At 42.7% G+C, this 136783-nt stretch overlaps 2 protein-coding genes across 5 annotated transcripts in view; both read right to left on the minus strand.

Annotated features, from left to right (window-relative positions):
- The window catches only part of CCDC141 (coiled-coil domain containing 141), a 101128-nt gene extending 87306 nt beyond the window's left edge, over nt 1-13822 (minus strand). For all 4 annotated transcript variants that reach the window (XM_075286070.1, XM_075286067.1, XM_075286069.1 and 1 more), the window contains exon 1: nt 13578-13822. In XM_075286070.1, the coding sequence (XP_075142171.1) occupies nt 13578-13679 (102 nt within the window). In that variant the 5' untranslated portion in view covers nt 13680-13822. The remainder of the gene's footprint in view (nt 1-13577) is intronic.
- Nucleotides 13823-31219: 17397 nt separating this feature from the next.
- Nucleotides 31220-120552, minus strand: SESTD1 (SEC14 and spectrin domain containing 1). Its single transcript, XM_075286073.1, has 18 exons — nt 120439-120552; nt 102571-102651; nt 87308-87416; nt 80428-80518; nt 69444-69557; nt 59980-60093; nt 58815-58912; nt 55623-55678; nt 52255-52466; nt 50373-50495; nt 47746-47940; nt 46650-46764; nt 43292-43451; nt 41739-41820; nt 40424-40546; nt 38867-39058; nt 36518-36639; nt 31220-32088 (listed from the first exon to the last, which is right to left on the minus strand). Exons 2-18 carry the CDS (start codon nt 102623-102625, stop codon nt 31959-31961), a joined length of 2091 nt encoding a protein of 696 aa, XP_075142174.1. The 5' UTR covers nt 102626-102651; nt 120439-120552; the 3' UTR covers nt 31220-31958.
- Between the last annotated feature and the right edge of the window lie 16231 nt (nt 120553-136783).

Raw genomic sequence — 136783 nt, forward strand, 5'->3', positions numbered from 1 at the left:
AGGACAGGCACAGGCGCCTCCTCTTGCTCCCAGGATCTGCCCTGAAGTGCAGGCTCTGCAGCCTTTTATGGACCAGTAATGAGCTCAGGACCCAGTGAAGCCTACTCATGACCTGCACCGGACCACAAATATGTCAGAAACCTGGAGGCGATATATCGGGACTCCAGCACTCTGCCTATTACACTCTCACATATTGTATTTATGGATTATGGTATTCACTTATACACACAATTTCTACTACTCTATTCAGCTATTTTCTCACCTGGTCCTGTAGTCACCAAACCTCATGAAAATGCATAGTTCTTGTCCTGTGTTCTTTCCTAGCGTCTTAACCTCTTGTTAGCATATTTACCAACCTTCAAATATTGAAAATTGGAACATTTTGACCCAGAAATGCCTCCTACATTTTCCCATTGAGACAAATTTGCATAAACCCTGGCCCTTTGTAGTCCAGTTTGCAGGATTGTCTCACCAAAATCAGGGCTGGCATTATGTGTGGTATTAAGTAGTAGAGTCTAAAGAAGGACTGGAGGAAAAATGTAAATAAATAAATAAATAAGGTAGGCTTAAGGCCCTGTTCACATGGGGAGCGGATTGGCAGATTTTGGTCCTGAGAGTGACGCAGTCCCCTTAGAGTAGGCCCCAATGAATGGGCTTAGTCCGGAGGGAGCTGCCGCGAGGCAGACGATGGGGCTGAATCAGCCGCGGAGTCCGCCTGAAGAAAGGGCAGCTCGCTTCTTTTTTCCGTGAACGGCAACATTTACTTAGATTTATACAAGTGAATGGAGTGATGGCCAGACTTTTATTCTGGAAACTAGTGGGAGTCCTAATGGTCAGCTCCCCAACAATCTAACTCTCATGCCCAATCCACAGGACAGGGGATAAGTGTTAATAGTTGGGTATGATGCAAAGAATCATTTACGACGGCCAATGACAAAGTTCTTTCTATTGAAAATTTCATCCCACAGGGTCTAGAAAATCATCAGAGCCAAGAAGAGTAAATGAATGTAGTACAAGAACTAAACATGGTGAATAAAAAGAGGATCTGAACAAGCAGAGTAAATAATGTACCAGTAATGCTAGTTCGCACTACTGTCTGTTATTTGGGTCCGTATAACATTTTGGCTCCTTTCTGTGAAAACCTACACTGAAATCTGTTTTGTCTGTTTCTCTATTGCCAGCAGAGATCTATACATCACTTCTTACTGAAGTACCGATAGACAGGCTCTAGTATAATGCAGGAAAGCTGAAGCTGGGGAAGGGACTTCAATCAGTTATATCTCAAGCATTATGAAAAAAAAGAACAGTTGTTCTGGTGTTATTTGAAACATGAGATCCTCAGTTTTCATAGAATACTAAGATCACATATGTAGTCTTTCCAGAGATATTACTGACTGAAAAAAATTCTAGATTGTCATTGTCTATAATATAGCAGTGTCATCAATTATCATCATCCCTGGAAATACAGATAGAGGTTCTCCTCTTTCTTATGGTACCAGAACCCTGTTCTAAGTTTTATCATGTCTTCCCCGCCCCAGCCTCATCTTTCCTGCATTATGCAAGAGCCTGCTCATCCAGGCAGAAGTGGTCTACAGGCAGGCTGTTGTTGTTGTTGTTATATCATTTTGTTAATGGCATAAATGTTGGCAGAAAATTGAAAATTATTTGAAAGCTTACATGCTCTTCAAGGATTTGGACAGGGGACTGGCAGGGGTTTAAACTTGTGCCCATGGCAGGCACCTGTCTTGTAACAGATGCCCTATGTGACTGTATGGGTTGCATATAGCTACGGTCAGCCATGGATAGGAATACCTTAGAGATTTTCTGCGACTAACATAATGATGACCTATCCTTAGGGACTCCTACAGATTAGCTATTTATTACTGTACTCTTGTTTGTTCTTCAGTGACATGGTGTCAGTCCCATGCAAGTCAAAGGGACTGAGATGCAAAACTAAGCACAGTCTCTATACAGTGCACAGTGCTTTCTTTGGTGAGCAGTTAAGACTTGTCCAAATGCTGTGATCTACTGAAACAGCTGATCAGACCCTGTAGCTATTTCAAGTTTTGATGAAAACTCGGGTACCCTTTTAAAGAGCCCCTATAGCCTTTGTAAATCCATGAACGATGAGGGTGACTATGTCTCCAGCGCATCTATATCCTCTCCTTGTACTGTAAATCTGTGAACAATGAGGGTTACTGTGCTTAAAGGGAACCTATAACCTTTTTCGATTCTGCAAATTCACAAATGAGGAACGTTTTCTACATCAACTCAAGTACCAAAATATTATTACACCGCAATCTGTACTTGTAGTGTAAATTGAACTGCTGGAGGAAATGAGAAGAGCGGGTGTAAATAAATCATAAGCGTAAAAGGACTGTTCACGAAAGGATTAACACTGAACAGTAATAGCACTAAGTCAAGACTAAACACTAATGTGACTCTGCCACTGGATCCTACGCTCCATCAGGCTTCTTATTGTAACAAGTCTATTAACTGGCTACTAATATGTCATCAAACGCGAGCATTCTCCCGTAAAATGTGATTACAATGCCGGCGGAGCACCTGCAATATATAAGACATATACTGTAGCTATTACAAGGGCTCAATTTGCTCTTGCAAGGGATTTTATGTATATTTTATAGTTCTAGAGGTGTTTTCTAGGCTAAAAATATTGATAACCTATTCTAAGGATGCCGATCAATATCAGATCGGTGGGGGTTCCACAACTGACACCATCGTGGATGAGCTGTTCTTAGCAGCTTAAACACAAAGAATAGAGCAGAAAGCAGACAGCTTCATACTCTATAGTGGGCAGAAGAGCTTAGTGTAGATCACTTGTAATTCACTTGACTGGGAGACCATCTGCAGAGCCTTGGTTCAGCCACTACATAGAGAATGGAGCTGGAAGTAGACAGCTCCATTCGTTGAAGGCCGCAGACTAGCTTCGTTCGGTTGTAATTCACTTGGATGGGAGACAATCTGAAGTGACTCGGTTCAGCCAGTACACAGAGAATGGAGCTGTCTGCTTCCTGCTTCGTTCTCTGTGCATTAGCTGCTTCTATCCTTAGGTCATCAATATTCCTAGCCTGGACATCCCCATTTTAGTTTTCACAAAGGTTGAACTGCCCATTATGGACATGTGTCGACTTACTAAAAATGATGGGTTAACTTTGGCAGTCTTACTCATTAGAGATGAGAGAACAGTAAAATATTCAATATTCGTTATTCATTTCGGATAGCTGCTCAATATTCGACTATTCGAATGAATATCGAACCCCATTATAGTCTATGGGGAAAAATGCTTTGTTTCAGGAGAACCCACATTTCGACTCAGGAGGGTCACCAAGTCCACTATGACACCTCAGCAAATGATGACCACACCTCTAAAATGCAACTGGGACAGCAGGGGAAGCATGTCTGGGAGCATCTAACAAGCCCAAGTCACTGTTTTACCCCAACATCACAGCCTATCAACTACAAACTTTCCACACTCAAAAAAAAAAAAACTCTATCAAAGTGGGAAAATACCTGGAAACCTTCTCTCCTCCCCAATTGGATGAACAGAAACCCAAATTTTACTCTAATGAAACCTTAACAAGCACCCCTTTAAATCGCGTTGCCCATGACAACCACAGATGGAATAGGCAATGGGAAATCCAACAGCCCCCACCCTGAACTGTCATTGTGTGTGTGATGTGGTAAGACCGTTCAAAATTCACTTTTCTGGCCATTAACGTGAGCCCTTCCAAATTAAGTTAGAGGCCCAGAAACTGAGCTTCCAGCAGAGATTGGGGCCCTTTAGGTCATTTCAGCCTCTTATCAGGAGAGTTTTAGGCCCTTTAACTTAGTTGAGCCTTGCACCAGCAGTGTTTTTGGCCCTTGGAGTGAGTTGAGACTCTAACCAGCAGAGTTTGGGGAATCGGGGTGGATTGAGACTCTAACCAGCAGATTTTGGGGGAATCCGGGTGGACTGAGCCTAGTAGGAGTAGAATTGTGCAACACTAATGGTGGAGGAGTATGAGGAGGAGGAGGAATTGTAGAGAGTGAGCACACACATGAAACTTCATGTCAGGGTGCTTGACACCGGTGGACATGAAAATGATGGGTTTATCCAGTGGCTGTTCATTTTGATCAGCGTCAGCTGGTCAGTACTGTCAGCTGACAGCCGGCTACGCTTATCTGTAATTATGCCACCGGATGCGCTGAAGACCCTTTCCGAAAGCACGCTGGCGGCAGGGCAGGAAAGGACCTCCAATGCGTACAGCGCAAGTTTCAGCCACAAATCCAACTTGGAGACCCAATAAGTGTAGGGCGCAGAGGGATCGGTGAGGACAGGGCTGGGGTCGGCCAGGTACTCCCACAACATGCGCCTATACTTGTCCCTCCTGGTGACACTAGGCCCCTCAGTGGCGGTAGTTTGGCGAGGGGGTGCCATTAACATCTCCCAGACCTTGAAGAGTGTGCCCCTGCCGGGTGCGGACCGGATGGCAGTTGTTAGCCTGTTGGAGGAACTCTCCTCTCTGCCGCCAATGAGAGTTGATGGAAACATCTCCGTCATATTCTGCACCATTTGCTTGTGGCAATCACTGATGCGACTGGCCCTCCCCTCTACCGGAATAAAATTAGAAATATTATTTTTATACCGGGGGTCGAGGATTGCAAAAATCCAGTAGTCGCTGCTCTCCAGGATTTTGACAATGCATTTGTCAATTGAAAAGCACCCCAACATGTATTCATGTGTGCCAGAGTGTTACTTGGCATGACCTGGCTGCCCCCAGCGGAATGGTCACTCTCCATTTCCTCCTCTTTCTCCTCCTCCTCCTCCTCCTCCTCCATTTCTCCCCAACCGCGCTGCAGCAATGGGACGCACTGAACTTCCCCGCTAGCTTCCTGTGTGGCAATGAGATCTGCCACTTCGTCATCCTCCTCCTCCTCCCTCAATATACGCTGTGAGGCGGACAGGAGTGTGCCCTGACTATCCTGCTGGGATGGTACTGCTCCTATGCCCGACTCCTCAGCGTCCAATGCGTTATCCCTGATGGCGATGAGGGATTCTCACATCACACACAGGAGCAGGATTGTGACACTCACGAGTGCATCATCACAGCTGACCCTCTTTGTGGACTCCTCAAAGACATGCAAAATCTCGCATAAGTCTGCCATCCATGGCCACTCATCCATGGCCACTCATGGTGCAGAAACTGCGGGAGCTGACTCTGAGGAACCCTTGGGTTTTGGAGATGGTACTCCATCAAGGGTCTCTGCTGCTCACACACTCTGCTCAACATGTGGTACGTCAAGTTCCAGCGTGTGGGGACGTCGCACAACAGCCGGTGTTCTGGCAGATGGAGGCGTTGCTGGAGGCTTCAGAGGCTAGCAGCGGCTACTGTAGACTTGCGAAAGTGGTCGCACAAGCGCCACACTTTCACCAGTAGCTCTGGTAAATTGGGGTACATTTTTAAAAACTGTTGCACCACTAAATTGAAAACGTGGGCTAGGCATGGAACGTGTTGGAGGTTGGCAAGCTCCAGAGCCGCTACCAGGTTCCGGCCGTTATCACACACGACCATGCCTGGGCCCAGGTGCAGCGGCGAAAACCATCTTGACGTCTCATCGAGGAGGGCATCCCTGTTAGGTGTTTGGGGGGACACCGCCTGCAAAGCTGGGTTGAGCATATAGAACTGGACTGAATTGCTCTGTATCCCTGTTAGGTGTTTGGGGGGACACCCCGTGGAAAGCTGGGTTGAGCGTATAGAACTGGACTGAATTGCTCTGTATTCCTGTTTTGGGTGGACACCCCGTGGAAAGCTCGACTCCTCTTCCTGCAGTATATAGCTCTGAAAAGAGCTGTTGTTTTTCCTCAGTTTTTCCCTGCCTACTAGAAACTAATCCTCTCTAGCCCTCAGAAGATCTCTCTCTCTCTCCCCATCTCTCACCACAAATGTCACAAAGATGGCGCTGGCTATTCCTATAAGTCAGAGGTCACATGTTTTTGGCAGCCAATGGATTTTTTCTAATTTTTTCAATGCTTCCGTTGTCATAGTTCCTGTCCCACCTCACCTGTACAGTTATTGGTGCAAAAAACACGCCAGGGAAGGTGAGAGGGGGATACGAATTTTTACTGCTTATGCCGCATGCTATTCGTTTGGAAACGATTACCTTGAACGGCCTGATATTCGATTGAATACCTATTCGATCGAACGGTGTTCGCTCATCTCTATTACTCATCTCTCCATAGTCCCGTGAGGATTTCCCACTGGTGGCAGCATGTTTACTGGTGCCAACCACTGGCTTTACTGGGTTATCATAGCAAGTAGAGCCCTCTGATGACATTGGGCTATAGGTTATACTCAAGAATCAGCCTAAAAAGGTTGCCTGTGATTTCTTATGTTCTAGTTATTGTATTATGAGCCGGATGTTGACCCTCACCTTGTTTTTGGTTGTTATCCTTGTTTTGCTCTTTCAGACATATCATCTAGTACTTGCAGACTTACTTCCTGACTTTGACCCCAGACCCCAGATTTAGTTTTTTGTTTTATTCCCTGGTTTCTTCCTTGTATTACAGGTTATTGCACCTGACTGTGTTCATGACTTTACCTCTGCTCCAGATATTACTAGTAGTGTATAAGATGCCAATTGAGGTCTAATAAATGAGAATCGGTCTGTAAGTCCTGGTCGGGTTTAAAGCAAACAAGCAAAACAGTGTATAGAAAAGATGGGACTTTCTAGTGTCATGTTGAAAATGGTTCTGTAATAAATACGTAAATCCTGTATTTCAGTAACCTTTTTTGGTTGTGCTCTGGATTGGCACAACATTATAGTATACTGTAATGGTCAATGTCGCTCAGGGGACATTGTTGTCTCACAATGTGTCTCCTCTCCATTTGAGAGGGATAAAAAGCATTAATAGACCATAGTATGTCACCAGCCACTGTTCCTATTCCCCAATATTCGGCATGGACCAGTGCAGTCTTGAATGAAAAAAATGTGTCTCTGTAGCAGACATTACTTTCTTCAGATCTCTACACAACTAAAAATGCATCTTGGATGGTTTTGCTATATTTTTCCATAATTGTGCCACTTCAGCTTGCAGGGTGCAATGAATTGAAAGGGTTAATGTACCCGTGATAATGTCTTATGCAGAAAACCGCTGTCTACTAGTGGAAATCACTGCTCAGTTGTTCAGTATAACCTAACTTTGGCTCTTCATTATTGAATGACAATCCAAGGCAGTGCATTGAACACCAGAGAAAGGAAACCCCACGGGGTGTCATACTATGGGTGAAGAACAAGGAGATTATTTAGTTTCCACATGGCAGTCATGGTTCATAAATCTACTTCTCCGCTGTTTTACAATCATGTACTGCCATAGGCGTCCACTAACTTATCCCAAATGTGAGTATTTTTTACATGGGTCAGAGGGTCTGTTCCCGTATACCTTTCTTTCTATCTTACTACAGTAGAAATCATAGTTGACTACAGTCTGCAATGCCCAATAACATACATAATCTAATCAGTGCTGTCACCCTATGTATTTTGATTATTTTTCTTTATCCAAGTGTGTTCAGTTATCCAAAAACATAAACTCTTTTAGCATTGATGCAGATTGGAGTATTCTAGTCAAGCTGGCCATAACACTGGGTTCCCTGGGTACTGGGTCTCTGTGTACTATATGTCATGCAGTGATACACCGTTGATGTCACTGCAGCAACTCCTAGGCCTCAGTAGGGACATCTTCACAAGGGACATGTGACTGGTCTCAGCAGTGTTGTACTATTTACATAGCCGTCACCTCCATGATAGCCTGCCATGGCCACATGACATAAACAGGACATCACTGCTGACATTAGAATAGAATAAGATACTTTATGGATCCCAAAAGGAAATTAGCTATTTAATGGCTCTGTACAACACATAGCATAACATGTATAACATAATCACAGTCGCACTATAGACTGTATACAGTTAAAGGTGGGCACTAGTCTGGACAAACAGTTAGTTGTTGGGGCGCCCTACGTGAATACCAGAACACTAGCATACCTCCCAACTTTCAAAGACAGAAAGATGGATAAAATGTGCTGCGTGCTTTGTACACCGTGGCAAATTCAGCTCCACCAACTTCTACATTGATTCGCCCATTGTCATCCATTTTTCCATGTGTCCCCACACATTATAATGTTCCTACAGTCACCCTAACATTATCTGCCCCACATTATAATGTTCCCCTCCAATTGCCCCACAGTATTAAACTGGTGGAAACTAGAGGGGGCATTAAACTGAGGCAGCTGGAGGGTGACATTAAACAGTGGGGGTAGTTGGAGGGGACAGTAAACTGGGGGCAGCTAGAGGCAGACATGTCACCCTTCAGTTGCCCCCAGTTTAATGTCACACTCCATCTGCCCCCACACCGTTTTTAATGTCAACTTCTCGATCTGTCCCCAGTTTAATGTCCCCCTTCATCTGCCCCAAGTTTAATTGCCCCCTCATTTGCCACCAATTTAATGTCATCCCCTTCACCTACCCCTAGTTTAATTGCCGCCTACACCTGCCACTATTTTAATTGCACCCTTCATCTGCTTTTAGTTCCCCCTCTTGCTCACACATGCTGTCTCTTCTACTTACCTTCCATCAACCTCCATTCCCAGCACTTTCTGTGTAACACCACACTGTCCTGTAGTATCCAGAATAGCTCTGCCCACACAAGAATCTGATCACCTGGTGTTCACATCATCAAAGGTCCTTTAGCCCACTAGATTATTTAGCATCTACCATTTATCCTTAACCCTACCAAGAGATAAGGGCCAGTGGATTGCAAAGTTTAACAGCAAAACACTTCAGAGGCATAGCGGGTCTGAACACGTTACAGCCCCTGGGTCATGTAATCGGAGGCAACATTTGGCTCTCCTGGTTGTTCCGTGCCCTCCCTTCATCCATGTTCTCCATTACCTGTGCTATGGGGGCTATGCTGACTATTGTAAAGCTAGCCTCCATAGCACAGGTAATTCATTACCTGTGAGATTGGAGGAGGAGTGGGTGGAACGATGCAGTTAGGTGAACGCTGCCTCCAATCACTTGACCCAGGGGTCGTGATATCTCTGGAACCCCCAAGTCCATCAAAAGCATTTTGCTGGACCATGTAAGCCAATAAATACTCTCCAAACAACCCCTCTAAGGAGGTGCAGTGGGTTACCTACAATGGATTTCAATTTTCCTAAGGTCTCAGCCATTGAACTTGTGCCCCAGCAAGGGTCTGTCCTCCTGACTAATTTGTTGATTCTGTTTATATTTGCCTTCCCTCTCCCCAAAGCAGTTACACCATAGCCCCAGCAATAACCGATTATTAGAAAATACAGAACATACACCACCATGAACTGCAGCTGCCATAAAAAGAATAGTCTACTAGCCCCTTTCTTGTATACCTTTTCTGCATTTCACCTCCAGTCAAGTTTGTCATCTAGGTAGATGTCCAAATACTTATAGGACAAGACCCTTTCAACCTCCTGAACCTTAATTCAGACCAAATTCTGTTGTTGTCTCTTTGGTTTCACCTATGTTGAGGATAAGACCGATCACACCACGTCATGACGGAGCAAGGATAGTAGCCACAAGTTTAATGACTAAGATTTTCATGATATTGACCCGTGCTACGGAGCTGCAAATGTCATATTGATGGTTTGTGCACCTCTTCAGACCCCAGAGTATAATGATTGGAGGAGAACTAGGGGAGGTGAGCGAACATAAAAACCAGTGTTCCTCGCCTCTCCTGCACTCCGGTGTGACTCCATACAGTCTTCAGCCTCTGTAGTGTCATCACAGACATTACGTGAGTCAGGCTGGTGCCATGACGCATAATGACAGCGGAGTAACCTACGTCTGGGACCTCATTGAAGAGGATCATGACGGAGCTCAGAAGTGGTGAGTACCACTGGTTTTTATGTTTGTTAGCTCCCCTGGCCCGGATCTGAAAGTCCCCAGAGTATAATAATAGTTTATGGGTGGTGTACCCCAAAATTTTAGGTTCTGATGAACCCAAAATTTTTGGAATATTTACAACAATCACCGTTGGGGCCATGATACGACATAATACTATGTGGTGGCAGCTATGGAGCATGATATTGTATGGAGAGGCCATTATGGGACATTATACTGTGAGGAGGGGCTGCTATGGAACATTATATGGTGTGAAGTGGCCACTTTGGCACATTTATAGTGTGTGTGTGTGTGTGAATGGGGTGTTATACTATGTGGGAGCCAGGAAAGAGAGCACTATGCAGTGGAGAGGGGGCAAGTCAAAGATTGCTATGGGGCCAAGTGTTTGCTAGTTACAACCCTGCCTGTAATGATTAATCTCTGAGATATATATATATATATATATATATATATATATATATATATATATATATATAATATAATATAATTCTGAATTTCTTCCATAGTATTTGCCAGTACCGGGCACTTGAGGCCTGTACCCTGGTTCCAGGTTGCATGTACTATGGCTATTGTTTACAGCAAAGGAGGGGGGGTCTTCATCATTCAACCTGCAGGTGTAGCTATAGGGCGTAGTAGAGATCACTACCAGGCCCAGGACCCTGAGGGAGCCCCAAAAGTCTCTCTCTTCTAAAAGGCATACGGCAGTTACACCTTTGTCTATCTGTGATCTTTGACTTGACGTGTGACATATACATGTAGGGCAGCAGGTCAGAGGACCACCAGAGCGGTGTACAAATTACGGTATTTGGCTTGTTGTATGTATCAAACCTTGCTACACTTCCTTTAGTAAAATACATTGCATTTTGTCTATCTTTCTCTATTATCATCTCCTTGGCCTAGTTTGCTACAGCCATGTGTATAACTATAATCGTCTGACAATATTGTAATACAAGGTGGAAATCTCTTACAGAAACCAGGAGTAACACTGAATAGTGATTATCACCGAATTATTACATGACTCCATTGCCGTGATTTCCAGCCTACAGATATAACCAGGAAAACACTATTTTAAGCCATTCCATTCTGACTTAAAATAGTCCTTGCCTCCCTTGCTGTGTCTTGCTGCAGCTGTTTGCAGCGTGGGTCTGTTCGAGACATTTTCACCATTGTAAACAGTTCTAAGCAGGGATCTCAGGCTACAAAAATACCCATGGGATTTGACGTCTTTTAGAAGACGGAATTTTTTTTTTTTTTTTTTTTGCATCATTATATGAAAATCCCTTTCTGAGAATCTGACGGTCCAGAATTTAGGACTTGGATAGCACAGAGCTACAACATACGATTTAATACCACAAAATTGGAAGCCATATAAGCAGTTTGTATCTACCAGGATCGGACAATAATGTATACCTATTGGGGGAGATTTAGCATACCAGTTTTCTGGTGAACAAGGCATGAAAAAGTATTTCAACTTTTTCTGTTTAGTGCCGCCCTCTCCACTTTCCAAGCGGAAGCTGTGATGACGGGTGTGTTGTGGGCCCGGGCCATGTAATATCTTGTACACATAGCATAGATTAGGGATAACTTCAAAGCCAACCATCGGTATATTGTTTGGAGAAACTGGAGAAAAATACAAACTCCATGCAAATGTAGCCATCGGTCACAACCCGGGACCCAGATCATGACGGCAATGATGACCACTAAATTTTAACATACTGAAGCTGTTTCAGCAATGTAAAGCCCTTATACACATATACAGGATAAATAATATAAAGTAAGGGCTCGTTCACATCAGCGCCCGGTCTGGGTTCTGCAGGTTTCCGTTTCCTGCACAAAACAGAGGCAGGAGACGGAAACCTGCAGGACTCTTTCATTCCCATTAGTTTGAATGGGTTTGAAAGATGTCCGGCCGTGAACGCCGGTGAGCGTTTTATGCTCTCTACAGCGAAACCGTGTTTTTTTAAAATCGACACAGAGTCAGACATGCAGTACTCTGTGTCCAGTTTTAAAAAATCGGTTTTGCGGCGGAGAACATAAAACGCTCACCGCCGCTCACGGCCAAACCCGCTGTGACAGCTTTCTGTCTTCTGCAGGCAGAAGACGGAAAGCTGAGAAAGGAGACCCGAATACTAGTGTGAACCTAGCGTAAATCTGGATTATAGCTCCCATAGAAAGCCATAGCTTGATGCTCCTGCTACCCAGTGCAAAACCCGTAACACTGCTCCCATGTTTGATTTTAAAATAGTCTTCTTCGGTGGCAGCGGATCTTTGGACCCACTTATGCACCAGGGCCTAGGAGAGACTGCTACCGCTGCACCCCAAATCCGTTGTATAGGCCTGTATTGCTGCCATGATAACATGATCATTTACATATAATTGATCAATCACGTTCAGCCAAAATAGCCCATTCCAGCCAAAATGTATCTGATATATGCATGAGCAGCTTTACGATCTGTTTACACAGAGTTTTTTGCAGGCCGAATCCACTTAAAAAAAACTCCAATCAGCTCTCCCATTCATTTTTTTAAATGGGAGTCAGGCAGATTTTTTTTTTCCGCTAATTTCATTTTTATTTTTTATTTTTTCCAAAAAAGAAGTATCATGATCCATCTTTGGCCAGGGCCCCACAGGCCGGAAACGCCGCGGGAAAAATCTACAATACTTGCAAAGTGGATGGAATTCATGTAAATCCCATGCCCACTTTGCGGTAAAAATCACAGCATGTAAATTATATCTACGGAAACGCCGGCGGCTTTCCTGTAGACATAATTGTAACAGAAAGTCCGTGGAGGAAAACTCTTCCAACTTTCTGTTTAAAGCGCTGCGGAAAACCGCGAAAGAACCGCGATGCATTCCCACCGCGTTTTTTCCCACAGCGCTTTAATGCTGCGTATTGTCCCATGGGGTATTAACCTTCAGGTGGATTCTGCCTTGAAAAGCCCATTCAAATGAATTGGAGGCAGAAAAAACCTCTCCGCTGGGAAGGTGCCTATAAGTCAGTGTAAAGTAAATGTAGCGCAACTCGTTTGCCACTTTTGTGAAAATCGCCAGTTGCAACAATTTTTAAGTGCCATTTAAAAACGTTTCACTTTTTACGCCAGATATCTGGTCTAACCTATATAATAAATATCCCCCATTGAATTTTAACGGGTACTTATGTGAAATTAAATATCCCATATACAGCATTCTAGAAATATCAGCCAATTTCTGATAAGTTATTGTTGGTTTATTGCGAACATCATTCATTCATAAGAATTAAAAAAAAATGCTGCCAAACCCATGATGGGATCCAAAGGTTACCCAGAGGGGGAATATTCCTGAAGACCGGTGTATTTCACAAACAAAGTTCGACGTGGCCATGTGCAAGTTCTGCCCGTGACATCAGTGATACCCAGACGCTAGGGGTTAATAATACTATGTGACATAAAAGACTATCTAAAAACTGACACCTCCAAAATATCATCAGGGGCGATACAGTTACCAGGCCAGCGTGCAGCCATACCGTTGATTAACTACTTCATTGCTGGCAACAGTTCAGAAGTGAAGGTCATGAGTATTCAAAGGGTAACTCAGCCCTCAGTGTTTTAGGGATAATACACAATGATAACGTCCTGCATAGAAAGTGTTAACCATTGGGTGCTTACCTTAAGGATAGCAATGATAATTCTAGATTCCCCGGCTTGGATTGCAACAGAGCTGACTGTGGTAGTTGATAGTTGTCCAGTCGGATTCCCTTCGTCGGACATGATATCCCAAAGCGTGAGCCTACAATCTATTCCCAGTTATGTGTATCAGATTTAAAGGAGCCTTCCTCTCTACAGCGACCACTTGTAAAAGTAGTGACCAAGGATATTTAGAATCATTGAGGAGAAAGCCCGGCCAGCCCTGGATACATGAGCAGAAGGAAAGAACAGCAGGTTAAAAATAGATAGTCCCATTGAGTTTATCATCCTCCGGCTTGTGAGCTGACACACCCCTAACTTCTCTGCACTTGTACTATACTATCGGAGATGTGGAGGTCGCCCATAGTCCTCGGCTTCTGGACAAGCAAATGGAAAAAAAAAAAAAAAGCAAAGAGCTAAATTTGCTCCCCGTGCACATCAGTGAGATCCTCTAGAGATAGTTTCTTCTAGCTGTACTGTACAGTGCGCTGCGGGCTATCCTGACCCCTAAGGGCAGTGTCTACTGCTGAGATTCCTAGTGAGTTTTCCCAAAAAGTACCTGAAATGGGGGTCAATTTTGCAATACAATTTAAAGGGATTCTATTAAAATCATGTCGGAATCGCCCTAAGAAAGGCTAGTCTTCTCTTACCTTTATTATTCTGATCCACGCCGCCGCTCCTGAGGAATTTCTTCCTCCTTTCACATGTAAATGTGCTTTCAGACAGCACAGAGGACATCCCCAGTGCTGTCCGAAAACTCTCCAGCGACGCCTCTGTCGTCTTCTCCAGACCACTTCTTCGCTGGGTCATCAGCCATATCTTCAGCCAAAAGCGCCAACTGCGCATGTCCATTGGCCGTTTTCCTGTGGCTTCTTACATGAGCATCCATTCGGCCACAGGAAAACGGCCGATGGACATGTGCAGTCGGTGCTTTTGGCTGAAGATGCGGCTGATGACCCAGCGAAGAGGCGGTCTGGAGAAGAAGACAAAGGCGTCGCTGGAGAGTACTCGGACTGCACAGGGGACGCCCCCTGTGCTTTCTGAAAGCTCATTTACATATGGAGGAAAGAAGAAATTCCTCAGTAACGGCGGTGCGGATTAGAAAAAGAAAGGTAAGAGAAGACTAGCCTTTCTTAAGCCTATTCCGATGTGTACTTTGTTAAAAAAAAAAAAAAAAAAAAGGGATTCTAATGATAGAATCCCTTTAAAGAGTAATCGCTGTTGCGTTCACCCGGTGTTACAAAGGATAAATCAAAGGTCAATTTGCATCCCATTTTTTTAAATTGTAGGATGTAGATAAAATTTGTTTAAGGTCTGGTTCCACGAAGTGTAAATGGTGCTGCAAAAACTGTGGCATTTTACAGCACCTGGATAATCCCAGTCACACATTGCAGAAAAAAATCTGCAGTGGACATGCTGCGACTTCAGAAACTGTTGCGTTTTTGTAACTCGCAGCATGTCAATTATACCTACAGAAACACTGGTGTTTTCCGTATAGGTATAAATGGCAGAAAGTCTGTGGAGGAAAACCAGTTCCAGTACAACACCGGTTGCACCACCTACACCACTTTCCTTGAGGGGGCGTGGCAAAGGTGCGCTGAAGGTGGGGCCATGAGTCAGATTATAGTATTATGGTATGTAGGGCTCACTCTAATGGGGTTAATTCACGTACTTTCGGTTGCTGTGTGACCCGGCCTGTACATGTAGGCAAGGTTTCATAAAAAAAACCCTATTCCTTGACAATGATTCTTAAAGGCAGATGATTATATCTTAGAGGTAGTCTCCTGCTACCACCATGTTACAGAGTACAGTGACAAACAATATTACCTTTTATTATGTATGTTGCTATTGTAGATTTGGAAAAAAAATGGCTTTCAAGTGATATGCAAATAAGAAAGTTGGTGCAGCTCTCAGCTCTTTATCTAAATCACATTTTAATTATATGCAAATGAGGAGAAGGTGCTTTGGGGGCGTGTCTTAGCTTCTCTGGGTTTTGTTCGCCGCTCTAGATTCCCAGGCAAAGCACTTTACTTGAAATTGGGGGTACAAAGCTGAATAACAGATGTATATTTGGAAACTGTAGAATCCCATCTACAAGATACTAGAATTAGGTGTATAAATCATATACTGTTGACAGACAATGCCCCGTGGATATTTTCTGGTTATACGATGACGCTCTGTTCCTCTGTTTCCAAAAATAGAACCTTACTAATACACCCCCTCCACCAACCCATCATAATTACCTGTCTTCCATACAGACTTGCTCCTGCGGGGCAGCTCCTCCCTCTTTTCTGACACTTCACACATCTGGCCATCCAGGCAAGCAGGCACATTTTTGAGCCCCCATGACGGCAGTTCCTTTGCACTTGAAGAAGGGTAACCTATGCCCGAAACGCGTTTGCTGTTGAACTTTAATAAATTGGTTATCTTGATATCTGGTGAAGCGCGGTCCTTCTTCCCGGTCCTTATATGTATCTTTTCTGACTCTGTCGGCACGCGCAATAGTCCCAGTGCTGCTGTATCCTGCAGCAGGCAATCCACCTCTATTGCGCAGAAAAGAGGGAGGAGCCGTCTCGCAGGAGGAAGTCTGGAAGGAAAATGGGTAAGTATGATGGGGTTGGCTGAGTAAGTTGGGATGGGCTAGTAGTGGGAGGGGGAGGTAGTGAGTGGGAGATGATACATTAGATAACACAGCAGGAAGCTACACCTTGTAAACAAATGCGAAAGATTCCCATTGTAGTTTTTTCACAGATTGTCTGCATGTAAATAACAGTGACAGAAGGAGCAGCAAGTAAAATAAAGCCAAGCAAAGGCTGCACAAGGGAACTGCGAGCATCTAGTACTACAGTGGATGTATTTGTAGATAATTTTTGGTTGCTGGATAACCCATATTAAATACCACATCAGGCACCTAAACTACCTGCACTTGTTACACATGAATGGTGGGGGCTAGAAAGAAAATTCAAACTGTGCTGGAATCATTGGAGTAAAGCCTATCAAGTACTGATGCTAAGAATTAGAAAGCAGAGAATGCTATTTACTTGGTAAAATCTCTGTCACTCCAGTGATCTTGTTGGTTCTGTAGTGACATACATCCACACAATGCTGAATCCAGTGACTGTCTGTGGCATTCATGTGCTTATGTATGGCATATCGCCACTAAAGGATAACTTCTAAAGACCATCTGGGGAAACAAGCGTGGCGACACTAAAGCAATGGGAGATTTTACCAGGTAAAAATCCATTTTTATTTTGTTATGCTTAATCCCTTTAAATACAATAGTAAATCCATATACAGTAAGCACCCCCTAGTGGTGACTGCAGGCAGCCACAATTTTATAATACACCATGACTCTTCGAGCTGTGTGAATCTCCCATACTGTTCCTACAGTAAAGGTGAAATCTATTACATACTGTATAACTGCATATTATTATATGACTTTATTGCTATTCATTATTTAACAACTTGAGATGTTGCTGTTTTATTCTCCATTTTTCCTGCACATGAAGAGCTTGTGCGGATGAGATGAAAGTGTCTGAGATGTTGAGAAGTGACTGTAGTTCAGCAGCTCCTTTACTACACGTAACAGACATTGCAGGCGTTGCTTTCGGTGTTAGATGACAGCTGTTTGATATCCTGCAACAGAGCAGCTGAGACGGGGACAGGGGACAGGAGTTTAGGGCAGATATCTGTCAGACTTGCCACATCAGAGGATCTCCAGGCTAAACAACCCTGGGTGTCTGCATTCATTATCTTCTGACATAAAAATAGCGCCGCTCTGCTCCGCGTTGTACATAACCATCAGACACACCGACCTTTGATGTAGATTTCAGCATTTACAGCTAATGCAAGATTTGGGAACGTGCCTTAGTTATTAATGTGAAAGGTAAAAACAAGAAGCCATGCTGCGAATATTCATTTTACAACCCATGGCTGACATAATCGGTAATATACACACGGAAGAGTACATCCATCTCCTCCCCCAATCCTATGTAGATGTAAAGGGAACCTGTCACCACCTCTGACATGTCTGTTATAGTAGATTATTGTATATAGTCTTATAAGACCGTGTTGTTCTATTCCTCTGTTATTCCGCCTAGAAATATGTGAATAAATAACTGGATGTTACCAGTGCCCCTTGTCAGACATGTGCCCCTGTACAATCTGGCACTGACTGGACAATATGAGACTGTTTTTGAGACGCACCCCCAACTGGTAACACGCGGTTGTCAATTTATTCATAAATTAATAGGAGGAATAACAGGAACCACACATCACAGAGTTATAAGGTCCAGTTCACATCTGCGTTCGGGTTCCCATTCAGGGGATCCGCTTGGGGACCCCCGAACAGAAATCTAATCTGCATATAAAAACGGTTACCTAAGGAAACTCGTAGACCCCATAGACTATAATGGGGTCAGTGTGGTTCCTGCACAAAAATGTGGAGGGGAAAAAGTACCGCTTGATTGTTGGTATCACATTGAAAGCAATAGGTAAAAAAAGCCTCCCATTGAGTTCAATGGGTAGCGCGTGTAAGACCGAACCCATTGAACTCAATGGAATTCTGTTTTACATTGCGCACTCAGACAAGTGTTTACGTGTCAGAATGAGCAGCCTGAAAGTGGCAAAAAATTGTAACAGAAATCCTATAATGCCAGAAATCCCTTTATAGTAACTGCCCCACTGTCACAACAGGACAGGCAATGCCTAGAATATTGAGGGCCATTGAAAGAAGACTATGATAACCAGTAATCTGCATCACATTGCATTACCTGTTACACCTGGTTGCTGATTTTGCTGGGTTTGTTGACTCTTAAAGAGAATATGTCACCAAGTCTAAGGTCTCTAAACCAGCAACATGTCCTTATATTGGTGGAATTTAGGGATGAATATCTTCCCAGCTATTGCAGCATTTTGCAGAAATTCTGTCAGAGGTGAGTCCTGAATCCGTTCCAGCAGCTCCCTGCACATGCACACATGGCCGCCGATAGGCCAGTATTACTTCTACTAGCCAAATTTAAAAATGGGGGGGGGGGGGGGGGTTTGGCCCGCCACCATGTGCCGGCGCCCGCAGCAGTCTTTGTATGTCCCGATTTCAACTCAGATCTGCGGTTGAAAACATACGCGGCTAAAGCATGGAGCTGTCACAGTTCAGCTCCTTGCTTCACCGCTGCACTCCCGGCTACTGGCTGTATAGACGCGATGTGATGATGTTACATCGCACCTACAACTGTGTGCGAGAGAGAGAGGCGCGGAGAGAGTGGCGGGGGAGCGAGGAGAAGGTAAGTTTAATGTGCACACTGAGGTAGAACGTGAAACTGGGGGCAGATGAAGGAGAGGACAGCATGACACTGGGGGCAGAGATGTGGAGACATGAATCTGGGGGCAGAGATGGAGAGGACATAAATCTGGGGGCAGAGATGTGGGGACATGAATCTGGGGGCAGAGATGGAGTGGACATGAATCTGGGGGACATGAATCTGGGGGCAGAGATGGGGAGACATGAATCTGGGGGGCAGAGATGGAGTGGACATGAATCTGGGGGCAGAGATGGGAGGACGTGAATCTGGGGGCAGAGATGGAGTGGACATGAATCTGGGGGCAGAGATGGAGTGGACATGAATCTGGGGGCAGAGATGGGGGGACATGAATCTGGGGGCAGAGATGGAGTGGACATGAATCTGGGGGCAGAGATGGAGTGGACATGAATCTGGGGGCAGAGATGTGGGGACATGAATCTGGGGACATGAAACTGTGGCAGAGGTGGGGGACATTAAACTGTGGGCAGAAATGGGGGACATGAATCTGGGGACAGAGATGGAGGGGGCATGAAACTGGGGGCAGAAATGGAGGGGGGGACATGAAACTGGGGGCAGATGAAGGGTGTATATAAAGCTGGGGGATAGAGGGGGTGACATATAATTTATGGGTGACTGTAGGAGGATTATACTATGTGCGGGCACATGAAAAATTAATGAGAATGGGCGGAGTCAACACAAAAGTGGGCTGGGCTAAATTTGCCCAGGCGCGTATAACAAAAGTTGGGAGGTATGGGTACAGGGGGCAATGGAAAAATGTTAGAAGGTGGACAGGGGGTATTGTTGGAGCATCGGGTGTGCGATACTGCGGAGAGGGAACTGGGGCAATAATATATAATATATAAGTTTTTAGCTGGAGAACTACAAAGCACAAAGGTATGTGTGCTTTGTATTAATAATGATGTAGGGGCTGCTATAATACTAGCATAGCAGCCTGTTTGGGGGTGGGACTTTCACTTTAAAGGAGTGTTCACGTTGCATTTTTGGCCTCCCTTGCTGGGATACGTTGGTAACCAGTCACAATCAGCTCCCCACTTATCCCTGCACGGAGAACTGCAGGCCCCCCCCTTTTTTTAATGGCCAGTTCTTTGTGCAGGGATAAGTTGACAGCTGATTCTGACTGGTTACCAACGTATCCCGGCAAGGGAGGCCAAAAACGCAATGTGAATAAGCCCTGAGGATTTATTACGAGGGCTCTTATAGATGGTGCTGGCTCTCTATAGGCGCTGTCACATGTAGCAGATTTTACCTGCAAATAGAATCTGATTAAGCCTTGTAATGCTGCTAAATAAAGGGAAATGTAATACAGAATTGGTATGTCGCAAAATAAAGTAGTTTTAAAATGGCGGGGGCGGGGGGGGGGGCGGGTCCAGACACTTAGGCTGTATGGGGCCCCAAAATTCCTAATGGCGGCCCTGCATGCACAATGAAGTTACCTGTACTATCTTTGGCTTCAGTTGCACCCTGCGCATGCGCCATGAGCTGCTGGACTAAAGTCATGGGTCATCTCTTCTAGAATAAAGCTTTGTTTCTGCTGAATCATTACACATAGGTTCACCAGGCTTGGGCCCTGAACCTTAGCAGCATAAGGACATGTTGCAGGTCTTAGAGGGAGCCTGTCAGGTGTAAAATTGTTATCAAACTAATGACAGTACCTTGTAGTGCGGGGTCTACACTTTGCAAAATTTTCTTACTTATTTTGCACTGCAGCTACATTTTCATGAAAAGCAGGATTTTATTCTTAAGCAAATTACTAGAGATGAGCGAGTACTGTTCAGATCAGCCGATCTGAACAGCATGCTTGGATAGAAATGAATGGACGTAGCCGGCACGCGGGGGGTTAAGCGGCCGGCCGCCATCAAAGCGGAAGTACCAGGTGCATCCATTCATTTCTATGGAGCGTGCTGTTCGGATCGGCTGATCCGAACAGTACTCGCTCATCTCTACAAATTACCTTACTGTGGGCCAGTTTTTAAATTTTGCAGCATTTTATGCCACGGTCAAGTTGTAAGAACAGCAGTAAAGCTGACATTGTTTATTTAATAGACAGCATTAATAATTGTGCGCCAATGTATTCTGTAAGCAGAGCTCTAGAATAACCTTAAATGGCATTACAGACTATAGATATCCTATTGACAGGGGATAAATGTCAGATTAATGGGGGTGCAACTGCTGGCACACCCAACAATCAGCAGAAATAAGTTTCCAAAAGCCCCGTGTCCTTCCTGTGAATGCCAGTGTGCTTGCATGACCAGTGCTTCATTTTCTTCTATGGGGCTGTCTGAGATTGCAGTCTTGGAAGGCCCATAGAAGAGAATGGACTATTGGTCAGATAAGCTCAGGCCCGGTTCACATCTGCGTTTGTGGAGTCTGCTTCAGAACGGAAAACCTATACGCATAAAAAAGCAGTTGCCCAAGAAAACGCGCATACTCCATAGACTATAATGGGGTTCTTATAGAATCCGAGTGGAAACCACATGGACCCCATTATAGTCTATGGGATATATGGGTTTGCTTAGTTAACTTTTTTTTTTTATGTGAATCGGTTTCCGTCGAGTGGGCTCCCCAAATGTAAACCTGAACGCAGAGGAGAACCGGGCCCTGGTTGACAGGGAAGATGCAGACTTTTAGTCCTTGATCTCCTGATCGCTGGGGGTCACAATTGTTGGAGCCCAAGATCTGACACTTATCTTTATCCTGTGCATAGGGAATAAGTGTCTGTAATGGCAGAACTCTTGGTTGTATACACACATAGAACACAGACAACATTGTGTGCATGAGGCCTTACGTTGTATTCAACCTTGGTGGTTTTATCACGCGTTTCTAACACAAGAAGAAAAAAACCTCTAAAACTGAGTGTGTGACTACAGCCTTATATTGCTGTATCTTTGCTATTAAGCCACCTGCTCTAGACACTAAACCACAAGGGATATTTAAGGAGCAAACTGTAAATCTCAGCCCACGTAACCATAGAATGGATTAAATGTCTCATTCCCTGGCATTGATATATAATGCTATATTTATGACACAGAGAATCTGAATACTTTATGATTTAAGAAGCTTCTACTCTTGACTCATCTGAATTTAAAAGAACTTTACCAGTCAGCATTATCTAATGGAGCGTTCCCTCCTAGTACTCTGCTCAGCAAAATATCCCATAATCCAGCATTAAAGCTCATCAATTGCTGGGAAACAAGTTACATACTGAACATATTAACTTTAATGGCATCGCTTGTCTCATTGATATTACAAAATGACTTTAATGGAAATTTAAGGGTTTGATTTGTTAAAGAAATTAAATAAATGAAATGATTAAAAAAGTACCAGTGCAGAGATAGAAGAAGACAGAGAGATGGATATAAGCTGTAAACTGGCCATGGAAGACTATGGAGAATGTTTAAGGAGTATCTGAAGTTTACAAAGAGTCTTTAAGACCTCATTGTTTAAAAAAGAAAAAACAAACATGTATAGATACAGGACAGATGGATAGAGAATTGTAAAATGGCTAAAGAAGTCCATGGAGAATACTTAAAGGGGCTCTATCATTGGGAAAAGTCATTTTTAGATAAGCACATCCTTACATAGCCTTTAGAAAGACTATTACACACATAATATTTGTATGTAAATTGCCTCAGTAGTCTTTGAATAAGTCCATTTTTATTGATATACTAATTAGCCTCCTCGGTGCTCCAGAAGTGTCTGAGTGCACTGTCTGCTCTATGTGTATGTATAGCAGAGGCTGCTGTGCTGATGACTCTTCTCTGCTGTGCATACACATAGAGCAGACAGTGCACACAGACACTCCCAGTGCACGGTTGAAGCTCATTACCGTGTGAATAAAAACGGACTTATTTGAACTCTACTGAGGCAATTTACAGACAAAAGGTAAGTGTGAAATAGCTTTTCTAAAGGCTATGCAAGGATGTGCTTATCTAAAAATGACTTTTCCCAATGATAGATCCCCTTTAAAGAATTTGTTTTGTTTCAAGTGTCATGTGTGACTGAGAGTCAGGTGTGTATCTCATGAAGAACACAACTGACCACCATGACTTGCATGCACCAGTTTTCTCTTCTGCAGGCTCCATGCCTAATTCTCAGTTTTCCCTTAGCTATTAGGAGGAGATTAGCTGCTATGATGTCCCTCCTGCACAGCTTATGAAAGTAGGAGATTTTGCTTTTCTAACTCTCACTCACTCAAAAGCAGCATCATAGAGGACTTTATACATTAGTTTGGATAGGTTTAGATGTGAATCCAGCACAGTACTGAGGTCAAACACTCACTAGAGGCCAGTGGCGTAACTACCGTGGTAGCAGCAGTAGCAGCTGCCACAGGGCCCGGGACATTAGGGGCCCGGGACATTAGGGGCCCGGTGGCAGCCGCTACCGCTGCGTTTTGTTTTGTTTTTTTTAATAGGCCGTTACCGGCTGGAGTTACTCCAGCCGCTAACGGGCCCTATATACTTACCGATCCTGGCAGGGGCCGGGATCGGTAAGTGACACTGCGGGCCCCACAAGCACTGTTATACTCGGGGGTCTTTTCGGACCCCCGAGTATAATGATCGGAAGTGCAGGAGAGGTAACTGAACATAAAAAACTGTGTTACTTACCTCTCCAGGCTCCGCGCAGGCTTCGGCCTACTTGTGTGACGTCTCAGATGTCACATGATCGGGGCCTGCGTCCTTATGCGTCGCGACGCAGGCTCCCGGTCACATGACGTCCCTGATGTCATTGAAGATGGCCGCCAGCGGGGAGTCGGGAGACAGGTAAGTTACAGTGTTTTTTTTTTTTATGTTGTTCTTCCCCTGGGTCTCCGATTATTATACTCTGGGGTCTGAAAAGACCCCAGAGTATAATAATTGTTAATGGGTGTCCACAACGGGGCAAAATAGTGGGTGAAGGGGTCACAATGGGGGATAATACTGTGTGTAGGGGCCACAATGGGGTATAATACTGTGTGCAGGGCCACTATGGGGGATAGTACTGTGTGCAGGGGCCACTATGGGGTATAATACTGTGTGCAGGGGCCACTATGGGGTATAATAATGTGTGCAGGGGCCACTATGGGGTATAATAATGTGTGCAGGGGCCACTATGGGGTATAGTAATGTGTGCAGGGGCCACTATGGGGTATAATAATGTGCGCTGGGGCCACTATGGGGTATAATAATGTGCGCAGGGGCCACTATGGGGTATAATAATGTGCGCAGGGGCCACTATGGGGTATAATAATGTGCGCAGGGGCCACTATGGGATATAATAATGTGCGCAGGGGCCACTATGGGGTATAATAATGTGCGCAGGGGCCACTATGGGGTATAATAATGTGCGCAGGGGCCACTATGGGGTATAATAATGTGCGCAGGGACCATTATGGGGTATAATAATGTGCGCAGGGGCCACTATGGGGTATAATAATGTGCGCAGGGGCCACTATGGGGTATAATAATGTGCGCAGGGGCCACTATGGGGTATAATAATGTGCCCAGGGGCCACTATGGGGTATAATAATGTGCCCAGGGGCCACTATGGGGTATAATACTGTGCGCAGGGGCCACTATGGGGTATAATACTGTGCGCAGGGGCCACTATGGGGTATAATACTGTGCGCAGGGGCCACTATGGGGTATAATACTGTGCGCAGGGGCCACTATGGGGTATAATACTGTGCGCAGGGGCCACTATGGGGTATAATACTGTGCGCAGGGGCCACTATGGGGTATAATACTGTGTGCAGGGGGTGGGGTCGTGCGGGGTTTTCGGCATTGGTCGGGGTTTTCGATGTCAGTCGGGGGGGGGGGGGCATGTCAAAGGTTCGCCACGGGGCCCCGCCATTCCTAGTTACGCCACTGCTAGAGGCTGCATCTCCATCAGATTGTGTCTGTGCCTTTGTCTTCCTGCAGTAGACTTTCACCTCCGACCCCTTCCTTCTTCATAGACTTTTATGTACAATATGTAACCTGATGAGTCAGTGAGCTATAAATCCATGTTGTCTCTGAAGATGGAGTTAGCAGTGAATTCAGAGTGAATACATTTAGGAAGAAGGGAAAAGATATTTTATGAAATATATAGCTGTATTATCAGATGTGTAACGTTGAACTCTTGGGCCACAGTACAAAATATGTAACGGGGGACCCCACTTACCATGTGCGATCTATAACACCGGTGTTGTCTTACGCTGTGCAGAAGCCTTTAAGCTCCTTGAGGTTCCAGGGCCCAGTTATTACCTCTGCCATCCAATAGCTGCACCATATGTGTTATAGGCCCAAAGCCCAGACCACCTACCCTCCTACTGAACCGTTAGAGCACAGTAGGACCAGAGTAAGCCTGTGTCATGCAACTGCAATGTGGATATTAGAATTACAACATATGAGACTGACCTAAGTGCGATATTGGTTCAGGCTTTCATTCATTTCAAATAAGTGATATATGGATTTTACTGCAGGCAATTTTTATTTTTAGACTCTCCGCCTTCCAAACTGTAAAACTTTTTTTATATTTTTGCCATGCCTTGCAGCACTGGAGTCCTGGGTTCGAATCCAATGATGACATCTGCAAGGAGTGTGTATGTTCTCCTCATGTTTGCGTGTGTTTCCTTCCACACTCGAAAGACATACTGATAGGGAATGTAGATTGTGAGCCCTATATGGAACAGTCACTGTCGATTTCTGTAAAGCGCTGTGGAATATGATGGCGTTATATAAGTAAGCATAATAAATACGTTCATAGAGCTGTATGAAGGCTTAATGTTTGCAGGACAAATTGTACTACATAGTGGTACCATTTTAATATATTCTGTACAATGTACTCGGAAGCTGGAAAAAAAATTCAGAATGGGGTGGAAATGGAGAAAAACTGCGTTTGTGCGACTTTCTGCGTCTTCATTTTTACAGCATTCACTATGCACGAAAAAATACATTTCACCTGTATTCTGTGGGTTGGTATGATTCCAAATTCCCTGAATCTTGTTCTTGTATCTGACGCCCATTCACTGCCAGGAAAATAGCACCTTGGACAGCATTGACAAAATGTCCAACCTTTAAATGAGGTCATGACTAGACAGACACTTTAACCCAACTCCACTCAACCTCTTTGTATCCTTTAATAGGCTCGAATCCCCTGATTTTGCTGCAGCTGGATTTTTTTCTCTAGCCCTCACAGTTCCAGAGCAATCATTTCTGTTACTTGCAACACCCGATATGCTAATTAGGCCTTTTACTGTCAAGTGGGTAATCTCAAACTATCTTCTCAAGTCCAGGACCTCCCACCTGACAGTGAAGAGCCATATTAGCATATTAGATGTGGAAACCAACAGAAATTATAGCTCTGGAATGGTGAGGACTAGAGAAAAAATTCCAACTGAGCCTGAATCGGTGGAATTTGAGTAATGCAAAGAGTTAGACATGGTGGCGGTGGTGAAAGGTTGTCATCTGAATGCAGTAAACTCTTCCAAGCGGTCACTCAAGGCAGCACATTTATCTTTGTGGGAAGAAATGCAGAATAATTGGAAGGAAAAAGGGCCAGGCCCAATTACAAGTCCTATTTGTGGGACTCCTACCAAAACCTACATGGAAGGGCTACAGTCTCAGTCACAAGAAACCTTGGGAGACGCAAGATTTGCCTTCAATTTACATTTTATAACTCAAGCAGTTAAATTTAGATCAGACCCCTGCAAGAAAAAATAGAAATCTGACTTAATCCCACAGTTTTTATTAAAACTGAATCAAAATGCAATTTTAAACATGGGATATGGGAAGATTATTGAGCCTTGGTTATTACTGGAGAATTTGTATCTCATGGAGTTTGCTTTTACTTTGTGGCATGTCTCATGGTAACATAATGAATAGTGGTCAGCAGTTTGTTTGGTGCAGTCAAAAAAAAGATCATTGTATAGATATTTTGTTGATATGTTATTTTATTGTACCAACCATATCATCGCTGACAACCACTTTCTATAGTCGGTGCGCCCATAGTGACATGAGACAATTGGTGTTGACTTGTAACCTGCTTAATCTCAAGTCAGGCCTCTTCTTCCATCCTCTAGTTCCAAAAAGTTTCTTCATATTGTATTGGAAGGACAATTGATAACCACTAGATGGCACACTGCACAAGGTAACGACCTCGATCAGCAAAGATTCACCAACAGTTACTTTTTTTATTTTTTAAAGAAAATACCTTTTTGTACAGTTGGCATCTACTAGTATCTGCATTAAGTAACTGGATAGAGCTGCAATTTAGGCCTGGTTCACATCTGTGTTCGGTATTCCATTCGCGGGAGTCCACTTCGGGGACCCCCGGATCGGAATACCGAATGGATTGACAAGCGGTGAGCTTATGAAAGCACATGGATCTCATAGGCTATAATGGAGTCTGTGTGTTTTCCGCATGGAAGATGCAGAGAGAAGAGTATTTCATGAACTACTTTCCTCTCCACATGACTCGTGTGGACACCGCACGGAAAACACACAGGCCCCATTATAGTCTATGGGGGTCGTGTGCTTTCAATGCTCACCACTTGCCAATGCGTTCGGTATTCCATTCGGGAAGTCCCAAGCGGACTCCTGAATGGAATACCGAATGCAGATGTGAACCAGGCCTCAGTCTCACAGTCACACACATGTACAGTTCCCTACGTTGTCCCACTTGGGCTCCACCCGAGAGATGCTGCATTGAACTCAGTGTAGATCCCAGTATATAGAAGTGTATGTTAGTGAAATGTAAGGAGGAGTAGGTGGAGAAAAAATATATATTTTTTTTTCTTCTTGTCATAAAACCATTAGATTTTATTATGGAATCCTGAGGGTCTTCTCCTCAACATAACTTACTAAGTTACCTGGTGTTTAATTTTTGGATCAGTGATGGTGTGCCAAATCTATCCAGCACCTCGCCGCCTCTGTATCCTAATGGAGATGTATCGGACTAAGCCATTGGCCACTAACCATTGTGTCATGGATTTTGTCAGTCATAAATACTCTGTATTTGGAGGAATCATAGAGGCCGCTGTCAGGTGAGCTGTATCTTGTGTTATTACTGTTATAGACTAGTATACACCCTGTACTATACTAGTATTGTAGTGTGCCATCTGAGGGAGACAATCCGATAATTATAGAGCAAGTCCTATCCTATCCGTCATATCAGATAATAACAAGATGGAACCGTGCAGAATATGCCACCCACTGTTGTGTGCATGAGAGTTTAGGCTTCCGTGGGTGCTACTACATGGCCTACCACGTGCTATAATATTGTGGTAAACTGCACGCCGTAGTAGCACCTGGTCAACCGTATGACAAAACCACACTGCTACTCCTTACATCAGAGAATTTGGTCCTCATGGTGTATAGGGACTTCATGCCCTGGTTATTCTGGGAAATGAATATGCAAATAAGTCCTCCTTGGTGATAAAGGGGAACTTGCTCTAGGTACCCCCCCCTCCCATAGACCTCTCATCTAGTCAGTATCCCGTTTCTCACTGACGTGGGGCAATAACCTTGAAACAGCTCTCTACAGATGGAGGTATTCTAGCATGGCTTTATTCCGGATTATCCTGCTAGGTTTCAGGAAAACCATGCATTGATCTATAGGCAACTACCCTCCAAACGGTGGTACTGGAGCAAATTCCCCTTTTCCAGGACTTTTTGTCAATTTGTTTCAGCTGTTTCAACAGCTACAGGTCAACATTGCATTCTAGGATTTCTTAAAGGAACACTCTGGACAAAACTGATAAGTTATATACTTCGTGTTGGGTCTGAGGTCTTTAGTTATTGTTCCTTGTCAAATTTCCCCGTTTTGCCCTGCACAATAGCACAGTGGGGGATTTTACATTGAGTGGCTTTTACTCCAACAGTCTTAATTAATTTCCTTATTGGCAATCTGGCACATCTTTGGTGGGGAAAAAAAGGACTATAGGTCAAAGATAAGCTGCATTTACACCCAATTATAGCAGAAAACTGGCTTACATAAATTGGGGATAATTTACTAACCTATCAGTTTTATCTGGAGTGTTCCTTTAACAAAATTTGTGGAAAATAACTAAACTTACAAAGTTTTATAGTAATGACTGCGAACCCATTCTAATGTTTAAAGAGCCCTCCAGCGTTCTAACATGAGAATCCGTCATTACAAGAGCTTTAAGATATTTTGGGCTCTTAGGATTACACTTCTTTATTTTTCCTTTATGAAATCTACTATCAAGCGAACAGCAGGGAGGAAGTAAATGACTATAATAATTCAAGTCTCCTATTCTGACCCATACTAAAATGAATGTAGTGCACTGCCGGCAGGTGAATAATGCTGCCAGATAAGAGACCTGAATCTGCCGGTGACGTGTATATTCTGCACCTGATATACTGAAGGCAGTAATGTAAATGGCTGTGATGAGTGTATGCTGCAATGTTAATATATCCAGAGACTTAAGAGAAATATATAATCCGCCACTCACAAAGACAATCATTGGCCCAAACTGACTAATATGCAACTGCACAAAAAAACTGCAACTTTATTTTAGATTTATAGAGAATATTTCAATAATTCCAAATTTACACAATTACAATTGTGTCAAATGTACTAGGAGGTATGTACCATATAATATATTTGGTGCAAATCACTGCAACTATTTTCTTTCTGTGACTGGCACATGCTCTGCTAGTACTTAAAGGGGTGTTCCTATCTGGGACATTTATAGTATATGCTGTACATGTTTGATAGATGTGGGCAGACTTGGCTATTCTCAGAAGCCCATTATATGGTCATGTACAAGATTGGATTACTCCATTAATGTGGTCCATTGTGTCTCTATGACAAATATCACTTCCCAATCTTAGATTGTTGTAAAATTATTTTTGATTATTTTTTTCCCCAAATAAACAATATTGATTAGAAGGCCTACACCTTTTTTATGTAGATTGTGATCCCTATATAGGGATCACAATGCCCCTTTTTTTTTCATTTAAGTATGTCTTTGTAGAATGGGAGGAAATCCATGCAAACATGGGGAGAACATACAAACTCCTTGCAGATGTTGTTCCTGGCGGGATTCGAACCCAGGACTCCAGCACTGCAAGGCTGCAATGCTAACCACTGAGCCACCGTGTTGCCCCTAAGGCCTACACCTTTTAACATATGTGTCATATATCACTCAATATATAGCATTCTTTCTCAAGTAAATTGTGCCAACTCACATTTTTTGTGGTATTGTGTAACCAGATTTTTGCTAATGTTGCACACAGCAATGGCTACATTAGGCCACAGACAACCTAAAGGTAATTGCTCAGACTTTTATTATATAGTTTACAGATGGACTTGTGTAGCAGTCTCTGTGGTTTTACATTATGGGCCGAAAGTTACTGTACAAGAAATACCATGCCTCAGCAGCTTCCAAAGTGTACCTTTAAGTCATCGTACATAACTTATTGGTGTAATGTAAAGACCTTAGTGCAAAATATGATGTGCAAGAGTTTAACCCAATGCAGCCTCGCTCTGTGCCTGAAGCACTGTGCTCTTTAAGAAAAACTCAATCTCTTACCATCTGCTCCCTTGAACTTGTGGGTTATTTAAAGGGGTTGTCTGGGGAGTTAAAATTAGCCTACTTGATCTAGTGGACTCTTGATGGCCCCGGGGGTCTTGTGATCAGAACCAGCCCCTGGTCCCCAGATTGCTCCAACCCTCCCTCTTCTGGGATGGTTTTACTATAGTCAGCCCCATAGTACAGGTACATGACCTGCGAGATCAGAGGAAGAGTGCATTGGGGGCTGGAACCATGAGTCAATCATCAAAAGTCTGCTGGATCCAGTAAGCTAATCTTAACTCCCTAGACAACCCCTTTAAGGCACCTGAAAGATGCTGGAGAACAAAGGTTCATAGCCTGCTGGTTTCTGAGTTGTGTTTTTCCACATTGTCTGACATGTTTGACCTCAGCTTGTTTAATTGACTCTGTTCTGCCTGTCCAAACATTTGCCTGATACACTGTTAGGCATCAGCTCCACCTGCCCTGACCTCTGATTATCTTTTGACCAAGTCATTGTCTATTCCTTCGTTACCATGCATTGACCTGGGCCAATTGTCACCAACATTGGTGAACTGGTGGTCTCCTGCACTGAAAACCAAGTCTTTGTACAGGGCTAAATAGTGAATACCAGGGGACCACTTACACAATTATTCTAAGGAATATTCCAAAGTCAAACCAGTTTAGTGATACAATGTGTCCAGACACTGCGTTACAACCAATGCAAATGGATGTAATTTTTTTTGCTATAGATGTGATATGGGGTCTGTCATGTGAACAGGAAAATGCATTAATTATCTTAAAATTTTTTAGTTGATCGGAACTTGATATCCAGTATCTCAGCAGGCAAAATGTCCAATCTTATAAAGATGGTTTTATTCATTCAGCACAAACAGCTTTAAATACATAGTCCCATACAAGTAAGAAAACGTTTCATGTATGATATATCAAAGTTTTCATGGGCAGGTTGCATAATGGCACAATAATAAAAAAAAATGAAATGTTTTCCGATATTAAGACAAGAGAAGAAGTACGCTACAGCCTAAAAACAACAGGTAATTTACCCACAGCCTAAAAATACTACATTATCCGATTAGGCACAGCACTTTACAAATCAGTCTTCTCCTTTCTACATTTTCCGCAGAGAGATCCTTCATTTCAGGTAGCACCAGTGGAAGCGTCTGCCAACTGCCTATCTATTGAACTACCGCATAAGGTAAAGCTTTGAACCCATCCGCTGTCACGGGGACACAAAACACATTATCCTGCTACGCGTTTCGGGCCCGTTTGGTAGCTATAGGGCTATGATCGTGTCGAATGAACACTACGCTGTTCGGACACTGGATGATTTCACAGCACAGTATATAAGTAAGGCTTTATAGATTGATAGTGTTACAATACGCAGAGCAATGCTTTAGATTGAGAAGATACTGTTTCATGAGATGGTTGTGAAATGCGTTTTCCATGGATTATACGGAATCTCGGGTAATGACGACATGCTGCGTTACAAACTTTAGCTTATTGGGTATATCACAGTCCAGTCTCTTTTTAACTCTCTCTTATGGAGGCGTTAGGCTCTAGAAGTTGCTGTTTCTTTAGGCAAACCATCTTGATTCTCTCCCTTATATGTTCTGCTGTGGAGGCCATGTCACTTGGACTTCCAAAATACTGCTCAGATCTGTAAGAGAAGAGAGAATTGGTAAGTTATTAAAATATAATATAATCTAAAATATAATATATATCAAATCAAAGGTTAAGAGGTTTATGGTAAAAGCGGAAGCACAATTCCCTCCATTAGCCTAATCTGTCTGATTTCCACAAAAATATTGAATAAACTGTCAAATCCCTTGGATAGGACTTTTCACCACCTCCATTCTAGTTCTTAGCATCTGTTAATACGCATCACTCCACTGATTCCAGAACACTTGGAATTTTTTGTCTAGCCCCAATGTTCCTGAGTAACAAGTGCAGGTAGTTTTGGTGTCTGATATACTATTTAATCTCTGTAATGTCAGGAGGGCGGGGGCATGATTCAGAGCTCCAATCAGAGGCAGCCAGTGTCAGAGCTCAGAATCACACCCCTTGTCTGCTCCTGCCTGACCCCACCCTCCTGATAGTACAGAGCCTAACTATTTTATCAGACATAAAAAATGACAGCATTTACTGCTTGGGAATGGTGGAGGCTAGAGAGAAAATTCTAACTGTGCCAGAATCAGTGAAGCAGCAACTATTTAAATTTACTTTTTTTTTTTTTTTTTTTAAAATAAAAGTTTATTTCAGTGAGCACTTATCCTCTGTCTTATGTATAGGGCATAGGTATCTGACTGCTGAGGCCAGACTGCCAATTCCCCAAGTTCAAGAAAACAGGCGATCAAAAAACCCCTACTGTTTTCTTGTGACTGTAGCTTATATGATCTGAATTCCATTTACTTCTATGAGGCTGTGGGAGCTACCGGAAATTACAGTCCCATAGCAGTGAACGGAGGGATGGTCACGCCAACGCACTGACTTAACATTCACAAGAAGGCTTTAGGGGGACTTTTGATCCCTCATTCTCCTTTTTTACATTTTTTTTTTTTAAATATATATTTTTAGAAACTTTTCAGCTCCCCTTAGTAAGCAATCAAGGTGACAGCGTGCCCTCTCTGGCACACGTGGCATAGGTTTACCAACATGGGCTTATACCATATACTACTGCATTGCAGCCTATGCTAAAAATTTTGTATAAATACTGAAGCCTGCTACAGGCAAGTCTCAAGAGTTATGCTACAGCAGGCATTGGTGGGACTGAGGACAAAAGCAATGGAAGCCCTCAGGTGCCATGGTCAGATGTGCAGCACCTAAGAGGTCTCTGTTGTGTGAAACAGCAGAGACTCTGTGGCTATGACACCAGCTTGGCTAGCCGCTCCTGATGCGGGTGCCATATTTAAAGCCCAGTATCTGCCGTAGAATTATGGCACATATCAAGAAAATCAAATTAGATAATTCTGAAAAGAAAAAAAAAACTAATCTGAAACACTCTGGGTGAATGAATTTTTCAGCTCTACATCATTTGGTGTGACCTTCCTTTGCAAGTGTATCAAGAAGAACTGATGCTGTTTAGAAGGAACTCGGTAGGGAGGTCGTTCCAAACATCTTGGAGAACTAAGCCCAGATCTCTTGTGGATATAGGCTCGCTCCAATCCTTCTGTCTCTACAGGTAATCCCAGACAGGCTGGATCATGTTAAGATCAGGGCTCTATGGCCATATCACCACTTCCAGGACTCCTCCTCCAAAGGGCAAAGGTCACACCAAATATTAATGCGTTGGTTTTTTGTTTTGTTTTTTTAATACTTTTATTTTTGTAAGTATTCTTACTTTGCAGCATTTCCCAAAAACCTGCCTACAACTTTTGCGCAACACAGCAGATACCTGTGAAACTCCTTAAACATTTCTAGCATATTTGCAGGATTTAAGATGGCAACACCGCTCTAACATAGGCGCCAGCTGTGCAATATATTTCTAATTAACCGATATTACTTCTATGTCATATTCACAAGGGTCCAAAAAGTTGACCAATGTTGTTTAGTTTGGGGGCAGGGGTGTCTTAAATTGGAGAGTTGATGTAGTTGTATCTGTGCCTGAAACACTGTGGTCTCCAATGACCCATCCTTCCTAATCTATAGACACTGTACTGTCGCTTGAGCAGTGGCTGATGATGGATAAATCTGGTGCATCTTTAGCCTGTCCAGCCTATGTTTACCCCAAAATGTTGGCGACATTGTCGTATGTTAAGTCACACCGCCTTGTTCAGCTAAGGTACCTAAAATTTGCAAAGCTACAATAATAAATTTCACCCATTTTTTCCCTCCATGGTCAGAAGGCAAGCAACTCCCTGGACCCTTCTGAGTATAATGTAGGGAGTAATGTTTGGGTTAATGGCTTTTAAAATTAGGCAAAGCCTCCTCCACATCCTTTACAGAAGACCTTTCACCATCTCAACTTGAGATTTGTTCATGATGTAATAAGTTCCCTCCAGTGAGTCCAGTACGGTTGGATTTTATTTTCCTCTAGCCCCCACCAATCCTGAGTAATCAGTGCAGTTAGTTTTGGTGCCTCATATGCTAATGTAAAGTGGGCTGATTCTAATCTCTGAATCACACCCCATTTGCATGTTCTTGCCTGACACTTGATGATAGTCTAATTAGCATATCAGGCGCCAAAACCACCAACTACGCTGAATGCTCAGGAATGGTGGGAGCTAGAGAAAAAAATCCCAACTGTGCTGGAATCACGAGAAAGGAACCTTTTAAAGGATGAATAGAGTCTGAGGTGGTGAAAGGTGCTCTTTAGTGTTTCCACAAAAGCCACATTACTGTGAATTACAGTAATTCTAACAGAAAAATGTGAATATTCTTTATAACAAGCAAGTGGGTGAAAAACCTGCATATGCTTGGTAATGGAATTTCAATAAAATTTTAACATTCTGTACCAAGTGATGGACAGGCCATTGAAATTCAAAGACTCAGCAAGACAAACACAATAGAAATTAGCGGAGCCTTTTCATCAAATAGCTGTGAACTTTCACAAAGGACGACCTACAGCAGCCGAGCTCCTACTGTACTCGCCGCCATGAAAGTCCTTTATTACGAAGCCTGCATGCACTTTCCAAAATGTTACTGTCAAATAAAAATATTTATAGACCCCATTAAGGTTTGGCTGATGATGAATTCCCTGCTTTATGCCATTTTCATGTATACAATGCAAACATAATATCTGCTATTAGCGAATGAAAGTGATGTGGCCTTTATATAACAATAGCATTTTACAACATTCATTTTGTTGTATTTAGTGATGAAAATGGTCCTCAATCAGTCAAGAATTAATGCGCAAGATATCTTGAACTTTTCACTTAAAGGTATTCTTGAATACAGAATTTCGGAGTCAGTAGAGGGGGGTCCTGTGTTCAGAACAATACAAATCTATTAAGCAGAGTGGGGGAGGACTACAAGAATTCTCACTCTTGGATGTACACGCCATCCATAGACTGCCCACTCTAATGCGCCATTTTTCCAGTGGTGGTGAAAGCCAAAACTGCTATAAGTTCACTGTAAGTTCATACATAGGTAGAGATGAGCGAACAGTAAAATGTTCGAGGTTCGATATTCGTTTTGAGTAGCCCCTCAATATTCGACTACTCACATCGAATATTGAACCCCATTATAGTCTATGGGGGAAAATGCTCATTTCAGGGGTAGGCAACATTAGATCAAATTATACTTACCAAGTCCACGAGTCTGGGTCGGGCTGGATCCTCCGAGAAGTCTTCCCCTCGCTGCGTCCCCACGGCATCTTCTGGCTCTTCATTGACTCTGCCAGGCATCGGGCCTGGGCAGAGCCGACTGCGCATGCCTGCACTACAAGCGTACATGTGCAGTCGGCTCTGCCCAGGCCCGATGCCTGGCAGAGTGAATTCAGAGCCGGAAGACGCCGTGGGGACGCAGCGAGGAGAAGACTTCTAAAGGTAGGAGAAGAACCAGCGTTGATTGGCCGACTGTATAGCATTCAGCCAATCAATGCTGGTTCTGCATCGAACTTTTACATTCGAATAGCGAGTGGTACTCGATTGAGTATGAGTATTTCAAATACCTACTCAATCATCTCTATACATAAGATACATTGTCATCCACTTAAAGGGAATGACCTATTGTTTAACTCACATTTTATGTTAAACATTTATTTTATTTTTTCAAAGAGGGCCTGGATGCCCTTCTGGAAGAGACCAGTATTACGGGTTATGGGTTCATGTTGATCCAGAATTTTATACTGACTGCCAGATTGGAGTCGGGAAGGAATTTTTTTCCCATGAAATGGGGCAATTGGCATAAGCCTCATGGTTTTTTTTTTTCCTTCCTCTGGATCAACCCCTGTAGGGTCATGAGTTGGACTTTATGGACTGTTGTCTTCATCCAACCTCATCTATTATGTAACATAAAACTATTTGCAAAAGTGGACAACCCCTTTTATATTCTAAAATTGAAAAAGAAAATAGAAAAATAAGCCATTTTGTCCAGATTTTGAGGAGCGCTCCTTAATCTAAGCAAATGCTGACAGATAGATGACTTACCCATCAGGATAAATTACAGGCACAGTTAATCTATCCAGCAGAGATTTCCCAACACCTTCAACTTCCTCAAATTGTTCAAAATCCAACACGGATTCAGGAAGATCTGGACTTTCTTGTAAAATCTGCAAGAAATTGTAGCATGTAAAATGGTGTTAGTTACTCTGATTTATATGAGCTATAGATATTGGTGTATGTTAAAGGGGTGTTCCGGGCAAAATTTTTATTTTTTTCATTTTTTTTAAAAAGGTCTGTTAGTGCTATTAATGGGTTAATACGTGCAACCAAATACTTTTCGCAGTGTTTTGAGTGATTTCTGGGTTTCTCTGGGAGCTCCTGGCATCTTCTGCATTTGTTTACTTGGTGTAGCTGCCTGCTGCCTTACCTGATGCAATGCATTCTGGTATTTGTAGGTTCTCACATCTCTCCTTCCCTTTCTAACACTCCCTACCTGTCTCCCTATCTATTCCTCCCACTGCTAGCCCTTCCCAACTCACTCAGTCCACCCCCACCCTACTTCACTTGTCTTCTTCCTGTCTTCCTTCTGCAGGGAACTGCTCCTCCTCTTTGACTGCAAGTGTGCAGCACTGTGTCTTAGCCTACAATACATCTCTATTGTACAGGTTCCCAGCTTGCACAATAGAGATGTAGTGTCGGATTCAGTGCTAAGCCAGGACTCTGGCTCTGTTGCGCATGCCAACGTCAATAAAGGAAAAGGATCTGTTCTCTAGAGAAGGAAGCCTAGACAGCAAGAAGATGGGTAAATATGATGGAGTGGATGGGGGTGAGGGAGAGTAGTAGTGATGAACTGTTTCCGGAAATGGAGAAACGGATCACTGGATAATCATAAAATGTCCCAGGGTTATGGTTAAATATACATTTTTGATTATGTAATTTAGAAAGTAGGCAGAGGAAGGTGTTTAGATTAGCATAGGGTTAACCCAGACAACCCCTTTAAGGATTGGTTTACACTGTGCTTTTCTTTTTCAGTTGCAGTAATGCAAAGCAGCATAATACCATGCAAATCACCTGTATAGCATTAAACTGATAACCTCTGAAGTACTGCTGTTAGCATACAGGTGTCACTTATAAACTCAGCCTTAAAAGGAATTCCAGTTGAAGGCCATGGTCCACCACGTGGTGTAAACGTGGTTTTCCATCCACACATTGCATATGCAAAAATGATTTCTGAAACAATTGCATTTTTGGAAATTGCAGCATGTCAATTATACACACGGAAACACCAGCGGTTTCCCTATAGGTATAATTGAAGCAGAAAGTCTGTAGAGGAAAACTGCGGACTTTCTGTGAAAAGCACTGTAGGAAAAACTGCAATGTGTTGCCGCCACGGTATTTCACTGTGGCACGATACATGGGGTCTTAGCCTAAAAACAATACACAGCTAATCATTAAAGGTATTCTACCAATAAAACCTTTTTTTTTTTCTAGCTAACACGTTGGAATAGCCTTGAGAAAGGCTATTCTTCTCCCACCTTTAGATGTCTTCCTCGCCCCGCCATTCGGTTAAAAATCCGTTTTTCGTCGGTATGCAAATTAGTTCTCTCACAGCACTGGGGGCGCCCCAGCGCCGCCTCCATCTTCGTCAGCAACAGCCTCTTCATCTTCCTCTTAGGGTGCTAGGAATCACACTTGTGCGCCTGCTCAGTCGGCTCTGACATCGGGCCACAGGCAGAGCTGCATACCGACGAAAAATGGATTTTTAATCGAATGGCGAGGCGAGGAAGACATCTGAAGGTAGGAGAAAAATAGCCTTTCCTAAGGCTATTCCGACGTGTTAGTTAGAAAAAGAAGTTTTTAAATGGTAGAATCCCTTTAAGATAGGTACTTAATATTAGATGGGTGGGGGATCTGATTCAACACCCACTGCAGCCAGCTAATCTAAGAGGCTTCAGTGTTTACCAAGCACAGCACATACATAATAGTGAATGTTCCTGGTGCTACAGCTAAGAAAAGTTGAGCGTATGAGTTGCAATACCAGGTAAAGCCACTACTAAAAGCTTGGCGCTGTGTCTAGGAAACAATCACCTGATTGCAATGCTTTTACTGGTGGTTACATTGGGACCACCAAGACAGGAACTGCTCTTTACCAACACGTCTTTAGAGTAACTAAACATCAATTGAGGAAAAAGCCGTCGATGTCTATCTCAAGAGCAAATTATGTAACAGAATAAATCTAAATCAATTATTAAACATTTAACAAAACCCCTACAACAATGTATGAGAAACTGAAAGCAAGCTGTGTTGTACTGACTAAAGACGCTTTAGAAAAGTACGAGTGACCTTTCGATGAATGGAGCCACTTGGCGCGGGTCATATGCAAATGCTTCTAACCTTTTCTGCGTTTGAGTGAAAAGCCAGAGCCATTTCCAGCCTGTGAACTCTCTCTTCTGAGGTTATCGTAAACTGTTTCCATACTCTGTTTAGTTTGGGAAGCGTGTCCCCCGATGACCTCGACGTACATCTCAGAGACTGACATAATACAACTGTGGCTTGCAGTAACTGGCGACCATAATCGTATGTGCTCTGCGGGAGAAAATAAAGCTATAAAAGGCAGGAAATGCAGCAAAAATGGGCGAAATACAGAGGCCAAAGAAACTGCCCACTACCGAGCCGGCTCCTTGGGGAAAATGCTTAGCAGAAAAATAAAAATATCGTACTTTTAAGGACTTATTAAGTAAGGAAATATTCAGAAATACAGTATATCTTTAGTATACAGTAAAAGGTAAATAGGTTCCACCATAGAAAAGCTGGTGGAAACTTCCAATTTAAGCGGGACCGACCAACTATCTTATGTGTTACAGGTTTGGAAAGTTACAGCATTGTGGAAAGTTATTGCTTTATACCTAAACCTGTAACAGGACAAGGTGGTATCCTCCAAAAAGTTCCGCCATCATTATAGATGTGGATTCTTTACTGTAAGAGCAGTGAGACATAGGAATATAGCGGTACACAATGGTGTAATGGCTGAGTCACTAAACACTTGAAGAGAGATCCGGATGCCTTTATTGAAAGTGCTAGATTTTTGAAGATGATGGGTCTATCCAGGGATTTCTACTGCAAGAGATTTGGATCTGGAAAGGAACTGATACCCCTAACATGGGGCAACTGGCCTTTCTTTGCATTGACATAGTTGGATTATAGGTTGCACTTGATAGACCTTGTCTAAAGAGATCAGATATTCCATCGTCGTAGTCCTCGACTTACGACGTTGATCCGTTCCTGCGCGTCGTCGTAAACCGAATTTCGACGTAAGTTGGAACCTACCATACTGACGCCGCGTAGGAACGGATCAACCTCCCCCCCCCCCTTTAAAACTTACCGTACGGTGCAGGGTGGGCGGGCATTCAGGCCTCCTCTTCCTCCGATGTTCCGTCCTCCTCCGGCGCTCGCAAGCTGATAATGGCCTGGGCGCATGCGCAGTAGCCGTAATAGAAGCATCATGATACTGCGCATGTGCCCTGGCCATTATCAGCTTGCGAGCGCCGGAGGAGGACGGAACATCGGAGGAAGAGGAGGCCTGAATAACCGCCCGCCCACCCTGCACCGTACGGTAAGTTTCACATTCTGTTTCAGGGTTTTATTTTACAAGCTCACTTGTAACAACAAGCTGCCAGCATTGATTTTCCGCAGGCTAGTCCTTGCTAGCTGGGAGTGCTGGCAGTTTTCTGTTACAAGGGAGCTGTCGTAACGACGAAACGTCGTAACCCGAGGACTACCTATGGAAAATAGCTTATTAACTGTATTGCAGAAAATGATGGAGATTACTAATATACAGTTGTGTGTCAACTCCCCAATTTCTGCTGGCTGTCAGTGAATGGAGCCCGTACTGATAAAAATTAGAGAATGAACACCTAGGTCACATCTTATAAACAAATCACATAGATTTACCTGAGCCACATCTACAAATTTTCTATGTTTTTCTATCAGGATTTTGGTTTCTTGACTGTCGTCTCCCAGCCTGATGTGCGTCTTTAGCAAGGCATCGAGTAATTCATTCAGCCATTCTACTGCCTGGAAACAGCAAAGTGGAAAATAGTGTTAAATAGAAAAGCACAAAATGCATTCAGATAAACCGGGCAGGTATTCAATGAACTGCGAATGTGCCAAATTAGGTTAGAAATGAGATGTGCTTCTGGAATTATGAAGAGCAATTATACTCGATATAGCAGTATGAGAGCGGGGATGGATAGATGCCCTTGGGAAATCTCAAAAGTCTAGGACCTGGCTTCTAAGGCTCTATTCACATCATGGTTTTTATACTCATTTAACAGATGCAAAAAAAATGGGTGGCTCTTGGTTTACATAGAGTTCAAGGTTTAATAAAATAAACCAAACGATTGTCCATTTTTTGACACAAAAATTTGGTACACAGTTTTTGTGTCCTTCAAAAAAAAAAAAACGAACAGAAAGCTGAAGTGTCGGGCAGACTGATAGAAAGGTACAGATTAGGGAAAAAATTGGGGTATGCGGATCATACTGCACATATGGGGGGTATGTATAAGAAGTCAAACACTAGGAAGACAACTAACTGTATGGACTCATCATACTGAACAGTGGTGTCACGATCATGGTCGCAGGGGGTGCTGGACTAATGCTTGCACCGGGGCACGTTATACCACTGATGCTGAATATATGGGTCTGCAGGCAGGTGGAGATGAAGCAACATCTTTTGGAGTCACTGCATTATTGCTTTGGCAATGCAGGAGATGTGGTTAATAAAAGTCTGTCTTCTGGCGTAAAATTTTAGTTCAAAGAGCGTCAACTACCTTTAATATGTAGTGTAAACCTTGACGAAAGTCTAAAGACTGAGTAAGCAGCCATTTTCTTGTGGCCCAGGCATGCGCAGTCAGCTCTGCCCAAGGCCTAGAAGATTGAAACCCAGGACGGAAAAAGACGCACAGAGAGGCCGTTCCAGAAGAAGATGGAGGCTGCGCTGGAGAGTTCTCTCGCAGAATTGTAGACGCCCCCAGTGCTGTTTGAGCGCTGGGGCCCGCCCCCAGTGCTGCAAGAGAACTCATTTGCATACCGAAGAAAACCCAGATTTCTACCAAACGGCGGCCCGGAGAAGACATCTAAAGGTAGGAGAAGAATAGCCTTTGTTAAGGCTATTCCTATGTGTTAGTCAGAAAAAAAGGTATCAAATGATAGGATCCCTTTAAGTTATCAATACAATTCTAGTCAAACGTCTTGTTTTAGGCCTTACCTGTGCTGCATCTTCTTCACACTTAAACAGCTGGACCATCTGTAGCATTTTTAACCTTCGGACGTCCACCATGTCCTCACACCTGAAATAAAGAGGTTATATATTCTCAGTATCCTGCAGATAAGTCCTGTATAACCCACCTGAGTGAGTGATAGAGCATATAAATATATCAGTATATCGCTGATCCATGGGGACTCGTGGAAAGACAGATATCTAATACTAATACAATACCTTGCAACCTGCTGCTTTATTCCCATCCACGTGGGAGCCATATGTATGCTCCTGAAGTAGAATTTGTTCCAGTCAACTGTAGCAGAAAAACCTTTCCCTAAGGAAAGTGAAAAACCTATTGCATAAATGCAACTTTTCCCCTCAGTCCCTGGTGACCTTGGATAAATCACCTTTCCTTATATCAAGCACCGACCACCATTAAATTGTAAACTCAATAGAGTGCGGCGGAAAGTGTCTAAATCATCTTTGGAGCCATTTAAGAACAACATAATGATAACCTCACGTGAGTAAGCACAATGCCTGGAGACGTCGGAATGATTCAGATAACTTTCAGCACCACTTAAGACCCTGTCATGACTTTGGCAGGGCCGAGGGTGCGCATGAGAATCTGTTGATTTAATCTTGATAAATGTGCTGAGGGCTGAATGGCTCTTGATCAAATCACAAAGGATTCTGCTCGGTATGACGATAGCGAAGTGAATGGATTAATCTAGCCAGACCTTCACCTTGAAGCTTGGCGACTTTTCTACACGCTCTTCTTTCGCCTTATTTGAAAGTGTCAATCAAGTGTTAAGATTCATTTACTCTCTATTAATGGGATTATAGTCTGCATTAAATGGAAAATAATTGGAATTTCACATAAAAAAAATGTAATAGTAAAATGCAAATAACGTTGAAGAACTGTAACTAAAACGGTTCCACGCGGTTCCTACAATTAGGCGTTTTTTCCAGTTTCACAATACTGAAGATTTATCCTTAAATTGTCGCTAAGTTTCAATAAAAGGTGCATAAATCAGTAAGTAACAGGCGATAAGAAACTTTCTACTATAACTTATCAGAGGAAATGCTTCTTTTTGTTCCTGTCCATTACCTTTCCTCTCTGCTAAACTGACTCATTCTGAAATCTCTGCTATATCCATCTCATACAGGTTACAAATGTCTATAGAAGTCTATGGAGAGGCTAAAAGTGAGTACAGTGTGTGACAGATTTGTGGTGTTCGACCTCCATGGTGTTCAGATCGCTCCGTTCAAAGGATTATGAAGCATGTCTATCCAGCTCTGTGAATACGGTTCAAAACGGAACGTTGCACGGAAATCAAAGCAATACGGAAGGCGCTTGGGTGCCATCTAAGTGTCTTCGTTTAAAATCAGAATCCCCTCCATCTGCAAACTTGGTATTCTGCATGAGGCCTTAGTGTACCATCATCATACTATGCATAGTGACATGACCACCCCCTCTAGAAAACTAATTTTAGCATCATTTTAGGTGTTTGATGACGAACTTTAATGTGACAATCCTGACCTGTAATAGACCGACTCACCTTTGTTTCCTCAGCTGCATGTCGTCCATGACATTCTGAATATGATCTACATTATCCTTGTTTTCGGTTGTTACATCTTTTCCATATGCCCAAGATGCTTGGTTAGAAATTTGATCAAGAAGATTTTGTCCTTTCTCACGTAAGCCCTGAAGGCCGGTGTCTAAAAGCAAAGACGTTTATAAGGCAGACTGCAATATGAGATGTAAATATCTGCAAAATTATGTTATCAGGCATGTACTGTGTGTAGCTAAGGCTATGCTCACATCCGGGTTGGAGTGTTTTTTGCAGTGTGTATCCAAAATTGCTGGACGAAAAAATTCCTGCAGGTCCAAGTTTTTTTGCCTGCAGTTTTCTTTTAAAGAACGGGTACCTGGTGGATCCCATTATAGTTAATGGGGTTCATTGGACTCCGTATGTGACCAAATATCAGTTTCCATTGTTCTGGTCCTGTGACGGCTCTATGCCAAGAGGCCATCGTTGTTGCTAATGTCCGTATTTTATTAAAATCATCAAAAAAAGATATAGTTCTCTCAACATATTATATGTGTGTGTGTGTGTGTGTGTGTGTGTGTGTGTGTGTGTGTGTAGCTGTGCTCAGAGCACAGGGGAAACGCCCACTGTGCTCCCTGAGCATTATTTGCATGTATGGAGAAAATATTTATTTAAAAAACGGTGGGGATCAGGATTGAACCAAAGGTAGAAGTAAAATAGCTTTTCTAAAGGCTATTCCGACGTGTGCTTAGTGAATCTATCCTGTTTGTACTTTTAGACATATTTATGAATTTGATGTACAGACTTTCATAAATATGGAGGGCTTCTAGAAGCGCCAAAATTCTGACTCACCATGACACAAATATTTGCTGCAAAACATGTAGACTAAAATTTGAACTTGCAGGCTGTAAGGTGCACTCATCAGAGATTCTACAAGTCTTGGCATAACATAAGCAGACATATATCATCTCTCACTTATTGAGGAGACAAATATATGGCGCAGGAAGGGAATTTACGCCACAAGTAAATGGTCATAAATTCTTTACACCATTTTAAACTTTCTCTACTTTGCACAGGAAATCTGCGCCATCTTCATTCATTTCTGTTTCATAAATGTGCCGTAAAGTGAGTCTCCCCTAAACCTCGCCCATTCTGGTGCACGTTGTTCCAGCCTTTCGTTTTTTTTATTTTCTTTCCGGTGCACTGTTCAATAATATGTCGTAAATTCTGTGCGCTGTGTATTTTGGTGCAAATATAAACAGAAGTGTAGAACTTGGATTGGATAAATGTACCCCAATGTGTTCAGTCTTGCTAAGAGTGTTGGCAATGGGGTGTAGCTACTGGACACATTAGGTGGACATTCTAAAGAGAGTCAAAAGAACACCAGATGGCGCCATTACAGGTATGTAACAGCAATATATAAATACGAAATTAAAAAAAAAAAAATTCCATTAGAATTTTTATGTTTTTCAAGAACTAAGAGAACAAGGTAATAATTAATAGAGGACCAAACAAGGCCTTAAGGGGGTGGGATTCAGCTTTATAAGCCATAATGCAGTGGCAGCTGGTTTGCATAGAAACAAGTCCCTATATACATACAGCAGTGGACGATGCGGAGACGTGTGTATTATTACTGACAAACTATTAACTTGTTCTGGTGTATAATAAGTTACATGGTACAGAGAGAGGGCTGGCTGAGAACAATGAGCACCATTATGTATTCAGGAGCTGCATCCAAGAATACTAATCTAACTTTCCATCCGTAATCTACACACTATTAACATAATTCTATAACTTGCAGTGGATTCAGTGGGTGGGGGAGGGATACGAAATAACCACTTTATGGGATTGGCTCTTGGGCTGGGGCCCCGCACTGTGAAACTGCAGCAGTTTATGTGACTTGCAAAGTGGATGGAATTCAGGCTAATTCCATCCACACATTGCGGATATGCTGCGATTTAAAAAATACTGTAATTTGCAAAAAACGCGAGCATGTCAATTATACCTACGGAAACACTTATATTTTCCATATAGTTATGATAGAAGCAGAAAAGCTCTGAGGACGTTGTGTAAAACGATGCGGAAAAAAACACCATGCATTTTCGCAGTGTTTTTTTTTTTCCACAGCGTTTGTGGCTGCGGCTTACTGTGTGGGGTCTTTGCCTCAGAAAGTTTTCTCTAGCATTGTATTCTTTGCTTTATGTTACCGCTTGGAAATGTACAGATGTTTTCAAGCTTATTGACCTATTCTTGGTCTGACACCAAGAACCTTCACTGATCATCTGTTTGGAAGGACCAGACTGCTTCAGTGAGCTCAACGACGTCTTCACAGCTGTGATTGGTATTGCTGCTCAGCTATGGTCCCAAGTGGCGTCCCACAGTAAAAAAGCGCTGCAGGAAAAACCAGAGCGGCAACACATTGCGGTTCTTCCTGCAGTGCTTTAGACAAAAAGTTCACAGAGGTTTCCTCTGCAGATTTTCTGTTTCAATTCTACCAATGGGAAAATCGCCGGCATTTCCGTAGGTATAATTCACATGCTGCGATTTCCAAAACTGTGCTGGTTTTAGAAATCGTTGCATGTCCGCACTGTGGTTTTTGCCAGAAAGTGAACATTGGATTCGCTAGAATCCCATAGACTATGCTCTGACTGTAAAATTCCGTGGTTTTCTCTGTGGCATTTACGCCACATGGCGCCCTGACCTTAAAAAGGTCCTTTCACCACATTCACGAATTCTAGTTCTTAGAATCTGTTACTAAGCGCTGCTCCACTGATTCTATAACCGTTGGAATTGTCTCTCTAGCCCCCACCATTCCCAAATAACTAGGGCAGTATAAGCTCTGTAGTGTCAGAAGGCAGTGTCAAACAGGGGGTGTAATTCAGAGCTCCAAATCACACCCCTTGTCTGTTTCTGCCTGACACCACCTGCCTCACAGTGCATAGCCTAAATAGGTAACAAAACTTAAAGCATTGATTGCTCTGGAACGGTGAGGGCTAGAGAAAAAAATTCCAAATTTCGAAGAATCCGTAGCAGCACCTATTAACAGATGTAAAGTACTGGATTTGTACTGGAAAGGTCTTCTTTAAAGGTAACTTTTACATATAAAAAAATGTGAAACTTTAAACAAGCTCTGCCACAACCAGTATGTATTTTATTTTTCATTTTGAAGCTTCCGACTGCTATACATATAAGGCATCTGCAAACTCTAATGATGGTTAACAACACTGGATGCCCCGATGACCACTGTGCACATTTACGTGCACCGTCTCTATCCACAGCTAATGAAATGCATGACCAGCAGGTGGCAGCGCGCTAATTTGTATTTGCTTTACAATAAGTGCAGAGAATGCGTCTGGCGGTTTCTTACCAACACTTTTGAGTTTCTCTTCAAGCAGTTTTAATGTTTGCTGAATTGCTGCTCCATCTGTAGGGGCCACATCAACGCACAGCATACCCAGCAGGCCGTCCAGTTGCTGCGATAACTGACAAAAACAATATTTAGAAATTAGACTACTGCAATGCTGAGAACTGGGAAGCAAGCTGTTACTAGGCCTGGCAACAAAGGGCTTTTATATTCCAATATTTTATATTTGGTGGCACTAGGAAAGGATTTGGCGAAAAAAATTCAACTGCTATGGAGAGGAACTGTATGGGCCATGTGTAACTATATGCGGTATAGACCAAAAACAGTGTCTTTTATGTTACTTCCCTGTTACACCAGTCCGATCCATCCCCATTATCTGTTAAAGTACAAATAGTCAGCATGGCCTGTGTCAATCGGGAGCAGAAAGTGCAGGAGAAAATACAATAAATGCAGATTATTTCTTAAAGGGACCTGAGCGTGTACAGCCCATAGGCCAGCTTTTCATGGCCAAGATTAGAAGATCCATCTGTCTGAGGCTGCCAGAAATAAGAAAAAAGCCAAACAGGGCTGATCTTTCCACTGAACAGCCTGTTTGCTATTTCCATAGTCCCAGACGCCACAAGCCGTCTCAACACAGATGCCATGAGGGGCTCAGATGGGAATGTCCCTTTTGTTCTTTCCTTTAAATTTCATCGCTTTTTACAGTCCCTTCTTAATTTCAGTGCATTCAAACTGCAATAAGGAGACAATGCTTTAATCATATAAAATGGAGAAGCCAAGTCATCAGAAAACCATATTTAAAGGGACCCTGAAGGTCTCAAAATTGGTGTCCTATCCTGTGCACCACTATGGCAGCTCAGTTTTCATTCACTGCAATACTATGGCCAGGCCTTTACACTATGTATATAGAGCCTTCTGTTTCCAGCTCCGTACACTATATAGTTCTGGTGCTGTAAGCAGCCAAGAACAGCTGATCGGTAGGGGTGCTGGGTGTCATAATCCCATTGATCTGATATTAATGACCAATTCCATCAAAAACCTATTAAAGGCAGAAAAATCCCTTTAATTGTGTGTCTGTTCTTTTCATTATCAGTATTACCTCTTGGGCGACTCCGTGAAATTCTAGTGCTATCTGCAGCAGGTTCTGTCGAAATTCTAACTGGCTTGCCTGTCGATAACAGACATCGCTGAGCCGCTGCTGTAAGCTCTTCAGCTCTACCAGATCCTCCTCATCTCCAGCATTTAAGAGCGCTGCGATCTGCTGATTCAGCTCAACATACACAGCAAACCATTCCTAGAATAAATATATTACTCAGGTCTCGTTGTACGGAATGTATTATAGAAACTGGAACATAACAACTGAAGTAATATATAAGAGGAAACATATATATATATATATATATATATATATATATATATATATATATATATATATGTATATGAACAGGAAAGGCTTACAATAAAAACACTATACATTTACTTGTCCCTTCAGCCTGAAATCTTGCGGGGAGTCTCCATTTGAGTCCCTAGTCTCCATTACCTTGGCCTTGCACAGCAGTAGCCAAGGAACCTGAATGGACACTGTAAACTTTCCCTAGCAAACACAGATGAAAATATAGAGCCGTGATTAAGTGATTATTAACTTTTTATAACCCCGTTATAGTTCCCTAAAAAGAAGCCAACTCCTAATTCTCCCACTGCTGGCACCCCAGGAATCAGCTGCGATCTTTTGAGGAACATGGCAGCAAGTGTTCAATTTCTGTAAAAACTCAACGACGTGGAAATAGACTTTCCAAAACGAGTGAATACTGGCAGCGGTATTTTTACTGAATGCAGAGAAACATGGCTGACCCTTTTCAGACCATCCTAGTCTATTCTTTACTGGCTATGCGTAAAGAATAAGACAGTCTGAGGCATCTCAGTTTTGTTTTCCCTCTGATGTGACATTTGGCACCTTTTTAGATGGCGTCTAGTTCTAGTCTTCACTGGTTTTGGAAAGTTGTTGCTAAGGAGGTTTTCAGGTCATGCACATGAAATTTAGATGACAGGGTATTTAGCAATGAGCTTTGTAACCCAGACAAGTTCAATTGAGGCAACAGCAGAAGGACCAAGCGACCAGATAGGTCAAGGATAGCGCTCACCCAGTTATTAGGAACCTTCTTTATTGAACAACACTCAAAGGGAATGGCACAATGCGTTTCGGACCCAGAGGTTCTTTATCAAGTGCAAATGTACTGGCCTGGGGTGGCTTGAAAGTTTCAGTACAATTGAGGGGGTACTCCAGAATGGTGGGGCCAAACTACTGGTTCACCCACAAGAGCAAGGGTCCCAAGGGTACTGCCACTCCGTACAGTTCTGCTTGACTGCGGGGGGATAGCTGAGCGTTGTGCTCTTTAACATTCCCAAAGAATACCAGAACAACCCTTTAAGTTTTAACTCTTTCTGCTTACCCCAGAAGTGTACTATATTCCTTAACACCTCCAAATGGTGAATCACAGACATAAATACTCCCCTCCTTTCACAAGGAATAAGCCCTGTAAGTGACACCTACATAGTGATGACGACATTGGGAAAAAGCAATCTGCCCTAAAGCATCAATTTATAAAGATGACTGGCTTCTGACCGCGTTCCCCCGCAGCGTTGCGCTTCATTAGGTCCATGCTGTTTATCTTGTTGTAAATAGCTCTTTTAATAAGTTCAGTGCAGTTATCGGGGCTATATTTAGAGAGTGGAGCGCTGGCGATGACCCTGCGTAGGCCCCAGCTATTCTATTAATGATGAGTATTCGAGCAGGTAATAATAGTATCTCGTGATAGAGGAGCTGTCAGAAAAGGAGTCAGCAGCTCGTGCCACCGGGAGTGATAACCCACAAGTTCAGGGAGCCATATATTCTCCTGCGTCCAGTACACGGTGATAAAATCTTTACATAGAAGGGGAGAATAAAATGTGGTCACTCCATACAGGGGAGAATCCACTTCTATATCATACCGTATAATAGTTTGTAATAAAAAAAAACAAACAAAGACATAAGACGTCATAAGTGCACACGGTTCAGCCGTTGTCGCCCGATCCATAGACTTAAACAGAGTGAACAGGCGCGCATGCGCAACCACTGCTATACTGCTCTGTCCAATATCACAAAGATGTGACTCCAAATGAACAGAATACAATACACTAAATAAAAATATTGCATGTTAGTGGAAAGGGTGATCGAAGGGTAAGTTCAGTGGATTTTGTGGAGAATCAGCCATGCAAAGTCCACTTTGGTTTCCTTCTCCAGCTCACTTCCTGGAAATTGAGCAGGACACGTCTTATTTTACTGCTAGATGATTTTTTTTTTCTTTAGGTGTCTGTTCCTATAACAAGGAATGGGAGGTAGAATTTTCTGCGCTAAAAATCCAGAAAGATGCATATTCAAGGCAATATGAAAATAAATATCATATGTGATCTATAAAATGGGAACCACCAATCACATAGACTGTATCTTCCTGCACATGTGATAAGTGGTGGAGATTAGAGATGAGCGAACGTTGTTCGGATCAGCTGATCCGAACAGCATGCACACATAGAAATGAATGGAAGCACCTGTGACGCTGACCTTGCCGGCGGCTGGCCGGTGTCACAGGTGCTTCCATTCATTTCTATGTGTGCGTGCTGTTCGGATCGGCTGATCCGAACAGTGTTCGCTCATCTCTAGTGGAAATGTCTTTGTGTGTCTATACTCACACTATGCTGACTTTCAATCTCTTCATGTTTCTGTTGTAAAGCCTGAGACGCTCGGATGGAGTCGCCGATTCCCCATTGTGTTCGCAGCTGGTCTGACCCGGGTCCTTCCAGCCAGTTCACAACCTACAATAAGGACACGTTACTGAATTACAGAAAGAAACTGCAGAACATACAAAGAGCCAGAATATACAATACACAATGTCAAATCCAACAGGACTCGATAAACCCCAAAAAGCCAAATATGCTGAAGAAAAGATGGCAATCTACAAACAATAACCAATGTGTTCACCATGTACGCGGTGTTTTGCTTTCTCAAGTCCAATATGGCAGAAAAGTCACACTTTAGGTATCTTTGGCTACTCAGCCTAATATGAAAAATAAATTTACTTTGATAAATTTGCCTTGAAAATGGAAAAAATTAATCCCCCAAAAACTGTAAGAACAGACTAGAAATTCAGTAACTCCCCTCCCCGCTTCCTCCACCGCAGCTGTTACTGTCCGGAAGATTTATGTGAAATGACTGCATTGTGACAGAGCAAGTGACAAATGTTAGGCACAACCAGTACTAGGATATATATATATATATATATATATATATATATATATATATATATATATATATATATATAATATAATATATATATATATATATATATATATATATATATATAATCAGTAGTAGCCTTTTCTAAGGGTCTCCTAGTGACGAAGAAACCCTATTTTTAAAATGGCTCAAAATACAGAAGGGCGTACGCTATTCTATGCTGTACTTATTCTGATGCTGCCTTTCTCTACTTCTCTCTCCAGCGATGGAAACTAGATTCAGCGACATCTTACTAGTAACAGGCCACAGCGGTGATTTGTGTCAGGAGGTTATCAGCACAAAACCAGGTAGTGTTGGGACAGGAGCGGCAGGGGATCATTATCTATCTATCTATCTATCTATCTATCTATCTATCTATCTATCTATCTATCACATTATCTATCTATTTCAAAAATAAATCATCACTTCAAATCCCTTTAAGAAGCCATCTTGTCATATTCGTCCCTATCATTGTAACACAATACCATCATGCTCAATAACTGCCTTCAATTTTCCTTTTTTTATTTTTTTTTTAAACCCATTTTCCACCTATACTGACTGCACGGATAATATGTGAGTGCGTACACATTAAGAAAGTGTATTATCCATGCATTAATATCCTGTAAAGAGAACATATCTGGGCTAATCCCACCTTCTCCATGTTATCCTTGCTCTGTATAAGAGATGCCTCATACAGTGTCACGTGACTGACCGTGCACCATCAAACTCCTATTTCTCAGCACTATCACTGACTCAGACCTGGATTAAGACTTCCCGGATAAGCAGCTTTATCGGTGCAGCCTCAATAAGTGACCTGAAATATAATCAAAGCAGACCCATCCAAGTCTACAGATAACCTCTCTATCTGCACTGAGACAGCATTGTAATATTTCATCTTAAACTCAGGTATCCGTAGGTACTGTTTAAGCAGCCATTTTCTTGTGGTCGGCAGGCATACACAGTCGGCTTTGCCTTAGTCCCGAGGCCTAGAAGTTTGAAGCCAACCCCGGGAAGAAGACGAATGAAGACCACGTTCCTGAAGAAGATGGAGGCGGCGCTGGAGAGTTCTCTCGCAGCATTGGGGATGTCCCCAGTGCTGTTTTAGCACTGGGGACTACCCCCAGTGCTGCGAGAGAACTCATTTGCATACCAAAAACGGGATTTTAACCAAATGGCGGTGCAGAGAAGTCATCTAAAGGTAGGAGAAGAATAGCCTTTCTTAAGACTATTCCGTTGTGTCAACGAGAAAAAATAGATTTTTAATGGTAGAGGCCCTTTAATCCGCTAAAGTGTTCTTACCTGCATAACCTTCTGCTGAATTTCATCCAGCTGCGTGCGTTTGCTGCGCTGTCTGCACACTTCCTGATAGCGGGTGTATTGTTCTCGGAGAGAATCAAGAAGTTTCATAACCTGAGGCTGAGCCAAAAGTTCATCGTCCATAGGAGACCACGCGACGCCTCCCTCTGAACCATTAAAGCGCCGTTGCTGAAGCTCAGATAGAAGCTCATGACCTTGTATGGAAAATGTATGGAATTTAATACAAAAGGACAAATATCCAAGGATTTATATATTAAAAAAATATAGCCATAACCAGCAAATACTTTTCTGAATGACATCTGATTGGCCCAAGTTTATGATTTAGATGTGTGCAGATAGAAAGATCTGGATATACAGTACAACATAGTACTGAGTAAAGACACATAACTGCAATTCAAAACAGTATGAGGCCTGGCTTCTGTGGACAATCCCTTTAAAGAAGAACAGTCATGTCCTTGGGCACAGTGGTTTTATATACTGCTAGAAAGCGGTAAAATGGGAATTTTCTCGTAAAGATGGATACATCATGACATATGCACTTTATTAAGGTTCCTCTAATCCCCGGGGATCACCTATCATCACTAGCTGGTAACCAGTCATACATAAGATAGGAGTTGGCTAAACACTTGTTCAGTGGACACATGCATGCTCAGTATAGCCAGGTATGCATGTGTTCTTAACACACAGAAGGAATAGAGCCAGCGCTGTTATATTCCCTAAAAGAGAAGAATTGGGTGGTTGGATTCCAACTTCCCCATACATATTAGATGGTCGGCAGATTTGTTGGCCAATCATCTAACGTGTAGGGCTGGCATTGTATAAAATGGACCAACTAGGTTATCTTTGTGAGACAAAGTCCGTATTTTTCGGACTATAAGACGCACTTAGGTTTTAGAGGAGGAAAATAGGGGAAAAAAATTTTGATGCATGAAAATTGGTCTGCAACTTTACAGGTATGGGGCCGGGGGGACCGGCCCCGGGGAGGTAGTTTAAACTTTGGGGGGAAGGGGCCGCCAATACAGACCCGGCATCCACTGTAATAGAAAGGCGGATGCCGGGGAGGGTTAAACACCGGCACAGGTGCTGGGGCCTTTGACATCGCTACGCTCCTGCCCTGCAAGAAGCCAGCAGCGGCAGGAGCGATGCTGCTATTCCGCTCCTCCGTCCCCTCCTGGAATAGCAGTCTCGCTCCTGCCGCTGCTGGCTAACTGCAGGGCAGGAGCGTAGCGATGTCGCAGGCCCCAGCACCTGTGCCGGTGTTTAACCCTCCCCGGCATCCACCTTTCTATTACAGCAGATGCCTTACAAAGGCCACATTCGGACTATAAGACGCACCCTTCTTTTCCCCCCAAATTTTGGGGAAAAAAAGTACATCTTATAGTCCGAAAAATACGGTTGCTTTTGGTTGCCTTTTTTATTTTCATGTAGGAAAAAACATTGCAGTAGACTACACTATTCTGGTGATCAAAAAGCAACAGAAAACTGATGGACTAGAGTCACTAGACAATAGTGTGAACAGAGATATACATTTCATTCATATACAGAATTAGCAGAGTTAACCTGAACTTCTGCATTGGTTAAACTGCAAGTAACAACTCTAATCTGTTGTATATTATTTTTGTTGCTTTGAATTTCCGATTTTGCAACCAATTTTTTTTTTTTAACCCTTACTTTGGTTTCTCTCCAACTCATCTGGTCTTATAGATTTCATTCATCTTCTAGTCTCTTAACACTTTCCTACAGCTACTGATCCTTTCATGAGCTTCTCCTCCGTTGGCTGCTCAGGAAGTAAAGGATATGCTTCATAAACTACGCTGTCCGTGTGTGAGACGTCTACGCTTTACAGAGGTCTGTATGAAGAGTCACACGGGATCTAAGGAACACTTGAGATTCTTGAAGGACGGGTCAGCCACTCTCAACACACTGACTCATTTCCTAATCCTGCACTCATATACCGGTATCGTGTATAGAACTCAATTACGCTTCATTGCTCGTCTTCCAGCAATTATACCGCCGGCTAACATAACATGGTGATCTTCAGCGACCTCCCAAACATCCTATTGAAGTGAAATGTGAAAATCACCGCTCATCACTATCTCTGGAGGAAAATCTAAACTACGATATCACTCCAGCTTTAGCGGACGTCATCAATATCAATAGATGTGAAATGGAAGGTGTTCAGCACACCATATATGGCACGATTTACTGCTGACATTCAGTTGTGATGGAATAAAAATAAATATGGAGCAGACTTTATGTACAATATTTCCAGAAAACCAGCATGACTACCTATATAAATCTGCTCCTTGTGTCCTGGAATCCGGCCAAGTATAGTCAAGCCCAGCCTGAGTCCTCTATGGAAGAAAAAGCTGGAATGCTCTGCATGGAGCCTTCTATAAGAACTGGCAATATGGGATTCAGCAGACGATCAGCACAAGGCGGATGTAGCGAGCTAAGTCAGTAGTAGCAGTAAATATAGGTCTCCGAGTCATTATGATCTGTCATCTAGTTATAAATTCTATACGGTTATTTCTGGTTCTGGGAAATATGACTAGGTATCTCACAGCAAGGCTTGCCTTCAATGCTGAGAAAATTTTTAACTTACTAGTTTTACTACCTTAAAGGGGTTGTCCAGCTTGGGAAACTGCTGAGAGTGTGTGTCATAAACACTACCATATCAATGCCCTCTGCTTCTATTCCCTGCTGGTCTCTACATAGAAAATAACTACTAACTGGTCAAAGTGGTGACCCACCTCAACCAGTTATAGGACATTTATCTTCTCAAAACAGGTGATAAATATCAGGACTACCAGTGAGGCATGAGAAAAGGAGAAACAAAGTCCCCGTGGTCTCTTCCGTGTGAAAGGAGGGTGACCAATGCTCCACTGATCTTTGGCAGCCCTATAGTAATGAATGGAGAGCCGGGACATCGGCCAACAGCTAGGTGGGCATTTTCCATGGGTGTCATGGCAGTACCACAAAGTGGAGACCACTGGGGATCCGGTAAACATCAGAATGGAAGGATGAAAGTTCTGTATTCTTTTTATATTTCACTATAGACTTTACAGAAACATATGTAATCCCGCTATACACAGACAGACACAGAATTAGAATTGGCCGTGTGCAGAATAGTTTTTGCATTTTTCTTGCGCACGATCATGGACACATTTCAGATTTATAGGCCATGCATATTGTAGTAATTTTTTGTGCGACCAAGGTAAGTTGACTAGAATTGAATGTGAAGCATTGGCTGCATTTATTTCTGTAGATGGTTAAATCCCATCTACATGCTTCCTCTATATACTGTTCCAAATATCTGGTGCACATTTTTACAAGTAGACATGACTTACCTGTTTGCAGAACGGTTTCTGGGTCAACAGATGGAAGGTAATTGAAATCCATTGACCTTAAAAGCAAAAAAGTAAAAATTGATTTTTAGTTATTGATAGTTATATTTTCATTTGATCATATAGGATGTTTTAATTGCATCATTATGTTACATTGACAATATGAATGGGTTTCATATACACTATTCATCTTTCATCTTAGACAGTTTTGACATAACAAGGGGATATGCCATAAACATCTGATAGCTGCAGGTTGCACATTTAGGACCATATATTGTGTATGTGTTGCCCTGTCCCCTGTTATGGCTGTTGATACAGACACTGACCGCTGATCCCATGTAGAGTACATATGGAGAGGTGGCCACACACTTTATCTATTCACTTGTATGGGAGCGGAGCTCTTACAGAAGTGTGCAGCACCATATTCTTTCTCCACCTCACTTGATAAGACAGGGTTGTTGCTTCCATTATGTCCAAGAGTTGGGAACCACATCCACCATTTATAGCATGTTTTGCAGATATTCCATTAATGCTTAAAGAGAACCTGGCAGGTTGATTCGGGACACTAAACCACCCACATGTCCTTATAGACTGGAGATTCAGTGTCCCAAATTACCCTTCTTCAAATCCGTCCATGACCACATTTAAAAAACTAAGCCTTTATACTTACCTAGAGATGAGTCTGTTGAGTCTCAAGCGACTCGTGTCTGGTGCTCCGTAATCCTGTGCAATTCTCCATTGAAGCAGAGGACGTACACTCCAGCTACACCGTGCAAGTGCTGGAGATACGAAACCTGTGCAGTGAAGGGTCCAGTGAGGGTCTATTCACACGGAGGAAAATGGTGAGGAATTTGGTGTGGAATTTCAGCACTGAAAAAAAGCCTCCCATTGACTTCAATGGATTCCTTTTTTCTGCTAATCATTGGGAGTTTTTTTTTTTTTTTATCAGCGCTGAAATTCCACACCAAATTCCTTACCATTTTCCTCCGTGTGAATGGACCCTGAAGAACTGCGTCAGCGTGAGGAGTACAGCAGCAAGGGGAGCATAGAGGTTTTTGTTTTTTCTTTAATTTTTATTGCGGTGCACAGATGGCTTTATAACAGGGCAATTTGGGAGACCTGTGAGCGGTTTAGTGTCCCAAATCAGCCTGACATATACCCTTTAAAACATGAAGATAAGCAGAAGCAACATACTCAGGACAGCAGTGCATCTGGGTGGGACGCACACTCCCAGAAGTTGCATCGCTATGAATAAACAGAATACTGAAGTTGTTTGATGCCGCCTGTAGGGATCAGGGAAGCTGTCACAAAGATAAAATAATACCAGAAATCTTCAGATCCTGATAGAAAATTATTAGCATTATAGCAAGGGAAAACAACAGCTTGTACAATGACATCCTTGGTGAACATGTTTGTATAAAGTCTTGATACTCCATAGATTTATGTCAGGATCAAGCCAGTTAAAAAAAATAATAATAAAAAAAACATAAAAATATATCAGTACACGTTAGCAATATTTGCATCAAATTACTGCCTATAAACAGCATCAGGGAATGAGAGGAACTCTGCACCGAACTGAGAAGATCATTCAATACACATTAGAGTTGTATGAAGTGCTGCAGTTACCTTGGCAGGGGTAGGCAACCTTCAGCATGTCAGCTGTTGTGGGACTACAAGTTCAAGCATGCCCACATGCTCTGCTCTTCTTGGAGCTACCCAAAGAAGTGAATGGAGCCTGTTGGGAGTTGTAGTTCCACAGCAGCTGGCGTGCCAAAGATTGCTGATCCCTGGGCGAAGCTAATGGCATGCAGAACTATATGGGTCCCAAAAAGTTAAAAGTAACTGAACCCATATGCAGATGGATTCCAAGGACATTAATATTTAAAGGAAATTTTAGACCCCTAAACCATCATTAACCAGTAATTTAGGACAGTGACAGCTTCATGATGATATCACGACCTTCTGACAGATTCAGCATAATGCTGTAGTTAAACACAGTAGACAAGTCATGGTGGTGGAGATGCTGGACAGTTAGTTGTCCTCCTGGCTTGACTGATGTTTCACAGACTGGGTACATCTTCACAACCACATCGGACACATGCGCAGTAAAGCAAGGCATACCCTGACCTCATCTATACACTGCCCATGTGCCAAATGCTGTACACAGATTGTGGGATGGCAATCCAGTAGGGAAACCGGCCAGTGGATGGAGTGTATCTATTCCACAGACACTCTGGATGGTTAAGCTCCTGGGCAAGTTGATATCCCACAAGTCGGATACATCATCACAAGCCACATCTGGCACACATGGAGTATGAAGCAAGGTGTACAGGCCTCAGGTTCACCTATACAATGTGTATGTGCTACATGCTGCGCTGCGATGATTTTCCTGGGCCTATGGGACATCAATATAGCCAAGAGGAGTAGAAGCCATCGGCCTAACTGGGAACGCAGATCCACTTCTGTGACTGGAAGTTGAATGTTATTTATCACCATTATGCCAAATCTGCCAGAAGATACAAGATCACCATTGTCATGGCGAATGGATGAGGACTAAATGTTGCCCGCACGTTCCCTTCAATGGTTATCCACATTTTCATTTTGCACCTTTTAGGAGGTGACCATTTTGCTAAACGGTGCCATGAATACTGTATATGGACCATAAGCAAAGTGGCTAGATGCCGCTAATAAATAGTGTCCGTGAAGGTGCATGTAGTGACAGGGGATGTTTGGTTAAGTATTTTTATCCTACAGGGAAGAGATATAAAGTTCTATTATAATATAAATCTCTTCCCTGCTGGTGGGAACACAAATAAAGACTGATGCTCCAGCTTTTCAATGTGCGTCATCTGTGGCTTTGTAACTTTTCTGGGTCGGCTCCTAGCCTTGAATTATGAAAGCCGCCAAAATGTAAAGAAGACATTAGCAAAATGCTAGATTTTGTATTTACAGGCAGTGATGATGTCAGGTGGAGCTTCAAATTGGGTCTGCAATTGTCTTGAGAAAATGAAGCGCGGGAGATGCAGTAAGGATGAAGGTTTCATTACTGAATAGCTCACTACACAAATCCCCTCACATGCCTCCTCCGCTAGGTTGGGGAGGCAGGCAGCACACATGGCGTGTGATAATGGGATTATGATGATAGCGCGGCACAGCACAAGTACACGTAAGGTACAATCAGTTTGTTTCACAAACCTGTCTTTCTCGTTCTGATTTCCCTTATCACTCCCATTGTTGATAACAGCCAGCTCGTCCAGAAGCGATGTCGACTCTTTTGTGAACTTCTCAAATACCTGCAATGCAGAGGCAAAACATTATCCCATACAATAGAGGAAGAACTTCTATTAGGTTTGGCAGAATGAATACAAATTACACATTACATGCAGACGAGCTACAGGTAGCGTACATTATGACGAACAATACTCCTGACTAGAATAAAATAAAGGGAGCCATATGCGCACAAATTATTATTCTGTTATGGCGGAGATGAAAAGGCCTTGTCTGGGATAAGAAAAATGATGGAAGATCCCCCCACCCCTAGAAACTAAGCCACTCTTGTGTATGGGTGGTGTCTGGTATGGCATCTCATCCCAATTCCAGTAAATGGGGGCTAAGATTCAATAAATAACAGTCTACAGGCAAGAGAGGAACAAAATGACTCCTTGAATCAGATACTATGCTCAAGAAAGAGAGATAAGGATAGCCAAAAGTGGAGGAGGTCACAGGTCCTTGAGTCCTGGGCTGAACTGCTAACCTGCAGCTATAAATCCTCCTCAGCAAGGTGAATAGAATACTAATTCTGGACCCTCTGGACCATTCCAGGCCCATCAGGTATGGGAAACCACTGGGGTTATGAAGAAGGGGCTTCTTTTTCATCTCTAGGTTTCCTATCCCAGGTTGGACCTTCTGTCTCTTTAGTGGTGTTGTCAAGCTGGCTCAATGTGCATTCCCTACAATTGATATTCACAGGATGGGTGATACATGACTGAATGCTAAGGACCCTCTCATCACTAGAAGACAGTGGAGTTAGTCAAGTTCCTCCTCACTGTGGTTGTGAGGAACAGGGACTTTAGATGGGGTTACGGTCCATCTAGCATGTGCCTTCGACGCCATTCATAGTCCATGGAATTAAAGGAGACAGCAGATGTTGAGCAGAAGGGAGCAAACCTAAGGATAGACCATCAATATCTAACCTTGGAAAACCCCATTAGCCGTAGGATGATGCTAGTGGCCTTTAGATGGTAGCAGCAGTAGTCCTACTACCTGTTGGCTCTACTGTCAGACTGTCAGGGAAAGCTTTAGGTCAATAATATAAATGATTAGACACTTATGTAATTTTTGGTTTTTGCTTATTACTTACTAATCTTTTATTCAGCCAATCCATATGATCGTAAGTGAGACTTCCCCCAAATTCTTCTGTGAGTTGAGAAGGTTCTATGTACCGTGTCAGCTTATTTCCGGACACCAAGATCACCTACAAAAAAAAACACAATTGTGTCAATATAAACTGACTGGGTCCAAGTCCTGAAATATTATAACAAGGTGCATGTTATCCAAAAAGTGACAAAAAGGAACACAAATGTTAAAATGAAGACATATCAAGGTCATCAGTTGAAGATTGAAGGTAGAAAAAGTCATCAAAAAGGAGAACAATGGAGTTGGTGGGCAACACATAGTCAAGAGGGGAGATTTTATGGCACATAAGGGGGAATGAATATTATGTGAGGGTACCAACAATGGATGTGAATTATGGGAGGCTTGTGTGCAGAAGTGGTGAACACATCTTTATGGCCATTGGTGAAGGGAAAGCAAAATGTATGGATGGGATGTACACTGGAAAGGTTTCGGGTATTGCTAAGCAACAGACATCACGGGGTATCCCGCTGGATCACCCACTTTCTGAGTCAACATGTAACCTAGCTCCAGATATTTTTTGGACAAAAAGGAGGATGGACAACAGTCCTTGCACCTTTAATGTTATTGGGTTGGTCAGATTTGTTTCAGACCCATGGCTGGGCCATCGGAATTAGACTGACAGTATGGGGGGGTGCAGACGCACAAGAAAAAAGGGCTGTTAAAAAGAATAAATAAAAAATCTGGACACTATGGAAATCAATGGATCTGTTTTTAATGGATGTAAAACAGAGTGATGTCCGAGTTAGGTCCGTTAGAAAAGAATGTAAAAAAACACCAATTTTTTTTTTTTTTTTAAATTAAAGGTCCGTTAAATACGGATGGAAAATAAAATGAATCAAAAATGGACAAAATGTTGTGTACGTCTGCTTTCCATGGATGTTAACCCATGTGAACCCAGCCTTAGTATTCCGGTTCCCCTTATGACAAGAAAGCAAATCAGAGATCTTCTATATTGCACCGTAGAGCCGATCTCGCCGCAGAAAGTATTTAATCTCACAAGTTAAAATGTAACCTAGAAAGTTAATATGTGGTTTGCAAATCTTTGTAAACTCAAATATTGAATGTCACAATGCATAAATATTTCAGTTTTACAAATCTCTGGCTGTCAGCCATGGAATTTGATTAAAACCACAATATTGGATATGGATGGAAAGCCGATCCTTCATTCGCAAAAAATATCATCTAAATTCAAATTAATTTCCTACTTTCACAGACGGCTAGGTTTTACTTCTCAGGCTGTCCGGAACGGATAATGTCTTTTAACCATGAAGAAACATTTACATGACAGATCAAGAGATAGAATTTACATGTGAAATAATTGACCAGAGTAAGAAGTCAATAAAATTAGACAAAATCCGTGGTGTCAGTTTGCAGCAGATGAAGCGGGTCTGCGGTCCGACTGGATGAAAATGTCAGGCGCTGCTTAATGGATACCCCTCCTCCTCCTCCTCCTGATAATAGACAAGGTGGATTTTCATACTATTACCTCCCCATTCATTTAAATAGACTTCTAGAGAGAATAAGTAATGTGCATGGGAATAATACCCGAGATCTGGGGGAGATTTATAGAGACTGGCGATTCACACATCAGTCTCAATTCCTTATTAAGAGGCACACCGCCTGCAGTCTGTATGTATATATACAAGCTATAATTTATGACAAATTTCTTACAATTTATTCCTGACGAAGCTGGGTGTCAGCGAAACACGCGTCAGGCGTTTTGTGACTGTCCCACTGGTGATGTACTTGGCGTCTCCCCTTCCTACTATTTATGGTTATTGCTACTAAACCCTGGAAACAATGTCTGTTACTACGGGTATGTATTTGTGATCCCTCACTTGCTCTTACCTTACTTTGCTTATTATTATTATAGTGATCATGGCGTCTTTTCTCTTGGTCCATTAAGTAGTGGTACTAAGTAATATTCCACTTGAGACACTGCGGTAATATAACATTTTACTGTCATCTTTTTCTTGGACTAGAGATCTATATACCTGTTAGTAATATTATACATATATTTTTCAGAGATTTTTCCTATTTGGGTATTTATTTATTTATTTATTTTGGGGTAGTACTGAAGGTTTCACCAGTGGGAAGGTACGGTATTATACCGCTATTGTGGTGGTGGTGGGGGGGTTCTCCCCCCTGTTTCCCCTTTTGTCTGTGTATTGTATGTGTATATTTTTATTCAGAATTTATAAATTATTTATATATTTTTATTGGTAGTGTCTCTATTTGTTTCTTTGATAGAATTTATGACAGTTTGTGCCATAAATTATAGTGAACCTGCTAGGTTGTGGGAGACCTCAAACCCTCAACTAAGCCCTGTCCCTGCCGTGCCTACTTTGTAGGAAAGTGGCATGTGGGGCGTAAACTATCACAATGGTCATGCGACCATAATGTAAATTTTTTCTATAGAACTTTCCCTCAAATCCTTTAATTCAACATCCTCCAAAGAGCTGCCCAGATGTAGAAGTCAAGAGTTGTACTTTAACTACTTCCAGCACTGCCACTGAAGTGAATGGATGGAGATGTATCTACATCCACCATGGCTGGTTTTCAAGATCAATGAAGGTCTCAGTAGCTGGCAGAGGATAGATATTTTTGTGGCATAACCCCTTTAAAGGGGCTCTATCAGCAAAATCATGCTGATAGAGCCCCACATATGCGTGAATAGCCTTTAAAAAGGCTATTCAGGCACCGTAAATGTTATATTAAACTACCCCCCCCCAGTTTTAAAATAATAACCTAAAAAAGAATGTGCTCTACTTACCGAACGTGCACGCTGGGCAGGCATTCAGGGTGTGTCTTCATCTTCATCCACGCCTCTTCTTCCTCCGATGTCCTCCGGTCCCGTCCTCCTCCGGCGCTCGCAAACGGACTTTGATTTAAAAAAAAATGACCTGGGTGCATGCGCAGTAGCCGTGGTAGAAGCCGCATGCTACTGCGCATGCGCCCAGGTCATTTTTTTTTTTTTTTATCAAAGTCCGTTCGCGAGCGTCGGAGGAAGACGGGACTGGAGGACATCGGAGGAAGAAGAGGCGTGGATGAAGATGAAGACACACCCTGAATGCCCGCCCAGCGTGCACGTTCGGTAAGTAGAGCACATTCTTTTTTAGGTTATTATTTTAAAACGGGGGGGGGGGGGTAGTTTGATATAACTTTTACGGTGCCTGAATAGCCTTTTTAAAGGCTATTCACGCATATGTGGAGCTCTATCAGCATGATTTTGCTGATAGAGCCCCTTTAAGTAGAAGCTCCTTCAGGCCCTGAACTAGGCATACAAAAATCATTTGTGCCTGTAGTTTATCGTTATGCTAGGTTCCCACTAGCGCTGATCTGCTAAAACAGTGGTTACACACAGAGCCTGGTGGAACCATTGACTATAATAGGGTCCGTTGGGTGTTTGCCTGAAAGTGGCGGAGCAAAAAGAAATCCATGCAGGACTTTTTTCTGTACCTATTTTCGTGTAGTCTCTGTGATGGAGTCTCCAATAGAGACGTGAACCCAGGCTTAAAGGAGTTAAAACAGTAGGAACTAAATGCACCCTCTATTTAGCCATAAAACTACTAACTTATCCTCTCTCTCATGCCAACCTGTATATTACCAACCTCTGTAAGGAAAACTAAATTTAATGTAGGTCAGACATGACACAGATCACTAGATTGTCAACAATCTAATATTTATGGGGGATCTTCTGATGTTTCCTTTTTGGATGGAACAGATCAAAATGGTTGAATTTCACGCAGTTCGGCAGTACCAGAAGTTGGCCACTACTGATCACAATTTTTCCATAGAAATAGAGGGCTTGAAAAAGACCCTAATCCGTCTGGACTGAAACATCACACATATGGCTGAATAAAGAAACACCACTTCCTTACTTATTACCTTGGCCTGACGCCTATTTTTTGATTCTTTCTTTCTGTAAAAATAAAGTTCATGCCCAATTTTATGAAGGAGTTGGGAAGATATTATTCTGGCTATGACCTGCTTAGCAAAAGTGCTATTAGTTCTATGTGGTCACACTACTGCTATACGGCTTAGCTTACTTTTTATATATATATATATATATATATATATATATATATATATATATATATATATATAATATACAATAAGAAATGTAAAAATTCTAGTTTGATATACGCAGTCAATGCCATCTGCTAAAGTCAAATACAGACCTCGAATTGCATGCATGCTCCTTGACTTTGACCATATGTCTCCTTCTCCTACCACTAAATAACACTAAACACAAAAAATGTACAAAAAAGTTTGAAAAAATCCAAGCACTTTCTCCTTTTAATGGCTCTATGTTCCTCAAATTACAGTTAAAACTGAGAAATATTTAAAGAAACCTCTGTATATCTCATGAGCTCACACGTGTCCTCTTCTAAATACGAGCTGGAGCAGGAGCCTCCCTGCTGTGTCTCTCACCTATGCTGTGCTTCTCTGGTCATGCTCCGGCCAAATACAGAACAGTGGAAGATTAAGCCCTGTGTTCTTTGCAGAATTTATGCAAGACTGTTTATGTCAGGATCATACATAAAATGCAGCAAATTGACAAATTCCTTCTTTACGTTTAGGTAAAGTAAAATTTAAGGCTGAGGCCCCATGTTACGGAAACGCAGCTTCTTTTGTTGCAGATTTTGCTGCATTTTTTTGAGCCAAATCTAGGAGTGGCTACAAGGGGAATGGGAACTACATTGGAAGTTCTTATACTTCTACCCAAACCACTCCTGACTTTGGCTCAAAAAAAAAAAAAAACAACAACGCAACAAAATCTGCAACAAAAAAGCTGCATTTCCACAACGTGGGGCCTCAGCCTAAAGGAGATTTCCATTGAAACTATGATCACTTCCTCCGGGGTCTTTAGGTACTGAACCTAGGTGGTCTGGGTCAGGTTCTCCATGGAGTCTATGAACAATTTCTGTAGGGTTTTTAGGTGCTGAACCTAGGGGTTCTTGGCCTGTTCCGACTACAAACAATTTACTCCATGTTTTGGCACCATCAAGGCTCATTTCAGCCATCACTGGTTTGATTGCATGCCTCATTTTTACCAGGATGTCCTTACTACAAGTACTATGTGCTGTGGTCTCACCCAGTTCTAGCCCCTTCCCCCTTTAGGTTAATGCCTCACGTTGCTGAAAAGCTGCTTTTTTTGTTGCCGATTTTGCTCTTTTTTTTTTTTTAAAGCCAAATCCAGGAATGGATTTAGCACACAGGAGAAGTATAAAATCTGCAAACAAAAAGAAACCAACCCAGCTTTTCCACAAGTGGGGCTTTAAAGGGGTTTTTCAGGATAAACAGAAAGACAAGGATGGCTAGAGGTTGAGTAAAATAAAAGAAGTGATATTGACCTATCCCAAGTCCCTATGTTACTGGGATGGGCCAGAGGTGCTGATGTTCCCATGGGGCAGTGACATATCAGCGGTGACATCAGTGGTGCCGCACACATGGGCCGAGGCCAGTATCTGCCCACAGCGGTCACTGAACCCTTAGCATTTCAGAGAGAAAGAAGACGTGCCACTCGAACAGAGGACAGGGTGCAGCTAAATCACTTCTTTTCTTATTTTGCACCACCCGTCACCCCTGGGTTTTCCGTTTACCTTGGAAATGGTCACTGTACTGTGTCAGATCTCTTCCAAACAGGAAATATAAGCAGGGTATGACTTGTTCAATAAAACAATGACTGTACCTCTGCTAGATTCAGCACAAAGAAAATCTCTGCCGCGGTGTAGACTTGGAAACACAAGATACACATTCCCAAAGGAATCATTGTCAAATACAATGGAGAAGCCTTTATTTAATTAAGTTTCTAAGTCAAGCAGCCTTCTTTTATTACAATATACACTGGCGTCAATGATTCATTGTAGATGGTGTCATACATAGGACTCCATGGAGTCTCAATATTGCTCAGTAAAGGCGCTTTACCAGCCACATATTCCTGGTTATTGGCGCACAGTGGGGAACATTATATTGAAATATATGTAAATCAGAATTCTGTTACTGATGCAATGAACTGCCACATCCTGTCCCCTGTGGGCTATCAAAAATACACAATGTATGTGGAAGGTTTATGCTTGGTATATTTGCGCTGCTGTGTTTGTTTGCATTGATTTGCTGTAATATAACTGTGATCCTTGTGAACACATGGACCAGGCATCAGATGAGCTACAACAGCTCCAGGGAATTCAATTCCAATTTCTGCACTTTGCAGCAAGCACAAAAAAAACATAGGCGTCTAGGCTGCTGCATAAACATGCTCAAGAGACGGAAATGAAGAACAGGGTTTAGGTGCGAAAACGGGTAGGAATTCTTATGGGCTGACAGAACTGAAACAAGGCAACAATAAAAATGATGCAAAGGTATTATTGTGTGGTTACATATCTAGAGGTTTTCGGCTTTGGATCTACATGCTAGAAGGATTTGGAAGATAGCCCCAGCTCACCAGTACACGATCACTAGCACAGAGGTCCCTACCAAGGGAATTGGTAAAGATGAACTGATCCTGTCCACAGGATTGTCAGACATAAGTGAAAATCCAAAGGAGAAGCAGGTCCAGCACATGTAATAGCCAACCAAACATTACTTTTATTCAATTATATTAAAACCTGGGTATGGCGCCCTGTATTCCACTAATGCATTTTGAGCTAAACTAAACTCTTAATTGTAGACTATGAGTAAGAGTTTAGTATAGCCCGAAACATTCAAGTGAAATGGAGGAAACTATATCCTAGTTTTAATATGATTTAATAAAAGTAATGACTTAAGTCAGGTCAGATATTACATGTGCTCTCCCAACTTGCACTTTGCATGTTACATTAGGTTCAAATTTATGGCTCTCTCTGTTGTTCAGGTCTGCCAAGGGACCCAAACGACAGAGAACCGGACAACTAAAACTGTGGTTACCCACGGACCCCATAGAGTATAATGTGGTCCTTTGGGCTTTGTTTGTGTCCGATATTTTTGTGGTCCGTGGTCCATGGTCTATGGCCATCTCTCTTGTTCAGGTCTGCCAAAGGACCCAAACGACAGAGAGCTGGACAGCGAAAACAGTGGTGACCCACGGACCACATAGTCTATGACTGGATCCTTTGGGCTTTGTGTCCGATATTTTTGCATTCCGTGTTTTCATTCTTTTACTTCTCCGTTGTAGACGGAAAACCCAGTGCAGATTATAACATAGCCTTAGAAAGATCCATGGACAATAAACTGATGATCAGAGTATTTGGTTAAACCTGACAGTAGCTGTTCAATTTCCCTGCAGCGCCACCACAGGAGAATTTAAGCATTACAGAATGTCCATGTACAGCAATGGCCTTGCTCTGTAATGTAGGACAGGACTGATCTTCTAGAGCAAGAGGTACTTTGTGATCCTCCTCTCCGCCAAGAGAGAAGGATCCTGAACAGGGGATCTATTAATTCAGTATTGACAAATAGGAATGAGTGTTTTCTTAACTACACAGCCCGTTTAAAGTAAATGTCCAGTGAATTAAATGTCTATTTTGGACATTTTAAGCCAGTGATGGTAATGGCAATAAGTCATCTAAGAATACTATAACAAAGGGCCTTTCCACTTTACTCTGAGAAACACTGTCGGGCCATTACCGTATAAAGTCAATGGCTACATGATAGTTGGAAGGACTCCTTGTCATAAAGTGGATCACAAACTACCAGTATACCCCCTGCTTGGACCCCCAATGATAAATGGAAATTGGTAGGGAAATCTGGCAAAAAGTGTAAAAATTTCTCTCCTTCACTTATAAAAGGGAAAAGTGCCCATTAAAATTAGGGTATAGAAAAGTCCAACAAGACAACAGGCGCATAAAACTGCAATAAATCTGATGGCCAATTCATTCATGAACAATATTAAGAAGAAGAATGCATGATCCCAAAAACCAATTTGAACCTCACATTCTCTGATGTCAGCCTGTTCACATACTCACGCCTCTGATAAACAACAATTTGTCTATTCCCGCAAGCTTTGTAATAAGACATGAATATCAAAGCATGGTGGGATCCAGGATATTTGCTACTCTGGTGGGCCAGTAGACCTGAAGGAAGTTATTACCTAGATCTAGAAAAAGCAGGTCAGATATTTAGTTACAAATCTCACAGGCCTTTATAGTCAGATATTATTCATAGTCACAAAGAGCATGACTATGAGTGAATAATGTCATTCCCTGTCTGTCATGGTGACGGCTACTCCACAGCGAGGGCGCCCCGTGTCTTCTCGCCCATTGCTCGCTGAATTCAAATGAAATACTTACTAACCGGTAACATACAAGAAATGTGAATAGAAACCAGTCTTGTATTTGGCGCTGTTCTGGTGCTCTGTACTGTTGATGGATGGCCAGAATTGTGCTCAAAATGCTGCTATTAGTATAAAAATATATTAAAACAGTGGCGTTTTATGCTCTCCGCTGCGAAACCGTTTTTTTTTTAAACCGGACACAGAGTGCTGCATGTCCGACTCTGTGTCCGGATTTAAAAAAAAACGGTTTCGCAGTGGAGAGAATAAAACGCTCACCGCCGCTAACGGCCGGACAGCTTTCTCACCCATTCAAATGAATGGGTGAGAAAGAGTCCTGCAGGTTTCTCTGTCTCCTGTCTCTGTTTTGTGCAGGAAACGGAAACCTGCAGAACGGAGACCGGGCGCAGATGTGAACGAGCCCTTATATGTATCTGGGAATTTACATCATCTGGAAAGAAGGAAGTTAAATTGTATCATTTCTGATCCTTGGTTACCCAAGGGGGTAAATTATTGGGGTGTATCTGCGCTCCCCAGAAAAGAATGGACAACTTTCTCCAGGTCTACAGCTGAAGGTTGAGGTTTGGACGAGCTCAATTCATGATTTTCTACAGTCTTACTGCTATGATTATTTTTTTGTACAAATATTCTATCCACAGGAGTAAGAGCAAACAACCTTCAGCCCCGAATTACTTTAGTGACGGCAATCCTGGTTTAGTTCCCCTTTCCCCACCTTCAGAGCCATAGCAAGTCACCATATTCACTTTCCAGTTGTTGAAACTACAGTATTTCTACTTACCATGGTGCCCTCTGATGGAAGGAAACTACATACAACAGTCTATGGTTGGTTGCTGTATGTAGCACCCTGCAGAGGCCAAAGCAGGAGGAGCACATAGTGCTGGTATTTAAGGACAACTCAGTGGTCACTTAAGCAAGGACAGATGAAGATGGATGTTGTCGGAGATCACATATTGCTCTAGGCACTGATGGAAACAACCAGTTGTCGAATACACAAAGTGCAAACGGCTAACCCTAATAGCCAGGGCAACAGAGCTTTGTCCAGCCCTGAAGGGCCATATTTGCAAATAAAATAGATCCTTTTTGTTTCCATCCATGGTGACAACTCCATAGATGAACTTTAGCCCCAGCATGCTTACCTCAAAACCAAGGCGATCTTTCTCCTTCCAAAAGCAAAAATGTGTTACTTTCTTATCCCAGAACTCATCCGGCTTCACTACACAAACCAGAGACACTTCGGCTGGAACTACATTCTGAAAATACAGAAAGACATGTGCAGTACGTAAGAGACTACAGATAATATCAAACCGATTTAGTGTATTGCATGTACATAAAGGGATGAGGCGTCCATGGTCATACCCTGTGATTCTCAAATTAGTAGTGGTTACGGTTTGTAACATATCTCATTATGGGAAACAGGACAGCAAAATTACATTGGGGAACGTGTTGACTTCTTTCCTCCAAACATTTTATAACAGAAACCTCAGTAAAGCTGAGGCTAGATGTGAACCTATCACATCTGTGTTCAGGTTACTGTTCGAAGGTCTGCGTAAAAAGCGGTTACCTTAGCAAACCCTCAAGCCCCATAGAATATAATAGGGTCTGTGTGGTTCCCGCATGAAAACCTGCACTAACTACACAGATAAGCTCCCTCTGCCTTTCCTGCCAGTGACTGGGCCAGTGGCCATCTGTTATTGGTGAGGGAAAGAGGACGCAAAGGGAGGAGCGTTCTCCTTCTAAATACAATAGACTCATAAATTGGAGAGGCTAAGGGTCAGTGCACATGGAGTTTTTTGGCACCTCAAAATCAGCCTCCAAAAAAAAGCCTCCCAATAGAACTCTTTTGGAGGCTGATTCTGAGGCCGATTCTGTGTCAAAATCAGTGCCATTCAGCACTGACCCGAAGGGTCCATTCACACTGAGTTTTTTTGCGCCGATTTTGATGCTGAATCCGCCTCAGAATCCACATGGAAAAAAGCCTCCCATTGGAAAGGGAAAAAGGAACCCATTGAAGACAATGGGAAGCTTTTTTTCCATGTGGATTCTGAGGCGGATTCAGCGTCAAAATGAGTGGACCGTAAAAGAGTCCTGCTGACCTCGCCCACACACAACGATTGACAGTCTTCTCTGTACACACCCTGACATGGGGAAAGCTGTCAATCACCAAGTGGGTGGGGTCAGCAGGACTCTCACGGTCTCTCCTAGGAGTCCGGTCAGGATTTACTCTGCTTTCCACTCAGAAATCCTATATACATAAAGGAAAACATATATACAAACCTCAGCTTCTCTCCCTTTATCATATCCTGCTCTCAGATATCCCCTGAATTTTGCTTTCATGTAGGTCTGTATATTTGGTTTGCAAGTGATTTGGGCATCAATTACATAGAATAATGCTACAACAGTTGTCTATTTGCTCAGTATACCTTTAACATTTGTCCATGAATAAAATCTTCTAAGTTCAGAAATGTTACAAGTTCATGAGCAGTAATAGATTATATATTGTATTTCTAAACCTAAAAATATGGATTTATCTTTATTTCCCCCCGAAAAGGATTCCAGCCCCTAAATAAACTTCTAGAAGCTACTTATCGCATTCTGTGGAGCAGATAAGAGATTATCCATCTTGCCGGTCTCTGAGAACCGCTAGATAAAACTATCAAACTCTATTAGGCACTTGCCCAATCCCCAGCTGTTTCGATAAAGATTGCTGTAAAAGCTACGAAGGAAAATTTTATATTCTGCAATTCCGTAAGCAAGAGATTACTCGCTTCCCTCACAAAAACAGCCTAAAATTCATATTTTTCCTCCAACTCGAAATCTGAGGGATGAAAAAAAAAAAAAAGAAAAAGAAAATGAATATCTGATAGGAAAGACACACAAAGCTCTGACTGTTCCACGCAGTTCACATTTCAATCCATAATTCAGTGACTTCAGCTGGTAACAAAATACAGAGCTGAACTTTACACCAACCTATATCAATCACTGCGCTTTCTGAAGCGCTTACAGGAGATACAAGGGACAGAAATCTCTTCTTAGTTATCGTGAGCTCAGGCCGGTATATATTGAATTAAAGAAGCATCTACAATACCATGGAGATAGGGGCCACTCCGGAGTACAGAGTGCACACAATATGTTTAGAAATGTTCTCCAACAATAAGCCGATCCCAGCGTGTCCCACTCATAGGACCTTGTAAGGGCGCCAAGCAGTATGTGCTCGCTTTCCCTGCAGTGCCTCCTCTGGAGTAAAAAAGTATTACGCTACTGTGATTGAAATCAATGGACTGCTTGTAAAATGCATGGACATGTTGAGTCTTCCAGAATAACAGACGCTTTTTGTATTTCCCACAGCTAGGGTTAGGTTCAGATTTGTGTTGGCGTCTCTGTCTAAATTCGGCAGAGAGAAAAGTCCTGCATTGAGTCTATGGGTAACTGTTTTTGTAGTGGACAGTCTCTCCATCTTTCAAGCCCCCATTAGTGTGAACCTAGCGTAATCGGTGAAGACTCTCTGTTTAGGGTGGGGTCGGTCACGTGACCTAAAGTCAGAGCATCAGCAGAGGAGGCAGGAAGGCCAGACTTCTAGCAACTGGGACTGTAAGAACAGGCATAACAGGGGCCACACGGTGGCTCAGTGGTTAGAACTGCAGCCTTGCAGCGCTGGAGTCCTGGTGTTCAAATCCCGCCAAGGGCATAAAACCATCTGCAAGGAGTTTGTATGTTCTACCCGTGTTTGCATGGATTTCCATCCCATATTCCAAAAAGACATACTGATAGGGAAATATGTACATTGTGAGCTCTATGTGGGGCTCACAATCTACATTTAAAGAAAAAAAAAAAAAGAACAGGCATAACAAGGCACCAATTTGTATATTAGCAAGATTGCAGATATGGTGCAATGGGTACCCAGCCCACAATTAATATCCAAAACATATGTCCCATACACATAAGAGAAAAGATTGGCCATCTATCTTACACGTATGGGCATTGGCTCAGCTACGCCAAGCATGCGTGTGTATTAAGGAAGGTTAGAACAGCTGTTGGCTCATTTAGTTGACAGATACTGAAGACGTATGGGCACCTTAAATAAGGGTATATTCACACTTTTGTTGGCGACTATTTGGAGCCTCCATCAGAAGTCCCATCTTACTTGACGGTAAGAAAAGAGACACATTCATTAGTAATCTTAATGTCGACATTACAAAAAATGATGACGGATCTCTTAATCAATAGGGTCTCAGTTGTCATTGTGATCTGTCAAAACCTTATTGTTCTCATTGGGAACGTAAATAATGTGTATATGGCGGAGCTTTTCTCTTTTTTAATATTGCATCAACTGAAATGTATAAAACATGTGGTAATGCTATATGATATAATAATTTTTATTGTAATAATCAGTAACAGTATTACTTATTGTGAACGATTAAAAACAAAACCAACCCCTGCATTTAATATCAAGCCCGTAAAACAAGAAATCATATCTAAAAGCCTAATAAATATAAAGTGTCCATAGCCTGGCACGCAGATTTTCGTTGGTACATTTATATGGCACGGCTGTAAAAGTAGCCCCATATGTTTTCCTGCACAAGTTTAGCAGACTCATTGCTCATGAAGTGTTTCGGTGATCATTAAGTTAACGAGTATTCTGGATTACGGCGACTCATAAAGCTGTCACACATAAGAGCGTGGCTGAGTGGCGTTCTCTCAATGGCCATGTAACCCTGCCATGATATACTGCAGAACGGTTATAAATATTTCAGCGCGGCTAATGGAATTAACTTAGTGCGGTAAATTGTTGCTAATTGGTTTATCCACTTTTGTTTTACCTATTGAAAGGTGAACAGATTTTAATTAGGGTGCAAAAGTTCTGGAGCTGGCCCCACGACAGTGGGAAATTGCCATGGAATAAGGGTGTATTTACATATGTTGGTTTTTTGTTCCAAATAAAGAGATGGCAAAAAAAATTCCCTATATGCTAAACAAAGTACTATCTGCTTGAACCCAATTTTTTATTCTAATCAATTCCTTGTCAATCATTCCCAATACCTTGCAATTCCAAAATTAATTAGTATTTTAACTCAAAGTAAAGGGATAAAACTACTACAGAATATACTGTGTTACCCTTATGAAGGGTGCAACCATTCCTGATCAATCAGTGCAATTAGTTTCAGCATCCAGTATGATAATCAGGCTCTCTCTGTTAGGTGAGTTGTCCTGAGGGGCAGTAAAAACTCTAGGCCCACCCACCTGACAGTAGAGAACATATATTACATATTGGGTGCAAATACAACTAACTGCACTGATTGTTCAGGTACGGTGTAGACTAGAGAAAAAAATTCCAACTGCACCGGAACCAGTGGAAGAGTCTATTGAAGGAGTTGTTGGTGGTGAATAGTCCTATTTAAGGTGGCCATATACAATAGATGAATATCAGATTCATGATCTAATGTGCATGGTAGTGATCCAAAGTTGGATTTCAAAATGTCCAATCCTTTTTCTCTCTTGAGGAATATGGCCCGGTTCACATCTGCGTTCGGGAGTCCGTTCAGGGACCCTCCCGAATGGAATACTGAACGCATTGACAAGTGGTGAGCTTATGACCCCATAGACTATAATGAGGTCCGTGTGTTTTCCGCACGGCATCTGCATGAGCCATGCGGAGAGGAAAGTACTTCATGAACTACTTTCCTCTCTGAATGTTCCGTGCGGACACCGCGTGGAAAACACACGGACCCCATTATAGTCTATGGCGTCTGTGTGCTTTTATAAGCTCACCATTTGTCAAAGCGTTTGGTATTCCATTCGAGGGGTCCCCATATGTACTCCTGAACGCAGATGTGAACCAGGCATAAGCCGCTCCCAGCAGAGCCAGTCACTGTGTTATTCCCCTCTTCTTACTGTGAACACAGGCATTCTCAACTAAAGAAGAAGGAAGAGAAGCAAATGTCAGGAACCCTTTTGAGTCTTGGGTCCCATCAACGCTTGGTTCAAACTAAATGCGCCTCAATAATGGCTACAGTAGCGCAATTATTCATGACAATGGTCGCTCTATGGAGATAATAATTCTACGGTAAAAAAAAAAAGGACAAATGTAGCAATGAAAATGGAACAGGTTCAGTGATCAGATCATTATTATAACCCCGGGGTGGTTTACTTCAAGGGCACCGGCAGAAAGTCAATTCTTACACATTAACCTCAAGATGAATTCTGTCATGTTACTTTAAATATCATATAACTCAATATTACACAACCTATGGCGATTATTGACTTCTGTCATGTATTTGAGGTGCCGCTGTGTTCAGCCTCGGAGCTGGTCATGGAGATTTTTTTTTTTCTACTAAAAGAGAAGCCTCGGGGCAAAGAAAACGTATTTCATCTTAATTGCAGCTACGGGTTGTGCTGTCTGAGTGACAGGCATGGTGGGAGCAGCAGCGTGAGCCCTGTCTCTTCTCCATTTATCCAACTTCCACATCGCCCTGAGCCTGAAGCGAGCGCAGGAACTCAAGTCGCTGACATTACAGTGTTATAGCCTTGTAAGAAGTAGCAGGTTAGACGCTAATAACGGAGGTGATTTCTGCAAGAAGATGGAAACAAACCTTGTATATAAAGAGATGTGGCTTCCAGGCAGATCTTCTATTAGGGGATAGATTGGATTCCCTGATAAACGTAAGCTATGGGTTACCATGGGCCTCCAAGAACAACCTCCCACCAAGTAACTGACTGAGAGGTCACAGAACTCAATGGCACATTTTGCGTCCATGAAATTGGTGAGGGCAAGGATTAGTTCACATGTGTCATTCTTTCCATTCTTCTGTTCAGTCATAGGAAATGAAGAATGGAAAGAACAGGAAAGATGGAACTGACTAATGACTGCCTAATGGGTTATCATGGGGCACATGGGGGTATCTGTTATGGGACACGGTATTTTTAGTCAGATGAAAAAATGTCTGTGTCTCCAGAATTTTAGGCCGTGTTCACATCAAGCAGTGTAATCTGTTCTTCTGGTTCTGGAAGAACAAATTTAACGAAAAAATGGATTCCTCTAATGACAGACACCATAGGATCCTAAGGCACACCTTTGACTTTAATGGAGTTCGTTGGGTATCCATTACTTTCTCTCTGACATCGTCAAACAAAAAAAGTCACCTCGCAGGAGTTTTTCTTCCACTATTTCAGAGGAGCTGTACGTCGGACTCTGATGTAGATGTGAACACAGTTTTAGGTTGGTATCGAAGCCTCTAACACAGATGTGAACATGCACTAACTGCTAAGACTCGCTTGTAAGATTAAAAGGTGCAAGATTCTTTATAAATTTAATGCACTTGGAACTACTGGTTTCTTTCTTTACAGATGCTATAAATCAGTATTTAGTGCTTCTTAAAGGCGTTTAAAAGAATATGAAAAACATGGCTACCTTAAACCAATAACAGTACCACAATGGTCCACAGGTTGTGTCTGGTACTGAAGATCAGTCCTACTAATGTAAATGGAGATGAGGGGTCTCCGACTGTGTCTGTCACTCTATTGTTGATAAAGGGGTTGTCCAAGATAAAAATAATAATTATTATTTTCTTTAATTAGGTTGTAGGAGGTGAAAAAAAACAAAAAACAAAACAAAAACCCACACTCGCCAGTCCCGGGTGCTCTGGTACCTCCCAGCTCAGTGCGGTCCTGCCACTCCGATGTTTTGTTCCGGCAGAAGTTCCCGTTGCACATGACCGCTAAGGCTAATCAGCGGCCTCAGCGAAGGAGACAGGATGTCACTACCTTTGATGTTCCCGGGTTCTTTCCTTAGGCCGCCATTAGCGTCAGCGGTCATGTGACCGCTAAGGCCAATCAGCGGCCTAATGACAGGGACCTGGGATGTCACCACTGGCAAGGACTACTGCAAGAAAACATCAGAGCAGCAGGACTGGACCACTCTGGGAGGCACCAGAGCACCGGCGACACACGGGGATATTATTTTATTTTCGTCTACTCCGGCCTAATTAAAAAAAAAAAAAAGTTATCCTGGACAACTTCTTTAAAGCCGATTGTGCTCCTATGATAGATGTTCACAACTGTAGTGTGAACGTCCCCAAACTTTTTAACCTGCTGAATGTGAACCACTGTATGTTTAAATTTTATATTACACTCAGTCATTTGCTGAGAGGGATCACATGACCAATTATATATTCCATTAAAAACCTACTTTTGAGATGAATGATTAAGGGGCCAGTCAGGGGGCAGCAGCTTACTATTAACAGGCACCTGGCACTTGGACAGCCAAAATGAAGAGCAATATCATAATAAGCATGGTGGCTCGCTGGTTAGCACTGATGCCTTGTAACGCTGAAGTCCTGGATTCGAATCCAGCAAAGGGCAATATCTGCAAAGAGTTTGTATGTTCTTCCCATGTTTGTGTGGGTTTACTCTGGTTACCTCCCACACTCTGTCAGATCGGTTTTCCTGGTGAGAAGTCGCCCATAAACAGGGGATACAGATATGGGGGCGAAGGTTTAAACCCATGGAAGTCTCTACAATCATCAGTTACAATCATTCCATAAAATGTTTCAAGGACTCTATGGGTGAGAATGAAATGGACCAGCTAGCATCAGACCTAGAGGTTTCCACTCCATCCCTGTGGGGATTGTTTCCTGCAAATAATCCACTTGAAACATATGTTTTATTTATGGTGTCAATTATTTATACAGCCTCAATATATTCTGCAGACATTTACAGGGGATATAATCATTCATATCAGTATCCGTCTCCGCAGAGCGTACAACCGGATATTCCAGAAATCAGAAACACACAGAATAACATCCGCTCTGATTAAATTGTATGAGGAAAACGTAGAGTCTGAAGGACACTGGTGAACACAGGGTTAATTCCAAAAGATACCTCTGTTCTGTCTTTATAGGGATTAGTCCTGTGCTGCAGTCCTACATATAACACTAAACTATGCAAAGACATAAAGATGTTCTGCTGACTGGTATTCTGGGAGTTGTAGTGATTTTACATCGGACACCGTCCACTAGTTCGGGAACTATATCTAAACCACAGACATGAGCCTTCCATCTATTAATGAATGCCAATGTCCTTAGGTACAACATGGCGGGGATCAGAGGTTGGAATTCAAGATATGTTCAAACATTGGCTCCCTATGTCTGCAGCAGATTGTGGATTAACTCGTGTCGTTCAATGAAGAAAATCCTCAACTTGAAAATCCATACAGAATTTTCCCAAAATAAGTAGAATGCAACTCAGTTCCATGGCAGAATTTTTTTTCCACAGCAGATGCCAAAATCCTTGTGTCATTTTTCCGTTGCATGTGAACAGGTTTGTGGTAACCCCATTTACATATAAGGGATAGGGATTGAGGTTGGATTTGACATGGGTTTCAGGACAGAATCCGCACCAAAATAAGTGCCCTTATAGCTGCTTATGTCCAGCCTTCTCTTCAAATAACTTGTTTTTGTGGATACTTCCAATAATGGCTTCTTTAAAACGCGTGCCTGGACTTAGGCCTCATGCACACAATGTGCTTTTTTTTTTTTTTTTTTTTTTTTTTTAAATGTAGATTGTGAGCCCTACACAGATCTCACAATGTACATTTTATCCCTATCAGTATGTCTTTTTGGAATATGGGATGGAAATCCATGCAAACACGGGGAGAACATACAAACTCCTTGCAAATGGTTTTTTGCCCTTGGCGGGATTTGAACACCAGGACTCCAGGGCTGCAAGTCGTAGTTTTTGTGGCTGTGTGTTTGGGCCGAATTGAAGAGCTGCAAACTAAGGAGCAGGCCCTAAACCTGTTTGTACGTGCGGCTCTGTCAATTCATTTTATCCAATACTGTATTACGCAGAATCTTTTTACACACTTGTCTGTCGAGTTCCTTCACAAACTGCAAGAACTGACAACAGGCAAAGGTCACACCAAACATTGATGTAATTTAGATTTTTCTTTTGCTCATTCACTTTGTTTCGTTCATTGACAAAAATAAACTGTCAATACTTTTATTTTTGAGAGCATTCTTACTTTGCAGCAATTTGTACACCCCTGCCTAAAACTTTAGCACAGTGCTGTACACATATGCATATAATTTTTTTTTTCATACACCCCATCGATCATACTGTATATCACAAAGCCAAGGCTATTCAGCTTGGTGATAAATCTAATGAACTGGCCAACTCCAGGGACGGGTCTGGCTCAGCCACATGTGATACTGGATCTGCAATTCAAGACACAATAACTCAAGCACTGCTGCATTGCCGGCTAAAATAAGGAAACTCGTGCTGCTCCTGGCTACATCCCAAACACCAAAGAAGAAAACCTACAAGATGGATTTCTAAACTTATGTTTCATTTTGGCTTTAATTTTCTTCGCAGTAACTTGTTCCTTATTGTAATGTAAGTTCTGTCCTGAGGCGAGGATCTAAAAGTAGAATAAAGCACGGATCTGGTGTGCCGCATTTATGTGTCCTAAGACGGCTTAAAGGCGATTTTAATGATGATCCTCAGATGACTACGGATACTGTTGTGTTTGCACATTATCTCTGGTAAATTGTTGTAAATCTGCTCTTTCCAGCTTTCCATTCTGTAGCTTGCTGGGTGCAATGCCGGATTTATTACAATAACAGAAAAAAAACACAAAGAAACCTACAACTGTGGTTTTGAGAGGTGGTCTCTTGTGGATCCCAGTTCCTAAGTGAAGGAGTGGAGGTCTTTTGAGGATTTGTGAGAGGACGCTGAGCTCTGCTACCTGGGCTTCTGGAGAACCAACCAGCTCGCCCATTTTTTTTTTGGTGATTTTTTCTTCCCCTCTAAGCATTTTCATGTCCTATTACAAATTTGGAGTCTGTGTGTGCAGAACAAGGGGCCAGCCTGACATAGCTTACCTGTTACATTTAGGTTTCCCCGGATAGACCCTTCCACCACTTTCATTAGAAATGAGACTCACAGGTAGACATCTTGGACTCTCAGAGTCATTACCATTGCTCTTTTATATTTAGTTGTCTTCTTGTTGGTAGAGGGTCCCCTTACCCTTATGCCTGCAGTCTGAGCAATGTGTTGGTGATGTCACCAAGCAGAGGGTGGCATGCTCCATATTTTTTGGTCATCCTCTGTATCCCAGTCATTTTGGAGAGAGTCCCTATTTAGCTCATTTACCAATTTCACTCTCCCCTTTTCTTCTACATTGAGCAGGGTCCCACTGAAAACCTACCGGGTGTCAATTGTAGTCCACCTGCACACAAGCACTATGGCAGCACCCTGAGCTCCCTACCCTTAGACAGTGGATCTAGAGCAGGGGTGCTCACACTTTTTCAGCGTGTGAGCTACTTTATTAGCTGACCAAGGCAAAAGATCTACTACCCACATCTTGTGGACGGGGCCTGGGCAGGCCTGTGGGCGGGGCGGATCGTGATAGCAGGAGACAGCGGCGTTCTGTGGCCGCCCAGGGATCCCCGGTGTCTGTTTGTTCACAGCGCAGGCTGAGAGTTATCTCTGGACACTGGCAGGCTGGGGCTGCGGCAGTGCAACTTTTGCAATCTGCCACGTAACCCCTCTAAAAGTTTACACCACTTATTGGGCGATATTGTTTTTGCCAAATGTTGCATATCAAGTCACTCACCCTTTCTTCTAAGCCATGTCCCCTCTATTCAGCTAGTCAGAAGGCCTAAAACTAGAGGCAGTTTATTTAGTCAAGATCTGCAAAGAAGTTACAAACTTTGGCTAATCCATGAATGATTGTTCTGTGTATGTTCCCTGAAAGTTTCCACAATAGTCACTCGTCTGCGTACCCCGGTGTCACATGGATGCTCAGCCTCATTGTTCTTACATGTGCATTCGAGGAATAGTTGCAGAATTCAGTCAACATGGTGTTTGGCCACCTGTGCACATCTTAAAGGTGGTTATACTACACACTGCACTGGAGTCCTGGGTTAGGATCCCGCCAGGAACAACATCTGCAAGGAGTTTGTATGTTCTCCCCGTGTTTGCATGGATTTCCTCCCATACTACAAAGACATACTGATAGGGGAAAAAAATGTACATTGTGATCCCTATATGGGGCTCACAATCTACATAAAAAAAACAAAAACAAATGAAATTCGCATGAATATAAGGGGAAAAAACATCTTTTACCTGCAGCATGAGAACAACCGTCTTTACTACATTCCATTGCGATTTTCTTCCATCGACAATGACTGTAAACCCTCGGGCTTTGCATTTGTCACTGAAAAACAATTAGATTTGTAACTGATTTTTATTTTTCCAAAAAGCAGATCTTTTCTACATACATTTCTACATAGTTTATGACAAATTTAGTTAAGTTTGTATTATTTTTTTTTTATAAAACATCACAAATGATGACCCTATCATATAGTACAATTACAAGGCCGTGATTCGTTCTAGTATATGAGGGTATTCCTGTACAGTGTATTAGTATTCTGGACAGAGCGGAGAACAGAACAACTTGTTCCGGCAATCTTCCATCTGCAATATGTCGTCTCATCTGGAGGAACAGAATATTGTACATCTGGCTGCAAAATGAATTTAGAGGAACCAACCTAAATGTTTGGTGTAATTCTCAAAGTTGTCTGGTATTAAAAACCGCTGTTAATCTGTCCCATTAGGGATTGTCAAGAAATAGGATATGCCATATACATCTAGCTGATTGAGGCAGAGTCTCATACATATAGACAGAAGGTGGTCCCTTGACTCCCCCCTTTTATCCCCCCCCCATAAGGAAGGGGGAACACTCAGGAACAGATTCGATGTAAAGCTGAACACACTTCTTTACAATTTCATTAACAATAAAGGCCTACTTCACACACTTGCAAAAAACTTTTTGTTTTTTAATCCATTACATTTTAAGGTTACGTTCACATCTGCATCGGACATAGTCGCAGTGTGTGCCGAAAATTGCCAATGCTTCAAGTCCGATACCCGAGCGAACCCATGATAGTCAATGGGTTCCAATGGGCAAAGTTGGTGTCCGCTATTTTAGTGGTCTCTTTTCTCCTTTGTTCCGGTCCTCCAATGGACCAGAACAATGGACACAGCGGCACAAATGTGAACATAGCATAACATTTATTCTTTATAAAGATTATCAAGTTCTATAGAGGAGCCTATGGGGGAAGAATGCAAAATAAAAGCCATTCCTACAGCAAAATGCATTTTGAAAAACACCAATGATCCAAAAAAATAATCCAAAACTGCCACACAAGAGAAAAACATAACGTCTGCTACATGGATATTAAGAAATAACTGCAGAGATGTGAATACATACAACAACCAACATGCAAGGCAATGGGTCAAACAAATGTGGCCTCAATTTCTTGGCTTCTCCAGGCTCATGCATATCATTAAAAACTAACACCTAAAAAAACAACATGAACCCACTTCATTATTTTCCATGTAGATTTATAGCCGGAACTTCTTTTGTACCAGGATCCTAAATTATACAAGGTGCATTCACCTTATGAAATCCCATTTGCAAAATCACACTTACTTTTTACATGCAACATACAATAATAAGAGTGTGACAGAACAAAATAACCTGGGTGTCCATCTTATCGGATTTTTATTTTGTCCAATTTTTGAATATAATTTAAAAAAAAAAAAAAAAAACCATTTCAGCTTTCCCCTCCCCTTCTCAGGGTAAGTTTACATGGTGGAAATAGAACAGGAATCTGGTGGGGCAGAGCTACAAAATACTGAGCACAGTTACTTTGTTCTTTGCAGCAGTCACCTCGCTTATCCGCACACTGATGATCACATGCATATGTAGATAGGACACAGAATCCACCAATCATAATAGATAATTTCACAGCCTATCTGCTCCCCTTACTATACAATGGCCTCGGCCTAGAAAACGCTGCCATAGAAATCAATTGCCTCTGCTTCATTCCGTGTCTATGGCCCATGGTCCGTCCACAAGAGACAGGAAGCCAAATCTTGCCACAAACAAAGGCTTTGTGGCAAGGTTTGGAATTGCAAGATTTTGTTGATGCTTTTATTTAATACAGAGAATAACCTGGCAAATTTATAAACATCCCAAAAAAATTCTTGAAAATATGTTCAATAGAAAAATGTGATTTAAATAATAGGTCATTTCCTGGTGACCTTTCCCTTTAAGTTTATGGTAAAGTCAGTGGCGTAACTACCGGGGTAGCGGCTGTCACAGGGCCTGGGACATTAGGGGCCCGGCGACAGCCGCTGCAGGATTTTTTCCCTGTTATCGGCTGGAGTTACTCTATTTATTTACCGATCCTGGCAGTGGCCGGGATCGGTAAGTGACACCGCGAGCCCCGCAAACATCATTATTATACTCGGGGGGTCTTTACTTTACAAAGAAATACTGATTGAAGGGAGGAATATATTCCCACCACCCACAGCCTGGAACAGTCATCCTATACCATTTCAGTCTTGTGTATAAGCTTCACCCCTTACAAGGAAAGAATTTGTATCTTACAATTTTCCCTGGCAAAGGTTCTTCCGCTACCACGGCCTGCCAAAAAATCTCCTCAGGCAGCCCATGTACCCTTTCCTGGCTGGTGTTGTAAAGGTCGCCTCTGGGGTCACAGACTGTAACATGAGCGTCTTCTATTCCTTATGCAGGGCTGGCACTTTCTTAGTTGCATAGTAGATGGTTATAAAAGGTTTCCCATCTTATAATGCTGTGGCACATAACTAGGGTATGGCGTATCAGAGGCGGATTTGGCATTTACAGGGGTCCAAGTGACCTGGAGAGTCATACTGTAAGAGTAGTAGCGCCTTGGTGGGATCACAATCCACAATGTAGCCAAGCAATACGTTATTACTTACCATTTTGTTTAAAAGAATAGGATATTGCAGTCATTGTATCAAAGGTGTTGTCCGAACACGTTTTTGGTTTACAATGGTGTAAAATAACAAATAGAGTAATTCTAACCGTAATCCCTTGTTGCAATGATGCTGACGCTTCCCTGGTCCCCGATGGCCTCTGTTCTTTACGCTCCAGTGATGACATGTCGACCTGACATGTGGCTGCTACATCCAAATCACGGACTGTAGTGGTGACGTGTTCACTGCAGCCATCACATGCCATATCAACACGTCATCGCTGGAGCATAAAGAACTAAAGATGGTACAACTGCTGCTTGAGATCTCTGCTTGTCTACATGCACTTCCTCCATGCTCATTCTGCCTCCTTCCTGTCAAGGTTGCAAGTGGGTTCCATAGCTGCAGTGCCGGAACACCTGACTACCGTATATGACCGATTATGCTAGGTTCACACTAGTGTCAGGCTATCAGTTGTTCTGGTCCTTCGGAGGATCAGAATAATGGACAGGTGGACCACTAGAATAGAAGTCACATATGAGCATGATGGACCCCATTAGCTGAAATGGGGTTCATCGGGTGACCACTAGAGATGAGCGAACACTGTTCGGATCAGCCGTTCCGAACAGCACGCTGCCATAGAAATGAATGGAAGAACCTGTGACGCCGGCCGGCCGCCGGCAAAGTCAGCGTCACAGGTGCTTCCATTCATTTCTATGGGAGCGTGCTTTTCGGATCGGCTGATCCAAACAGTGTTTGCTCATCTCTAGTGGTCACCCGATGAACATCATCACTGGAGCAGCAGAACTGGAGGCTGATGCTGAGGACTAGGAAGACGAGGTGTTACTTTTTTATTTTTTTTCATTTATTTTAACCTCTTACTTGCCTTCAGTCAATAGTTTTAGTTTTTTACTTTTGAAGAGGGGGAGAAATAACACTAAAGATTTGCAGATAAAACTGTAGGGGGGAGCAGAGCACACAAAGCATTATCATTAAAGGGCTGACCCTAGGATGTAACGTTGCAGTTGCCCATCGATTTCCATGTCATCACCTCTAGTTGTACAACCTTCTGTGCTACGGCAATTCTCACTTTCCTCCCTATACTGGCTTGGCTTGCAGTAAGAGTACAGCTGGAGTCCAGGGGAGGGGGAGGGGGGGGGTAACTGTTCAATGTCATTTATGATATTAAGGGGCCATATCATCCCCTGCCAAGATTAAATGTAGAAACTTAGAATCTTTAGTGACCATATAAAGGCATGAGACTATATAGAGCTATTGTACTTGCCAGCTAACTATTGTGACTAATATCCTGTATTATTTCCAGCACAGTGACATTATTTCTAATAATATAAAATACTACTATTGGAACAAAACAAGTTTATTATCTGATGATATCCATATGTCAGAAAGTCATTCGCTCTTCCTGCAGTTAGACCGCCACCCACAACAGAAATAATAAGAATCATCTTCATTCATATAACACAAAGTATATCTGCAGAACAATTACACATACAAAGTGACGAATACAGGAACACAAGTATCGTAGAGTGGAAACAAAGACGACGTGTCACCTCCCCTGACTCTGTTAGAAAATGCTATAATTCTACTAGTATTACGGGTATTCTACTAGTCCCCTATAAAACAATAATTCTGGAGTATCTTTTCTCATAAACCCTAAATGTGCTGTTCCTCTGTTATTCCTCCTGAAAGGGGTTGTCCGGGATAAAATGCATTTTCTATACTAATCTAAACACATACCCAAACACACCCCTACTTTCTAAATTACATACTTTAGCAAAAATGTATATTTAGCCACATCCCAGGCACATTTTCAGATTACCTGGTGACGTTCCGTTTCCCCTTTTCTGCAAATGGAACTTTACTAGGTCACCAAAATACTCCACCCCCTCCTACTTACCGGTCTTCCTGCCCAGACTTCCCTTTTGTGGGGACGCCTCCTCCTCTTTGACTCTGCCGACAAGTGTGCAATAGCCCTGGCTTTGCGCTGTAGCCGGGCACTCCATTTCTACTACGCAGGCACCTCCAGCGTGCGCATGCATTAGCAGAGTCAAAGAAGAAGAGGAGGCCTTCCTGCAGGATGGAACTCTGGACAGGAAGATAGGTAAGTATTATGGGGTGGGATGGTGTGCTGAGTTAGTTAGAGGACCTTTCATTTCCTCGGGCACATGCGGTTTTATATTCCGCTAGCGGTATATGTGGTTTTATATACAGCACATGCAATTTTATATACCACATGCGGTATTATATAATTCGTCCATGAAAATAGAAAATTACTTTTTTTTTTTTTTTTCAGATAAAATGATGTTTCATCTTTCATTTCCTCAATGGGTTAAAGGAGAAAATGCACTCACAATTTCTCCCAAATATGGAAATGCCTGACATATGGATGTAAACTGCTCATTTCATGAGAAACAAGCCCTCATGCAGCTATTTCAGCAGAAATTAAAAAAAAAAAGTTAAGAATTTTGGAAGGTGGGGAAAATATGCAAAAAAAATTGCTAATCATTAATGTCCAAACTACTCTGCGTCCTTGAAGGGTTAAATCTGTCTTGAGTAGAGTCACCAGGGGCAGGACACTGGCTATTGCTGTAATGGAGAAAGTTTAACGGCCCTTCTAAGCAGGTTCTCCCTATCCTATTAAAGCCGTATACATTGGTGTATCATATAGAATATGTGTGAACCAATAGGAATGTATGGTCAGGTTAAAGGGGTATTCCCAACTGGCTTGTTCACCAACCTGCATGCTGTGTTCTCTGTTCACTTCCTGGTTTTCTCTGTGAATTGGTGGGCGGGGTTTCACTTGCTGTCTTCCAGACAAAGCCAGCTCTGCTATCTCTCTTCATAGCAGTATGTTTGCAGTCAGTAATGAGGGATGGTTGTAAATAAATTAGCACAGTATCACTGGAAGATGGACAATATGAAGCTGATGTAGCAGAGCTGGATTTGATAGGTGATGAGAATGCCAAATTTACATGCTACAGGAACAAGTGTCAGCTTGCAATAAACTCTGTTTTAGGTCTGTGTTTAATACAAAGGTAAGGGACTCCCTATCTCAGCCCTTATCAGCAAAATTCAATTAGCCGACTGATAACTGGAAGACCTGGAGATAAACAGCTCAGAAATACAAGCACTGAGCACTCAGCTCCCCTCCCCTCCTGGAGCAGGGAGTAGCATCACTTGTCCTGGGGTGAGAGATAAGATCATCCCAGGTCTGTGGTTATGGAAACACAGTGTAAACAATGAAGTGAATAAATTAAGATAATAGCCAAATAAAGCAGTTTTGCTTAAGCACTGTATTTAGGAAAAGTCTTACATTCACATAAGCTAGCAGTATAGATAAGATCCTTGAGATGGGACAACCCCTTTAATGTCCTCTATAATGCACTATCGCTTATAAGGAGTTTCCTTTTAACAGACTCACTTTAATAACCTAAAAGTACATTCCCTGAGGCCTAGTTCACATCTGTATTCGGTACTCTGTTTGAGGAGTCTACCTGTGGACCCCCCGAACGGAATACCGAGTGTATTGAAAAGCGGTGAGCAATGAAAGCACATGGATCCCATAGACTATAATGGGGTCTGTGTGTTTCCCACACGAATCACGTGGAGAGAAAAGTGGTGCTTGAAGTGCTTGACTCGTGCGGATACCACACAGGCTCCATTACAGTATATGGGGTCCATGTGCTTTCATTGCTCACCGCTTTTTAATGCGTTCGGTATTCCGTTCGAGGAATACCGAACGCAGATGTGAACCAGGCCTAAAACTTCCTTATCCATGTCTTGACCTCCACATCTAATTCCACTGTTGCCAAAACATTCAATGCAAAATATTTTGGTACTGGCTTCTCCCGAGCTATTACTGTATAATATAATCTATATACAAAACACGCCTGTATACTATAACAATGCCAAAATACATAAAGACTGTTTCTGGATAAATAACCTAATAGTTCAAAGCACATCACAGCAAAATCTGGAACAAGTGCAAGCAATGATGTAATAAAGGGTTAACAGACCTAGACGCACTTGTTTTATAGTTTCAGCCCTGGGGACTGGCTTAAACCAAATTAAAAAAAGAGACATGTTGAAAAATACCAAGTCACAAAACACAACCTAAAAAGCTGGATACGACGGGCACTAAAGTTCACTATAATTTATTCATGCCGGAGGTAAAAGTCACCTTGGGATGCTGAGCAGGTAGTCCAGGGTGACGCTCAGCTCATCCATATTTGTCTGTTCTGAGCACAATGGGATTGTCAGAATGAGGCCGCTTCTTCTGTCCTTTCCGCCTGTAGAAAGAATGCACAATGTTAACAGCAGGAAGGTGCCCTTTGAGTCTGCCAGGTTCACCCGAATAAAGGTGCCTTTATAGGAAGAAAAAACGGGAGCGCGGCCTGCAACTAAAGGAAAAGATATTCAGGAAAGGCATTGAGGTCAGAATACATCATTTATAAAATAATAACAAAAAACTTCAAAAGGCCAACCGTTTCCAGGCATAAAAGCAATGTTCGCATGCAATTACAAAAAAAAAAATCCACCACAAAGATGAATGTGGAGAATTAAAGGACATCTTACTCTTATGTTCAGACTTATTTTAGGGACGCAGTTTCTCAAGAGAATTTAACCCTTTATGTTCTAACAATAGGCTGCTGAAGATTCTCCCCCATCTACAGAGGACAAGGGCTCAGTTTTCTTTGCAGGGCCATCTTAAGGGTGTAATCAACACGGCGGATTTGTTGCAGATGTTTGTCTGAATGAAAATACATGTGTTTGCTTCAGTAACATGTGCATGAAATTCTGCAAACTCCGTAAAAGGTCAAGTCAAAAAAAATTCTGCAAAATAATGTGTGAGCAATTCTCTAGACCGTGTCCGTGAAAATTACGGATATTAGGAGTCCTCCAGAGTAAGAGATATTCTACCTAGCCACCTTCGTCTCTGGCCCAATACATGACGGTACTATACAGGATACATTAGTATAGAGTTATTACAAGTACGTCGCCAAGATCTTCCTTTGAGAATCGCCACTACCTTGTCAGTATCTCCAAGTACACAATAGTCCAGTCCTAATCCATCCAGGCCAGACCCATTCATTTCTAGCTCCATTAAAAACCTCAACATATTGTATTGTGCAATGGTGAAAGACATGGAGATCCAATACCCACAATCCTGCCAAGAACTGGTCTTTTATTTTGGTAACATCTACTCATTTATCGGGTTTCTATTTTTTTGCTTTATATTGTATTATATAAGGGCACTACATTTTATTTGATTTTGCCGTTTGTCTCATCCCTTCTATGTATTTCCTTGTGAGCAGTCATCGATGTCAGAATGATTTGGGACACTAAAGCAAGCACAGGTACCGTATTTGTCGGACTATAAGACGCACTCAACCCCCCCCCCCAAAAAAAAAAAAAATTTGTGGGAAAATGGGGGGTGCTTCTTATAGACCAAATGCATTGCCCCACCCCTGGGAATGATAAGAGGATGTCCCAGCGATCCCATCCCATATCCTCCATGCTATTACCGCAGATGCCGGGTCTGTAAAGATAATGGCGGCTGCTCTGCTGCAGAGTAATCACCATAGATACTCACCAGTCTCATCTCTAGGTAAGTAAGGTTTAATTTTTTTATTTTGGACCCATGGGTACATAAAGACCTAAGGGTGATTTAGGGTCCCAAATTGAAAAAAACTGAAAACAGTTTGAGATAAACATATCACTCAACATGTACAAAAATTGACCTGACAGTCCCTATTAAAGGGAATGTGTCACCAAGCAAATGGCCTAACTTTCAACCAATTTTTTCAGTTAAACATATATTTTTTAAGAATTGTATTTTAAATTTTCTAGGTATATATATATATATATATATATATATATATATATATATATGATACTATATCCTTCAATTTTCCCTCTAACTACTAAGCCTTATAATAGACTGATACTTGCCAATTCCGTAGGGGTTTTGCAGCAGTCATCTCATTTACATTGCAAAAACAATGAAAGATCACACCTCTATAGACTCTGCAGACCCCCCCCCCCCCCCCCCCCCCCCCCCGAATATAATGATCGGCGGACCGGGAGGTAAGGGAACGTAACAAACACTGTTACTTACCTCTCCACGATCCTGCCAGGCCTCCTTCCTAGTCATCTGACGTCTCTGACGTCACATGAACCCGGTCTGCTTCCCAGGTCATGTGACGTCCAACGTCATAGAAGAAGGACGGCAGCGGAGAAGACAGCGTAGGAGTCGGGGGACAGGTAAGAAACAGTAGTTTCTTATGTTTTTATTCCCCCGGGACTCCGGTTATTATACTCTGGGGTCTGAAAAGACCCCAGAGTACAATAATTGTTTATGGGTGTCCACTATGGGCTATAATACTGTGTGCAGGGGACACTATGGGGGATAATACTGTGTACAGGGGGCACTAAGGGACATAATACTGTTTGCAGGGCTTACTAAGGGACATAATACTGTGTGCAGGGCTTACTAAGGGACATAATAGAGTGCAGAGGAGGGGGTCGGTCGAGGTCTTCGGCGTTGGTTGGGGGGGGGGCATGTCAATAGTTCGCCACGGGGCCCCGCCATTCCTAGTTATGCCACTGCTGCACAGAGTATATCTAGAAATTTTCCTATAGACCTCAATGAATCAGCTCCAGACTACTGCCACCTATGGCCATGAAGCTGCTGTAAAGCATATTTCTAAATGCTTGTTTACAGAACAGAGGAGAAGCTCTGGCAAGATGGCCGCCCCCATGACCATATGCAGAAAATAGAAAAAAAAAAAATAAATCTATCAGAAAATAAATTTTAAAACTGGTAATACATTCCTTTTACGAGCCAGAGCAAGGACTTTGCACTTTGTGAATATTTTTATTAGCTTTGTATGTTTTTGGTTGTTTGTGTGCCTGTGTCATGCCGTGACTACGGTAATATTACTGATTATTCTTTTTGGATATAGGGATGTACAGCCTTGTGTACGTGTGTTCCTCTTTTTTGGTAGTTTCAAATGCTGGAGGTGCGAGGTCCCATTCTGCATTTTATTCTGCAGTTTTAAGTAGAATTTTTATTTTTTTTATTTTACAAATCTCTTGGTATCCGGGCGGTGAATTTTTTTTTTTTTTTATTGTGATGAACGCAAGATTAAAAAAAAATTAAAAATTAAAAAAATAAAAAAAAAATAAAAATTCAAGTTCTGACTTTAAGGGCCTCTTAATGCCTCTTATTATCTTCACTTTAGATTGCCATAGGAATATATCTGTAAGCAGCGGAGAAAGTGAGCCCATTTCTGGGTACTTCTGATGATTTAAGCTGTAGTCGTAGGACCAATGGTCTAGTTTTCTCCAGATCTAAGCAATATGGAAATAAAATAGAAACTGGATAACTCGAGATGTGAAACCTACTGCTGTCACATGCTGGTTATTGCACAATTAACCTGCATTTTTAATGAGGCTGCCGGCGGACCAGGCGCTAGCGGGTTTATTATCACACAAGTCAGGTAAATGGAAGGAAAATATTCGCCCCACAAGAGCTTCTACGACGGGAAAGCTGTCTGAATTCTTCCTGAAGGGCATATGAATAACCCTGCCATCTCAATGAATAGAGTAAAAAATCCTCATAAAACAAATTGCAGGTGCAAGTGAACCGGCATGGAAAGAAATATGGCATCCAGCCTTGGCTCGTGCGCAGTCACACAGCAGCCACTGCCAGCTCTCATTCCTTTGTGATGGTGCAAAGTTCATTAAATAAAGCAAAGAGAACGCTTGGATGCTATTCAGTGATTTGGATGGCCACAGATGGGCTGAAAACTACATGCCGCTATCTTACCCCATAAAATTATACAATGCACTGATTTAGATGCCCAATTCAATAGAATACTTGGTCTGGATCTGGAACTCTACCTGGCTACAGGACATGTACATTAATAATTTATGATGGGGCCATTGAGCTTACGGTCCCCAGTAACAGCCTATTGTACTGAGCGGACTGCTTAATAGTCAGCCATAGAGATTACAGCCTAGGCTTTGGATGTGGATAGTGTTGCTAAATACTTAGTGAGCTATGCAAAGGCAGCGGAATACCGTATAAAAAGGCATAAAAAGAAAGAAAACAAAAGTCACATGGACAATTCCTCTAAAAATAACAATACACCGGCTCCTGAAGTCTGCAGTATTTTTACTATGAGATATAGTAGACCAAGAGTGGATTATTTCAGGGGTGTCAAAATCATTTTTTATATTATGGCTGCCTTCCAAGGGCATTTGTAATTGTAAAACTGTATACAATATACAATGTATAATCTAGACTATTGCAATCTAGTAGCAAGATTTGGGATACGGCCACAGGTGTACTGAAGGAGACTATGGAGCTTGGCTCTCTGGATTATGCACCAAATGGAAATGTCCCAGCAGACTTTCTATGGTGTATGTAGCTTTATCAAATTGTTTCTCCAGAAGTGTAATGTTGCACCACTTGGTCAGTAAAAGGCCAATATACCCTTTAGGGCCAGGTTGGACAATAGCTAGCCCCTTCCACCTTTAGGACCAAGCTTCTTGTCTTGAAGGTGGCTAAAGTGCCTGGGCAGAGCCTGTGAATTTCCAAACGGAGGTGCATGCTGGATCTCAAAATCCCAGATGGCAACTGGTCCCCCGGGCTGATACCACGCCTTTGCCAAGAACTGGCTGTGATCTTCAAGGAAAGAGGAAAATTGGTCCTTTTGCATCTGGACCTCACAGGCCACATGAAGTGATGAGAAGAGCTGGATTTGGCCTGTGGGCCTTTAGTTTGACATGTGGATTATTTTGTGACCCCTGTCCTTCCAGTCTCTAAATAAAGCTGGTCATCACTTGATCAAAAGCTATTCCTCCTGCTCTGCCTCTTCAGCGAATGTATGTATTCTCAATAGGGTAAGAGGAGCCCATTGACAAAACCTTCTTTGTGTTTTTTTCACATGTAGCTGCATTTTCGTACCAAATGTCAATTCATTCCTAGTGTGTTTTCCATTTCAGACGAAAAGAAAGAATGATCAGACATGTTGGATTCCAACATGCCCAATACTCTGGGGCTCTGATGTATCTCCTACAGGAACAGAGCAGTCTGGAACAAGGACATTGTTTGCAAAGAGCTTACAGTACTTTAAAATAACAAAAACATAATGCTTAATTTACCAATCCCTTGCCACACGTGACCTCTGCAACCAATCTCTGGCCACAGGGGTGACCTCACTGGTAATGGGTGAGCTGGATGAACAGAAATGTCCAGAGGACCCAAGAAGCAGAAGTCCAGTAGGATATTTGCAATGTTATTGCACAGCAAGCTCCTTTAAATAAATTCATTGCTATTGACAACCCCTTTAAACCTAAATGATGTAACAAACTGAGAATTCTGGGGTAAACGATCGCCTGGTTTTATCCGGTCTACAATTAACTTCTTTTGTGAAGAAAACAGCACCTGCCGTCAACTTCCATGAACTAGTTTCTACTAAGTCTCTGCCAAGCGATTGGATCACATTATCGAAAATCAAGAGCCATTCTGCATTGCACCAATTATACCATGTCTAAGCTAATTCACTTGACTCATCGAGAGACGAGATTTAATTTACAATATCTTCTGCAATCTGTTTGGATAAGGGATGCGGCCGGCCTACCTTTTGATGAAAAAGCTAAAATTAGCTTTACCTTTCACGTTAAAATCTGGAATTCATTAGAGCGAGGGCTATGAGGCTTCCATTTAACAGGCTCTCAATTTAACCAGCAACGTCAAGACCTCTCAAGAATCAGAATCACAAGCTGTTGATTCACAGTCCTCGGAGGATTGGACCTTCTGGCTAAACACAAAGATGCATTTATTGTCTAATGTAATTACGGAAAAGAATGCAAATTATGCCTAATAATGAGCGGTACCTAAAGGACTCACGTGGGACCACTAGCAGTAAACTACAGATCACAATTGCACGCTGTTTATCATGTAAAATAACATGGCTGTACAGTTCATCTGACCATTCACCACCTCATCTTATTGCAAGCCTCAAAAGGAGCCACTCATTCTGGCACAGTTGGAATTTATTCTCTAGCCCCCACCATTCCTGAGCAACTAGTGTTGTAATTCACAAAGCTTGATATGTTAAAATCGGCTGTCAGGTGGGCGGTCCTTGGAAGGAGAAGACTGCCTGGGTCTGCCCACTTGACAGACAACATAATTGTGCTGAAACAGATATGAATACTCAGTAACAGTGGGGGACTAGAGAAAAAATTCCAGTTGTGCCAGAATCAATAGAGCAGCAACTATTGAAGGGTACAAGGAATTGGAGCTGATGAAAAAATCCTCTTAAAAGTTCGAGCACGAAAGGCTATATAGATATACAGTATAACTGTATATACTGTATGAAATGGTAACACCCAGTTGTCAATTTACACACACAACCATATTTCGAATAGGAAAGGCACAAAGCAAGATGCTCCAGAATTATGGTCCATAATTTCTTGAACCATTAGATGAATGTTGGCGGAAATCAATCACCAATTTCACCAAGACCAGTTGACCAGGGTGACCCCCTTGGGAGATGATGGATTGGAATCCTAATCCTTTTAGTCATGAGAGAGAAACACTGCTGTCAGAGGAGTCCAGCATCTACTTAAGTTGTCATCCATTGCAGCACCACCTTTCTTCTGCTCCGCTGGCCATTCTCCTCCTCTTCACGACTCTTTGTGCAGGAGACCACCACAAATTGGCTGACGGCACTGCCAACTACGCAAATCCGTCGGCCATTTTGTGGTGGTCACTTACACAACCACCAGAGCAGAATGGACGAAGCAGAAAAAAGGAGGCGCTGGAATGGATGACAACGCTGTGCTCCGAGCAGAAGGGGAATGCCCTCTGTGCTTTCTGAGCACAATGAAGAAAAATTCAAAAACAGTGGCGCGGACCTTCAAGATAAAGGTAAGAGATGAATATCCTTTATAAAAGCTATGTGCTTTTAGTTTAAAACGTGGGTTTTTTTTAATCATAGACTCCCTTTAACCTATTACTGAGCCTCTTTCCCCATAGAAAGGTCTCAAAGCAAAGACTAAATAAATTGCAAAAGGTAGTGAAAATTTTTACATTTGCCACCCAACAATTCCTATTCAAGCCGCTTGTAAAGCATCACATTGTTACTTGTAAACCTGATCCGCAGTGATCTATTGCTTTACAAACCAGAGAACACCAGCAGATTAGCCGCAAGCACACCCCATTTATGTGCAAATTACAAGGCATGAATATATTAAAAACCGCTGAATGCACATATTTCATGAATTACTTATAAGCAAAACATGGCACGGGCATCAAGGGTTGTTTCCAGCCTTTGACTCCATTGCAAAATGTTCCCACAATGTGGAAAGAAACCGGAGTCCTCAAACAACCAGGCGGAGCAGATTAGGCACAGTCCTGGGGTAAGAGGCTGCGGAGACTGTGACATATAGATGTACTCTGCAAATCCAATAAAAGGAGTGCGGGTAGGGATCGGGTCTCCATTTACGTAGCTGGAGCTCGGTTTTTACAGCAATGTGAGCATGGGATTCGCTAGAATCCCATCCACTTTACTCTGACTGTAAAATGCTGCAATTTTTTTCCACTGCGTTTTAGCCACGTGGGGCCCCGGCCTCAAATGCTTTTCTGACAGTTGACTACAGATAACCTAGCCTGAGGACAGGTCATCAATATTGGATTGGTGGGGATCCAAGACCTGAGACCACCACAGGTCAGATGTTTGAAGAAACCATAGTATTCAGGTGAGCGTTGTGGCCTCTTCACTAATCCAAGTGATGGAGACTGTATAGGGGCTTCACTTGGTTCTGCAGCTCAGTCCCATTCATAAATGGGACTGAGCTGCAAGCAAGCCAAGTGACCAATGAATGTGATATTTCTCACCTCAGAAGTAGAACTCACTGAAGCACTGGCGCCGCTTCGAGGGGCTGATCTGTGGGGGTCCCAAGTATCAGTCGCTCACTGATAGGATAGAACATCAGTATTTAGTTCCAAAAAAACCCCTTTAAGTGGTTAAGGACTGGAAAATAATGGTGAGAAGATCTCATCGAAACAATATGTTTTAAGAAACCCTGATGAGTCTGACGTGTAACTAGGAGTAGAGGTACATTTACTTTTGACATCTCAAAACAATTGAGACAAATCCCTCTCATCACCGGTTCTTACAAGATGTTCCTAGCGAGGACAGTATGTTTGGCACATCTACATACAGTATGAGGAGGGATGTTCTGCAAAGTGATATAGGTGATGCTTAAACACATTTGTCAGTGTTAGTCGGAGTCGGGCCTACGTGAAGCAATTTAGCAGAGACAATCTGTCGGATGCTTTTGTAGCCGTACTTGGCTGGATTGTTAATTATGCTGCGTCTAGTAGAAAAAAAAAAACCTCCGCCACTTCATCAACAATCTGCTATTCTCCTCTGCAGAAGTCTCCGGATTTCATTAGCCGAGCCACCTGAGACAGACTACAAAAGCCTGCAGTTAGCTGCATTTTACTGCAGACGTCAATGGCAAAATACCAGTTTTTACGCCTACAAGCTCCTAAATGGCTCGAGGTTTATTCCTTTGATAGAGAATAAAGTGTTGTGTCTCGTATGGACAAATCCTATCACTCGCTTTCAGATGTGCCACGTGTTTGCAAGCAGCCCAATTGCTCAAACTAGACAAACGCCTTTCAAGTCATACGCTCAAATAGCAGTATGCTTTGTAATATAATGTACAGACGTAGCAAAGTTTAACATGACATCAACTCAACTCTATTAATGGCTGTCCAATGGCTTTTGTTTCCTTTGGCGATGAGAGATTAGGCTGTAGCAAATTATATATAAAGTTAAAGGAGTTCTCTGGGAATATATGATATATTGATATAGATCACTGCCTCCGAGGATAGGTCATAAATAGGGTTGAGCGATCGTGTTCGGAAAAGACCGGATTCCGATCAGCGATCAAGAAAATTTCACGATCGCCATCGGAATTCCGAACACTATCTTTTTATGTGGGATCGAGATCGGTGATCTTTTCCCACAATGCTTTGCTTAGCCTTCACACTGAGTATACGCTGTATACTCAGTGTGAAGGCTCCGCTGCAGTTCCATAGGAATGAATGGAAGCAGCCAGCACACAGCCTTAACCCCCTGCGCGCCGGCTGCCTCCATTCATTGGAATGGGAGGCTAAACTAACATCTGTAGCAGCTACTTACCTCTAGAGATGGCTGCTCTGGTGCCCTCCTTCTTCTTGCTTCGCTGCCCCGCCTCCTAGGTTAGTGTTTAAAGCGCTAGGTAGGCGGGGCTTGTGGCTTAGGAGAGTGTGGGCGGGTACAGGGCGGGGAGACGTGATGTCTCCCCTCCCAGTACCCGCCCACACTCTCCTAACCCGCCCACACTCTCCTAACCTGGCAGGGAGCAGCGTGGAGCGGCAGCGAAGCAAAGAAGAAGGCACCGGACCAGCCATTTCTGGAGGCAAGTGGACACCAGGGGGGACTAAGTAGCCAGAGGATTAAAAAAAAATCCTCTGGCTACTTTAGTGATTCACTACACAGCGTGTATTCTAACAATTGTTAGATTCCATGCTGTATAGTGAATAGGATTGCTTTTAAAATCCGATCTCCGATTAATAAAAAAAATCCCATTGACTTGCATTGGGATTGGAATTGGGATCGAGATCGGGTTCGAATGAAAAATGATCGGAAATCGGATTTTAAAATCGATCCTGAAAAGTCAAGATCGGCTCAATCCTAGTCATAAATATCATATTGGTTGGAGCTTTATTAGTATCCTGTACCCGTGTAGCATCCACCGTATACTATTTGAGCCTGTCTGCATCCTGCCGTGAACCATTGCTTCACCTAACACCAGATAAATATGGCTGCTCTTTCAGTGATATGATCGTTCAGTGTAATGTACAGTAAATTAACATGAGGCAAGTGGGAAGGGGTTAATACGACTTTCTTATTCTGAATATCATATAACTACTAGAACACTTTTTCCATCATCACATCATACTATAGTAGTACATGCCTTAGTATTGTCCCATTTGGAGGCCGACAGTGCGCTCAGTGGCCAAGTGAACCAACACCCAAAGTTCAGGAGCAGGACAACATATTTCATGACAAGTTATTGCATTCTGGGGTGAGCACCAAGTTTCATTGGACGCTATGCATTCCTCGAGGATCATTACCCTTGGATGAAGTTTTTTTTCCCTATTTACTTGAGTCTATCTGAAAATATGGAAACTCTGATAATGCAGCATCGACTGGATCGGTAGATGTAGAATTAAACGGGATTTTATGACATTATTTGTCATTGTAAATCTACAAACAGACGCCTCGTGCAGCGTTTCAATGCAATCGCCTTCATTTTTGCACATAACTCACACTAAGTGAATAGCGGCCCAGAACGCTGGCGTCAGTCCTTGGTCTATATCACCACAGTACACTTCTCCTGGCAACTTTACAATGTCATAAAATAATGTCGGCTCAGAACAAGTTATTTTTTTAGCTATTTTACGTCATTGAGACACTTCAGTGTGGGCCTACTGAAATCTGCTCTGTATTTTATAAGGGTAAGAAGAAATAATGAAGCAATAGCATTAGCGGAACACAATAGTAAGCCTGGATATTGTACAGACAAGCCAAAGGACAGATGGTGACTAAATGTGGCCGTAACATCAGGTTGTGTCAAAGTTGCAGTGAGGCGACAGACGCACGTCTGGGTATGTGTACATGCCCTTATGCATACTAATGTTCTCTAGACAGGAGCAAACACAATAAACTATACTCTAATTCTGGGGCCCCGTTCTCCTAATGGCTGAGAGTCCCAGCATCACACTTGTCCCCTATCCTGTGGATTAAGTGATTATAATGGCACAACCCCTTTAACTGAAAGACACATGCTAAAGTGACAAGTGTGCACGCTTATGGAGGAAGAACACACCTATTCCTTCCTATGGTCTCTTTCTGTAGACATTGAGGAGTGACTTGTTGTTGTCCTCCTTAACTTGCCCATCTTGGGTTTCCATGTTCAGGTTTTTTGTTGCCGTTTCTCGAAACCAAAACCGGTTGTGGATCATAAAGGGGCAGAAAGCATATCGCAGAGGGGCTACTATTACGCTTTTATTTAACCACCTCCTGGTTTTGGCTTCAAAACAGCAACAAAACCTGAAATTGGAAACCCAGCCTAAAAGAGGATGTTAAAGTTTTACAAGAAATAGAAACCACATGTAGGTGAAGCGGCTAAATATAAAGCCGCGGCCCCATAATTTACTTTTATGACATATCATCAGTTGTGCCGTGAAAGTGAAGGTAAGAATTAACACCACCCATTCTTACGACTGGAGGAGGATGTTCCTGCTGCTAAACCCATCGCGTATTGATCTGACATACAACACAGGGAGCGCAGGTTTTGATTTAAAGGGGCTCTATCAGCAAAATCATGCCGATAGTGCCCCACATATGCGTGAATAGCCTTTAAAAAGGATATTCAGGCACCGTAAATGTTATATTAAACTACCCCCCAGTTTTAAAATAATACCCTAAAAAAGAATGTGATCTACTTACGCATCGTGCACGTTGGGTGGGCATTTAGGGTGCGCCGTCTTCTTCATCCACACCTCTTCTTCCTCCGATGTCCTCCGGTCCCATCCTCCTCCGGCGCTCGCTAACTGACACTGATAAAAAAAAAAAAAAATGGCCTGGGCTCCTGCGCAGTAGCCGTAGTAGAAGCCGCATGCTACTGCGCAAGTGCCCAGGCCATTTTTTTTATATCAGTGTCCGCTCGCGAGCGCCGGAGGAAGACGGGACCCAAGGACATCGGAGGAAGAAGAGGCGTGGATGAAGAAGAAGACACACCCTGAATGCCCGCCAAGGTTGCACAATGCGTAAGTAGATCACATTCTTTTTTAGGGTATTATTTTAAAACTGGGGGGGTAGTTTAATATAACATTTACGGTGCCTGAATAGCCTTTTTAAAGGCTATTCATGCATATGTGGGGCTCTATTAGCATGATTTTGCTGATAGAGCCCCTTTAACAAACATTGGCTATATTACACGGTTTTACCCGTTTTAATTTTTTCTCTTGGGTTGTTTGGTACTTCAATGGAAATTAGGAGAAATAAGAACAACTTATCAATGGTCAAAGGTGTAAAACTTGGGAATGAAAGGGGACGAGAGTTGTATGGCTTGGGGAGGCCATTTTCATATACAGGGGGCATTTTTGGTGTATATTTATTATGCCTATCCATCGAAGGCTTTCATGTTTTTAAATCTGTGTGCTTAATAAAGATTTATTATATGAAGTACTCGCAGCACGTAACTGCTGAGGCCAATCAGCGGCATCAAAAACAAGGGAACCTGGACGGTCCACAGCAAGAAGGCAGCTAGGCTGCAGGAACGGACCACCTTGGGAGGACACTGGAGCATCGGGAACAGACGAGTGTGTTTTTTTTTCTTATCTCTATGGATTAATTACAAGATTATGTTTAGCCTGGACAACTCCTTTAAGTAGTTCTAAGTTAAGCTACATTCATATCATTATATGTGACCATATTTCACATACATGCCTGTGCATACAAGTAAGGAGCTGGATTCAGTGCACTTTTTGTTCCCCATAGCAGAGATATTGGTGCTGTCAGTTTCGGCTACCGATATCACTGTAATGTCAGGATGGCCGACCTCATAGATTTACATCATTGCTGGGTGGTGTGGAGCGCTCCTCTGATAGTACATTTGTATAATCTTGTACTGTGAAAGGGGCGTGCTCCACTGCCAACAATGAGGCTGGACTGTAAAGACCGTCCCAAACAGTATAGAGATATTGGTACCTGAAACTAACGGCACTGATATCTCTGCTTAGGGGTTACCTACAACAAAAATTAAAAACAGTGCTAAGTTAAGTGCATGAATAGCTAGGTAATAATCTGCAAAACACCCAGTGAGGCCATGATGTGTCCTCTTGAAAGGGGCTGCCTGAAGGGTTAAATTTATGTTACTACCTCTGGAGGTTTCTTCATGCTGGGCCCAGAGGTTCTAGGCTGGTTTCAACCCCCGGGTTACGTTATTGGAACCAATCCCCTCCCTCCTCTCCTGTTTTAACAGGTAACTAATGTGCTATGGTGGTTGGCTAACTATAGTAAAGCCAACCTCTATAGCATAGGAGTGCAAAAAGGAGAGGAGGGAAGTCGCGGAGTGACCCAGGGATGAAGGCTGGATCCGATCACGTATGAGTATGACAGTAAGCCATAGGCTTTTTATTCAGTGGCTGTTAGTATATAGATAAATGCACAGTAATATGCACTATTCATTACTGCAACTAAAAACTTTATGTAGCTTTTATGTAAAAAAGCACAGTGTAAACCGAGGCAATAAGTAATCATTGTCAATGTATTCAATTAAAACCGAACATGAAAATAAGTATTCAGCACAGTCTCACATTTACAAAGCCGAGCACAGCTATCACACCATCACGGCCTAACCTCTTCCTAGTGCTGAAAGAAAAACAGAGATTTATGGCTTTGTACTTGGCAGGGTAGACACGTCCAGAACTTCAAGACTCATTCCTAAACAAGCTGTCACTTCCCTAAAATTCAAAGGGTCCTGTTTTATATCGGATTTTCTTGTAATCTATATAATACATGCAAAACTGTCAGCAACCTAAACCTAGACCTAAGTAATGATAGTGGAAAAAACTGCCACATAAAATAGTATAAAAGTAACAATAAATGGTAAAAGACACAAATGTAAAACAGGGGGTACAGCAGTGCATTGAATTACAGGGAAACACCGCCAACAATAGAAACTTCACATGAGTTTGTGGGGGTAATACTAAAGGTTTGTAACATTCACTAGGCTTAGTGACAATGGTCGCAGCCATATACATCGTTGTCAGCTCCTCAGAAACTAAAAGTCACCCGTCCAGTTGCTAAAACTTCCACGTTATTCCATATAAGAGGGAAAGTGAATATTATGGAATACAGCGGCACTTTCCAAGGTGTAGGGTATGTTAGGGTGCAAGGTAAAAGCCAGTTCTTGAAGGTGATTTGTTGGACAAGCATGAGGATCTGACTACTAGCCCACTGAGTGCTTGCACCTCCAACATGGCAGGTCTTGTGGGGTGTTCCCATACATGCAAAGGTTAGCAAACCGTAGCATGGTTCACTGAGAGCAAAGGCTAACCTGTCGGAAAAGATCCCACGGAAGAGTTTCCATACCACAAAATGCTATTAAAAAAATGTTAAAGGGATTTATCGGGACTATGATACTGATGACCTACCCTTAGGACAGACCATTGAGATTAGATGAGTAAAGTCTAACACCAAGATCAGCTGCTTGGACAAGTTCCACTTCTTCACAGTCAGGTAACATCATGTCCAGTGGCCATGCTACAGCTCAGTCCCATTTAGTTAATGACGCTGAGTTGCAGTAATAAACACAGCCACTATACAATATATGGCGCTGTGATTGGTTTACCGTAAAGAGGCCACAGCACATGTGCAAAAGCTGCAGCCTATTCAATCTGTTGAGTTCCCCACTGATGTAATACTGATAACCTATCCCGAGTTATCCCAACAGATTATCAATATCATACTCCTTTAATACTGGCTATGTGCATAGCTACCGGACATGACTGAGGCAGCGCGGCTGCAGAGCATGCAGAGAGCCCGTACTAAATGTATAAACCTGTCTACAATGCCAATCTGACTGCAACAGTCTCCATAGTAAATTGTGAGCAAACGTACAGATCTAGCAGGGTTAGTCCGAACTGGTTAATCTACTGCAACAAGATATCTCATCACAGAAGACAAGTCACAAGATTTTCCAATAACATTTTATTATTATTTGTGCAGTTACCCAATTGCAGAAGTTCAAGTTAGGTACAAAACCGCCCCTCAGCCTTCTATGGCTGCCACCCTATGACTCGGTGTACCTTGTACTACAGATGGTGTAGGAGCAATAAGACTAGAGCCACACACATTACACTACTGGTATATTTATGGCATTGCGAATGTCTCCTTGTATTTAGGGTATGTTCATTTTGGGGGGTTTTATGCTCGTTCACACTACAATAATGTAACTGGATCCAAACAGCATAAAGATGTTTGTCTGCTGAAGATACAAAGGGAATGCTCTGACTTTTTTCTGTAAGGCTTTTATAAGAAAACTCTACTGGACGGGAGTCTGGAAACTATCGCCAAACAAAGGGTGTAAAACATGGCTGCTGTGTATATGTAACACCTGCCCTGGAACAATCTGTAGAATCAAGTTCAGATATCCTTCTGCCAAAACCACTAACAGATGTAGTAAAACGCTGCGCACAAAAGCTTCTGAAAATCCTCTTTCTGCAAGAGGGAAAATGAACAACATACTCATACTCCATTACTTTTCATATAAATCCACAACCGTGGCCGGAGAAGAAGAACGTACCTGAGAGGAAGGCCAGTTTCTTCTTCAGTATCGGTAAGATCACAGTGGCGTCCATGTTTCCTCGTTATGGATCACAGGTCTCTGAAACAAATAAAAGGAACGTTATAAAAGCCGTAAATAATAATCCCTAAAGGCAAAGAGAGAACCGACTGCGAAGGGCTGAGGAGTGAACTGGCCCTTATCGGGAACATGAAATTTCAGCAACTATAAAAAGCGGACACCAAAATTGCAAGTACTGGGATTTCTCCAATTCCAATACAAAACCGTTGATTTTAGTAGGACATCGGAAAGGTCTTCACCTTTTGTTCTTAAAGGGGTATTCCCATGTCCCTTGCTCACCAGTCTTCGCTGCTGCAAAGACTTCTTACTTCCTGGTTTTTGACGTCAATTGGTGGGCGGTGTTTCATATGCAAAGCCATACTGTCCGACTACCTCCAGTTTAGCTCCGCCCACCACATAGCATGATCCTATGGGACGACTGAAGGGCCTGTGATGTCATCAAAGGTCCTACAACACTTGGATTTAGATTGTTTTATATAGAGTCGGTTAAATCCTAGTGGGCTAAGGGACCAGGTCCTTTAGCCCACTAGGATTTAGACTGCTTTATATAAGAAAGCAGCACTCGTTTCCCCCCTCCTTTATCTTTTATCTGAGAGCAGGAAGCTAGGTCACATGTGTGGTGCAGACACAGGAACAGCTACAGACACAGGCTCGCTCCTGTGCACTTAGCCCCCACCCCCCCCCACCCTTGAGAGCAGGCAGCTACGTAAATTTTTGTGGGGCTTACTATAGGCGGATGGATTGGATTAAGATTTATGGATTGAATGGGCTATCAATAGTGGATCGATGATGGATAAACATTTGGCACCCCCACTGATCAGCTGGTTGAAGAAGCTGCAGCATTTGACTAATCTGGCCATGTGACCACTGATTGTGCCGTTAAATGGCTGCTGCTCTGGACCCCACTAATCTGAAATTAATTATTTTAAAGGATATGTCATCAATATGCAAGTCCTGGATCACCCCTTTAAGGCTCCGTGCACACAACAGTGAAAAACGGGCTTGTCTTGGCTGTCAATAATGTTATGTCCATAAGAGGAAAAAACTACTGCAATGTTAATTTTCTTAGTGAACTTTCACTTCAGATTTCACTCCAGACTGTGACAGCCGTGGACGATCTGCAGTAAAATTCCCATGTTACCCATGTGTATTCTGCTGCACATTTGTGGCAAAGTTTACTGTTTATTCCAAGTGGCATTAAGACGTCCCTCTTGAGAAGCGCTCCCACCCATTCGCCTATACAAAAAATTGCAGCCAGTTAGGGTTGAGTAATTGGGATCGGAAAAGATGGGATCCCAATCCCGATCTTTTTTGGCGGGATCAAGGTCTCACGTTAGTAGCTTGGCTACTGGCCAATCATTGTGGGAAAAGCAATGTGGGAACTTGCGTGAAACCTCAATCCCGCCAAAAAAGATTGGGATCGGAATCCAATCTTTTCCGATCCCTCAACCCTACAGCCAGTTCTGTTCACTTGGACTAAAACAATAACAAGACCACAAATCCGATTCACACCCTTTATTCTCAAGATCATGAGACTGTCAATAGTTCGAACCCTCATGATCTCAAAGTGATGGCTTCCCCGCAGATGGAGACACCCCAGATGACAATTTGCTGAAAGCTCTTACATGAGGTTACTGTGCCCTTCACTATTTTAAGTAGCACGATAAGAAACGGCAGGCAGTAGGCATGTATAAGTCAGAAATACCCAAGTATACACAGATATCATACCCAACGTACAAAATAGTTAAAGCGAGAATGAAACGCAAGTGGGTCGAATTTTACAGACAGAAATTTATCAAAACCTATCAGTTTTTGCTGAAGGAAAGAAATTCCGAGAGTTCCTGCTGCCAGTAAACTTTAGTATGTGCTGTCCCAAGCACCTGCCAGCTCCGCAGCTTTCTGCAGTAATGCAGCAGAACAACTGAAGACAAATCTCATCAAGCCACCGACATTATATAAACCCATTAATATTAAACTATCACTCGCTCGAGAAATCCAATCCAAGGAAAGCTGAGTACCCTCAGCGAGGAAAAGTCTTTTTATAAAAGGGGTTTTTTTTTGGTTTTTTTTTAAGGTTAATTATGCCCAATGCCTGGCACCCCTACCAAATAGGTGATATCGGTAACTGATACACAGAGAACGGAGCAGGAAGCAGACAGCGCTGTTCTCTGTTTAGTGGTCAGACTAGGTTACTGCAAATCAGCTCCCATTTACTTGATTGGGCGCTACGTTGCAGTGACTCAGTTCAGCCACTACACGTGGAACAGAGCTGCTCTATTAAAAGCAGCTGGTTGGTGGAGGGGCCAGGCATAGGACCACCCCCCTCCCCCATTGACATTATTAAGTTAGATCATCACCACACTTTTTCCCAGAAAACCTATTAACCCATGGTAAGCCTTCATGGAGACCCAAGGCCGTGGTAAAACGGCTATTCTCTGTATACACAGCTATTCTCTGTCCGATTTGTATGCAATAAGAAGAGGCTTGCGGGTTTTGTGCAGGCCCCATCTATATCTCTCCCTGACATCCTGGACGGAAAAGAAGAGTCAGCGTGATTATTCTGCATTATTGGCAAAATCTTAAATCTTTAATGGGAAACTAAACTGGTTTTACTTCCCAATAAAAATCCACAACTACTACAAAATTTATACAGGCATTTACTTTAATTGGAAATTACACCAAGCAGCCAAAAGCCTTCCCAGGAAACAAACATCAGCTAATAGCCAAGGACAAGAGGTGCGTCCGTAATCTATAGAAGTGCAGAGTTCTGGCCGGGTTACGCTCATACTAGGTCTTCAAGTTGTACGATTTTTACACATATTGCACCATTGAAACACCCCTTTAGATTCAGGGAAAGGGTGCAAGAAAGAAAAAAAAACATTGGGAAGAGCGCTCCTTTAATATCATTAGTGGCTATAGAGTTTATACCCACAGGATGTTGAAGTCTTGTTTCAAAGGCGTTGTGTAAGTAACGTCTCAGCGAACAAACCTACATAAGAATTATTTATAGTCCTTCGTACAAATGCAGAGCTGTGCTCCTGGGCACCACCGCTGAGCTGTTGGCAAGCATGGATAGAGCGCTCAACCTCTGGGGCAGCGTTTCATTACCATAGTTCTGCGAGTTAAATTGGTAAAACAGCAGAACCTCGGAAAACTGCACAAGAAATTAAGAAGAAAGCGGTTTAATACTACATTGTAGGTTACTTGACATCTCCATCTTTGGAACCACTCATTATTAGCAATTCTGTAACATACTGGATGTAGGTGAAATTTAAAGGGGTTGTCCATTTTCAGACAAACATTGAGAGACCAATGTGATGGTTTGTATAATGAAAAGTTGTACAATTTTCCAGTATACTTTTTGTATCAATTCCTCACAACTTTTCTTGCTTGTTGTCGGACATTGTTTACTTCTAGTGGATACAAATCAGTCCACGGTCATGTGATATACAGTCCATGGTCATGTGATGAACTAACCAAGGGCAATATCTGCAAGGAGTTTGTATGTTCTCTTTGTATCCTGTTGGTTTCTTCCAGGTACTCCGGTTTCCTCCCACATTCCAAGGACATAATAATAGAGGGCTTACAATCTAAATTCCCTATGAGACGGTAATTGACCACGTCTGTAAAGTGCTATGGAATATGTTGGCGCTTTATACTGCCCATTCACACAGAGAAGAATTTTGCCACTTCATGTGGTTGCACTCAAAGTAACAAAGTGCGGAATTAAAATGGGTTTTCATAGGGCAATTTATAAAACACAGATTAAATATTTCGGTGTTTTATTTTATTTATTTTATTTATTATTTTTTTTGGGGGGGGACATGATCATTAATTTAAAAGATTTGCATAAACCAACAGCAGCGTCACATAATAGAAGATACTGAACGCCAGGTTTGTCACTGTGTGCAGCATAGTGTTCATCTACTTGTATATGTAAGGCGAGATTCACACTAGCGCTCGGTTTCCGTTCCAGGATTCTGTCCTCCATTCTGCAGCTTGCAAGCAGCAATTTTCTCTCCGCATATATCAAGTTAAAACCTGGCAGACTTTATTACAGTCTATGGGATCCGCACTTTTTAAGCGGATGGAGTTTCCATTTTTTGGTTCTCAAGTGGACCAGAAGAACGGAAACCCGAGCACAGGTATGAACCAAGCATAAGGTGGTGTTAAATAGGCCTGAAGTATGTAACTGATATCAGTTCCTATTTGAGATAGGCCAATGTAAAGTTGCATAAATGCGTTCTCTATGAGTCTTACTCTCCGCAGTTCGGTGCATTATTAGGTTTTCAAAGCCCGATGCGGACAGAACATCCCGCTCATTTATTGCTGCCGAGTCATATTGCCGTTTTAGTTTCAGTATTTCGTGGAAAAGAGGCAACACAATGATTCACCAAATGTGCCACCCCTTTAGATGTGCCTTCTTCATATGCCTGGTGAAAGGAGGCTTATGGATAAATGAATGTATGTCCCAGAAGTTTTCCCCAGAATAAAGGTAATGCCAATGGGGGTGTGCCCGAACCTCCAAGGGTTCTGTATTCAGTCTTGGAAGCCGCCATGCACTTGAGCCTCATTTGCACATTTCCAAAATCAGGGGGGAAAATGCCTCTACGAGACTATCTAAAGGTATAATGGTGCTCAACATGCTCTCTACAACGTACAGTGACTGGTTTAATATAGGCTGGTGACAGACGTCCCTTTAATGGAGTAGTCCAGGGAGTCCAGCTGAATTCACCTGATCCAGTGATCTTTTGATGATGGACTTGGTATTTTCAGGCCTGGTTGTGACATGATTGGAACCAGCGCTCCACTCCTCCCTCAATTTCACACTATAGTCAGAGATGAGGGGAGGGAGCAGCACGAGACAGGGGTCGGAACCAGGCCGGAACACCCAAGTCCATGATGAAGAGTCTACTGGATCTTAATTCCTCTGACAACTTCTTTAAATATTGTGCTCAAACGTTGCAAGCACTAACTCCAGGGAACCTGTTGAAAGTGCATCAAAGTGCCATTTGAAAAGCTATATCACAACCAAGTAAAAATACTGCTCCCTCCCCAGTGACACATCTGATTTACATTGCAGTTGTGACTTGCGTTGTATGAAGCCCCCAGGCAGCAATTTGGTGAATAACTACCATGTAGTGATGAAACGGTTAAAAAAAAAATGGCGAGAAGAATAGAATCTAAAAATACTGCACAAAAAAGCTCAAAACAGGTGATTTTTATATTTTTAGCCTTCCATAAAAAGTGACCACAAATTATGACTTCAGAATATAGAAGTGAGAAATCCAGACATGACAGACCGCAGGGTTAAGTAATGTCAGTATCCCCCGCATCGCCTCCGTAAACCACAGACACAAAAAAGTGGTGCAGGTCTGTGTGTTATCAGTGTACAGGTTAGTGAAATCTCAGACTACACATTGTCATGTGCTACTATGGTTGGAGAAAAAGTAACCAAAATAAGTCAGCTGGCTTATATCCCTTCTCTGCCCAGAAGCGATGGCCATCGGTTGTCTCACCAAGTAAGCCATGGGGGATCTTCCTTCTCGAGAGACAAGACCCACCTCTGTCATACACTTACGGCAAATCCTGGCCATGTTGGGAATACCATATGGCACCTGCTCTTGCAATTGAGCTGAGGACTGTAGAAAAGCAGGTTACTTGTATAAGACCTGGCAGTGGTGCGGGGAACTGCAATTCTACTCCCATTCACATATTAGATGAGGTTGGATAAAGACATCAGTCCAACCTATAACCCTACAATCCCTACAGTGTTGATCCAGAGGTAGGCAAAAAACCCCAAGAGGCTTAGGCCAATTGCCCCATTTTAGGGGGAAAAAAATCCTTCTCGACTCCAATCTGGCAGTCAGTATAAAAACCCTGGATCAACGTGTCCATAGAATCTAGAGTCCATAACCTCACATGAATAGGAGCAGAGATGGGTCCGGGCGTACACCAAGTATAAAGCTTCCACTGATCGGTGTGAGGTCCAGAAGTCGCATCCCAACTGACCCAATACTGAGGATCTATCCTGTACCCTACTTTGCTCGGTCCTGGACAATCCCTTTGACCGATGCATCAATCTGCTGGGTGCAATGAGGATACATCCTTGTGTAGGGAAGTTCTCAGCTCACAGTTCACACTAGGAGTATTTCCCCTTAAACATTATTTTAAGGTCTGATGAAGCAGCACTTACTTAGCGAAGCAATAAAATGATTTATTATTAGATTGCCGGCACCGTGCACTCTTTTATTTTCACTTAATGTATTGCTTTGTCATCCAGGATTCCTTTTATGCTGGCATCAGTGGAAGCCAACATCACAGAAGACAGACATAAAAGCCTTTGTTATTAGTGGTAATGCAGAATAAAGTACAAAATCAACGTTACAAAGGCCACACGTGTTCTTCATCAGCGCACGGCACCTCCGCAGATGGAAAACGCTATTGGTTAAATGGCTTTGTTTTATGTAATCTTTTTGCATTTTAATGCAAAGGACTGAGCTATAAAATGTACCCCATAAAGGACCCCTACTGATCATATGCAGATGCCCAGTAAGGCGGCTGCCAGAAGAAAAGGGGCTTTTACTAATCTGTCCTTCTCCAGGTTTTTTTCATCTAATTTCACAGGTTAAACACGCTTCTTTAATTCAGTAGAATCCCTTTAAAGCTGAGGCCACACGTTGCGAATACACAGTTTTTTTTGGTTGCCGATTTTGAGCAGAAGGTAATAGTATAAGAACTTCCTTTTGAAACCAATCTCGGCAGTAGCTCAAAAAAACACAGCAAAATCTGCAACAAAAAAAGCAGCTTTTCTGCAATGCGGGGGCTTAGCTGAAGGGGATTTCCATGGGGGATAAAATGTAGACTAGTGGGAGTCCCCACTGTTCAGTCGCCCACTGATCAGAACGGATGACCCCCATTCTGAATGGTGCGTTGGTCAGGCAGGGTGTACCGCTCAATTCATTTCAATGGGAGTGCAGAAGATAGTACAGTGTTTGGCTTTCTATGGAACGAATCGGAGATGTGCATGAGCTTCCCGACCACTGCTCCACTCAAACTACCCCATTCTCCTGATTGAAGGAGGGGGCTGAGCAGTCGCCTTATCACTGACCTGCAAGTTATCGCCTTTTCCATGGATGACTTATTTTCGTAGGAAAGCTCACTTAGGCTAAGGCCCCACGGGATGACATGTAGCGCTAAAGCGCTGCATGAAAAAACGTGGCTGGAACGCATCGTGGTTCTTCCCGCAGTGCTTTGAACAGAACATTCTCAGAGTTTTCCTCCATGGACTTTCTGTAACAGTTATATCTACGGGGAAGCCACTGGCGTTTCCATAGATATAATTAACATGTTGCGATTTCCGGTGTTGGAAATCACAGCGTGTTCGCACTGCACTTTTAAATGCAAAGTGGGCATGGGATTTGCATGAATCCCATCCACTTTGCAGTTACGGTATAACGCCGTGATTTTTCCCACAGCGTTTCCAGCCCGTGGGGCACTGGCCTTAAAGTCATCACGGGATAGTTGAAGTGTCCCATTGTTGAGGCGCAACTACAGAAGCCCTGGTATTATAAAACACGCAGTTCTTACCCTGGCATTTAAAATAAAAGCCAGTATTGCTCGTATTTTCTGTCGTTTTTGAGGAATTTTTTTTTGGTCTTGCCCTTTTTTATGTTTTTTTTTTTTCCCTTATACAACTTTTTTTTTCTCTATAAACAAATTTATAGAAAGTAATGCACAAAAAAAAAATTACCAGACCCAAACCATGATGTGTTTTGAAAGGAAAAAAAAAAAAAACGCCAAATCAAAAAACAGCAACGTTTGTAGGGCTGCTCATAAATTACTACTGACTAAACTATGACATCTGGTCGCTCAGCTTTTTTGGCAAGAAAAGCAGATAAAATTTAAATAAATACATAAAAATTGTGCAGCCAGCCTAAAGCACAGTGACCTTATTTAGGACATACAATGGCTTCAATCACTAGTATACCCTGCTATTGAGAAGCCTGAAGAAGGGCCTAGACACTTCGTACTTACTCCAAACTTTTTGGACTGTTTTCTAATGATGTGTATAGAAGTAACCCAACTAATAAAAAACATCTAAGGCTCCGTTCCCACAGAGTAACGCGCCACGCATTCAGACACGTATACACGTGTCAGAGTGTGAGCACTCAAAACAGTTCCCATTCACTTCAATGTGTGCCGGCTCATGCGCACTACACATTGAAATCAATGGGTTAAAAAACCTCCTGTTGATTTCAATGTGTAGCTCCCGTAAGCCAGCACCCATTGAAGTGAATGGGATCTGTTTTGAGCGCTCACACTCTGACACGTGTACACGTGTCTGAATGCGCGGCGCGTTACTCCGTGGGAACGGAGCCTTAAGAGGTTCCAGGAGAAGGGTCTAACAGCCTTCCAAAGTCTGCAGAAAGGCGTCTATCCCATCTAGAGACTTTTTAACAACTTTATGACACTGGTGTGAATGGTTATTTACTTTACTGTCTGGGTCAAACAAGCAAAGGTGCGGCTAAAGAATTGTAGAAGACAAATGTACCAGGATAGATGTCCATGTGACTATATAGTGACCCAACAGTAAAAACCTTTCACAGACACAAAACCAGAAAGTCAACAGAATTCGGCTTCTTGACTTTCACAACTTAAAAAAAACAAAAAAAACAAAAAAAAAAACATGGCCACACAAGGAGAGGTCTTGTGATCTCTGGGAGATTCTGACAGTCAGACACTTAAACGACGGTTACACAGCAACTTTGTATGTCACCATGGTGTCACATTTAACAATCACCATGTGACCCTGAAAAAAGTAGCAGTCGCAACACGATTGCATTCACTTACTGAATTGGGCACACTGTCGGCTTTCCAGTTATGTACCCCGAGGATGGAGATAGGGGAGACTGAAAAGCCGATTCTGTATGGGGGGGCATGAGCCAAGTGTCCATGAGTATGGGTGAGGCCTCGTTCACATCTGCGTTGGTAATCCATTCGGGGGAGTCCACATGGAGACCCCCCTGAACGGACTACTGAACGCATTGGCAAGCGGTGTGCAGCGAAAGCAAAAGGACCCCATAGACTATAATGGGATCGGTGTGTTTTCTGCGCAGTCTCCCCATGGAACATGCGGACAGAAAAGTACTTCACAATCTACTTTCCTGTCCACAGGACTCGTGCGGAGACCATACAGAAATCACACAGACTCCATTATAGTCTATGGGGTCTGTGTGCTTTCACTGCACACCGCTTGCCAATGCGTTCGGTAGTCCGTTCAGTGAACGGAATACCGACGCAGATGTGAACGAGGCCGAAGTCCAATAAGCCGAGTGTGCATGTGTATAGGGAAGACTGAGGAGCTGAGTGTGCATTCTTGGGAGTTGTCTTTTGGCCAAATTACTTCGTATTGTAGTAATTACCATAAAATGGTGGCACTCCTATTAAAGATCTCAGACGATATGTTAAAAATCACAAGAATTCTGATTGTCTTGTCTTGTATGACTTTGACTCTCTTTGGGGTGTGGGGTAACAGGTTCTCATTGGGGAGAGGCAGGTGGTGTATGTAGCCGCAGGGTGAATTCACACGGGGCTTTTTGGTCAAGATTTTGAAGCTGTTTTCGCCTCAAAATCCTGACCAAAAAGACGGCTCCCATTGAAATCAATGGGAGCCGTTCAGGTGTTTTTTTCAGGGAGCCGAGATGCTCATTCTTCAGGCCCTTTCGCGTCGCAATTCGGCCTGAAGACACTCCCTCCTCCCGGCTAGGCCCATTCATTGGGCCTAATCTGGAGCGGAGTGCGCGACTGGATGCCGCTGCAGTGCACTGGTATTCAGTCGCGGCTAGCCGTCATTTGGACCAGAACCTGAGGCTCCATGGAAAAAAGTATGCAGATCATATCTCCTCCAGAGCCTTGAAACATGACTAAGGACATAAGCCAAACAAGACAATCTCTATGGGAAAAAGCAAGGCCTCAATAAGCTGCAACTTTCCTCCAACCAACACATGATAATAAACATCATTGAGCCCTGGCCAGATTTTGCAGAAACCGGGCAATATAAATGGTAACCAGTGACATTTATAACCCCCCGACCATACAAGAGGCTAATATTGTGATCTGCAAATACAAAGCCATTCACACCATACAATGGACTGTGCACAAATCTCTGAATCATAAATGTCCACAGAATTGTGCTGCGATCTCTCCAAAGGACATTAAAGATTTAATGCGATTATCCCATTACCGGTGGCCATCTCCAAACAGAGCCATAATTCAGCCATAATTATAGGGAGGACAGCGAGCTCTCAAGATGAGTGTTATTACAGTCACAGCCAAAGCTGCAGCCGAGCGGACGCTACCCCCCTCCTTATTATCACTTGTTTCCTCCACAAACAATGGCGAGAATACACTTATTATGCACAAACAGCATTTCATATCAAAACCCAGATACTAAATATTTGGAGAGGAAATCGACAGCAGACCTGCTGCGGGATGGCGGCCTCGCCGCCTGATTCAGGGACACTTTAATTGGAAAGTGCGGTCCCCCAGCACAGCTGCATAATGGAAACACTGGGAGGGTACGATGGGATCAAAATTGATTTAACCTACAAGGGACATTCATGAAACATTCATTAGAGAATGGAGAGACAACATGGGAACACTTTTCCTTTGGGCGAAAAAAAAAAAGTGGGCGTGCTACAGGGTCACATTATTTCTTTTTAACCATATAATGCCTGCATCGAATGCGCTGCACATTATAATGAAGGCCTATGTATATCCATGACCGTGTTTAGTTTCCTATTGTGCTGCCTGTTGGCACCATATAAATAGATAAAAGCTGCCCTATTAACAAAGGGCGGTAAATAGGGTCTTTTTTTTTTTAATAAAACACAATGAAAAGCTCTAAAAAACAGGAAGCACAGCGAGCAATGAAAAGGGCATAGAAACAAAGGCTTGAGCAGTCAGAGGCTTCACGTGTGGCCGCGGGCACGCTTCTAACACCAGCAAAGACAGAGGAGACAAGCAGTCCTCAGTGACAGCACACAAGACGCATGGTTTACGGAAGAAACATATCTGGCTAATTATAAGACGACAATTCGCACAGTTCCTCCCGCTGACATAACCAGTAATGGTAGCCATAGATCATTCCGGTGTCAGAACATTTGTCTGTAAACCACATACATGGAAAGCTGTCATGAAACCAAAAACTGTGAAGGATATTGTATTAACCATAGTAAGGCTGCAATCACACATGCAGTTTTTGGTGCAGTTTTTAAAGCAGAGTTTTCAGCCAAAGTTAAAGGTAGATTTACAAAGAATGGGAATCATAAAGAAGGTGCTTCTATTTCTCCTTCCTGCTGCATCCGCTTCTGGCATTGGCTCAAAAAACCACATGTGTGTTTTCAGCAATAGGCTGAGGCCCAACAATCCGGAAACGCAGCTTTTTTTTTTGTTGCAGATTTTGTTGCGTTTTTTTGAGCCAAAGCCAAGGACGGCTACTAAAGGAATGGGAGATATCTAGTAGCTTCTTATATTACATTCTGCTCAATCCACTCCTGGTCTAGGCTCAAAACTGCAACAAAAAAAGTTGTGTTTTCGCAACATGGGGCCTCAGCCTTAGGCCCCACGGGCCATAAACGCAGTGATAAAGCGCTGCAGGAAGAACCGCTGCGTGATAGAATTGCGGTTCTTTCTGCAGCGCTTTTGAGAGAAAGTTCAGAGTTTTCCTCTGCAGACTTTCTCTTATTATATCTACGGGAAAACAGACGGCGTTTCCGTAGAAATAATTGACATGCTGCGATTTGCAAAGGCTTTGCAAATCACTGTGTGTCCGCGCTGTGATCTTTTCCGCAAAGTGGGGATGGGATTCGCATAAATCCCATCCACTTTGCCAGCACTGTACAACGCCGCGGGCAAATCACGGCGTTACCGGCCCGTGGGGCCCCGGCCTTAAAGTGATTTTCCCACATTAGGCTAAGGCCACATATAGCAAACTGAAGCTTTAAAGAAAAAAAAAACTGCAGAAACGTGGGAGGAAAACAGCAAAAATGCTACAAATGATTTTCATAGATTTACTTCTGTATGTTTCATTTTTGATCCCCATCAAAATAAATTTATGGGTAAAACTTGGTAAAATTTCCGAAATGCAGCTTTGTCTGCAATTTGCTGGATGAGAATAAACTAAATCTCGTTTACTTTGCTGGGACTGCAAAAGGCAGTATTTTATTTGGCTTTTTTTTTTTTTTTTTTTTTTGCAACATTTGGCCTGTATCTTATGGATGAGGGACAACTTGCAGATCCGTGGGGGGTCTAACTGTTGAGACCCCCCCACTGATAAGTAGGGTATAATAGGGGACTTTTGCACCCATCTGAATGGAGCAGTGGTTGAGATGAATGCTGCCAGCCCCCACAGCTCTGGTACTTACAGTCCTGTGAAATCAAGAAGGAGTGGGCAGATAGACCCAGGGGTTGGAGTGCTGCTTCCAATTATATGATGCGGGGGTGGGGATGACTTGCTGCACTTTTAGATGGAGCAAAAGTTCTGCAAGTCCGAATTTTGTCTCTGTCCAAAAGAGCAGCACACCCATCTCACAGTATTCTTCCAAAGACTTGTACTGTCAGAGGGGGCGCTACTCACAGCCCAGCCATGACACTGTATGGCCTGCCCTTCTGACACTGGGGAGATATTGGAGCCTTTCCTTTCAGGACTGATATCAGCAGCATCGGGGCGCATACCAGGAAAGCCAACAGTCCGGTGAATTCAGCGCAGTGTCGGCTTTCTAGCGGTGTATAATACCGCACATCACTGAGGACATTTAAGTTTAATATGTTCAAATATTCTGTTCTATTGTTTCCCCATTGTGGGACTATTAAAGGATTATCTTATCTTATCTGAAGGGAAATAAGCTCCCAACAAGAGTCTGACAGGGTCTTACTCCACTACTGAGAATACATGTAAAATCTGTCAAGGAAAGTGTGCATGTGTATGTGTTAGCTGAGAGGAATATCGGTCAGCCATAAGGACCTAAGCACATATAAACAGTAGTATATAAGAAGAGGGTAAGGCCGGGTTCACACAGGGTTTTTGGTCCGGAAACTAAAGCGGAAGCCGCCTCAGTTTCCGGACCAAGAAATGAGTAGCTGCGACTGGATGCGGGTGTAGTGAATCGGCATCCAGTCGCGCAATCCAGTCTGGATTAGCCCCAATGAAAGGGAGTGTCTTCACCTCACCGCCTGAAGAATGAGAATGTTGCTTCTTTTTCTGGGAGCAGGAACAATCGGCTCCTAGAAAAAAGAACTGACTGGCTCCCATTGGTTTCAATGGGAGCCATCTTTTTGGTCCAGAAAACACAGCTTGGTATCTGAACTCCATGCATTCATTTTCAGTAAGGACTCTAGAAGTTGGACTGAATAAACCCATGAAATCCAGACTACAGTGGGAAAATAGTCTACTGCTGCTAGATCACAAGGCAATTCCTGAGAATTCGATATGTCCTGCCCCTTACATGTTATTATAGAAACATACCAAGGATGGATGGATGGATGGATGGATGGATGGATGGATAGATGGATGGATAGATGGATAGATGGATAGATTTTATCGCTGGTATTCCTTTCCTTTCTTCTGCAGAAGTAGAAGAGACTAAGAGCCACTACTATGAACCTGCTTAGACGGACTCTTTACAGACGTCACACCCCAGCAAAATATTTTTAAGAAGTTACAGCCAGTCTTTATCTAGCGACCTTAGCACATCTATAGCAATACTGACAACTCAGCAGTATTTTATTAGGAGCAGCGACTACCTGGCCACGAGGGCTTGTAAAAGTTACAACACTACTTATATTAGGGAACCAATGGCACAGTAAAGGATATGACAATGTACAGTGAATGATTCCGAAAACTAAACTTGAACCAAATTCTAGAGGACCCTGAGACTTATATATTACCCTCTATAATACTATCACTTGTAAAAGGTTAAGCCCATAAGAGACATAGAGGCTGCAGATTTGCCATAGTGGAAGATCTACAGCATAAGGGTCAGGGCACACAGAGTTTTTGGCACTGATATTGATGCTGAATCCGCCTCAAAATCAGCCTAAAGAAAAAGCCTCCCAATAGAGTTCACGAAAGTGATTGCTCAAAGTTTATTTATTTATTTTAAAGAACTGATTGTTGGCCGAAATGACCAAAATCCACCAACAAAAGTCTACTGCGTATGGCCAGCTTTAGGGTATGCTACAGCAATCTTTAAAAACAGCCCATGACGTATGGAAATGATCTCCAGAAACAGACATCTCTACATTAAGTCAGCCATTTGTAAAAGAAGCTTTAAGTCCAGGGCTCCACGTGGCGTAAACGCCGCAGTTTGGCCGCGACAGATATACTGTGTGAAATCCCATTCACAAGTTGCAGGAAAAAAAAAAACATGCAGCAGAAATACTGCGATTTCCAAAACCACTGCAGATTTGGAAATCACAACATGTCAATCATACCTAAGAAAACGATGGCGGTTTACCCATAGGTATAATGGAAGCGGAAAGTCTGCAGAGGTCTGGCGCCACAATTTTTCCCACAGCGCTTTTTGCTGCGGCCCGCTACCTGGGGCCATGGCCTAAGGGTGTATTCCGACCCCAAAAGGAGTTTTCTTACTGATGACCAAGCCACAGGATGGGACATCAGTAAGTGATCTATAGGGGTCCGACCGCCAGATCCCGCACATATCTGCTGTTGTGGACGGGGAGTGCGTGCAGGTTCTTTATTCAAGCAGCAGCACCGGCGCCGCAGGCCCATTCACTGCATACAAATAATCCCAGGGAATTGCAGCACCACTCTTATTACTTGAATAATAGACTGCACCAACTTCCAGCACAGATGACCTTTGTGGGGTCTGGGCATCAGAGACCCCCACAGATCACACACTGATGACCTATTCTGTGTATGGAAATTCCATTTGGGGTTAGAAAGGCCTTTTATTCCAACTAGGGTTCATGTGACATATCAAAAGATAAACTGGGGTGGTCTATCAGCTCGGTGCTTAGTAGAGCCCCCAAAGACCACCATCGTCAGCCATACATTAAAATAACAATAATAATTACAATAATACAAAGCAATAACCTTTGAAGACATCCATCTTCAGACACAGCCAGGTAAGAAGATAACTGGAGACTAACACAAGGATACTACATATAAACAGAATGTGACCAAACAGAAATACCAGAGCAAAACTGAATATTATTTGGGAATACAAGCCCCTGAACAAAAACTTTAAGAAGGAACTTTTTCCTGGCATGCCATCTCTGCGGCCGATGCCTTTAACAAACACTTCATCTTGAAGGAACAGATTCCTGGCATCTCTTCCTAAATAAACCAATGCTGGGACCTACTATGAACAGTCACGGACCAAAGCAATTTCCTATAAGATGTCTGTGGTGCAAGTAGATCCAAATACTGTATCCAATACTGTAAGCCAGAACATTCAAGTGGAAAATGGAATCACACTCAAAAATATGTTGTCTATGCACAAGCAAAGTGGATACCAAATGTGAGAAAGCTAAGTAGGTCAAACAGTTAGAGGGATGGAGGCTCGATACAGGACAGGACAACAACGTGTGGCTGGTTGCGACCCAACGGTACCACTGACAAGTGTGACATTGTGTCAGGTTACTGAATTAAAGGGGTTGTCTGGCCCCAAACTTTCATACTGATGACCTGTCCACAGGATAGGTCCTCAGTAAGTGATCTGTTGGGGTCCGACACCCAGACCCCACACAGAATAGTTTGTTTTATACAAATATTTATTAAACCTGATAAGTCAGGAGAGGCAACATCAGAGACGCTTTAGGCTGAAGCCCTTTGTTGCCAAAACAGTGTATTAGTCGTTGTGAAATCGCCATAGAAAAAAAGTGCTATATTTTACAGTACATGCCAGGTGAGTGGGAGTCTGGCTGATCCCATCTACAAACTGCAGCTAGAAATCCACAGAGGAAAAGCGGGGTTTTTGAAAATCACAGCATGTCAATTATACCCGCGTTTCGCTACATGGGGCCTTAGCCTTAGGGTATTTCTACACCAGGAATATTTAATAGCAATCTGTGACAAATCCACAGTACGTCCGTCCCATGAAAACATACATTAAAGTCACCAGTTATTTAAAGGGGTTTTCCAGTTTGTGCTAAGTTTTTGTTTGTATAATGAAGTTATACAATCCTCCAATATACTTTCTGTATCAATTTCTCCGTTTTCTAGATCTTTGCTTTGCTGTCATGGATTCTGCTTACTTCTAGGGGCTAAAAATCAGTCCATGGTTATGTGACGTACAGTCCATGGTCATGTGATGTACACACAGATGCACAGCTCGTTATAGGACAGAGCTCTGCTTACTGCACTGTAACTATATAACTGTGCTCCTGTGTCCATGACATCACCATGGACTGTATATCACATGAGCATGGACTGTATATCACATGACCATGGACTGTATATCACATGACCATGGACTGTATATCACATGACCATAGACTGTATATCACATGACCATAGACTGTATATCACATGACCATAGACTGTATATCACATGACCATAGACTGTATATCACATGACCATAGACTGTATATCACATGACCATAGACTGTATATCACATGACCATAGACTGTATATCACATGACCATAGACTGTATATCACATGACCATGGACTGTATATCACATGACCATGGACTGTATATCACATGACCATGGACTGATTTGTATCCACTAGAAGTAAACAATGAATGACAACAAGCAGAGATCTAGAAAGCAGTGCGGAATTGATACAGGGAGTATATTGGAGTATAGTATAACTTTTTATTATACAAACCAGAACAGCTATCTGCTGACACCGGACAACCCCTTTAAGTCAGTAGTATATACTGATGGTTTCTTAGTTATGTAAGTTTTGGCATCTGGGTGACAACCCCTCTGGTCACATTATAGCTGACATAGCAGTTGTCAGCCACCCCTTCCTCCATATATGAACACATTAACTAGCAAAATCTTTACTTTGGGGTAAAACTTTCTTTGGCTGAGTTCACATCTGCGTCAGGGTATCCATTCTGATGGTTCGTCACAGGACCACAAGAACGGAAAACAACGGATCCCAAGACGCCCCCTACTCACTATACTGGGATCTAATGGGTGTCCATTATTATTAACGGTTTTTTAAACACTGCACTTGCAGACCTTTCCGTACAAGATTTGTATCGGAGACTCTGCCGCAGATGTGAATGTAGCACAAGGCATAAAATAAACTGTGATAGGATAACAGAGAGATATCAACATGAGCAAAACTTATGAGCAGACCACATCACCCCTCCTGCCAGCCCATACACCCAGGGCTATAAGTAAGGTTCAATGACATATACACCCCACTACATAGAAACATTCATGATCATCATATGACATCATAACCAGGGTATTGTATGACGTCACGATCTGACATCATCCACAATCAGAAAATCTCACTGTGAGTGGCCAGATTGATCAGTACATGTGATACCCAGGAAAGGGGCTAGAGGGCAGCAGAGGGGACAGGGGCAATCAGGGGGATGCTGCTGGATGCAGCGGATACAAAGCTGCCATTGTCACAAGCTGCTCACACCTGGCTGCTCATCCCAGAATCACATGCAGCAGGCAGCATCTGTTCACCGAGCCATCCCTGCAGCCAGCAGCTCCATACCCGAGCCTGCACGTCCCCAGCCCGCATAGCCCCAGCCCGTTCCCCCTCCCCAGCCACCATCCCCGTTACACACGTCCCCGTCCATATTTACATGAGCTGAGGCAGCGACCGCGGCGGCGGCTCCGGCAGCTACGCTCCACACTTCCTGTTGCGTCCCCTCCCCACTACACACCAGCGCACCCCCATCTCTCCAGGCCACGCCCACAAAGGGGACGGCGTCAGGGAAAGCCAGGCGGCTGCGAGAGCGCTGATTGGCTGGGCCCAATCCACGTGTGAAGTCCTCTCCCGCTCCGCCACGCCCCTCAGGGAACCTGGGACTTCGATTCCTTGGCGACCGCAGACATGGAAACAATGAAAGTGATGCGGTCGGGAGGGAATTAGGGAATGAGGGGCGTGTCTGCTGCTGCTGCTGCTGCTGTGGATGTGTGACAGCCTCATAGTAGACGGAGAAAAGAGATGCCGTGTCTAGCATACAACTAGAGGCGAGGGAGGGAGTGTTGTGGCTCTGCCTCACATCTGTAATGCAGCTGAGGCACATGTGGGGAGGATTTCCTAGAATAAAAACATGTCAGACCTAGAAATACACCCAGAGACAAGGTGACTGAACTGAATCTGACAGAACCTGCCCTCTCCGACGTAGAATACAGCTTACAAAAGCTACTTAAAGGGAAACTCCACTTTTAATAACATTTGACCTCGTGATATTGTTCCAATCCGAATAAAAAGGAGTGACGGAAATATTTTGCAATTGTGTTCTTTATCAGCGTGGATTTTTTTGTCCCTGTTCACACAGAAAGCTAGTGCATCTGAAACAATGCATCATGGGAGTTCTGATTGCTGCTGCATAAGAGCGTATTCACATGGCGAGGTTTCAACACTGTTTTCTGCACCAATAATTGCATCCTGTGCATATAGGGGGTGCCGGCTACCCTGTTCACATGCAAGCGAAAATCACTGCAGGAAAAGAAAATCCAAGAGCATAAGTAGCACGATTCCAGACAGAAAAGATGGCGGATGTGACAAATTGACTAACCCTTGTGCATATTCACACATGCAGAAGTGCAATTCATTGCTGACTAGGATCTTATAATATAATACCAGTTCCAAATCCAACAGGTGTGAACATACCCTTATTTTCTTCATCAGGGAACTAAAATCCTTATATGGACTGTATTTCCCAAACTGCAGACTCACAGTATTATGGTCACCTATGGCAGCGCTGTAAGTCGTTTCCTAATACAGGAGCGCCGTTCCATCAAGACTACAGTACAGGGCAGTAGGCCCAGTAAGGCCTTGTTCACATATCACAGATGTGTGGCATCCACATTTTTCACAAGTGTCATACATACCCATTCATTTTAATGTGTTTATTCAGACATCAATGTTTTTTGTGGACTGTAGGTCTAGAAGAAGACAAAGGGATAATGGGCTTTTTTCAGTGATGCCGATGAGTCCGTGAAAAAAAAAAAATGGCTGCGTCATCTATTTATCACTATAACACAGACTAAATACAGGAAATTAAATTTAAAAAAGCTGATTTGGTTTTTACAGATGTGAAGAGTGAATCAATCCGCAAAGGGTGGAATGGGATGCTGTCTGTAAATAGCAGGACCTCAAACGGATGCAAACGCATGAATGAGGCCTAACCATACATTCACACGACTATGTTGCAAAATAACCATGAAAAACATCCTTTTTTCATGGCTGTTTTATACCTGAGGGGTCGCCTTCATACATTATTCATCATGTAAATAGCCGCCCTTCACATACAATAAAACTGATGCGGTCATGTGACTATAGGGTAAGGCTAAGTCGATGCAGAGGAGTTTGGGACTGATTTTGAGGCAGATTCTGCTTCAATAGTAGTTCTAAAGCCGGATTCACATGGGTTTTTTTAGGAATCCATGTCAGAATCCGGCTCAAAAAAACGCCTCCCATTGAATTCAATGGGTTCCTTTTTCTGCGAGTGGGAACAATCTGACGTGTCCTTTTGTTGAGGCAGAATCCGCCGCAGAGTCCGCGGCGCAACACTCCCTTCCGACTAGGCCCATTCATTTTGCCCTAATCCAGAGCGGAATGCCGCAACGGGATGCCAGTGCCGTAAGTCTTGTTCTTCGGCTGACACTTGATCACATGACCTGCTGGAACTGCAGCAGGAATAGAGCAGAGCTTTCAGCACCCTACTGCGCTCTGCAAATGTATTAATAAGGGATCTGCTAATATATTAGTTAAAAAACACGTTGACTTTCAAGAATGCACTAGTATGCTTTATTTTTTCCTGCATAACCCCTTTAAGTAGTTTAATAGAAAGTGGAAGGAAGAAAGGAACCTAACTAGTGGGGAAAGATGCATTTTTCTCCAACAAAATATGTTTGATCTAAGTTTTTTTTTTAAAAAAAAAAAATTCTGTTGTACAATTGATTTATCAAATAAATGATAGATGTTAACCTTGTTCAAGCCTTATAAATTTTATATATAATATTAAATATATATAAATATAAAAATTAAATATATAAATATATATAAATAATTATATATACTATTTTCATAGTATAACATAGAAGATAAACCATTGAGGTTAAAGTATAAAGTCACAATTTTAGATATAAATACCCAAGGACACTGCCAGCAAATGAGAACCATGACCTCCACTTTGAGCTCCAACATACGTTTCGCCCACGGCTTCATCATTACGTAGGCAGTGCCTTGCACTCCTTCCACCATTTAGGCTATGTCAATGCTCATGTAAGGGAATTGCTAGAGGAGCAATTCCCTAGTAGCTGCTGGTGAATCCTGGAGGGAAGGGCACGACAAGATAGTGGGCCCTAAACTTAACCCCCCCATCCCCCTGCCTACATGCCTCACTGCCCTAGGCGGCAGAGGACAAATTGGGGCAAAACCCTTCTTAGATATAGGTGATGACACAGAACGCAGACTAGACAAACAACAACAAAAGGGAGGTCTGCTAACCAAAGGTTTGGTAACAGTTGAGCAATGCAGTACAGAATTGGAATCCAAGAGAATAGTCAAAGATAAAGCCAGAGGTCAGGAATATGAATACAGGTAACAAAACAGCCATTGAGAATAGCTAGCACGCTCAAGGCAATAGCAAGCACCAATGTGAATGTGAGCAAACAATATATAGGAAGCAAGAACCCGCCCCAGACCTGGGAAGAAGATGGGCTGTCAATCACACAGGTAAGGCTAAAATAACTATTAGACTGGAGCCCCACGGATCGGAAACACTGTGGGAAAAATCGCTGTGGAAATGCCGCGGGAAAAATCGTTTAACAGTAACTGCAAAGTGGATGGGATTCTTGCGAATCACATGCTTATTTTGTGTTAAAAACCACAGCACTGACATGCTGAGAGTTCCAAAACTGGCATGGTTTTGGAAATCACAGCATATCAACTATATCTACAGAAATGCCGACAGCTTCCCTGTAGATATAATTGTAACAGAAAGCCCACGGAGGAAAACTCTGCGAACTTTCTGTTCAAAGCGCTGCGGGAAGAACCGTGATGCTCTCCTGCCGCATTTTTTCCCGTAGTGCTTAAATAGCTGTAGATCGTACTGTGGGGCCTTAGGGTCCATTCACACGGAGTAAACGCGTGCTCATTTTGGCACAGTACACGTGTAAAGCATACACGTGTAAAAATGAGACCCCCATTGACTTCAACACGCAAAGTGTTTTTTGACGCGTTGTTTATACGTGTAAAAAATGTCATTGAAGTCAATGGGAGTCTTATTTTTACACGTGTATTCTTTACACGTGTATTGTGCCAAAATGAGCGCGCGATTACTACGTGTGAATGGACCCTTAGCCTTAGGGAGCATTCACACGATGTTACGCTCTGCTCATTCTGAACGGAAAATTAGTTCAGAATGAGCGTGTAACAAGCAGCTCCCATTGATTTGAATGGGTACCGGCGTGCCGGCATACGCGCACTACCCATTGAAATCAATGGGAGGCTTTTTTCCCAATTGCTTTCAATGTAATACGTGCGTATCACTTTGAAAGCAAAAGGGAAAAAAGCCTCCCATTGATTTCAATGGGTAGTGCGCGTATGCTGGCACCCGTTCAAATCAATGGGAGCTGCTTGATACGCGCTCATTCTGATAGAATTTTCTGTTCAGAATGAGCAGAGTGTAACATCGTGTGAATGCTCCCTTAGCTGGGCAGAGGGAAACCAAGGTGAAGGAGATGAGTGTAGTGGAAAATCAATTACTAAGGTGAGGGAATAGGAAGGAGTTCAGACACAACAAAGACTCTAGGCAAGGAATCAAAACTAAACACGCCTCCTGCGCCGCAGTGTGCGAGCGGAAAGCACAGACGTTCAAATGGGTGTGGACATAACAGGTCAGTCTTTGCACGTGGACCCCTGACCCTAACTCTCTATTACAAGGTAGACTGCACAATATGGATACGAGAATGAAGCGCAGAGTTGCCTCTGATCTACTCCTATGGGTCTTTATAATGAAAAGCTAATAGAGAGAAAGATGCAGAATTCCCAATTAAGTAAAATGTATATGCCCTAATTGGCTGCCCTTGTCACCTTAACTATATAATATGAAATCTATAGTATAGAGTAGAAATAAAGGGTTTAGTAGAAAGAGACAATATGATTCCAAGCCCCTGTTTGTAATCTTATACCTCCGGTTCCTTTATGTCCGAATGCCTTTGATACCTGATCTTCTTTTAAGGCAGATCACTGAGATGACACAATGTACTTGTTAAGGTGGGAAAAAAAAATTCCATTGTGTTATTAAAGATGTTGGCTATGTCTGCCGTGCCCTGACCGTGATTTATACTTGGGGAGCTTAGGATAGAGGAAATAGACTTCTTTTGACATTGTGTTTTCATTGTAGCGTACTGTCCAGGAAGGTCGGCATGGTCTCCCATGCTCATTCCGAGCTTATAGAGAGAACATATTGTATCCCTTGCAGAGAACTGAGATGAAGCTACCGTGCGATTTCTTTCTTTGTGACCCTGAATGCTGTCCAAGGGCGAATGAGAAAGCCAGTCACTGAAATTACATATCCCTGATCTCAAACCAAATAGCAGAAGATCCAGAATCACTGGCAGACTATTTACATATTGGCATTGTGCGCCGCTCCACGTTCCTTTCAGGTTGTAATCAATAGTTTTGTTGATATATGCACCTGAAATATTAATATTTATCTTCAAAGGGAACACTAAAGCTTTCGGATAGAGGGCAGATTTTTATGCCGAGACACTCCTTTCATTAAAGAGGTTATGTCTGATAGATAATTTGTTCAAATATGTTCCCCCGAATAAATTACATTGACTGTGCTCAAAAGCTGGAATAGATGCATTTAAAGGGGACTCATAACAAGGTGCGCTGACCTATTTTACTGGCTTTGTATGCAGACAATTATGCATAACTACTGAAACTCCGATTTGTTCGGATCCCATGCAGCTGCTTCTATGTCCCTTTTATGAAATTTGTTTTTTTTTCATTCAGTAAGTGAAGTATATGAGTTATCAAATGGGAACAGAGACAGGAAAAAATACTTTTAAGGGCACCGTTGGCCCCATAGTTAAAGTGGCCTTGAAGATGGGGAGTGAAAAACAAAAATCAAAAAATGCCTGAGGCAATGAAGGTTTTGCTAATGGAAGAATGCAGCTAAAACACTATGAAAAACACTAAAAAAAAACACTGCTGCGGTTTTTTCTGCACTTGTTTTTATCTGCGTTTTAGCTGCTTTATCAGGGCTAACATTTAACAAAGCATTTATAATGTGTGCCTTTTTTCCCCACAAACCAAAAATTAAAGGGATCCTATCATTAAAACGCAATTTTTGTGACGGACACGTAGGAATAGCCTTAAGAAAGGCTATCCTTCTCCTACCTTTAGATGTCTTCTCGGCGTCGCTGTTCAGTAGAAATCCTGTTTTTTTCTGTACGCAAATGAGTTCTCAAACAGTAATGGAGGCGTCCCCAGTTCTGTGAGAGAACTCTCCAGCCCTGCCTCTATCTTCTTCTGTAACGGCCTCTTCACGCATCTTCTTCCGGCGCTGGAGTGAAACTTCTATACATGCGCAGGCCTTGGGCAGAGCCGACTGCGCATGCCCGTCTGGTGTAAGCGGACATTTTCTTGTGGATGCTTACCCTGCTTACTGTGTAAGCGGCCACATGAAAATGGCCACTTGCACCAGGTGGGCATTCGCAGTCAGCTCTGCCAGAGGCCCGATGGCAGAGCTGATTTGTGCATGCGTAGAAGTTTCACTCCAGCATCAGAAGAAGACGCTTGAAGAGGCTGTTCCAGAAGAAGATAGAGGCAGTGCTGGAGAGTTCTCTCGCAGCATTGAGGATGCCCCCAGTGCTGTTTGAGCGCTGGGGCCCGTCCCCAGTGCTGCGAGAGAACTCATTTGCATATCAAAGAAGACCAGGATTTCTACTGAATGGCGGTGTGGTGAAGACATCTAAAGGTAGGAGAAGAATAACCTTTCTTAAGGCTATTCCTACGTTAGTCAGAAAAACTGCGTTTTAATGATAGAATCCCTTTAAATTATTATACTCTTCCGACCTCCTGGGTGACATCACACATGCTGGGGTGTGCTGACGTCATCCTCCTTTAACACAAGCCTGCCCCTTTTCCTAGTGTTGAACTGTTTAGGTTTGTTACTTTGTAATGTCTAATTTTGCTTGCACATGCAACCACTGAATTGTATAGTGCTGCAGAATATGTTGATGCAAAGTCAATAAAGAATATTATATTTTATATATCTCATCGTCATCAGTGAAACATTTTGTGCTATTTGGAATTTTCCCTTTAAATGGAATTTTTGACTAGCTGAGTTTGTTCTTTGGCTGGCCTGAAATATTGACATCCTCCTTCTCCGTCTCCAGTGATGCAGTTATTGGATTTTCCATACATTTCGGAAAGATTTTTCTATTTTCCTGGATATCAAATCTGCACAAAGCACAATAAATACTTCTGCTGATTACGAGACCTCATCAAAAAATAAACAGGATTTCATGAAAAAACATGAACTCAGTTGCCGAGGAACGGTAATGTAGTCAGAGCCGTATCTTGGAATATATACTGTACATCTAGACAACAGAAGAAAAGATTTTTTAGATATTCTACGATTATGTAGAGTAAAACATATTCTTTTCCATTATAAGTCTCATATAGACTCTTTACAGTATGGACCGGCAGGAGTCTGCTCATCTTCAAAGCATCATGGCAACTCATCACCATACATAGACACTTTCACCTGCAAAGAATAATAGACTTAGCCAATGACAAAAGATATCTGATGTTTGAGCTATGTATCACGTTATTCTGCTTTTGTAGACTTTACAGAAAGAAAATATACTGGGTGTATGATACGGATGAAGAAGGTTTTAGGATATCAAAAGTTCTTTGTCTTATATATGGTCTTCAAAAGGACTATGTTTAGTGTTAGGGCTCATGCATGTGGTCCATCTACGTATGTATACTGACCCTATACATCTTCCCAGAGAGTGCAGTCACAATGGGACCAAGGAGCCTTAGGGGGCCCATAAGCACTGGCATCAGTATTGAGATTGCAGCTTCCATCTGGCCCATAAACCAAGGAGACGCACAGATTACCCTAACCACAATAAGTACTACACCCGTAACCATCACTTTCAAGAATTCTCTGTAGGGATGAGGTAGGGGGCGCCAGACAAAAGTTTGCACCGGGCCCACAAGACTTTAGTTATGCCACTGCATCTTCGTAGTATAACAGGGGTAGGAAAACTCCGGCACTCCAGCTGTTGTGAAACTGCAACTCCCAGGATTCATACTTGTTCTGCTGTTCTTGGTACTCACAATGGAATATGCTGGGAGTTGCAGCTGGAGTGTTGAAGGTTGCCTACCCTGTAGTTTTGTGTGATACAACCTCTATGTGCTGCTGTATACTTACTACATGTATACAAATGTCCCCCTCTAGAACCATTGCCACACTCAGATCTGTATTGGGTCACTAATAAGACCTCCTTTATGGCATTTATATACAATTAACAATATAATCAAGGTGCAGTAATGGAAGGTGGTATGACTGTACACAGCCATATTACTTGGACTGTCTTTTATAGCCAAGAGAGTGTTCTCAGTAGCCCAGAGACTATCTTCTTGACGGTACAATTACACTGATCACTAAATTAACAGCACAAGTATCTCTGCAAATGAATCTAATTTGCTCAATTCAATGCTCAGTCAGATTTTTGCGGAAGACAGACTGCAGTTCATAGAAGTCTATGGAAATGAGAAGATGAGTGAGTGAATTACAGAGATACAGACATGTTTTAGCAATGCATATGGTTCAGTCCTGCTAAAATCTGCTGGAAAATGCTATAAAATTGCTAACTATGTGTTAAACATTTAACTGCAAATCACATACTATTTACACCACTGATCACATGCTGTTATCTGAGGCAGCACCTCCCCTGTGTCTGTTTTTCTCTCCCTGGGTTCCTCCTCTTTCTTGCCCCTCCCTACTCCATAGACTTCTATGATCTGTGTGTGAAATACACAACAGTTACTCTTAAAAGGGGTTGTCTTGCCCAAATCTATTTTTCATATTGATGACCTATCCACAGCATAGGCTATCAGTATGTGATTTTTGGGAATCCGAAACCCAGACCCCACACAAATTAGCATTGGAATGGAAGCATGTGCAGACTGCTTGGAGAGCCTGCTCATGTTCACCATTTACTGATATAGCTTCTGGCGTGTATAGTAGTCCCTTCTGGAAAAGCTGATCTGTGTGGGGTACGGGTATGGAACCCCTACAGATCACATACTGATGACCTATCCTGTGGATATGAAAATCAATTTAGGGCCAGATAACCCCTTTAAGGGGTTTGAGGACATAAAAGGTCCTTTTTTAGCAATTAAAGTTACTGATGGAAGAAAAAAACACAAAAAGGCATTTTACTAGTACAAGTATATTACAAAATGTCTTTATGATCCGTACCATGGGTATAGAGTTTTTAAAGAGAAATCTTTTCAGTAAGACATAGCGACACACCGTGATTTTGGGCCAATTCCTTGCTAATTCTCATCTAGTTAATTTGGCCCTCTGAGTCCTTTGAATTTGACTTGGCTGCCCTACATAGATAGGACAGCGCTGCTGGGGATGTACTAGTCTACAACAACAGTAGGTAAGCACATTAATTAGACGTGGCCAGGACACCAGAACATTTTCCTCTCGCTTTTTACCCTATCCACTTTCTCTTAATTAAGAAGAAAATAAAGCATCGCACTGTCAGATTCCAGACCTTACACTGACATCTCTTATTTCCTTTCTTTGATATTTGCTTTGATATTTGAATTGCCAGTATCCAGGACGTAATTGTCCTCTATAATTATGTTTGCACCATTTGACCCATTTTTATACATTTTTATTAAAGGAATATTTCTAGTAAGAACAGTGCAACCTCCTAATGTGATGACACCGATCAGAATTCTTCAGTCTTAGTTCTCGCTAGAATCATCCAGCAGGGCACAAACACACGGCCATGATAAATTTGACCCCTTACGGACACATTTCTTTTGGCCTTCTTTTTCTGAGAAGATATCGTTTTTATTTCTTTGTTGAATATGCTGTGAGATACATTTAGTTTAATTTTCCAGTACTCAAATATTAGCATAGAATTTATATGGTTTTTTATTCAGGTTTTATTCAGAGGTCAGTGTTTTGATCAATATTTTGCATCAATGTTTGTAAATTGAAACCATGGATGGAGACTGGCGAGAAACATATTGTCAGACTCCTCTGGCAGCTGCTTATCTCCCAGAGAAAAAATAGTTTGGACACTTGAAATCCAATTTCCCAGGGTTTTACTTCCTTCAGCATCTGCCATTATGGGAGGATGGGAGGGTCCCCATGTACATTAGATGGTTGGCTGAACCTACTGAAAATGGTTGGGGAGCCCCCTGGACCCTGTACTGGATACTGTCAGTGACCAACTGCTTCACCCCATGTGAGAAGTAGCACTATCTGACGTCCTTCCTCCCGACCACGGTCAGGCTGTATAATCAACACCGAGCTAAGTGGAGATCACTCCGCACAGAGAACTAAATGATCCTGGAGTCTTTCTTTTTCTTCTGGACTCCTAGTATCTTTTCTATCTGCTATAAGCTTGTATGTGTTCTTTCTTGAAATATATTACTGTATTATCCATGCTGCTGTAAAACAATGAATTTATCCATGGTGGGACTATTAAAGGATTATGATGGGCATCCAATATGTATGGACAACTGAAAAGTTTTCAATGAAAACATACCCCTAAAAAAATATTCCATAAATCAGTGGTACTGTGCGCACATTGGGAATAACACTTGTTCAGGACACTATCTGACTTATATTCATCATTATTTAGCATTTTTCTCTTTTGCAGGATCTATCTGTAGTTTGCATTTCTTGCTGAGCTGGTAGGTGGAGAGTAGCTGTCATATACTGCAGTATACTCACAGTAAGTAGAAGAGAATCTGCATTATAACTGTCTTTCTCTCCCTCAGAAACAGCCCCAGAATCATGCAGGACATATACAGAGAAGTACTGATAAGTACTGACGTCAATAAAATACTCTGGCTGTGATAGAAATCTCATATTACTTTCTGTATCAGATTAAACTGGCCATACACTGTAGACTTTGATCTCTTAAAATGGCTGATTTAGCCAAAAACAACAGATTAGATAGAGCTGTATCCTAGTACTCACTCCTCCTTTGTTTATAGACTTCTATAGACATGTATAACCTGAGTTTTCTGACCTGCACCCAATCTTGAGATGGATGTAGTAGAATTTTTCAGAGTGAAAGTCATTTTAGCACAGAGGGGTTCAGGAATACTGCTGATTAGGGGAGAAGGAAGCAAACAAAGAACAGTGCTGTCTGCTTCCTGCTCCATTCTCTGTGTATCAGCAGATGCAAACACCTGATTGGTGGGATTGCCAGGTATTGAATCTATCCTACCTATCTGATATTGATGACCTATCCTTAGCCTGGAAAACCCCTTTAAGTTCTATGCACATTAAGCTACTGTATACTATATCAATAACTGATGCTAAACTTTTCTGAACTTAAGAAGTTTTCACTTTGTAAATGAATCACAAGGACACAGTAATAAAAAAAAAAAATAAACATTGGCAAAACTATTATAGCCCCAATTATTTGCATAATATTCTTTCCCCTCAAATATATTAGCTTTTTTTAACTGTAATTCAGCATATGTTGTCCCTATATCATTGACAGTGCAGGTTCATTGCCTCCATTATATTTATTAGTTAAGCCGCAATATATTTATTAATGCTTTCCTGAAAAGATCATTCACTGAACTGGAACCAGTAAAAACCTAAACACTACTGGTGAACCACAGGAAATGTTAATGAGCTACATTTAGATGCATGCATTATAGTAATTTCATACCTGGACCATTGGTGAACCATGCAAAGCAGTAATTCAGCATATTAATTACACGTCAATGAAGAAATAAAGCTACAATTAAAATGGCTGATTAGAATTCCACTTCAGTTCTTGCTGCTGCAGATGTCATATTGCTGGTTAATAAGAGCAGTTCATGAGAAAGATATATTGTAGCCACAGAGATTAACTCATAACCTTTAACAATGTGGAAGCATTTAGGCCCAATTCACACACAACACTTAAATACATACCGTAAATTGTACCTCCAGTCAGTGGCGTAACTAGGAATAGCAGGGCCCCATGGCAAACTATTGACATGGGGCCCCCCCGACCGACGCCGAAGACCCTGACCAACCGACCCCCAACCCCCCTCATTCCTGCGCGTACTATTATGCCCCATAGTGGCCCCTTCACACAGTATTATGCCCCATAGTGGCCCCTTCACACAGTATTATGCCCCATAGTGGCCCCTTCACACAGTATTATGCCCCATAGTGGCCCCTGTACATAGTATTATGCCCCATAGTAGCCCCTGCGCACAAAGTATTATGCCTCATAGTAGCCCCTGCACATAGTATTATGCCCCATAGTGGCCCCTGCACACAGTATTATGCCCCATAGTGGCCCTTGCACACAGTATTATCCCCCATAGTGGCCCTTGCACATAGTATTATGCCCCATAGTGGCCCTTGCACACAGTATTATGCCCCATAGTGGCCCCTGCACATACTATTATGCCCCATAGTGACCCCTATACACACTATTATGCACCATTGTGGCCCCTGCACACACAGTGTTAAGCCCCACTGTGGACACCCATGAACAATTATTATAATCTGTGGTCTTTTCAGACACCAGAGTATAATAATCAGAGACCGAGGGGAGATACAAACATAAAAAACACTGTTACTTACCTCTCCCTGGCTCCACTGCACTCCTCGGTAGTGTCGGACATCTTCAATGGCGTCCAGGATGTCACAAGACCCAGGACGCAGGCCCCGGTCATGTTACCCCAGGAATTTCATACAGATAGGCCCGTCTGGAGCCACGAGTGGTAAGTAACCCGGCTTTTTCATACATGCGGTTTTGAGAGCTATAACATTTTTTTCCTTTCAGTTTCCTTTAAATAGTTTTTGCGTTTTTTTGTTTTCTCTTTTGATAAATAGGGCTTTATTTTTATGCTGTTTTAATTTTGCATAATTTTCTTTATATTAATATCCAAGAAAAAAAGAAAAAAGGAAGGGAAATGTCTGTTTTTCAATTTATGTATTTATTTTTTAATAGCACAACGTCATAATTTTTTTTTTAAATAGTTTACCCTTTCCTTTATATTATAGCAGGGCCGCTTTAACCATAGGGTCAATGGTCTACTTGCACCAAGTCTTATGGTAGTGGGGGCCTCTATTGGACAGCGACATAGTCTTGCATTTGTTTTTCCGCTGTCCAGAGGACACCAATGGTTTGCTCTCTGCTTCACCACCCAGCCGCTGTCTTTGCTCCAGGTGTCCTGGGAGCAGGAGGGGCGATGTCATGACATCACTTACATCACGCCTGATACTTCTCAAATACTCCAGGACCAGAGAGGAGAGAAGAGGGGAATGGCGCAAGGTGAGTATTAAGATTTGGTTTTCTCTTTAATGTATACAGTTGTGGACATGGGATGAGGGGACATGATAATATAGGGGTAACCTGAGGGGGACATGACAATGTGGGGGCAACTTGGGAGGGGACAAATGATACTGTGCGGGAAACCAGTAGCATCAGGGGACATGAATCTGAAGGGTTGGTAACCTGGAGGGGGGACAGGAAAATGTGGAAACAATCTGTGGGGGTAACATAACACTCAGGGAGCAACTTGATGGGGACCCTGAGGATAAGAAATGTCTCACTTACCTGTAGAACAAATGGTACCAGGATGGACTGTGGGAAGAAGGCAAGCTGGTAGAGACATGGCGGGAAATATTGAGTCCTGGCATTTATGTTGTTGTCACTTTGACTTGTAGGATTTACCAAAAGATTGCTGCAGATCTAATGACAGTGGTCTGTTTTAGAGATGAGCGAACACTATTCATAACAGCCGTTTCGAATAGCACGCTCCCATAGAAATGAATGGACGTAGCTGGCATGTGGGAGGTTAAGTGGCCGGCCGCCGGCAAAGTCAGCGTGACGGCCGCTTCCATTCGTTTCTATGGGAGCATGCTATTCAAACGGCTGTTTCAAATAGTGTTTGCTCATCTCTAGTCTGTTTCAGTCGGGTAATATGTCCTGCCACATTGCAAAAATTGTTCAGAAATGGTAGCCTGACATTCCCATATATATGTCTGCTGAGCTTAGCCAACGAATGCATGTGCACTGAGCGGACAGAGAGTAGAAAGCCACTGCCAGAATAGATTGGCAGCAACTTATCTCCCCATGATCAACTCCTGAACCATATTTTCCCTGACATCTCCTGTTTGGGAAGTGATGGGTGGCTGACATACCTAGTGAATGCTCAGCTCAATATGTTGAAATTAATGTCTATCTGATGTGTATGGCCAGGCTCGAAGGATCTGCTGCTAATATCTTCAGGTATCTCATAAAGTCCATGTCTGATCAGGGTAGGGTTCTTTTAGTAGCATGAACGTGCCTTAGTCATTATTACACATGTGGTTTTGATACTATGGCTACTTGGTGAATACATCTCCATGGCAGTGGCGTAACTAGGAATGGCGGGGCCCCGTGGCGAACTTTTGACATGGGGGCCCCCCATCCCAATTGACGCCAAAGACCTCGAACGACCCCCTCCTTCGCACTCTATTATGTCCCTTAGTAAGCCCTGCACACAGTATTATGTCCATTAGTGGCCCATGCACACAGTATTATCCCCAATAGTGTCCCCTGCACACACAGTATTAACCCCTATAGTGTCCCCTGCACACAGTATTATCCCCCATAGTGGCCCCTGCACACAGTATTATGTCCATTAGTGGCCCCTGCACACAGTATTATGTCCCTTAGTGGCCCCTGCACACAGTATTATCCCCAATAGTGTCCCCTGCACACAGTATTATGTCCCCATAGTGGCCCCTGCACACAGTATTATCCCCAATAGTGTCCCCTGCACACAGTATTATGCCCCATAGTGGCCCCTGCACACAGTATTATCCCCAATAGTGGCCCCTGCACACAGTATTATGTCCCCATAGTGGCCCCTGCACACAGTATTATGTCCCCATAGTGGCCCCTGCACACAGTATTAACCCCAATAGTGGCCCCTGCACACAGTATTATCCCCAATAGTGTCCCCTGCACACAGTATTAACCCCAATAGTGGCCCCTGCACACAGTATTAACCCCAATAGTGGCCCCTGCACACAGTATTAACAGTATTAACCCCAATAGTGGCCCCTGCACACAGTATTAACCCCAATAGTGGCCCCTGCACACAGTATTAACCCCAATAGTGGCCCCTGCACACAGTATTATCCCCAATAGTGTCCCCTGCACACAGTATTAACCCCAATAGTGGCCCCTGCACACAGTATTAACCCCAATAGTGGCTCCTGCACACAGTATTAACAGTATTAACCCCAATAGTGGCCCCTGCACACAGTATTAACCCCAGTAGTGTCCCCTGCACACAGTATTAACCCCAATAGTGGCCCCTGCACACAGTATTAACCCCAATGGTGGCCCCTGCACACAGTATTATCCCCAATAGTGGCCCCTGCACACAGTATTAACCCCAATAGTGGCCCCTGCACACAGTATTAACCCCAATAGTGCCCCCTGCACACAGTATTAACCCCAATAGTGGCCCCTGCACACAGTATTAACCCCAATAGTGGCCCCTGCACACAGTATTAACCCAAATAGTGGCCCCTGCTCACAGTATTATCCCCAGTAGTGGCCCCTGCACACAGTATTATCCCCAATAGTGGCCCCTGCACACAGTATTAACCCAATAGTGGCCCCTGCACACAGTATTAACCCCAATAGTGGCCCCTGCACACAGTATTATGTCCCTCTGTGGACACCCATAAACAATTATTATACTCTGGGGTCTTTTCAGACCCCAGAGTATAATAATCGGAGACCCGGGGATTAAAAACATTAAAAAAAAACACTGTTGCTTACCTGTACCCGGCTCCTAGGCTGTCGACCGCCGCTCACGTCCTTCTTTAATGACGTCAGACGTCACATGACCCGGGAAGCATGCCGGGTTCATGTGACGTCAGAGACGTCAGACAAAGTAGGACGGAGGCCTGGCAGGATCGTGGAGAGGTAAGTAACAGTGTTTTTTATGTTTCTTACCTCTCCAGATCCGCCGATCATTATACTCGGGGATCGGCAAGTGAATAAGGCCCGCAACAGCCTATTGAAAAAAAAACGCAGCGGTAGCGGCTGTCACCGGGCCCCCTAATGGCCCGGGCCCTGTGGCAGCCGCCTCTGCTGCCTCTACGATAGTTACGCCCCTGCTCCATGGATCAAATATTCTACATAGCAATGACAGTGTTTCACATCACTAAAATACCACTCGGAATATAAAAATGTAAATATTACAATATGCAAAGACCCCCGAGTATAATGATAGTCTTTGTGGGGCCCGTGGTGTCACTTGCCGATCCCAGCCCAGCCAGGATCGGCAAGTGAATAAGGCCCGCAACAGCCTATTGAAAAAAAAACGCAGCGGTAGCGGCTGTCACCGGGCCCCCTAATGGCCCGGGCCCTGTGGCAGCCGCCTCTGCTGCCTCTACGATAGTTACGCCCCTGCTCCATGGATCAAATATTCTACATAGCAATGACAGTGTTTCACATCACTAAAATACCACTCGGAATATAAAAATGTAAATATTACAATATGTAAATGTTTTGCCTCAATATTATTTATTGGCAGTCACAAATTATCCTTGATGTCCATTGACTTCTTGATGTCAGATTCCTATGTAAATGTTAGTCGATGACCTCCATTTAGAAGACTGACATTTTAAGGCTTAGTTTGTATACACTATAATTATGTTTAACCTTTAA

This window comes from Leptodactylus fuscus, chromosome 8 (genome assembly GCF_031893055.1).
Source record: "Leptodactylus fuscus isolate aLepFus1 chromosome 8, aLepFus1.hap2, whole genome shotgun sequence".
Lineage (NCBI taxonomy): Eukaryota > Metazoa > Chordata > Amphibia > Anura > Leptodactylidae > Leptodactylus > Leptodactylus fuscus.

Bases quoted from the DNA above. Each gene is read 5' to 3' on its own strand.
- SESTD1 (XM_075286073.1), bottom strand. From the start codon at position 102,625: ATGGACGCCACTGTGATCTTACCGATACTGAAGAAGAAACTGGCCTTC. The intron at 43,452-46,649 runs GTAAGAAACCGC...CTTTGCTTTTAG, and splicing joins AGAGAAACTCAAAAGTGTTG to ACACCGGCCTTCAGGGCTTA. The intron at 41,821-43,291 runs GTGAGTCGGTCT...TCTTTATTTCAG, and splicing joins ATGCAGCTGAGGAAACAAAG to GTGTGAGGACATGGTGGACG.